Raw genomic sequence first — 144,179 nt, forward strand, 5'->3', positions numbered from 1 at the left:
TTGATAGATCCCTGTGTCGTGTTGCCGCCAGAGTTTAGCTGTCAAAAAATCCGTACTTCAGGTCTATAGAGACAGGGCATTGATAATTATTTAGAGTCTTTCAATCCAACAGTTAATTATTTTTTCAGCCTCCTCAAACCTGCAGTTTGCTTCCTCATAAGAAACAAGGTCCCGGCTCCTTAATTCATGGTCTTAATCATTTGTGAGATGTTGGTATTTCTGTTTGGCCAACATTGATTGAACAGCTCTCGTTGCTCTTTTGAACATTTGCATCTCATCTGTACTGGGTTGATCCCAATTCTATGAAGGAGGGAATTCCAGGATTTTAACACAGCGAGAGCGTGAATGAACGGTGTTATATTTCCAAGTCTGGAGTGTGAGTGGTTTGAAGTGGGAAGTAGAAGATGGCGGTGCTGCCCTTATCTCCCTTCATGAATATGGTCATGGAACGTTCTGGCTGAGGAGCTTTGGTGAATTTCTTGTGGACAGTATGTATTGCTGCGACTGTGAGTTTGTGGGGGAGGGAGTGCTCTGCTTTCTCCTTGAGAGTGTCCAATGCCTTGACAGTCTTTGGAGTTTCACATATACAGGCAGGTGGAGAGATTTATTTTGCATTCCTAATTTTTTGCCTTGCAGAAGATAGCGCGGCCTGAATGGTGCAAAACATTGCGTCATCATCAGTGAACATTCCCACATTTGACCTGATAATTGCTCCAGTTTGGGTAAAACCACTTGATTAGTTTAAACCAGAAAAACTTTATCCTGTGCACTGTTCTGTGAAACTTTAATAGGCCAAGAACTATTTAAAGTAAAAAGGAACAACTGTATTTATTTGAGTATAACAGAGGATAATTAACCAACAAGTATTTACAACTCCTTCCTCCAACTTATCTTTTACTTTCCCTTTTATAATGTTAGTCCAATAAACCCCCCAAGTACGATTTACCAAAGAAAAATCACAATTCAAAACCAGGCAGCTGTCGAATCTTGCCTTTGCACCTTCCTCTGTAGATTTCCTTCTTGGAAAGTTCCATTTCACAGGTCATTGATAAATAATGGTACCTTTAAGACAGCTGTGTTTCAGGCAGTCTGTACGTCCTGGTGGCTTGGCAGTTCTCCCTCAATTGTTCAATTTTTCCCGGACGTGGACTCCAAAGCATCGGATGGTTTCATTGGGTGTTCAATATTGTCAGTATACTAAATTCAGACTTGATTGGAGGTGGGTATTTTGGGGTATCATTCAAACTGATGGTCCGAATTCGAAGTTGCTGTTTGTCTCACACCAACTCAGCCAGTGCTAGCTGCTGGACCAAAATGCTACATTGTAAATGCCCCAGTACTCTGTGTGTCTGCTTCGTCCTTCACTCTCTTAAAGGCACAGTACACCTTCATAGCACAATGGAGGGAAGGCCATTGGTGAAGCAGCTGACGATGAGTGGCCCAAGGACACTAACCCGAGGAACTCCTGCAGAGATGTCCTGAACCTCAGATGACTGCCGTTCAACAAACACGGTCATCTCCCGATGTCCCAGATGTGACTCCAACTAGAGGACAGTCTGCGCCCTGCTACACATTCATTGCAACTTTTGTGGAGTTTTTTGATGTCACTTTTGCTCGGATACAACCTGGATGCGAAGGGCTATCTCTCTCACGTCACCTCCCATTCGGCATAAGACTACCTGTTTGAAGTCACAGCTTACTCCCCATAATTCTTAGATCCTCTGCGGCTCAACCTTGTTGTCCAAGGCAGCCAGGTGTCAGGCAAATGTTGAGGGAATTTTATTCACCGAATTTCGACTCTCTATTTTGCTCGGGAGGACAATTATTTTTAATCCCTGTGCACTTTCTTGGGTTTGTTCCGAAACTGGTTATTCCATGCGATTATTTGGAGCCCGAGCAGTTGTTGAAGTTCTGCAGTTTATAAGATTCCAGTCTTTTGTCCTAATTCGCTATTTTAACCATGATGAATAGATCCCCCCCATTTTGGTTCATGTCCGAAAGGAATTGCTGCACTATGCTCAACTGGAACATGCATCATTTCATTATATGTCACAGACATTCACACACAGTACTTAAGCGATTAGTTACAGAAAAATAATCAGGAAATGATACACAAAAGTAATAACCATTTACAAAGTAATATACATGCTCTAAATTTAAACAGTGTAATAATCGTGTCAAGAAGGGCATTAAACTATTCCAAGGGATTTTCAACCACGCGATTATGGAGCACGCCCTTGAATTGTTCACTTGAATCTAGGACAATCTGACAGAATTTGGGAACAAAAAGAGGTGTTTTCCAGTTGCAGAACAGTCCATTATCTGTAGAGTTGATGTACAAAAAAATATCTGTCTACCTTTCTCAAGAGGATTACAGTCAGTCCAGTTTTCCATTTCTGTTCGATATTTTAAGGTGGAAGGAATGAAGGCGAGGATTGTGCACAGCACTTTGTGGATTATAATTGGTGCATGTTCAGAGCGTTACTGTCAAAGTCCGGGTTTATCTTTGTGCCTTGGAATGGATAGGAGACAATTGAGAGGAAGCAATTCCCTTGTGATATTAACACGAAACTATTAATCCAGAAACTGGGTTTATCTTTTGTGTTTAACCGAGATTCAAACCAGGTCACGTGGCCGACTTCCAATTCAAGATTTTCATGGGAACCAATGACACCATTGCCAATATCCTGCACATACTGATGAGATCCTGGGATCTCATGCAGACGTGACTCACATTTTTGTAAAACGCTGAGTGGTACAAAGGTGGTGCTGGATAACACACAGCAGGTCGGGTAGCATCTGAGTAAGCAGGAGAGTTGATATTTCTGACATAACCATTCATTGATACATTCCATAACAACTTCCACTCCCCAAACTTTGGTCACCATTTCCATGTTGACCTATATATCCCAGAGTCCTCCAACACATTTGCAGACCCTTCATTCTAAATCGTTAATGGTAGTTAATCGTTAATGGTAGTGACGAGGTGGACAAGCAGAAGGCTGGAAGTAAACAGCAAACCAGGCAGAACCAGGAGGAGAATAAGTCAATGGCTCGAGTGTAACCCTGCTTCACGAACTCCAGCAACTGCACTCGTTTTGTCTGGAGCCAACTTCCAGGTGACGAGGCTGAAATAGTTTGAGAGACTGCATTGCCTTGACTGGGTGTGTTCGTTTGGCGGACTGTGTAGTTTCATTGGAATATTCCTAAGAGTGGCTCAAATGTTTCAGGGCAATCATTTCTTCGGCAGTTTGATGAATTTTGGAGACTTTTCTTTGTTTAGGGATTTGTATTTGATTCAGAGAATGCAATGCTTTCTGGATTTGACTGTTTTTTTTAATATTCTTTTTCGCAATTTTGTTCCTGAAAATGAAACGGATGATCACAGATGAAAAGGCAACCAGTCCAGAACAGCAGTAAATGTATACTACCATATGCAGAATTCAGGTTGAGAGCAGATTTTAACGTTTCACGAAGTTTAATTTGGAAGTTATTGATGGATATTTGTGGGCGGCACGGTGGCACAGTGGTTAGCACTACTGCCTCACAGCGTCAGAGACCCGGGTTCAATTCCCACCTCAGGCGACTCTCTGTGTGGAGTTTGCACGTTCTCCCCGTGTCTGCGTGGGTTTCCTCCCACAGTCCAAAGATGTGCAGGTCAGGTGAATTGGCCATGCTAAATTGCCCGTAGTGTTAGGAAAGGGGTAGATGTAGATGTAGGGGTATGGGTGGGTTACGCTTCGGCGGGGCGGTGTGGACTTGTTAGGCCGAAGGGCCTGTTTCCACACTGCACCCCAAGATCCCTCTGTTCCTCCACACTGCCAAAAATCCTATCCTTAATCCTGTACTCAGCTTTCAAATTCGACCTTCCAAAATGCATCACCTCGCATTTATCCGGGTTGAACTCCATCTGCTACCTCTCAGCCCATCTCTGCATCCTGTCAATGTCCCGCTGCAGCCTACAGCAGCCCTCTATACTGTCAATGACACCTCCAACCTTTGTGTCATCTGCAAACTTGCTGACCCATCCTTCAATCCCTTCATCCAAGTCATTAATAAAAATTACAAACAGTAGAGGCCCAAGGACAGAGCCCTCTGGAACACCACTCACCACCGACTTCCAGGCAGAATGTTTTCCTTCTACTACCACTCGCTGTCTTCTGTTGGCCAGCCAATTCTGTATCCAGACAGCTATGTTCCCCTGAATCCCATTCCTCCTGACCTCCTGAATGAGCCTACCATGGGGAACCTTATCAAATGCCTTGCTGAAGTCCATATACACCACATCCACGGCTCGACCCTCATCAACTTTTCTAGTCACATCCTCAAAGAACTCGATAAGGTGTGTGAGGCATGACCTGCCCCTCCCAAAGCCGTGTTGACTGCATTTAATCAAGCCACGCTCTTCCAGACGGTCATAAATCCTATGAATTCTTTTGCTACAAATCCTGTGCTGTATGATCCTCTTCCAAAGCTACCAGATCAACGAGAAACAGTCCAATAAATGCATCGCTCATGCAGTGCTGACCATTCCTCAGCTCTGGAGTCTCAGTAGATTGCAAAACTCCAGCCAAGTCGTTCAATTGGAAATTCAAGTATAATCAAATTTTGTCCCCCTCATTAAAATCGTTCACATCCCGATACAGTTGGAAGCTTTCGTAACTTCGAATTAGTATTTAAGAAAGTATTAATCATGGTTGGGGGTATGTCGTGAACTTGATGAGATTTTCACTGACCTGGTCACATATTGTTTCAGCTCTTGCATTCCAAATCGAAACCTGGCTGAATGTTTATTTTGCTTTATCATAGCACTGTTTTCATTTCCATATTCCCATTCTGTCCAATGTGCATTTAAATTGAGATAATATCACATTTTGTCCCATTATATTCTGTGTTCCAAATTTCTATCCTGCAAATCAAACCTGCCCATATATCTTCTCAGGCTATTACTGTCCCTTATTCTGAAGCTAATCTCAGTTACCATCCTTCACTATGGAGGACTGTTCTGAGACTAAAAATCAAACTAATGAGATGCTTCTTTGTTTCGGGTATGTAAATTCTTCCAATGCAAACTCAGGAACGTACATTAATGTAAATCTTTGGCGTTTATAAATAGCATAAATAACCATTTTCATTGTATGTGTAACACAGCGGGTAGTGCTGAATGTGCCATTCGTAATATCAAGAGATTCTGCCTGAGTGAAGGTGAATGAGGTGAACATATAACCCGCTGTATCTCAACAGCAGCATCACCTTTGGAGACTCTGGTAAGCAGCCCAGTGTGAACTAATAATCGAAGGAAGCCCATCAATGACTGACTTGGTGATTATTCTACCGATGCAATGCTCCTCTCATGGACATATTGTTTCTAATGTTGACAGCGTTTCAAAACATCAGGCCTGGAAGTGGAGCTGAAGAAGAGAATTCCTGTCCCAGGAATGCATAGGATTTAATGGTTGGGTGTTTGGGGATTGTTCATGTGGAAAAATAATTGTTGGGCTCAAAGGTTTACCCGTGGGAAATGGCATTTGTAATTAATGCAGAGTGTTTGGTTTGGGTCTCTGACAAGGAAAGAGCCGGATATGACTCGATCTGTTTCACAGTGAACGAGAAACATAGACGTCAAGTCAATTGAGTTGTCATTGACAGAAAGAGTTGAATTGCCCTCTGCCTCTCAACGCACCATTTGAAGTTGGGAGGTCGATGTCAATCTTGTGGGGACGGAAAGAGAGAAATTGGTTGGTCCCATGCTGCATTTTGTGGCCACAGTGATGACGGATTGTAAAGATCATGCTGGCACTTTAGGTTGGAGTGAGTGAGTGAGTGAGGGAAATCTCAGTCTGTGTCTGTGGAGAGGAAGTCTGTATGGGGAAAGAATGGCCTATTATTTGTGCTGTACAAACTCTAGAACAATAAGTAGCATGTGTTACTTTAAATACCAAATGAAATGTTGGGTGTTTGTGACAATAGAAAGGCAACGATCATCAATAACCTCAATCTATAAATCATTTCGAGAAAAGAAACCAGATCCTTTTCAGAAACCTATGTTTTAAAGTCCTGAGATTTTTCTCAGACTCGTTTGTCCAACAAACCTGACATTTTTGTTCTTTGATTCATTTTTTATTGCTTTCTGGAGCTACTGAGTAATGCATTATTCTTCATTGGAGGAGTTGACTGGAATGTAGACACAGAGAAGGTGATAGACGTTGAAAAAAGAATAGCAAATATTTCATAACGATGTCTGATTTAATCCTGCACAGTTATAACACAACCAAAAACACAGTATTCTCAACACTCGACCCAATTTCCAGCACTGGGCCTATAGACTTGAAGATTGCAATACTTGAAATGCCCAGGCAATTGAAGTGTTTTAAACGTTTGTCTTGATTCCCAACACAAGCTTTTTTTGAATGGTCGCAGTGCAGGAGAGAGATAACGTTCCCACTATGAAACGTGCAAGTACATTCCATTTTCTGGGAAGGTTTCTGAGTGCAAGGATGTAAGTAAATCTGTCAGTTGTGTTACCAGTGAGTGAGAGAGACAGAGCATTACCAGTGTAAGATGAAATCCTCTTTAATCAAGTGCCCTCTCTGCGCATTACATTTCACTTGTATTTCCGCGAAAATTTGTTTTCTCGAAACTAAATTCTGTTATTCACTTTCTCCAATATTGTGCATGAGGACGGTTCTCTGTTGCTGTTTCTCAGTTTCCTATGAAGTCATTTTCATAACATTCAAAATTTATGAGACTTTTAAAAATCACTATGGTCGGAAATGAAAACTCGCCAATGACTGTCATTTGAGACCATATGGGGGTTGCCAACACTGGTATAACCTGGCCAAAAAGATCAACTCCATTTTAAAGAATACATAAAATGAAAAGTTACAAAGCGAGATTGAGTTTTAAATAAAGTGAATGACAGACCTGTGCCAAACAGGTCTCCTTTTCCCAAATGATAAACTTTGGACTGACAAAGGTCTGAAACAGGCTACTTTTTTTATTATTCTGGAAGCTAAATCTGTTGGAATCAGTGGAGGCAGGTCAAAGTGAGGGAGGCTCCTATCTGACAAATTACAGTCATTTACAGAGTGACAACAGCAGTGAGGAAGGTGATTCCACCCTGCATATTCATGATGATTATCAAAAGGTGCAACTCGCCTAATTCACCAAATTGTCCTCGTTTCACTGTCGTTTCTGTTGAACTTCAGGTGAAAATGTACCTACGTGCACAGTGTTAATTGTTTCAATGGAAACACTTTCTGACTGTCCTCTCAGGAAAGCATCGAGATGATTCTGAACTGGTCTGCAGATTTTCCTCTGAACGCTGCTCACCACACTGATAAACGTACTAAATTCTTCAGTCTTTATAAATGTTCTATCAAAAGATTTAGGACACTCAGCCCATCATTCCTGATCAGAACTTCAGTGAGATGATCATAGAAACCAAGATTGAAAGCTTCCCTCATTCACTTATGTTTATGCTGAAGCTGGCTCCCTTCTGTCACATTGAATATCCTGGTCAATGTCCTGAGCACACTCTGCAGGACAGTTATATCCCTCCTGTAATATAGGCTTTCCAGAACAGCACATGGTAGCCTGGGTGTGGCACAAAATATGCAACAGAAGGGAGAATTATTCATAAATCACCCATAGTTTGATTAACAGGTTTTGCATGACCAACAGAATTTAATGTTTCACAAACCATTAATGCTCATCTGTGAAGAAAGTCCTAAATGTCAGAAACACATTGTGACCTTTTCACTCCAATGAAATCGGTACCAGTCATGTTTCTGATTTCACTGTTATTCACACTCTGTCTGCGAGAGTGGTTACCGTAGTGTGGCAGCCCGAATGTGTTCAGAGGAAGAGAAGATACTACAACAAGGTAGAGAAGGACATGGGCGGGACATGTGGGATTAAGAAATCACTGACTTGTGTGTGATACAGTAACTGAGTGGAAGGGGCTCTATTGACTGAGTGGAATGTGAAGTAGTGACTGAGGTGAATGGGATAGTCTGACTTTAGGGAATCGGATGCAGTTACTGAGCTGAATGGGTTGAACTGAATGAGGATACTGGGGTGCACTGACTGAATGGAGTGGCATGTGGTGACTGAGGCAAATAAGTCACGGTGATTGAAAGTGAGGGAATTACTGAGATGGGGTTGGATTTATGAGTGAGGGGAATGGAACATAGTGAGTGGGATGCAGTCACTGAGGGCAATACTGATCATTGACTGAGGGGATGGAATTTAGCTTCTGATGGGAATTAGATATTGTGACTGACGGGAGTGGGATGGAGTGATTGATGGAAATCGAAATTATAGACTGAGGGCAGAAGGGTTACAAGACTGATGGTAGTGGGATGTGGTGGCTGGCAGGTGGAGGATGCAGTGACTGAGGAAGGGTTGAATATTGGAGCAACATTCGTAAAACTAATAGGGACCACAAATTAATACAGGCAGAGTCATACAGCATTTGATGTTAACAACATAGAAAATTAAAATCCTTTGGCTTACTGCACCATGCCATGCAACGTACTATTCGAACCGATTTCGACGTCTTGTGTGCCCTGTAGTCTGAAGTCGACACCTGACTCTTTCTTCAAGGTTATGAGGATTTCTGCTTCTCCCAGCCTTTGATACAGTGAGTTCCAGGTTCCCATCACCCTCTCGATGAAAAAAGATCCCAACAGTACAGTCAGCATAGCCGAATACAGGCCCTGAGATTGAGAGATAACCTGCCAGCAATGCAGGTACTGAAATTAATGAAGAGACTGAAAGTAGGAAAATCTCTGGCTCCAAGACAGACCCTGAAGACAGTACAATTCTCCAAGTTAAACAGCTGTTGTCATATTGTTTGTGCTGCACCCAGACAGTTGCATGTAGTTAAGGAAGCCGCACATTCTAGGATGGACATAAGTGCCCAGCAGTGGGTGCAGAGGAGATTGACCAGGATATTATTTGACTGCAAATTTTCAGTGATGAAGAAAGCTTGAACAGACAAAGTAGGCAGCAAAGAACGTTTCCAGATTTAAGTTTGTTCGCTGAACTGGAAGATTCATTTTCAGATGTTTCGTCACCATACCAGGTAACGTTGCCAACGACACATCTGGATAGCAGTAACAGGATAGGTCAGAGTCAGCAATGGATTTATGAAGGGGAACTCATGTTTGACTAATCTTCTGGAATTTTTTGAGGATGTCACTCTGAAGGTGGACAAGGGATAGCGTAATGGCTGAACATCAGAAGGAAATTCCTATGAATGCATCCAGGGAAATTATTTTGTTGGTATTGCGAAATAGAACAAGGATTAACACCTGACTGAGATAGATCCCACCTTATAGTCAACGTGAAATTGCGATGCAAATTTGGAAGGAGATCTCAGTTATCTGTGAGACTAATTGGATGGCATTGGTAGAGGCCTTTAATTTGACTGGGAATGCCATAGTGTTAGAGTTTTAGATGGAGTCGAAGAGTGTGGCGCTGGAAAAACACAGCCAGTAAGGCAGCATTGGAGGAGCAGGAGAATCGACGTTTCAGGCATATACTGGATTAGTGGTGCTGGAAGAGCACAGCAGTTCAGGCAGCATCCAACGAGCAGCGAAATCAACGTTTCGGGCAAAAGCTCTTCATCAGGAATATGTCCCTCATCAGGGCTTATGCCGGAAATGTCGATTCTCCTGCTCTTCAGTTGCTGCCTGACTGGCTGTGCTTTTCTAGCACCACATTTTCGACTCTAATCGCCAACATCTGCGGTCCTCAATTTCTCTAGAGGTTATATGGAGATGAATTTGTTAAGTGTGAATAAGAACATTTTCTGATTCAGTATGTCCATGTACCCATTAGATAAGCAGCAAAACGTGACCTACTCTTGGGAAATAAGGCAGGGCAGGTGATTGAGATGTCATTGGGGCAGCACTTTGGGGCCAGTGACGATAATTGTTTTAGTTTTGAAATAGTGGTGGAAATTGATAGACCAGATCTAAAAGCTGGAGGTCTAAAATGGAGGAAGGCCATTTTTGACGCTATCGGCAAGAGCTTCCAAAATTTGATTGGACCAGATGTTCGCAGGTAAAGGGACAGCTGGAAAATGGCAAGCCTTCAGAGATGAGGGAACGACAGAACAGAGATAGTATATTACACTTAGAGTGAAAAGCCGGTAGCTGTAGGGAATGCTGGGTGACCAGAGAGATTAAGGTTTTGGATATGAAAAGGAAGAAAGGAAATGTAAGGTAGAGACAGCAGAGATCGAGTGAATCCTTCGGGTATAAAGGCAGGAGGAGTATACTTAAGATGGAAATCAAGATGATAAGAAGGAGACATTGGATAGCTTTGGAAAACGGCGTGAATGAGAATGCAAAGGGGTTTTATAACGATACTGAGGACAAACAATGTAGGGGAAAGTGAGGACTGCAGCTGCTGGAGTACCAGAGTTGAAAAATGTGGTGCTGGAAAAACACAGCAGGCCAGGCAGCATCCCAGGAGCAGGAGAATCGACGTTCCGGGCATAAGCCCCTTCTTCAGGAATGAGGCTGGTGTGCCAAGCGGGCTGAGATAACAGGTAGGGGGGAGGGAATTTGGGGGAGGGGCGCTGGGAATACGATAGGTGGAAGGAGGTGAGGGTGAGGGTGTTAGGCCGGAGAGGGGGTGGGGGCAGAGAGGTCGGGAAGAAGATTGCAGGTCAAGAGGGCGGTGCTGAATCCGGGGGTTGGGACTGAGATAAGGTGGGGAGAGGGGAAATGAGGAAGCTGGAGAAATCTACATTCATACCGTGTGGTTGGAGGGTTCCTAGGCGGAGGATGAGGCGCTCTTCCTCCAGGCATCATGTGGCCAGAGTCTGGCGATGGAGGAGGCCAAGGACCTTCATGTCATTGGCGGAGTGGGAGGCGGAGTTAAACCACGGGGCGGTTGGGTTGGTTGGTGCGGGTGTCCCAGAGGTGTTCCCTGAAACATTCCACAAATAGGCAGCATGTCTCACCAATGTTTGTGTTTGTGGCAGTCCTTGCATGGAATTTTGTAGATGACGTTGATTTCGTCCACGTGTTGTACTGGGTCTTTTAAGTTTGTTAGTTTTTGTTTGAGAGTGTTGGTGGGTTTGTGTGCTACTAGGATTCCGAGGGGTCTTAGTAGTCTGGCTGTCATTTCCGAAACTTCTGTGATGTATGGTAAGGTGGTTAGGGTTTCTGGCTGTGTTTGGTCTGCTTGTCGTGGTTTGTTCTTGAGGAAGCTGCGCCCTGTGTGTTTTGAGTACCTATTCTTCATGAATATGTTGTATTGGTGGTTCTCCTCTGTTTTCTGAAGTTCGTCTGTGCTGCAGTGTGTGGTGGCTCGTTGGAATAGTGTTCTGATACAGCTTCGTTTGTGTGTGTATTGGGATGGTTGCTGGTGTAGTTAAGTATTTGGTCAGTGTTTGTCTGTTTTCTGTAGACGCAGGTTTGTAATTCTTCGTTGTCCTTTCTTTCGACTGTGACGTCCAGGAATGCGAGTTTGTTGTCGGTTTCTTCCCCCTTGGTGAACTTTATGCCTGTGAGGGTGTTGTTGAGGATGTTAAATGTCTCTTCTATCTTGTTTCGTTTTGTGATGACAAAGGTGTCATCTACGTAGCGGACCCAGATTTTTGGTTTGATGGTTGGTAGGGCTGTTTGTTCTAGTCTTTACATTACCGCTTCTGCTATGAATCCTGATAGCAGAGATCCCATGGGTGTGCCGTTGGTTTGTTTGTAGATTATGTTGTTGAAGGTGAAGTGGGTGGTGAGGCACAGGTCCACTAGCTTCATGATGTTCTCGTTGGGAATGTGATCGATGGTGGTTGGGGTGTGTGTGATGGTCTCTTCTAAAAGTGTGGTAAGTGTTTCCTTTCCCAGGTCGATGTTGATGGGGGTGAACAGTGCTCTTACGTCGAATAAGATCATTGCTTCATCTTCCTCTATGTTGGTGTTTTTGATGATTTTTAGGAATCCCTGGGTGGATTGGATGGAGTGCTGTGACTCTTCTACTCGGTATTTCAGTCTTACGTGTAGTTCTTTGGCCAGTCTGTAAGTTGGTGTCCCGGGTAGTCAGACTATGGGTCTGAGGGGGGGGGCTCCTGGTTTATGGATTTTTGGTAGTCCGTAGCATGGGTGGCACAGTGGTTAGCACTGCTGCCTCACAGCACCAGAGACCCGGGTTCAATTCCTGCCTCAGGCGACTGACTGTGAGGAGTTTGCACGTTCTCCCCGTGTCTGCGTGGGTTTCCTCCCACAGGCCAAAGATGTGCAGGTAAGGTGAATTGGCCATGCTAAATTGCCTGTAATGTTAGGTAAGGGGTAAATGTATGGGTGGGTTGCGGGTCAGTGTGGACTTGTTGGGCCGAAGGGCCTGTTTCCACACTGTGATCTTATAAATAAATCGTGGGTTCTTGGTCCCGTCTGGTTCCATTCTTTTGGATTTGAGCTAGATTTGTTTGCATTCCCTTTTTTCTCTGAAAATCAATAATGGTCATCCTTGGGCTCGAAGTTTCAAATATTCCATTGCATTCAAATTCCTCAATCTGTGGTATTCGAAGCCAGCTGCGCAGAGTGTTAATTTGCTCTTGGATTAATAGTCTAGCGTTAACATGATCAGTTAATCGGATCCACAAACATATCTCCTCTGCTGAAAACACACACACAAAAAAAGAAAATGACGTCTGTTTTGGGCAAAGAGACAGAGCCAACGTAACAGTTCGCCTTTCTTCAAAATTAGAAACTTGTGCCTTTAGTCTGTTGTAAATTATATTGCGTGTTTTGGTGTTCATGCCGCTTTCCAAAACAAGCACAAAATTGCAGTTGATGCCTAATTCTGGTGGTTTCTCGGACGTTGGGGTAAAGATTACCATGAGTAGTGTTGACAAACACAACTATGGCTTTTTTTTAAAATAATCGAACAACACTGCCAGCTTAATGTTCCAGGATACAAATGTTACAGGAAGGATAGAAAGGGAAGCAAGAGAGGAGGTGAAGTGGCACTTTTGATAAGGGATTGCATTATAGCTGTGCTGAGGGAGGATATTCCCGGAATTACATGCAGGGAAGTTATTTGGATGGAACTGAGAAATAAGAAAGGGATGATCACCTTATTGGGATTGTATTATAAACCCCCGCCCCCCCCCCCCCACCCCCAAATAGTCAGAGGGAAATTGAGAAGCAAACTTGTAAGGAGATCTCAGCTATCTGTAAGAATAATACTTTCCAAACATCGACTGGGACTGCCACAGTGCTACAGGTTTAGATGGAGAGGAATTTCTTGAGTGTGTACAAGACAGTTTTCTGATTCAGTATGTGATTACCCACTAGAGAAGGTGCAAAACTTGACCTACTCTTGGGAAATAAGGCAGGGCAGGTGACTGAGGTGTCAGTGGGGGAGCACTTTGGGGCCAGCGAACATAATTCTATTCGTTTTGAAATAGTGATGGAAAAGGATAGACCAGATCGAAAAGTTCAAATTCTAAATTGGAGAAAGGTCAATTTTGACGGCATTAGGCAAGAACTTTCGAAGCTGATTGGAGGCAGATATTCGCAGGTAAAGGGACGTCTAGAAAATGGGAAGCCTTCAGAAATGAGATAACAAGAGTCCAGAGACAGTATATTCCTGTCAAGGTGAAAGGGAAGGCTGGTAGGTATAGGGAAGACTGGATGACTAAAGAAATTGAGGGTTTGGTGAAGAAAAAGAAGGAAGCATATGTCAGGTATAGACAGGATAGATCGTGTGAATCCTTAGAAGAGTATAAAGGAAGTCAGAGTATACTTAAGAGGGAAATCGGGAGGGCAAAAAGGGGACATGAGATAGCTTTGTCAAATAGAATTTAAGAGAATCGAAGGGGTTTTTACAAATACATTAAGAACAAAAGGGTAACTAGGGAGAGAACAGGTCCCCTCAAAGATCAGTAAGGCGGCCTTTGTGTGGAGCCACCGAAAATGGGGGAGATACTAAATGAGTATTTTGCATCAGTATTTACTGTGGAAAAGGATATGGAAGATATAGACTGTAGGGAAATAGATGCTGACATCTTGAAAAATGCCCAGATTACAGAGGAGGAAGTGCTGAAACGGGTAAAGGTGGATAAATCCCCAGGACCTGATCAGGTGTACCCGAGAACTCTGTTGGAAGCTGGGGAAGTGATTGCTGGGCCTCTTGTTGAGATATTTATATCATCGATAGTCACTGGTGAGGTGTCGGAAGACTGGAGGTTAGCAAACGTGGTGCCACTGTTTAAGAAGGGTGGTAAAGACAAGCCAGGGAACTGTAGACTGGTGAGCCTGACCTCTGTGGTGGGCAAGTTGTTGGAGGGAATCCTGAGGAATAGGATGTACATGTATTTGGAAAGGCTAGGACTGATTAGGGATAGTGAACATGGCTTTGTGTGTGGGAAATCATGTCTCACAAACTTGATTCAGTTTATAGAAGAAAGCAACAAAGAAAATTGTTGAGAGCAGAGCAGTAGATATGATCCATGTCGACTTCAGCAAGGTGTTCAACAAGGTTCCCCATGGGAGACTGATTAGCAAGGTTAGATCTCACGGAATACAGGGAGAACTAGCCATTTGGATACAGAACTAGCTCAAAGGTAGAAGACAGAGGGTGGTGGTGGAGGGTTGTTTTTCAGACTGGAGGCCTGTGACCAGTGGAGTGCCACAAGGATCGATGCTGGGCCCTCTACATTTTGTCATTTACATAAATGATTTGGATGTAAGCATAAGAGGTACAGTTAGTAAGTTTGCAGAAGACACCAAAATTGGAGGTGTAGTGGACAACAAAGAGGGTTACCTCAGATTACAACAGGATCTGGGCCAGATGGGCTGAGAAGTGGCAGATGGAGTTTAATTCAGGTAAATGCGAGGTGCTACATTTTGGGAAAGCAAATCTTAGCAGGGCTTATACACTTAATGGTAAAGTCCTAGGGAGTGTTGCTGAACAAAGAGACCTTGGAGTGCAGGTTCATACCTCCTTGAAAGTGGAGTCGCAGGTAGACAGGATAGGGAAGAAGGCGTTTGGTATGCTTTCCTTCATGATTAGATAAGATTGATTACAGTGTGGAAATAGGCCCTTCAGCCCAACAAGCCCACACCGACCCGCCAAAGCGCAATCCACCCAGACCCATTCCCCTACATTTACCCCTTCATCTAACACTACGGGCAGTTTAGCATGGCCAATTCACCTAAACTGCACAATTTTGGACTGTGAGAGGAAACCAGAGCAAACCCACGCTGACACGGGGAGAATGTGCAAACTCCACACAGTCAGTTGCCTGAGGCGGGAATTGAACCCAGGTCTCTGGCGCTGTGAGGCAGCAGTGCTAACCACTGTGCCACCGTGGTCAGAGTATTGAGTACAGGGAGTTGGGAGGTCATGTTGCAGCTGTACAGGACATTGGTTAGGCCTCTGTTGGAATATTGTGTGCAATTCTGGTCTCCTTCCTATTGGAAAGATGTTGTGAAACCTGAAAGGGTTCAGAAAAGATGTTGCCAGGGTTGGAGGATTTGAGCTACAGGGAGAGGCTGAACAGGCTGGGGCTGTTTTCCCTGGAGCGTCGGAGGGTGAGGGGTGACCTTATAGAGGTTTACCAAATTATGAGGGACATGGATAGGATAAATACTTAAATTCTTTTCCCTGGGGTCGGGGAGTCCAGAACTAGAGGGCAGAGGTTTAGGGTGAGAGGAGAAAGATATAAAAGAGACCTAAGGGGCAACGTTTCCACGCAGAGGGTGGTACGTGTATGGAATGAGCTGCCAGAGGATGTGGTGGAGGCTGGTACAATGACAACATTTAAGAGACATTTGGATGGGTATATGAATAAGAAGGGTTTGGAGGGATATGGGCCGGGTGCTGGCAGGTGGGACTAGATTGGGGTTGGGATATCTGGGTCAGCATGGACGGGTTGGACCGAAGGGTCTGTTTCCGTGCTGTACGTTTCTATGACTCTATGACTCTAATATTGCTGAAAGAGTGTGAAGGGTCCATTTTTATATGGGCATCCAGACTTTGGTCTTCACTCAACCAACTTAATGGTGGAATGAGGAGAAATTTCTTCTCTCATAGTTCCTGTCTATTTGGAGCTCCTTACTGTGACAACGCATTGTCCAGAAGGTTAATTTGTATATCTCTAGCTGAGATTGATAGATTCGTAACCAGGAGGGGAATAAACACTGTTGAGAAAGTGACTGTAACGTGGACATGAGGATTGTCTGACCAGTGATGACCTTCATGATTGACAGTGTAAGCTGATGGAATCAAATAGCGCACTACTCTTCATCATCCAAACCGTTTTAACTGAAGTTTAATTATTCAACTTTGATTTGAAAACATGACACTATACTCGAAACTTAACAGCGGTTTTGTCCTCAACAGATACTGCTCGGACCTGCTGAGTTTCTCCAGCCACTTCTGGTTGTCTTTCACACTTCCACAATCAGCAGGTCTGTCTTAGTTCTGCTCCTTATTGTGAGTTGTCCAACTGAATTAATGTCATTTTCTGAGTCGTGTTCTACAGTGATATCTTAAAAGTGTTTTGTTTTCTGATCCATTAAAACGATTTTAATCTCAGGTTATTCCACTTGAAAAACATTTGCAATTTCTAATATGTATTCCTGAGTTTACATTGCATGACCCAAAAAAAAAACAATCGATCAGTACCTTACTGTAATAAAATATTAATAAATGTTTCAAGTCTCACAAGTACTCAAGAATTTTGATATTGTTAGTAAAGAGCTGTGAGTGTTGATAATCGGAATTAAACATAAATTCCACAATCATTCATACATAACTTTTCTCTTTGTTTTACTTGCTCAAAGTTAAGTGTTGATGATTTTGATTCTGGGGGTAGTTACTGTTCTGAGTCTTTTGAAGAATAATTTCTGGTATTTCTTGTAACCAGATGTATATTATTCGACGAACAACCCATGGTTTTATAAAATGTAATTACTTATTTAGGTATCTCTGATCTGAAGAACAATTGAATTCATACATCATATTCTAACACAGTGTGCTCCACTTATCCTGATTCTGTTGGAAAATGTCTTCACTGTCAGACACATCTTGGTGACCAGTAGATCCTGCAAGAAATTACAGTGGGGAGAATAAAAATGACTCAGAAATCAAGAACCTAAGGAAATGATCATTTTGCTATTTGTTATTAGTGAAATTTCATTCTGTTATGGTCAGAGATTTTATTTTATAATATCAGGAAATGAAAGCAATATTCTTCGTTAAAGTTGCCTTCCTTTGTGTTAGAAATGGGCTTGATGTTACCAATCATGGGTTGCTGAACAAAAATAGCTCGTTAAGCTGTAACACAGTCAACATTCAGAGAATAATTGAAAAACGCCCTGAAATATCCTTTTGCAGCACTTGGAAGACATTTCAAAATCGAAAAATAAAATCCAAAATGACAAGACTTGGACCAGCCTCCAAATTGATCACAGCAAGCACGATTGAACATTATTGTCGGAAGTTTGCATTTCAGTGGCTTACAATTCTCATTTGGACTGGTATGAACATTGTGCATAATTCCACATGTTCATGTTGCTTTGCGAGAAGTCACTTCTGCTCGTGGTTTTACTTTAACTTCACCGCTCCCATCAGAAATCTATGGCCTCTCTTTGTACATGAAGTACTATCATCTCTACGCATACCTTGTTCATCCAGAGAGTAGATGGCTAAACTGTCAAATCTCTCTTCATAAGACAAACCCACACATCTCTGGAACCAATTTCTGGAACATTCCCTGATTTGCCTCCAATAAACCTGCACAACTCCTCAGTTCCCACGACTGCACTTAATACTTCAGATGGAGCCGCACTAAAGCATTATCCAAGTTAAGTAACTTAGCATCAAATGCCAGAATTATATTTAGCTTACATATGTACTGCTGTACATGCATACATACGCACGAGGATACACAGATCGGCGCCGGATTCTCAAAGGCTTTCCTGAATCCACAAGTCCCATGTCAGAAAGGGTTGGCACTCCTCTCATTTGTCTGCATGAAAGGAATCTTAAATTTGTTTCTTTCCAGATTTAAATAGTACGTTACCTTCTTAAAGACATAACTTCACATTTATGGGTGGGATAATCCATCAGCCAGTTTTTAGGCCAATCACTACAGCAATCCAAACTCATCTATAAATGTCTTGTTTATTTATTGCGGCTCAATTCCCCACTGTTTTTGCGTCATTGGCATGTTTCTTTTTCTCTCTGTTTTTTTTTTCTATCACCTCATCCAATATTGATTGCGAATAGTTGGCCCCTGAGACCTGAACCTGTGGTACGCCAATATCTGCATCTTGCCAACGAGGAACAGTGAATGATTTATCGTGATTTTCTATTTTCTGTTTTTAAATGGTGAATCAATCCTCTACCCAAGCTTATAAATTAGTCAAAACCCCAAGTAACTTGACATCGCATGTTATCATTTTTTGCAGCACTTCTTCAACAGCCTTTTGGAAGACCAGACGTTTTACGACCAAGGGTTACCCATGAACTACGTTCCTTGCATGTCGCCCAAGATGGTTTGTGAGGCTAGGGATATTATATTGATTAACTGACCTCCTGATTCCCAAACATCGCCATCATCGACAAGGCACAAATCAGCAGGGTGATGACATAATCTTCATTTGTCTAAACGGATGAAACTTCAGCAATGATCGGAAAACTCGAAGACAATTCAAGGCAAAGCATCTTGCCCGAATGGCACTGTATCTATTATCAGACACTTGGTCCACCACTAAACATCAGTTGCAGCAATGCACAACCTGCAGCAGGGGCAATGAAGAAAATCTCAGCTCCATCCAAAGCCAGTACCACCATTATCTGCAAGGACAGAGCATTAGATATGGAGGAACATAGTCCCCTGTAATTTCATCTCAAACTGATGAGGTTTGGCAGAAAATGGAAAAGATGAATTTCATGATGAGATTCCTATAAAGGGAAAGGTTAACTCGTGAGAGGTTTAATTTTAAAAAGAAAGCTAGCAGCTTCAGAGAAGATTTTGACATGAGGTCCTGAGCGTCTAACTTGCCCTGCCTGAGAGAGATGTTGAGACCAGCACCCTCACTAGCCTTACAAATGTGCATTTGCATTTTCGGAACATTCAAATCTGAGGCCCATTTCTGGAAAGTGGGTCATGTTTACATTTTTTGTGTCTTTGCCAGTTCAGGCATTCTGGGGCAACGGTCCTCCTCTGTATTGCATAAATGTATGGTTGGCTCTGCCTTAGTTGTGGAATGGAGTGTCATCGAAAGATAACTTCCATTTCCATGTCCCATCCCTTGACAGCCACTGTTGTCCTCATGCACACGGTTGTAACATCCATGTTAACTGCTGTGTCTGTTTGACACATGGGTGTCATTGAACTTGTAAACTACACGATTGGAAAAAGCAAGACTCTCAGTGTGGGATGCGTCTCTTGGATAGAGAAGAAGGAGAGGATTTTTGATCCAGCAGCAAAATACATCAGCTGGTGTCTTTCTAATGCAGGTTTGCCCATGTGTAGCCCAACACCAAACAGTGAGGGGTTGGAGTCACGAGTCATAAAATATTTCAGGAGAATGAAAGTCTTTATTTATACAAGCATAGACCAGAGAACACAGAAGAGTATAGCACTGTACAGGTCCATCAGCCCTTGATGTTGTGCGACATTTTATCGTCTTCTATGATCAGGCTAACCTACATACCTTCATTGTATTAACTTCCATGGGTCTATCCATGAGTCACTTAAATCTCCCTTATGTATCTGGCCGTACTACAACTGCTGGGTGTGCATCCCACACACCCACCACTCTTCGAGTCAAGAACCTACCTCTGACATCTCCATAAACCTCCTCCCAATAACCCTGAAATTATGCCCTGTCATGATGGAATCTTCTGGCCTTGGAAGAACTCTCTGTCCATCCACTGTATCCAAGCCTCTCCGACATCTTGTCCAACTCGATCAAGTCACCTCTCATCCGTCTTCACTCCAGTGAGAAAAGCCATCCACCTTCCTCCATAAGACATGCGCTCCAGGCAGGCAGCATCTTGGTCAATCTCCCCAGGACCATCACGAAAACTTCCACATCGTTCCTATAATGAGGCGACCAGAACTGAACGCAACATTACAAATGCAGTCTAACCAGAAATCTTTCGAGTTGCAGCATAGCTTCGCAGCTCTTAAAGACAATCTCCCTGCGAACGAAAGCCAGCACACCATATGCCTTCTTACGAACTCTATCATCTTGGGTGGCAACTTTGAGGACCTATGCACATGGATCCCCAGATCCCTCTGTTCCTCCACACTGCAATGCATCCTGCCTTTGATCCTGCATTCTGCATTCGCATTCAACCTTCCAAAGTGAAGGACTTCGCACTTTTCTAGTTCAAACTCCATCTGCCACTTATCAGCCCATTTCTGCCTCATGTCAATGTCCCGTTGCAACCTACAACAAGACCCTCCCCACTGGTCACAGATTCACCAACATTCGTGTCATGGACAAACTTACTCACCCACCCTTCCACTTCCTCGTCCAAGTTATTTCTAAAACATCATCAAAGGCAGAGGTCCCAGAACCGATCCCTGTGTAACACTACCGATTACTGAGTTCCAGCCTGAATATTATCTATCTACCACCACCATTTGTGTTCTGTGGGGCAGTGAATTCACCATCCACACGGACAGGCTTCCTTGCATTCCTTCTTCTTACTTCCTGAATGAGCCTGCCATGGGAAAACTTATGAAATGCATTAGCAAAATCAATTTACACGAGATCCAAATAATGCAGTTCCAAATCACAGTGAGTTGCTGAAGTGAAGTTGAGACTTCACTCATTTATTAAAGCAAACTTAACGAAATACACAAACAAACCAAAATTCTTAAAACTGTGAAATTTGAATTGATACTTCAATATGGCTTGATGAATGTTCATTTAATTTGCAGAGTAATGTGACCGATATTTAGCTAATTTATCAAATCCGGGTGACATCTTCAAACGTACAGCAGGAAGTTGTCAAGTTGATGAACAGTTTTGGTAAGGATAATGCCGAGGAAAGAATTTTAAAAATCGATACAATATCTGATTAATTATGCTTGCTCCTCTGAATGACTTGTCAGACTTTTTTTGTCGTGTATTGTCTCAGCAACTTTTAACACAATAGGTTTTTTTTGATAAGGTTACTTGCATTTCCAGAGACCAGCTTTTAACAAATGAAACATTGAACTGAATGGAAGAGAAATTCGCAAGTGACTGTTGTGTGCAACATTTTTGTGATAATATTTTAATGTCTATGAGCCCAAGCGTTGATGTTCGTTCCTCTGTTACAAACATATTGTTTTTTTTTTAATTCACTCTCAAATCTGTTTTATTTTCCATTCAAATATCATTTACGTTACGGCTGCGACCAGACACTCTTCAAATAAGTTGCAATCTCTGGTGATCTTGTATGAGTCCTTACTCGTGCAAAGTCGCATGTCTCCCAACCTCTTTCATAGAATCTTAGAATAACACAATGCAGAAGAGGCACTTTGATCCATCGAATCTCTGCTAACTTAGCTATACCATATCAAGAGGAGTCCCACTTGCGCACTCGGCCAATAACTTTGAAAATTATGTCACTAGTGTTCATGCAAGTGTGGACTAAAAGTCGACTACTCTCCAAGGCAAAGCGTTTCAGAATGCCACCACTTCCGGGTTTTCATTTTTGTCAGGAATTCCCCTGTGACTGTCCTGTCTTTCACTGTAAAACAATGTGCCCATTTTTTTGGTATCCCTTAGTCGAAGGGAGACACCTGTTTCCTCATCACCCCAACGACCATGCCTCTCTCAATCCTATATATTGCTTGACCTGGTTGCTCACAGTAAGCAACTCGGGCTTATGCAGCCTCCATTCAGAGTTATTCCTTCTAAGTGTGTACTGCCATCCTGCATTCTTCATGAGGCAAGCCCTAGTCCCGACTGAACCTCCTCCAATACACTGGCAATGTGCAAATGCAGACATGTCAATTTTGCTCCTTTGCAGTCTCCCATACTAATAGTCTCAGTGAGCCCCTACAGAACAAAAACTCTCGGAATGCTTGCATTAAATTCACGCCTTCAAACCTGTTAATAGAATAAAGTTTCTTCCTGTTTGAGTTGGAAGAAGGGACAAGAAAATCTTTCTCTGGAGAACGGCATTAAGTGCAATCACAACTGTTTCTTTTTTAAAATAATCTACCATTAACCCCACTTTTCAATCTGTTTCTACAGTCCTTTGACTGGAATGACATCTATCTATTCCTGTGTATTATCCAAAGGCAGCATGAATTAAGAAGGGGAGCCCCTTGTGATTGCCCTGTTGCCTTTAAAGTAAAAGAGAAGAATCGAGATTGACTTTGTTTTTCCCTGCAGGTCCCGAGTTTTCACATTGTTCACATCTTCCTTCTCCCCCTGGAAAAGTCTAATATACGAAATACTCCAACGAACACGACAGATGCACACCCAACACCGTATCACATATCCCTTCACCAATACAATAAGCGATACCTCACACAATATTAAAAGCCCGTTTACAAACACAATAATCCACCCTCCACGGTATATGAAAATTATCTTGACGGACATAATACATAAAAAAAACCCTCACCAACACAATCACACACACACCACACAGTATCACGAACACCTTCACCAAAAAATTTTCCATCCACCAATGCCCTACCCCGACAACATCCTATTCATTGATCCAGTTCTCAGTTACTAGGCAACCACTGAATATTCTCCATTTTAGTGGTCACTGGGGCTCTTTCACTTTAGTTTTTCGAGTTTTGGCAGCAGATTCTTGCATGGGAGATGATCTTTCAGCATCATCTGTACCTGGGGAGAGATGCAATTTTTCGGTGAGGAGTCGGGTATGAAAAAGAGGGATTGCAGTTATACTGCAACTGACAGAATGAACTCAGGAGATATCACCAAACCCCTTTCACAATTGATATCGATTTTGTCTAAAAGAAGGAGAACTCCTGTCCCATCAATGACTGAGGAATCCCTTCATATAGATGTTACGGTATGAGGAACTGTCTCCCAATCCATCAATGACAGTTCCATCACTGAATCAGAAAGTGAAGGCTCATTAGTGCCATGTTACCAAAACCATCACGGGATATGTTGACGATGCAGCTCAGGATGCGCTAAAATTTGCAACTGCGGATGATCAGTTAATGCTGACGATGATAATTTAATCAGGGGTTGAAGTAACTGGGTATAACAGCAGAACAAACCCCTTACCTTTTCAAGATAGTCGGTTTGCTTCTCAGGAGTGTCCAGCTTGTTCCTGCCAACGTACATCACTTGAACATGGGCATTGATATGTTCGCATTCTTCCTCTGACAAATCCAGCATTACTAAAATGTTGAGAGGATATGGACTCAGCTTCAACACGTCAAAGCCCCGAATATGATTGATAGCTAAGAAATATTCTGAACGTAAGGCTCCACAAACATTTTTACAAGTATCAGAATTACAGAGAATGATGTGTGCAAGCTCACAAATATAAAGTATGCGAGGAGCGATTCGCATACTTTGGTTGGCATAGGTGCTTGGTTGCATGGCACAATGGTTCAGTGGTTAGCACTACTACTGTATAACGCCAGAGTGCCAGGTTCAATTCCAGCTTCTAGACGACGGTCTGTCTGCGATTTGCATCATCACCCCCTGTCTGTGTGGGTTTCCTCTGTACATGTCACTTTTCCTCCCACAGTCCAAAGATGTGCCGGTTTAAGTGAACTGGCCTTGGTAATTACCCACTTTGTTCAAGAATGTGTAGGTTAGGTGCATTATTCAGTGGAAATGTGAATAATAGATTATGGGTGTGATACTCGGCAGAGGGTTGGTGTGGAATGGTTGTGCCAACTGGCCTGTTTCTGCACTGTAGGGGGCCTATGATTCTATCTTGACTTGGTTTATGGTTGCATAGAGCAGAAGGTCAAAGAAGTTGTTATGAAACCGTGTAAGGCATCTTTCAGTGGATGATTGCATCCGATTGTGGGCGACGGACATCCAGAGTGAGACCGTGACATTAGATAGGAACAGGGAAAGATTCGCAAGAATGGATCTGCTGCAATTGGACTTCAATAACATAGAAAACTTTGTTAATTTAGGACTGTTCTTTTTGGAGAGGTGAAGATCAAGACACTTTCAAATTCATTATGGATGTCGACAGTATTGATCCGGGGGAAGTGGACTGGAGCACTTTTCCATCTCACGCAGCAACAGTCTCAAACTGAAAACGTGGAATTACTGGAAAAGAACGAGAAGCAAATCAAGAGGGTAGGTTGGGGAACGATGGCTTTGGAAAGTAAAGCGATTCAAGAGCAACTTTCCTGCACTGCTGGGGAACTGTTAGGGATCCATTTAAAAAAATTCAGCGTGGCAGGTAGAACACTTACGAGGAATCTTGATTGATTTGTTTTTTTTTCTCAAAGAAATTGTGCAGACAATACAGGACGAAAGGCTGTGCTGCAGTAATTCTTCAACTATGTGTTATATTGGGAGACTTAAGTGCACCTCGTTGGAGTGGGCATGTGTACAGCAGGCTCATGGAGACTTTCAATTACAAAGCACCAATGATTATGGGAGAGATGGAGTATTTCTGAAGTTAATGCCTGTTACAATTAAATTGAATTTCTCCTCTCAGAAGCTTTTGGATACCTGGTGTGTCTGCTTGCTTGCACTCAGTAGTTGGTTCTGTTGCAGGGCTTGTTGATTCTGGAAGGAAAGACAAACACATGAGATGTGGATTGAGGAAATAACTAATGGAAGGAGAGCTGTTGAGATTATGATGTGTGTAAAAGATTTGAAAATGGACAGAGAATAGAAATACTGACAGAGTAGGGAAATGACATGTTGGAACAGGGTGTTGGAGAATTAGATGTGATGGATCAGAGGGTTCGAGCTTTGCACAGGGCAATGTAAAGTTATGTTTATCATGTTTCCTAAATGCATACAGGAACGAGATCTACACCATACAAAACGAGATGGTTATGACACGAGACAACAAGATCAAATGATCCGAGTAAATCACTTCTGGATGTGACTTCGAATCCAACACCTGGCAACCACTGTCAAACTGGAGCCTTCCATATACTTCATTGAACAGGACAAGCTGCAAAAGAGGATGAGTAAAGATTTTTACAACCACAAAGGGTTTGGTTGAAGTAGATGGAGTGTATCTCTTACTCCTGTTAACTGGCTGTAAAACTAGTGGACACTGTTTTAAACATGGTTCCAAAAGTTCAAAGAAAGGACAAAAGGAGGAGTTAGGACTTGGGATGAACCGTCGAGAAGAGTGAAGACTTTCAACTCAGTTGAAGCATTCAACAGGTCGTTAGACAATCATGTAATCAGGAACAAGTGTCAGTGTAATGGAGAAAAGGTAGGACATTAACAGTATGGAGTGGGTGAAGAAGAGGCGAGAGAGAGGAGAGAACGTAGATTGACGTTATCAATATCATTTTGACAACAAATATAAAATAAAAACATTAAAGCTATGAATTATCTGAAATAATTAGTACAATGCATAATCTGGTTCAGGACCTGAGTGAGAAAGAACAGAAGATCAGGGCTAGAAGAAGGAGAATAACAGGAAGCCCATGCAGGTTTTAAATTTCAACTGACTGGTCTGTTCCTATGATATACGAATCACAAAACCAGGTCAAATCAATGTTGTCAGCGTCTAACCCTCTTTGAACTCTTAGTGAAATCTGCACTGAGTCTCAATCACACAAGTTTTTGAGGATTTATCGCGACACTTCTCATCTCTTAATCACATGAAAACTTAAATCAGAGGAAACGTTCAAATGGAATTCTGGTGATTATCCGAGATAGACTGCTATACAGTACTAAGAACAGGTAATTTCGATTCAAAGAGTATTTACTAGTCAGGGTTTTTTTCCCCCCCCCCACTTTGAAGGGCTCCAGATTTGTTGGACATTGGGAACGGTTCTGGGGAAGGTGGGACTATTATAAAATGGGCGGACATCTGAACCAGGCCGGAACCAATGTCTTGGGGGAGTTTTTGCTCCTGCTGCTGGGGAGGTTATAAACAAATGTGGCAGGGGCCTGGGAACCAGAAGAGAAAACAAGTTAGGCAGCGAGGTGGAAACTCGAGACTGTAAGAATCATGGAGACAGCATTCATAAAGGGAAGAGTAGCCAGGGAATGTATAAGCTCAAAAGAACTGGTGGCCTGAAATGCATCTACTTCCATGCAAGGAGTATAGTGTATAAGGCAGATGAACTTAGGGCTTGGATTGAGGCCTGGGAGTATGACGTTATTGCAATCACAGAGACTTGGTTGAACGAAGGGCATGATGATTGGCAACTCAATGTTCCAGGTTATAGACGCTTCATACAGGACAGGGAGGGAAGTAAAAGGAGGCACGGTGGAGTTGCATTGATGGTCAGGGGGTGATATCACGGCTGTGCTAAAGGAGGACACTGTGGAGATAGTGGGCAGCGAGGCATTATGTGTGGAACTGAGAAATAAGAAGGGTGCAATTACATTGTTGGGCCTGTATTACAGCCCTCCCAACAGTGAGCGTGAGATAGAAGAACAAATAGTAAACAGATTGTGGAAAGATGTAGAGACATTAATTTAGTGGTGATGGGAGATTTTAATTTTCTGAACATTGACTGGGATACACTTAGCGTCAGAGGTCTGGGTGGGATAGAATTTGGAAGAAGGGTGTAGGAGAGTTTTCTAGAGTAGTCCGACAAGGGAAGGGGCCATATTGGACCTGGTACTGGGGAAGGAGCCAGGACAGATGGTAGAAGTTTCAGTGGGGGATTACTTTGGGAACAGTGGCCACAATTCTGTAAGTTTTAGAATACTCGTAGATAAAAATGAGAGTGGTCATAAGGGAAGAATACTAAACTGGGCCAAGACCAGTTATATCAAAATTAGGCCGGAGCTCTGAAACGTGGTTTGAACACAGCTATTTGCAGGGAAGTGGGAGGCTTTCAAAGATAGGTTAAAGATCGTGTCAGATGGGCATATCCCGTTGAAGGATCGGAAGGGCAAGATTCATGAACCATAGATGACAGGAAAAATTGTATGACTAGCCAAACGGAAAAGGGAAGCGTCCATAAGATCGGGGCAGCTAAGACCAGAACAGGCGCTGGAGGAATATAGAAAGAGTAAGACTGGTCTTAAACGATGAATCAAGCGCTCTAAAAACGGGCATGAAATACAAATTTAAGGCGAATCCCAAGCATTTTATTCTTATATCAGAAGCAAGTGGGTAACTAGAGAAAGGATTGGTTCACTAAAGAATAACGAAGGAAGGTGGTGTGTCGAACCTGAGAGAATGGGTGAGATTCTTGAATGATTACTTTGCATCAGTATTAACTGAGGAGAGGAACATGAATCTTGAGATTAGAGATAGAAGTTTGATTAGTCTGGATCACGTTGACATGAGTAGGAAAGAGATGTTGGGTAGGCTAGAGGTTATTAATGTTGACAAATCTGCAGGACCAGATGGGCTCTTTCCCAGGTTGTGGGAAAGTTGCTGGAGAGGGTACTGAGGGATTGGATCTGTTTATATTTACAAAAGAACGGGCTTATCAGTGATAGGCAACATGGTTTTGTGTGGGGGAGGTCGTGCCTTACCAACGTATTAGAGTTCTTTGAGAAAGTGACCAAATTGATAAATGAAGGAAGGGCTGTTGATGTCATATACATGGATTTTAATATGGCGTTTGATACGGTTCCCCATGGTAGACTAATTGAGAAAGTTAAGTCACGTGGTGTGCAGGGTTTTCCAGCTAGGAGGATAAAGAACTGGTTGAGCAACAGGGCATAGAGTGTCGTAGCTAGAGGGAGTTTCTCGAAATGGAGGAAGATGACCAGTGGTGTTCTGCAGGGTCAGTGTTGGAGCCACTGTTTTTTGTAATATTCATAGGTGATCCAGAAAAGGGCACTGTTGGTATTATCGGCAAGTTTGCAGATGACACGAAGATTGGTGGAGTAGCAGGAAGCATAAGGGACTGGGAAACAATACAGGAGGATATAGATAGACTGGAGAGTTGGGCCGAAAAATGGCAGATGAATTTCAATCCAGACAAATGTGAGGTGATGCATTTAGGCAAGACTAATTCCAGAGCGAATAATATGATGAATGGAAGAGCCTCAGGAAAAGTTGATGGGCAGAGAGATCTGGGGGTGCAGATCCATTGTACCCTGAAGGTTGCTGCACAGGTGGATAGAGTGGTCAAGAAGGTATATAGTATTCTTTCCTTCATTGGTCAGGGTATTGAGGATAAGAGCTGGGAAGTCATGTTATAATTGTACAGGACGTTAGTTCAGCTGCATTTGGAATACTGAGTACCGTTCTGGTCGCCACAGTACCAAAAGGACTTGGACGCTTTGGAGAGGGTGCAGAGAAGGTTTACGAGGATGTTGCCTGGTATGGAAGGTGCGAGCTATGAAGAGAGGTTGAGTAGGTTAGGTTTATTTTCATGAGAAAAAAGGAGATTGAGTGGGGACCTGATTGAGGTTTGCAAAATCATGAACGGTATCGACAAGGTTGATAGAGACAAGCTGTTTCCCAGGGTGAACGAGAGGTCACGCTTTCAAAGTGAGAGGTGGAACGTTTAAGGGGGATACACGCAGTAAGTACTTCACACAGAGGGTGGTGGGCAGTTGGAACGCGTTGCCAGCAGAGGTGGTAGAGGCAGGCACGGTAGATTCATTCAAGATGTGTCTGGACAGATGCATGAGAAGGTGGGGAGTAGAGGGATACAGATGCTTTGGAATTGACCGACAGGTTTAGACAGTACATTCGGATTAGCTCAGGCTTGGAGGGCCGAAGGGCCTGTTCCTGGGTTGTAAATTTTCTTTGTTCTTTGTTTCAATTACAAGGCCGGGGGGGGGGGGCACAGGCTCAATGTGAGATGGTGAGATGTACGAAGGAGTTTTCGATGCAGAGAGGAGGAGGAGATGGGCCAGAAAAGGTTATGGAAGCAGTCACATTGGCGACATTTCAGAGGCATTTGGACGGTTATAAGGACTGGAGGGAAATAGAGAAATACGGACCAAATAAGGGATGACGGTTTGTTTTTTATTTAATTCAGAGAGGGATTGATAATTGGCAAAGGATTGGAAGGCTGAAGGGCCTGTTCCTGTGCTGTACCTCTCTTTCCTTCCTTAAGGATCAATGTTGGGGAACAATCTGAGAGACAACAATGGAGTCGTAATGTCTGTTGTAGAAGGAGATTTGAAAGAAAATTTCTGAGTGGTCTTTGGAATTTTTAGACCTTTAGATCCCCGAGTTGTTGGAACATTTGAAAGTACAATGAAAGAATGAAAACACATGGCTAGAAGCAATACCAAGGAGTGTGGGAAATCACGAAGGCCGTTCTCAACATGAACAATTAGTGAATAATCAGCCTGATCGCAGTCACTGAGTCACAGACAAGATTGATAAAGTGAAAAATTCACACTGCCTCAGTTTAAAATATGGCCTTCCGAAAGAACAGGATCACAGTTTCCCAAGAAACTACAAGGCTCACCATAGCCATCACCTTCACCCAGTTAAGACATAGTGGGGATCTCATTTAATACGTTCCCACTGTCTGCAGCCACTACATGCTTCAGTCACAATGTCCCAATTCACACTGAGTCACTCCGATCCACTGTACCTCATCCCTACATTTTACACATCTCAGCCTCTACATCCATATCACCTCAGTCACGAAATCACATTGTCCCCAGCTGCCAAATCCCATTCACGTCTGTCACTACATCCAACTTTGCTCAGTCACTCTATTACACATCTCAGTCAAAATGTCCCCACACATCTCAGACACTGTAGCGCAGTCTGCACAGTTAGTACATCCCACTGCCATAACTCACGAGTTGTATTCCCCTCAGTACCTATCGATTCGGCACAGTCATTTAATCAATTTGCTTGACACATCTTCCGGTCATCTCAGTTATTCAATCGCACTACCATCATTCATGGACAATCAATTCCCTCTGTCACTGCTTCCTTCATCCCTCAGCCACTGCAATCACTTCCTTCAATTTCTAAATGGCACTATCCTCAATCACGCCACAAAACTAATTTCAGACATGTCATCTTACACACAGGAGCCACTAATTCTAAACACCTCAGTCATTACATCCCAATCTCCACCTCAAATAACATGACAGCTTCCTCTGTCACAATATTCCAGTGCTCTCAGTCACTACATTTCACCACCATCAGTTAATCCTTCTCTCTCTCTCTCCTCAGTCATTCAATCACCCTCTCTTCATTCATTGTTTCCAACTACGCTCATTCACACTACTGAACATCACTCCCTTAGTCACTGCATACCTCTCTTCTTAATTAATACATCACTCTCCCCTCAGAACAATACATTTCATTTCCATCACAGAAGTCACATGTTTGCCGTTCGTGAACTCTCAGTCAGACCTGTTCTACTGAGTGATATGTGCCGTGGTTTACAATTCAGAGCTCTTGTTCTAATAAATTGTATCAGAGTACATCACACCTTTTCCACACTGCATACCAACATACTGAAGGACAGACAAGGTCCTTGGTACAACATTACAGCCAACTGTCAGACCTATTGGTGATATTGCTTTCAATGTCTCAAAAATACCCAATGGAAAACATCCAGTCCGACTAAGAGAGGATTTAAAAATCAAATGTGGGGTATAATCCGAATATGAGTACTCCCTGGTGCAGAAGATCCAACGGTTTGGATGACGATTATTCAGAGGACGATGGAATTATTTGACCTGCAGTTCCATAACTTGTTGGAAATTTGGAACTACAATAAAAGAATGCAAGAATCTCTGGGAGTTACAGAAAAGAGGAGCACCACATAATGGCAGGCATGATATAATATCTACCATAGAGTCATAGAGATGTACAACATGGAAACAGACCCTTTGGTCCAACCCGTCCATGCTGACCCAGATATCCCAACCCAATCTAGTCCCACCTGCCAGCACCCGGCCCATAACCCTCCAAACCCTTCCTATTCATATACCCAATCAAATGCCTCTTAAATGTTACAATTGTACCAGTCTCCACCACTTCCTCTGGTAGCTCATTCCATACACACACCACCCTCTGCAAGAAAAAGTTGCCCCTTCTATCTTTTCCCCTTTCACCCTAAACCTATGCCCCTCCAGTTCTGGACTCCCTGACCCTCAGGGAAAAGACTTTGTCTATTTATCCTATCCATGTCCCTCATAATTTTGTAAACCTCTATAAGGTCACCCCTCAGCCTCCGACGCTCCAGGGAAAACAGCCCCAGCCTGTTCAGCCTCTCCCTGTAGCTCAGACCCTCCAACCCCTGGTAACATCAGTCTGAATACAGAGAAGTGTCCTGGATACCTGGCCTAATTCCAGGCACTTCATCAAAATTAGAACAACAAAATGCAAGCATCACCCAGTCCTATCTGCATGATGACAATATCCAAATGATACGTTCAAATTCCAAGGCTCATAACGTTAGACATGTGCCATTAACTTCTATTTCAAACAATCAACGCGGACAAGTCACAGTAATCAACATGCAATATTCATAGTCGATGATTCCAGTGAATCCTTTCATTCTGTTCCCTGTGAAGCCTGAATTAATAATCTCCCAGAAACCTCAATCCACAGAAATCATTGAAAAAAGTCACAATACCCTGCACTTACTCTGTACTGAAATGATCGTGAGGAAAAGAGACAGTGTTTGACGTAATGTTACAGATATTTGTGGGATGTATCTGAAGTAATGTTTGCATTTTTAACATCATGAAAGTATCAAGCGGAGATAGAAAGTGTAATTCTGACTAAGAGGCAATTTAGCAATTAATTTGGAAGTGTAATCGGAGAGATGTGATCAGAGTGGTGGATTATGTGTTACAAAAGATGGAATGAATTTGCAAGACGATTTCTCTGTGAACTTTGGGGATGTTATACCTTCAGGTCCCAGAGTTGTTAGAAGTCTCCTCACTGCAAGAAAGAAATGCAAATATATCTAGGAGTCACATGAAAAAGAGCATAATAATTTAGTGCTCAAGACGTTACAGCTGTCCATCTCAATCCTGAAAAGATGGTCTTTTCCCTGTCAATATATCACAGATAGGCTAACATCACCCAGCATCACCCAGTCCCTGCTGCATAATAAGAACATCAAAAGGAATAGGATTGTGTTTTAAGGCACTCTAATTCACGACATCTGCAATTGCACCCCACTGCAAAGAATCAAAGTTCACAAGTCACACCAAAATGAAATCCTTCTCGCAATAGTCATTGGATCATACTTCTGGCAGTTAGGCAACATATTCATTTCGGTGACTTCATTGCACCCTTCCTAGTAACTTTACCTCACACATTCATTCAAAAAACAAAATCACGCTCCCTTTCGGGCGTGCATCCTCCAGTCAGTGCCCTGAATTCAATCCTGCAGCTCTTTGTGGATCGAACTGAAAGTGAGATTGCTTTTAACTTCATGAGAGTGTGAGTTGGAGAGTTAATGTGCACTTTCCACTGAGAGGGAACATATCAGGGAGATTTGAGGCGTTATCAGAAAGATATAAATCATACAGTTTCTCCACCTGATGCAGCACTGAACATATTCCGCCTCCTCTAAGCACTAATCGCTATGACAGTCCCAGTCTATGTCGTAAGACTTAAAATCTCCTACTATAACAATCCAATTGCTCCTGCAAGTCTCCCCAGTGTCCATGCATACTTGTTCCTCTATGGCCCGTTGGCTATTCGGGGACCCACATTTCAACTCCAGTAATGTCACCATCCCCTTCTTACTTCTTAGCTTCACCCACAAAACCTCACTGGGTGATCCCTCAGTTATTTCATCTCTGATTACTGCTGTGATACTTGACTTCACAAAAATGCAAATCCCACTCCATTTTATCCACCTTTTCTGTCCCGCCTGAACCACCTGTACCCTGTCACCATACGCTGCTTGTATGAATTGCTATTGCATCAAGAATACATTTCAGCGATTCAGCTCTGGCTGGTACCTGTTCCTGCCGTCACTGCTCTGTTTGATGAGGAACTTTCCGTCTGTTTCTGAGTTGAATAAGTCGTGTCGTCCCCATGTTCAGTGGTGTTTGGATCTGAATCAATGGAGATACAAGTATAAGAATGATTCAAAGATGGAACTCTTTAATTCAGACATTTTCACACTGTAAGTAATCTAATCTAATTTTGCAATGATTCCCAGCGTGCCATGTATTTCATTGAGGCAAGAATGCAATAGTATATTCACCGAGTTATTAATCCAGAGAATCGGCGAATGCTTTAGAGATCTGTTTTCAATCTTCACACTGCAGATGGTAGAATTATAAATCGATGAAAAATAATATATCTGTAATGAAGAATCAACTGATGGCCATGAAACCATGTCCCTTTGCTGGAAAAAAGGCTGACACGACTGGCTAATTAATCACTTCCTGGGAAGGAACCCTCATCTGCTCTCTCCCACAAGTGAGATCAGACCTACAGGAACATTACTGACATCCCACTACGCTCAGTCACTCTATCACACTCACCTCAATCACAGCGTCCCACAGGTGACAGTCACTGAATCGCTGTCTCCTTAGTCATTACATCCCACTGCATTAGCTCACGAAATTCGATTCCCCCGCTGAACCGACAGATTCGCTGTGATCATTTGATCCATTCAATTGACACGCCACCTTCCCCTCGCCTCAGTTATTCAATCACACTACCATTACTCACAAACACCCAATTCCCTCAGTCACAGCATTTTGCATCCCTCAGTCACTGCATAACGCTTCCCGCAATGTCTGAGTGGCACTACCCTCAGTCACATCGTAAAACTGATTTCAGACATGACATGCCGGACACAGGAACAACTAATCTAATTTACCTGAGTCACGGCTCCCACTCTCCTTCTCAAAGGACATGACAACTTCCACTGTCACAATATTCCACTGCTCTCCGTCACTATATTTCAACAGCATCAGTTAATCCAACTCTCTCTCCTCAGTCACTCAATCACCCTCCCTGCTTTCATTGTTTCCGACTACTGAACACCACGAACTGGGTCACTGCATGCTGTGTAATTGGAGACATGTGATCAGAATGGTGGACTATATGTTGCAAACATGGAATGGATAAGGAAGACGATTTCTCAGTGGACTTTGGAGTTTTTAATACCTACAGGTTCCAGAGCAGATGAAAGTCTTGTCAATGCAAGAAAGAAATGCGATTACATCTAGGAGTCACATGAGCGAGGAACACAACAAATTAGCGGTCAAGACATCACAGCTGTCTGACCCAACGTAAAGACCAATCCTGAACAATTGCTCTTTTCCCTGTCAATATATCATAGACTAACAAAATGCAAGCATCACCTATTCATATTGTATGATAACAACATCAAAGGGATAGGATTCTGTTCAAGTCACTAATATTAGCGACATCTGCAATTGCATTCCACTTCAAACAGTCAAACTGCACAGTTCAAACCAAAAAGAAATTCTATTCCCAGTAATCATTAGAACATATTCTCAGCAGTTGGTGCAATATATTCATTTCAGTGACTTCATTGTACCTTTCAAAGTAACTTTGCCTCAAACTTTCGTTCAAAGAAATCGCACTCCCTTTCGGGCGTGCATCGTACACTCAGTGCCCTGAATTCAATCCTGCAGCTACTTGTGGATCTAACTGAAAGTGTGATTGCTTTGACCTTCATGACCGTGTCACTCGGAGAATTAACGTGTACTTCGACTGAGAGGGAATATTTCAAGGAAATTTGAGGCATTATCAGAGAGATATAAATCATAGAGATGCCCCAACCTGGCGCATAAGATGCAGCAGATTTGGAATAGAATCTCACAGTGGACTTTGGCTCAATACTGAACACAATCCCAAAGGTGCAGCCTCAAAAACGTCCCGTGCAACTGCAACATAGCGTCCAATGTCTATACTCAATACCCTGACTGATGAACACCAATGTGTCCAAAACATGGCTCAACGCCCTGTCTACCTGTGACTACACTTTCAGAGAATCGTGCACTTGAACCCCAAGGTTTCTCTGTTTCACTGCACTCCTCACCATTCACCACGAACATCCAACATTGATTTGATTTTCCAAAATGCAACACCACACACTTCTCTATATTTAACTCCATTTTCCATTTCTGAGCCCACTTCTGCAGATGTTTAAGGTTCTGCTGCCAAACATCCTCACTGACTCTTTTAGTGTCATCTGGAAACTTACTAATCATGATTTGTACATTCTCATCCAAATCATGAATATAGATAACAGTCAGGAATGGGCCCAGCACCAACCCTTGAGGCCTTCCGCGATTCACAAGCCTCCAGTCGGAAGAGCATCCTTCCACTATTACAGTCTGCTTCCTATCATCAAGACAATTGTGCATCAAATTGCCATCTTCCTCTGGATTCCATGCAATCTAACTTCCCAGAGCAGTCTACCACGTGGGACATTATGAAAGACCTGAATGAAAGTAATATAGACAAGGTTATATGCCTTGTCATTGTCAACCTTCCTGGTTAATTTATCAAAGAACTCTAACAAATTTGTGAGGCATGATCTCCCACACACAAAACAATAATGACTACTCCTAATCAAACCCTGCCTTTCCAAATTCACGTATACATTACCTCCCAGAATTTTCTGAAGGAACTTATCGACTCCAGATGTTAGCATTGTTGGTCTATAGTTCCCAGATTTGTCTTTGCCGTCCTTATGTGAACAGAGTACGACATTCTTTACCTTCGAGTCTTCCGGGACCTCACCTTCCGGGCTAATGATGATGCAAAAGGTATCAGCTGGGTTCTTAGCAATTTCTTCTCAGCTCTCTTGAAGTCTTCTTGCATATATTTTGTCAGGACCAGAAGACTTATCCACCTTCACACATTATAGTGCATACAATATCACCGCTACGCTGAGAAGGAATGTCCCCAAGATATGACTACAAATTTCGCCCAGTTCCAAACTCTTTCTCCACAGTAAAAATAGAGAAGTATTCACTGAGGACCTTGCCTGTCTCTGGCATTTCCAAACATACATGTCCACGCCTTGAGGAGTCATATTCTGTCTCTAGTTATTCTTAATCCTTTAATATACCTAAGGAGCCTCTTTGGATTCTCCATAATCCTCACGGCTATTTCGTGCCCACTTTCGCCCTCATGATTGCCTCCCTCAGTAAACTCCTGTTTTCCCTATACCCTTCTAGGAATTCCCTTGATTCCAGCTGCCTGCAACTGAGCCATGTCTCCTTTTTATCTGGTCAAAGCCCCAATATCTCTCGGAGTCCAGGGTTGCCTAGTCCTGCCAATCTTGCCCTTCACCTTCAAAGAAACATATAGACTCTAACTAGCTCGATTTTAAAGGACTTCCACTTGCCTTTCCCTGCAAATAAACTCCTGAAAATCCTGTGTAATTCCATCAAAATTCGCCTTGCCCCAATTTCGAACTTGATTCTGGGGGCCAGTTTCGTCCTTCTTAATCAATATGTTTTAAGGTCAATAGAACGATGGTCACTGATCCCAAAGGGTTCCACCTCTATCACTTTAGTTACGCCGTCCTGCCTTATTTCCCAAGAGTCGGTCAAGATTTGTCCCTTCCCGAGTCGGAACTCTATATCCAGATTTTGAAATAGTTTTTCTGAACGCACTGAACAAATTCCACCCCATCTAACACTAAACACTATGGGAGTCCCAGTCTGTGTCAGAAAAATCAAAATCTCCTTCTCCAACACTCCAAATGCTCCTGCAAGTCTCTCCAATATCCCGGCATATTTGTTCCTCTAATTCCCATTGACTATTTGGGGGACTAAAATACAACCCAGTAATGTCACTATCCCCTTCTTATTTCTCTATTCCACCCCCAAAGCCTCACTGTGTGATCCCTCAGTTATTACATCTCAGATTACTGCTATGTTACTCGCCTTGTACAAAAATACAAATCCCACTCCATTTTATCCACCGCTTCTGTCCCGGCTCAAACACCTGCTCTCTGGTACATTACGCTGCTTTTATTCATTCCGATTGTGTAAAGAATACTTTTCAGCGATTCAGCTCTGGCTGGTACCTGTTTCTGCCGTCACTGCTTTGTTTGATGATGAACTTCCCGTCGGCTTCTGAGTTGAATATGTCACGTTGTTCTCATGTTCAGTGGTGTTGGGATCTGAAGGAAGGGAGATACAGTATAAGAATGAATCAAAGATGGAACTCTTTAATTCAGATATTTCTCAACAATTCCCAGCGTGCCATGTATTTCATGGAGGCAAGAGCCCAGTAGCATTTTCACTATTATTAATGCAGATCCTCGGGATACCTGGTTTCAAATCTTCAAACTGCAGATGATGAAATTTTAATTTGATGCAAAATAACATATTTGGCATGAAGAATCTATTAATGACCACAAAACCATGTTCACTGGCTGGACCAATGACGCCCCACTGGCTAATTAATCTCTTCCAGGGAAGGAAACCTGATCCGCTCTGAAGTGCAAGTGCGTTCAGATCTATAGCATAGTTCTTGACATCCTACTTCGCTCAGTCACTCTATCGCACTTTTCTCAGTCACAAGGTCCACACGTCTCAGTCACTGTATCTCAGTCTGCTTAGTCATTACAATCCACTGCATTAATTCACGAAATTTCATTCCTCTCGGTACCAACGGATTCACTTCACTTATTCAATCACATTACTGTCACTCAGAAACACGCAATTCATTCAGTCACTGCATTGTCGTTTCCATCAATCTCTAAATGGCACTATGCTCAATAACATCGTAAAACCCATTTCTGATATGATATTCTACACAGATGAGCCACTAATCCGATTTACCTCAGTCACTGCATCCCACTCTCCCCCTCAAATGACATGACATCTTCCTCTGTCACAATGTTCCACTGCTCTCAGTCACTACATCTCACCGCCAGAGTTTATTCAAGTTCACGGTCCTCAGTCACTTCATCTCACTCCCCTCATTCATTGATTCCAATTACAGTCAGTCACGGCATCACACTGCTGAACACCACTAACCTGGTCTTATCTTAGCCCATACGTCACTCTCCCCTCAATCAATGCATCACTCTCTCCGCAGTTAATACATTTCACTTCGCTCAGTGCATACATCGCACTTCCCTCAGTCACTCTGTCACACCCGTCACACGATTGCAGTCCCCGAACTCTACGTTTGGCCTGTTGTTCAGAGTGGTATGTGCTGCGCTTCACAATTCAGAGCTAGTATATCACGCCTTTTGCACAGTGTCCACATCTTACTGAAGGACATAGTCCTTGGCTAAATCTTATAAGCAACAGACAAACCTTTCAGAAGGTGTTATTGTTTTCAATGTCACGAAAATATCTATCAGAAAACATCCAGCCTGACTAAGAGAGGATTTAAAAATCAAAATTGAGGCATCACCTGAATATGAGTGCTCCCTGGTGCAGAAGATGAAGCGGGTTTGGAAGACGATATTTCAGAGGACTTTGGAGTTGTTTTACTGACAGTTCCATGACTTGTTACAAGTTTTGGAACTGCAATAAAATAATGCAAGTATGTCTCGGCCATACAGAACAGAGGAGAACCACTCAACTGAGGACATGACATCTACCAGTCTCAATATAGAGAAGAATCCTGAATACCTGGCCTCATCCCAGTCACTACCTCAAAATTGGAATGACAAAATGTAAGCATCACCCAGTCCTTTCTGCAGGATCAAATTCCAAGGGCCGTAAAGTTAGACGTGTGCCATCAACTTATATTTGAAACAATCTACACGTACAAGTCACAGCAATCAATATGCAAACCCCTCCGCCCAATAGTCATTGCCGATAATACAACTGAATCCTTGCATTCCGTTCCCTGTGGTGCCCTTAATTACGAATCTCCCAGAAACCATTCCACAGAATTATTTGAAAAAAGTCACATTGCCCCGCACTTACTCGGTACTGAAACCTTACTGAAGTACAGAGACAGTCCTAGATGTAATGTTACCGATATTTGTGGAATGTATCTGAAGTAGTGGTTGCATTTTTAACGTCATGAAAGAATCAATCAGAGATGGAAAGTGTAATTCCGACTAAGAGGAAATTTAACAATTAAGTTTGAAGTATAACGGGAGAGATGTGATCAGAATGTTGGACTCTGGGTCATAAATATGGAATGGATTTGGAAGACGATTTCTCAGTGGATTTTGGAGTTTTTATACCTACAGGTCCCAGAGCAGCTGAAAGTCTTCTCACTGCAAGAAAGAAATGCGATTACATCTAGGAGTCACATGAGAGAGGAACACAACAAATTAGCGGTCAAGACATCACAGCTGTCTGTCTCAATATACAGACCAATTCTGAACAATTGGTCTTTTCCCTGTCAATATATCACAGTTAGGCCAACAAAATACAAGCATCACCCAGTCCTGCTTCAGGATCAGAACATCAAAGGAATAGGATTCTGTTTCAAGGCACTCTAATTAGTGACAGCTCCAATTGCATTTCACTTCAGTCACACCAAATAAAAAATTCTATTCACTGTAAACATTAGAACATGTTCTCGGCAGTTGGTGCAATATATTCATTTCAGTGACTTCATTGTACCTTTCCAAGTAACTTTACCTCAAACCTTCATTTTTTTAAAAAATCGCACTCCCTTTCGGGCGTGCATCGTACACTCAGTGCCCTGAATTCAATCCTGCAGCTACTTGTGGATCTAACTGAAAGTGTGATTGCTTTGACCTTCATGACCGTGTCAGTCGGAGAATTAACGTGCACTTTTGACTGACAGGGAATATTTCAAGGAAATTTGAGGCATTATCAGAGAGATATAAATCATAGAGATGCCCCAACCTGGCGCATAAGATGCAGCAGATTTGGAATAGAATCTCACAGTGGACTTTGGCTCAATACTGAACACAATCCCAAAAGTGCAGCCTCAAAAACGTCCCGTGCAACTGCAACATAGCTTCCAATGTCTATACTCAATACCCTGACTGATGAACACCAATGTGTCCAAAACATGGCTCAACGCCCTGTCTACCTGTGACTCCACTTTCAGAGAATCGTGCACTTGAACCCCAAGGTTTCTCTGTTTCACTGCACTCCTTCAGGCCCTACCATTCACCACGAAAATCCAACATTGATTTGATTTTCCAAAATGCAACACCACACACTTCTCTATACTTAACTCCACTTTCCATTTCTGAGCCCACTTCTGCAGATGTTTAAGGTTCTGCTGCCAAACATCTTCACTGACTCTTTTAGTGTCATCTGGAAACTTATTAATCATGATTTGTACATTCTCATCCAAATCATGAATATAGATAAAAGTCAGGAATGGGCCCAGCACCAACCCCTGAGGCCTTCCACGATTCACAGGCCTCCAGTCGGAAGAGCATCCTTCCACTATTACAGTCTGCTTCCTATCATCAAGACAATTGTGCATCAAATTACCATCTTCCTCTGGATTCCATGCAATCTAAGTTCCCAGAGCAGTCTACCACGTGGGACATTATGAAAGACCTGAATGAAAGTAATATAGACAAGGTTATATGCCTTGTTATCGTCAACCTTCCTGGTTAATTTATCAAAGAACTCTAACAAATTTGTGAGGCATGATCTCCCACACACAAAACAATGCTGACTACTCCTAATCAAACCCTGCCTTTCCAAATTCATGTATACATTACCTCCCAGAATTTTCTCAAGTAACTTATGTACTCCAGATGTTAGGATTGTTGCTCTATAGTTCCCAGATTTTTATTTGCAGTCCTTGTTGAAACAGAATACAACATTCGTTACCCTCGAGTCATCCCTGACCTCACCCATGACTGACATAGACTGGGACTGCCAGCTGGGTCCCCCGAAATTTCTTCTCTGGTCTCTTGAATTCTTCTTGCATATATTTTGTTGGGACCAGTAGTTTGATCCGAATTCACACATTATCGTGCGTACAATATCACCTCAGTGCTGAGAAAGAATGTCCCCAAGATATGACCGCTAATTCGCTCAGTTCCAAACTCTTTCTCCACCATAAACATAAAGAAGATGTATTCATTGAGGACGTTGTCCATCTCCGACACTCCCAAATATTCATGTCCACTATGCTCCTCGAGGAGTCCTATTATCTATCTAGTTATTCTTGTTCCTTTAATATACTTAAGGAACCTCTTTCGATTCTCCACAACCGACTCACCCACGGCTATTTCGTGCCCACTTTCGCCCTCATGATTGCCTCCCTCAGTAAACTCCTGTTTCTCCCATATCCTTCTAGGAATTCCCTTGATTCCAGCTGCCTGCAACTGAGCCATGTCTCCTTTTTATCTGGTCAAAGGCCCAATATCTCTCGGATTCCAGGTTCCTTATTCCTGCAAATTTGCCCTTCACCTGCAAAGAAACATATAGATCTTGCACTCTAACTATCTCACTTTAAAGGCCTTCCGTTTGCCTTTCCCTACAAACAAACTACTCGAATAAACTCCTGAAAATCCTGTGTAATTCCATCAAAATTCGCCTTGCCCCAATTTAGAACTTGATTCAGGGGAACAGTTTCGTCCTTCTTAATCAACATGTTTAAGGTCAATAGAACGATGGTCACTGATCCCAAAGGGTTCCACCTCTATCACTTTAGCTACGCCGTCCTGCCTTATTTCCCAAGAGTCGGTCAAGATTTGTCCCTTCCCGACTCGGAACTCTATATCCAGATTTTGAAATAGTTTTTCTGAACGCACTGAAGAAATTCCACCCCATCTAACACTAAACACTATGGGAGTCCCAGTCTGTGTCAGAAAAATCTAAATCTCCTTCTCCAACACTCCAAATGCTCCTGCAAGTCTCTCCAATATCCCGGCATATTTGTTCCTCTAATTCCCATTGACTATTTGGGGGACTAAAATACAACCCAGTAATGTCACTATCCCCTTCTTATTTCTCTGCTCCACCCCCAAAGCCTCACTGTGTGATCCCTCAGTTATTACATCTCAGATTACTGCTATGTTACTCGCCTTGTACAAAAATACAAATCCCACTCCATTTTATCCACCGCTTCTGTCCCGGCTCAAACACCTGCTCTCTGGTACATTACGCTGCTTTTATTCATTCCGATTGTGTAAAGAATACTTTTCAGCGATTCAGCTCTGGCTGGTACCTGTTTCTGCCGTCACTGCTTTGTTTGATGATGAACTTCCCGTCGGCTTCTGAGTTGAATATGTCACGTTGTTCTCATGTTCAGTGGTGTTGGGATCTGAAGGAAGGGAGATACAGTATAAGAATGAATCAAAGATGGAACTCTTTAATTCAGATATTTCTCAACAATTCCCAGCGTGCCATGTATTTCATGGAGGCAAGAGCCCAGTAGCATTTTCACTATTATTAATGCAGATCCTCGGGATACCTGGTTTCAAATCTTCAAACTGCAGATGATGAAATTTTAATTTGATGCAAAATAACATATTTGGCATGAAGAATCTATTAATGACCACGAAACCATGTTCACTGGCTGGACCAATGACGCCCCACTGGCTAATTAATCTCTTTCAGGGAAGGAAACCTTGTCCGCTCTGAAGTGCAAGTGCGTTCAGATCTATAGCATAGTTCTTGACATCGTACTTCGCTCAGTCACTCTATCGCACTTTTCTCAGTCACAAGGTCCACACGTCTCAGTCACTGTATCTCAGTCTGCTTAGTCATTACAATCCACTGCATTAATTCACGAAATTTCATTCCTCTCGGTACCAACGGATTCACTTCACTTATTCAATCACATTACTGTCACTCAGAAACACGCAATTCATTCAGTCACTGCATTGTCGTTTCCCTCAATCTCTAAACGGCACTATGCTCAATAACATCGTAAAACCCATTTCTGATATGATATTCTACACAGATGAGCCACTAATCCGATTTACCTCAGTCACGACATCCCACTCTCCCCCTCAAATGACATGACATCTTCCTCTGTCACAATGTTCCACTGCTCTCAGTCACTACATCTCACCGCCAGAGTTTATTCAAGTTCACGGTCCTCAGTCACTTCATCTCACTCCCCTCATTCATTGATTCCAATTACAGTCAGTCACGGCATCACACTGCTGAACACCACTAACCTGGTCTTATCTTAGCCCATACGTCACTCTCCCCTCAATCAATGCATCACTCTCTCCGCAGTTAATACATTTCACTTCGCTCAGTGCATACATCGCACTTCCCTCAGTCACTCTGTCACACCCGTCACACGATTGCAGTCCCCGAACTCTACGTTTGGCCTGTTGTTCAGAGTGGTATGTGCTGCGCTTCACAATTCAGAGCTAGACGGTGTCAGAGTATATCACGCCTTTTGCACAGTGTCCACATCTTACTGAAGGACATAGTCCTTGGCTAAATCTTATAAGCAACAGACAAACCTTTCAGAAGGTGTTATTGTTTTCAATGTCACGAAAATATCTATCAGAAAACATCCAGCCTGACTAAGAGAGGATTTAAAAATCAAAATTGAGGCATCACCTGAATATGAGTGCTCCCTGGTGCAGAAGATGAAGCGGGTTTGGAAGACGATATTTCAGAGGACTTTGGAGTTGTTTTACTGACAGTTCCATGACTTGTTACAAGTTTTGGAACTGCAATAAAATAATGCAAGTATGTCTCGGACATACAGAACAGAGGAGAACCACTCAACTGAGGACATGACATCTACCAGTCTCAATATAGAGAAGAATCCTGAATACCTGGCCTCATCCCAGTCACTACCTCAAAATTGGAATGACAAAATGTAAGCATCACCCAGTCCTTTCTGCAGGATCAAATTCCAAGGGCCGTAAAGTTAGACGTGTCCCATCAACTTATATTTGAAACAATCTACACGTACAAGTCACAGCAATCAATATGCAAACCCCTCCGCCCAATAGTCATTGCCGATAATACAACTGAATCCTTGCATTCCGTTCCCTGTGGTGCCCTTAATTACGAATCTCCCAGAAACCATTCCACAGAATTATTTGAAAAAAGTCACATTGCCCCGCACTTACTCGGTACTGAAACCTTACTGAAGTACAGAGACAGTCCTAGATGTAATGTTACCGATATTTGTGGAATGTATCTGAAGTAGTGGTTGCATTTTTAACGTCATGAAAGAATCAATCAGAGATGGAAAGTGTAATTCCGACTAAGAGGAAATTTAACAATTAAGTTTGAAGTATAACGGGAGAGATGTGATCAGAATGTTGGACTCTGGGTCATAAATATGGAATGGATTTGGAAGACGATTTCTCAGTGGATTTTGGAGTTTTTATACCTACAGGTCCCAGAGCAGCTGAAAGTCTTCTCACTGCAAGAAAGAAATGCGATTACATCTAGGAGTCACATGAGAGAGGAACACAACAAATTAGCGGTCAAGACATCACAGCTGTCTGTCTCAATATACAGACCAATTCTGAACAATTGGTCTTTTCCCTGTCAATATATCACAGTTAGGCCAACAAAATACAAGCATCACCCAGTCCTGCTTCAGGATCAGAACATCAAAGGAATAGGATTCTGTTTCAAGGCACTCTAATTAGTGACAGCTCCAATTGCATTTCACTTCAGTCACACCAAATAAAAAATTCTATTCACTGTAAACATTGGAACATATTCTCGGCAGTTGGTGCAATATATTCATTTCAGTGACTTCATTGTACCTTTCCAAGTAACTTTACCTCAAACCTTCATTTTTTTAAAAAAATCGCACTCCCTTTCGGGCGTGCATCGTACACTCAGTGCCCTGAATTCAATCCTGCAGCTACTTGTGGATCTAACTGAAAGTGTGATTGCTTTGACCTTCATGACCGTGTCAGTCGGAGAATTAACGTGCACTTTTGACTGACAGGGAATATTTCAAGGAAATTTGAGGCATTATCAGAGAGATATAAATCATAGAGATGCCCCAACCTGGCGCATAAGATGCAGCAGATTTGGAATAGAATCTCACAGTGGACTTTGGCTCAATACTGAACACAATCCCAAAGGTGCAGCCTCAAAAACGTCCCGTGCAACTGCAACATAGCTTCCAATGTCTATACTCAATACCCTGACTGATGAACACCAATGTGTCCAAAACATGGCTCAACGCCCTGTCTACCTGTGACTACACTTTCAGAGAATCGTGCACTTGAACCCCAAGGTTTCTCTGTTTCACTGCACTCCTTCAGGCCCTACCATTCACCACGAAAATCCAACATTGATTTGACTTTCCAAAATGCAACACCACACACTTCTCTATACTTAACTCCACTTTCCATTTCTGAGCCCACTTCTGCAGATGTTTAAGGTTCTGCTGCCAAACATCTTCACTGACTCTTTTAGTGTCATCTGGAAACTTACTAATCATGATTTGTACATTCTCATCCAAATCATGAATATAGATAACAGTCAGGAATGGGCCCAGCACCAACCCCTGAGGCCTTCCGCGATTCACAAGCCTCCAGTCGGAAGAGCATCCTTCCACTATTACAGTCTGCTTCCTATCATCAAGACAATTGTGCATCAAATTACCATCTTCCTCTGGATTCCATGCAATCTAAGTTCCCAGAGCAGTCTACCACGTGGGACATTATGAAAGACCTGAATGAAAGTAATATAGACAAGGTTATATGCCTTGTTATCGTCAACCTTCCTGGTTAATTTATCAAAGAACTCTAACAAATTTGTGAGGCATGATCTCCCACACACAAAACAATGCTGACTACTCCTAATCAAACCCTGCCTTTCCAAATTCATGTATACATTACCTCCCAGAATTTTCTCAAGTAACTTATGTACTCCAGATGTTAGGATTGTTGCTCTATAGTTCCCAGATTTTTATTTGCAGTCCTTGTTGAAACAGAATACAACATTCGTTACCCTCGAGTCATCCCTGACCTCACCCATGACTGACATAGACTGGGACTGCCAGCTGGGTCCCCCGAAATTTCTTCTCTGGTCTCTTGAATTCTTCTTGCATATATTTTGTTGGGACCAGTAGTTTGATCCGAATTCACACATTATCGTGCGTACAATATCACCTCAGTGCTGAGAAAGAATGTCCCCAAGATATGACCGCTAATTCGCTCAGTTCCAAACTCTTTCTCCACCATAAACATAAAGAAGATGTATTCATTGAGGACGTTGTCCATCTCCGACACTCCCAAATATTCATGTCCACTATGCTCCTCGAGGAGTCCTATTATCTATCTAGTTATTCTTGTTCCTTTAATATACTTAAGGAACCTCTTTCGATTCTCCACAACCGACTCACCCACGGCTATTTCGTGCCCACTTTCGCCCTCATGATTGCCTCCCTCAGTAAACTCCTGTTTCTCCCATATCCTTCTAGGAATTCCCTTGATTCCAGCTGCCTGCAACTGAGCCATGTCTCCTTTTTATCTGGTCAAAGCCCCAATATCTCTCGGATTCCAGGTTCCTTATTCCTGCAAATTTGCCCTTCACCTGCAAAGAAACATATAGATCTTGCACTCTAACTATCTCACTTTAAAGGCCTTCCGCTTGCCTTTCCCTACAAACAAACTACTCGAATAAACTCCTGAAAATCCTGTGTAATTCCATCAAAATTCGCCTTGCCCCAATTTAGAACTTGTTTCAGGGGAACAGTTTCGTCCTTCTTAATCAACATGTTTAAGGTCAATAGAACGATGGTCACTGATCCCAAAGGGTTCCACCTCTATCACTTTAGTTACGCCGTCCTGCCTTATTTCCCAAGAGTCGGTCAAGATTTGTCCCTTCCCGACTCGGAACTCTATATCCAGATTTTGAAATAGTTTTTCTGAACGCACTGAAGAAATTCCACCCCATCTAACACTAAACACTATGGGAGTCCCAGTCTGTGTCAGAAAAATCTAAATCTCCTTCTCCAACAATCCAAATGCTCCTGCAAGTCTCTCCAATATCCCGGCATATTTGTTCCTCTAATTCCCATTGACTATTTGGGGGACTAAAATACAACCCAGTAATGTCACTATCCCCTTCTTATTTCTCTGCTCCACCCCCAAAGCCTCACTGTGTGATCCCTCAGTTATTACATCTCAGATTACTGCTATGTTACTCGCCTTGTACAAAAATACAAATCCCACTCCATTTTATCCACCGCTTCTGTCCCGGCTCAAACACCTGCTCTCTGGTACATTACGCTGCTTTTATTCATTCCGATTGTGTAAAGAATACTTTTCAGCGATTCAGCTCTGGCTGGTACCTGTTTCTGCCGTCACTGCTTTGTTTGATGATGAACTTCCCGTCGGCTTCTGAGTTGAATATATCACGTTGTTCTCGTGTTCAGTGGTGTTGGGATCTGAATCAATGGAGATACAGTGTAAGAATGAATCAAAGATGGAACTCTTTAATTCAGATATTTCTCAACAATTCCCAGCGTGCCATGTATTTCATGGAGGCAAGAGCCCAGTCGTACTTTCACTATTATTAATGCAGATACTCGGGATACCTGGTTTCAAATCTTCAAACTGCAGATGATGCAATTTTAAGTCGATGCCAAGTAACATATCTGACCTGAAAAATCTACTGATGGCAATGAATCCACGTGCTTTTGCTGGCTAATTAATTTCTTTCAGGGGAGGAATCCTCATCTCCTCTGAACTGCAAGTGAGTACAGATCTACAGCAACTTTACTTGCATACCCTCTGAAAGGGCCGAGCAAACTACCCTTCGACCACCAATCAACCACCAATCGCTTCGACATTTCAACGAAGAAACAAATCCAGATGAATCACCTGGCATCGCACGAAGCACTGGGAAAGATGATGGTCCAATAAGCCCTGTCACCCTCCAAAGTCCTCCTTACTAACATCTGACAATAGTGATAACTTCGCCAAAGTTATTTCACAGATTAGTCCGTCATTAGCCTAATTTTGCTTCCATCGTAAACCGTGGAGACAGTTCACCAGATGTTACCATGGCCATTATAGATAGGTCCTGTCCCACTTACAGGACAGTCCTGGCAGAGGTGGGGGCACAGTGACCTACAATCAGAATGAAGTTCATCCCAAAGTCTTCCGCATGGAAGCTAGACCTTAACCTTCTTGTGGCGTCAGATTAAACATGGTTAAGAAAGATTATGCTGATTACCACATCTGAGGAATCAGTACTGCTACATACTGCACAATGTACGAGATAAGCATAGAGTCTGGCAAGTACATAAGATGTACAATGAATGCGTGGGGAATTGCAATATTCAACACCGATAGTGTATTAGCATAACAGTGTTGATCGACCTGTTCGGGTCCTAAAGATAAAGCTGCTACAATGGGGCCATGACAGGTGGTCAGGGGGTAAAATGCACTTGCTTTCATCCTTATCACTCTGCCGACTGCAGATGCATCTGAGCTGAAAAGGTGTTGCTGGAAAAACGCAGCAGGTCAGGCAGCATCCAAGGAGTAGGAGAATCGACGTTTCGGGCATCCGCCCTTCTTCAGGAATCGGGAAGAGATTCCTGAAGAAGGGCTGATGCCCGAAATGTTGATTCTCCTGCTCCTTGGATGCTGCCTGATCTGCTGCCCTTTTCCAGCAACACATCTTTCAGCTCAGATCTCCAGCATCTGCAGCCCTCACTTTCTCCTTGCCGATGCATCTGCACAAGAAAATACTGTCAAAAGTGACTACAGCATAGGTCTTGTCGAGACGAACTTGAAAACCATCCAAATTGTTCTGTGGCACTCTCACCAAGCGAAATGGGACAGACTTCAAGCAGATCTAGCAATTTCAGGTTCGGTAAAGCCCAGCTGGGCATCAACAGCGACAAAACAGTCTTCCATCCAAATCGGCAACATGTTGTTGAGCGTACTCCCCACTCAAACCTTAAAATAAAATGATGGAATCGAACTTGCTCAGTGGAATGTGCAGGAGGGTACAGCAGGAGGAGCACCGAGCATGCACAAAAATGCCACATCAACAAAATGAAGCTACAAAACACGGCTACTTCGAGGGAGGGATGAGTGAGGTAGAATTGTCTGGGAGATAAGCCTCGCAAGAAAGGTAGTGAAACAGCAATGGCGGGAGCTTCTGGGAGTAATTCAGGAGACACACCAGTGATTCAAACTGAGGAAAACAAACAATGTTATAGGTAGGTTCAGGCAACCACAGATAAGTCAGGGATAGCGTCAGAGCAAAACAGAGAACGTATAATATGTGGCACATGGCCGTGGGATACCGAAAGACTGGGAAGCTCACAAAGATGAACTGAGGGCAACAGAAAAGAAAGAAGGAATGCAAAGCTTAAATATGAAGTTCAGCTATCCGGTAATATAAAGGGAGACTGCAAGAGTTTCTTTAGATAAATCAAGGGGCAAAAGAGAGGGCAACGTGGACGCTGGGCGGCTGGGGGACTGGCGCTGGAGAGATAGCATTGGAGAACGAGGAAACGGATGAGAATGGAAATACTTATTTCACGTCATGCTTCACAGTGGAAGACAGGCAAATATCCCAAAATTTCAAGAGAGTGAGGGAGCAGAGCTTCGTGTGGTGACCACCACCAACAAGAAGGTGAGAGAAAAACAGAGTGTCCTGAAGGTGAAAAAAAAACACCTGAACCAGATGTATTACACCCAATAGTTCGAAGGGAGATATCTGTAGAGATGGTGGGGGTGTCAGTCGTGACAATTCAGGAATCGCGATAAACAGGAATGTTCCTAGAAGACTGGAAAATCACTAACGTGACATCCCTGTTTAAAAAGGGAGTAACTCAAAGGAGGAACACTTGCTGATCAATTAGCCCATCGTTGGGCCTGAATAAGCTACTGGAATCCATTGTGAAGGATGAGATTTCTGAGTATTTGGAAGCACATGGGTAAATAACAGAAAGACAACATGGTTTCATCGAGGGGAAGTCATGATCAGGTTAGACCGAGGAGAGTCTGTTATCTAACTGGAGTTCAAGAAAGTGTTTGACAAAATGCCTCACAGGAGATTACTAACTAAGATAAGGGCCCATGGTATCAGAGGTAAGGTGCCAGTATAGATAGCAGCTTAGATGTGTTATGAAGTTGAAGGTGTGTACGTTACCTCTCAGAGAGAGTAAATGCTGTCTTGCACTGAGAGCTGACAAGCATCTGTCGTATAACGAACTAGCTGAGTGGAGTGGAACACTGAAAATATGTTACATTTGGCTGTGAAATAGATACCTGAGTTCATTGCTGTTTTGACAACAATCTGAATGTAACCAATCAGCTTAAATTATGCACCAGGATGCTAAAAACAATCGTGTTTGAATTTATTGCTTTGTTAACCTCGAACCAATGAGACTATCTGATGTTTGGATATTAAAAAGAAGGCAGTACAAACATTAGGCAGAGTATTGACATGGCAACTGCCATTTAAACAAGTCTCTGTGAAAGGTACCTCCTCGCCTGAAACATATTCGCAATAAAAGAAGGAAGACGACTCAGGGAGAACGTTAATGTAATTTTAATTAGTGTTTTATTGGAACAGTATATTGTTGCAGAGTTGTACGCTGATAATAAGCAGTTAAGAGATGCGGGGGTATTAGAGGCGTGGTTAGCTGTTCTTCAATGTGCACTCATAGAGTTAAAAGATAACTAGATGCCATTTTTAAAAGATTGGATTTAGGAGGTCTGTTTTACTTATATATTAATAGATTATGGGTGATGGTGAGTTTTATTTTTGGGTGTTTGGTTTAATTAACTGAGGGGTTCACCACAATGTCGTTACAGCTATCCGGCAGAAATCTGAGAGTGGAGATTAACAGATACTTCTCAGGATGGCAGCAGGTGACAAGTGGTGTTCTGCAAAGCTCAGTTTTGGTGCTACAACTTTTCATTTCATACATTAATGATCTAGATGAAGGAACTGAGGGGATTCTGGCTAAGGTTACAGTGGAAACAAAGATAGGTAGATGCACAGCTCGCATTGTAGGGGAGGCTGCAGAAGGATTTGGACAGCTTAGGAGAGTGGGCAAAGAAGTAACATATAGAGTAAAACGTGGAAAACTGTGAGATCATGCACTTTGGTCGGAAGAGTAGAGGCATGGAGTACTTCCTAAATGGGGAAAGAAAAGTAGAATTCTGAAGTGCAAAGGGACTTCTAGCTCATGAGTCCATCAAGGTAAACTTGCAGGTTGAGTCATTAGTTAGGCAGGCAAACATAACGAAGACAATTGTTTTGAATGGACCGGAATATTAAAGCAGGGATTTACTTCTGAGGCTCTATAAAACTCTAGTCAGGCCACATTTGTATTGTGCACAGTTTTGAGCCCCCGTATCTCAGAAAGGATATATTGGCCCTGGATAATGCACAGAAAAAACTCATGGGAATGATCCCAGAAATGAAAAACTTTTGCGGACTCTGGGTTCATACTCGATGGAGTTTAGAAGGAGGAGGGACATATTTGAAACATACAGAGATTAGCCAGCGTAGATATTGGAAAGATGTTTCCATGGGCAGGAGAGACTAGGACACGACACCACAGCCTTATAGTAAAGGGACACCTTTTAGAACAGAGATGAACGAGAATGTGCTGAGTCTTTGGAATTGACTGACACAGAAAGTTGTGGAGGCGAGAACATTGAGCGTATTTCGGACTGAGATAGGTGGGTTCTTCAGTTGGGTCAAGGTTTACAGCTTGAGAAAATTATCAGGCATGATTGAATGGTAGAGCAGACTCGATGGGCTGAATGGCCTAATTTCTGCTCGTATGTCATTTGGTTTTATGGTCTTATGGCAAACAACATAATCTGCAAATGATAGACCGATATAATCGATCCCATAAACAATGGGTCAGAAGTGCCACAAGCAGTTAATGGTGTTTTTACATAACAACTCATTGCAGGAGGAGCCACAAATACCCCCATCCTCAATGATGGCAAAGCACAACACAGTTGAAAACGCTAGTCTGAAACGTTTGAGGCGCGGTGGCTCTGTCGTTAGCACTGCTGCTTCTACAGCGTCAGCGAACCTGGGTTCAATCCCTGCCTCAGGCAACTGTCTGTGTTGAGTTTGCACATTCTCTCAGGAAACTGTGTGAGTTGCCTCCCACAATCCAAACATGAACAGGTCAGGTGAGTTGGCCATGTTGGACTGTCCGTAGTGTAAGGTGTATTAATCAGGGGTAAATGTAGGGTTGTGGTGGGATTTACTCTTCGGAGAGTTGGTGTGGATTTGTTGGGCAGAAGGGCCTGTTTCCATACTGTAGTGAATCTCATATCAGCATTCCCAAGTGAATCAGCCATTTTAGCCTCCTCCAATTATTCCCAGCATCACAGGCAGAAGTTTTCAGCCTTCGCATTTACTCAGCGCAGTGAAAAGATACTGTTGAAGACATTGGATATTGCAAAGCTACAGAGCTCTGAGACTATTCCGGCAATAGTACAGAAGAAGTATACTGCAAAACTCGCAGTGCTCTAGCCATGCTCTTCCAAAACAATTCCAAACCTGGCATGAACACTGCAGTGTACAAAATTTCCTAGTTATGTCTCATCCACTATATGCAGGACAAATCCAAAATATTTATTTTCTATTGCACCAGTCAACACCTGATCATCAGGGAAGTGATAGAAGGTGTCATCAACAAGTGAGATAAAGCAGCATCTGCTCAGCAATAACCCACTCAGAGATGCCCAGTTAAGTTCCACCACAAAGACTCAGCTCCTGGACTCATTACAGCCTCGGTTCAAGAACGGACAAGAGGAAAATTCCAGGGATGAGGCGCCAGTGTCAAACCCTGACACTGAAGCTGCATTCGAATGAGTGAGGCATCAAAAGCATGAGCAAAAATGGGATTAATGGGTATCAAGGTCAAATATTCTACTGCTTCCAATCAAACCTGTCATGTCGAATTTGATTCTGTGGTTTGGGGTCAAACACCTTAGCTTCTTGGCGTCACTTCAGGTCTTCCTGGCGTTGGAATCTTCGGTCAAACCATCCTCAACGTGTTCATAAATTACGTTCCCACCGTTTTAAGGTCAGAAACTGGGATGTTCACAGATGGTTGCAGAATGGCTAGCTGTGTTTGCGACCCCCTCAGACATTGAAACAGTCCATGTTCAAATGCAAGAAGATCTAAGTAATATCCCTGTTTTGACTGACATGTGGGAAGTAACACCCACACAAATGACAAGAGATGACCAAGGAATCAGGATGAAATGGTGGTTCAGTGTTTCACACTACTGCCTCAAAGTGCCTGGGACTTGGATTCAATTCCAGCCTCATGAAATTGTTCACGTGGTGATTGTGCATCGTCCCGTGCCCACGTGGTTTCCTTCCACAGTCCAAACATGTGAAGGTTGGATAGAGTAGCCATGAGAAATTTAGGATTAGAGGCGTTGGGTTGTGGGTTGTGTGGGATACCTTCCGAGAGGCGGTGTGGATTCAATCTTCAAAAAGTAACACCGTAATCATTTTCCTTGTGATTCAATTCCATTACCATGGCTGAATATACCATTACTAGCATCCTTGGGGTGACTCAAATAGATTTGTCACTAAAAGATGGCAACAATAAATCCAGCCTAGGAATTCTGCGGCAGGAGCTCACGTTCTGACTCCCAGAAGACTGCTTAACACCTCCAAGGCAGGAGTCAGGATGCAAGCAGCACCAACAACACTCAAGTATTCCTCTTGATTTGCATTACATCCACAAACATCTGTCTCTCCACCACCAACATTCAGGAGCACGGTTTGTACTACTTACAAAATGCACTGCAGAATTCACGAAAGATCTTCAGACAGCACCGTTCAAACCCACGGCTGCTTCCATTCTACACGACCGTGGGAAGCAAACACATGGGGGGACAAGACAACTTGCAAGAACATGCCCCAGGCAATCGCCATCGTCACTTGGAAATGCATCGCTGTGCCTTTCCTGTCAAAATGCTGGTGCCCCCCATCGCTATGGACACGGTGGGTCATCCACCAACACACACACTGGAACTAATCAAGAAGCTATTGCATCCCCACTTTCTCAAGGGCAATTAAGCACGGCCAGTAAATGCTGGCTCAGTCAGCCACCCAGTTTCCCACGAATGTCTGATACAAATATAATGCCGAGGCACAGTGCCTTCCCCAGAATTAATACCAGATACGAATCTATGCCCTTTGTGGTTTTCCTGAAGAAACATTTACAGCAGTGATTGCTGCTGCTCCCGATAACTGAAAGATTTTTTGCCTCTGCATTAATTGTACTGAACGAGTGGGGACAACTTCATTTAAATCCCTGCTGGCGAAGGGTTCATTTTATTTTCAGATCCTACATTCTCTGTCGCATTTGTGAAATGTTCTCAAATGAATGTGGGAATGAGACTAGGTTTCGATGTGTCCTTTTACTAGATGGCAGTACTGTGTTAAGACCAAGAAATGAGAGACTGAAACTTTGACAGTGGACGGTCACTGGGAAAGTGAATTTTACAACGCGTAAGCAAACAGCTCAGCCCAACAGGTCCAACTTGCATTTCTGAAGTGGATGCAGTGAGGATGGGAGTAGAACATGGTGACTCAAGTGAGTTCAATGCCGTGACAGTGAAAAATGTCACACAATATCTTGGGACAGTGGGACGCAGTGATTGAGGGACTGGGATGTGTTTTCTGACATGAGAGGGACATCAGAACAGATTGCAGAGTGATGTAGTTAGTGTAGTGAGCGTGATGCTGTTGTTGAGGGAAGTTAGAAATGTTCACCGGGGGGGGGGAGTGATTAAGATGTGGTAGAATGTAGGAACTAAAGCAAATTGAATTTCATGGCTTAAGGGAGAAGAGTGCTTCGACTGAAAGAAGTTGGATGTTCTGCCTTGGAAATCAACATCCTGTTTCTTTGGATTGTTTCCTTGCATAATTAAGACAGGGAGGAACTTTCACGTTGCCAATCATTCTGTGCTGCAGTGACTGATTGTTACATTTTATTTACGTCCTGTCTGAGAGCAGTGACTTCCCAACTACATTATGTTCTCGTCCTCTTTTCAGTTAACTCGGATCGCTTTCGTATATTGTGTTTCGAAAGTTTTCAACCACTCAGTGATTGAAAGTTCAAATTATTTTCCAAAGTCATTGGAATGATATTTTCTTGGTGGAGTGAGACAAGCCCAAAGTTGCCCTTGTGGATAATGTAAAAAGAGAACAATACCTGTGCAGTAGGCAGCGCACTGATGCAACGCCTTCAGTTCATAAACAAAGAAACTGCTGCAGTTTTTGATCTTTATCTCATGGATCCAGTAACATTGATTTCTTTCCCAGTTTATACAAACTCTCCTGGTCACTTCCCCATCGGCCATGGTGGGATGAGAACCTGCAATAAGGTTTATCAGGATTGAAGAATGTAATCAATGTGAACAGTGCTGGACAGTGAACATCTGTCTAATAAATTATGGAATTACCCTGTAACCACGCTGTCCCACGTGTCGAGCAGCGATTTGGTGGGACAACCACCTCTGCCATCTTCCATCCACCGGAGCTGAAACAGCAATCACAGAGAAAGCTAATGAATGGCGATCTTCCATCACAGCATACCCAATTAAAGTTCCTCGATGTCACCATACTTCCCAACCCAAAGAGGTTCATCATAGTCATGGACCCATAGAGGTTGAGAGCATATGTGAAAAAAAAAGGTCCTTTATCACATTGTGTTGCAACAGTCGAAAGCAGATTGGAAACCAAATTTTCAACGGCTTGTCCACCAACCTTCTTTGCTTTAGCATTGTAAGTACCCATCTAAATATCTTTTTTTATAATGTGAGAGGTTTTCAATTAGTCTTCCTCATGAACAGTAAGCCTCAGATTACCATTACCTCTGGGCAAAATCATTTATCCTCATATGCTGTCTAAACCCATTACCCTAATTTTATGCCTCCTGGCCATTCATGTCTCCATCAAGGGGGAAGAAGAAAGGATATTCTTTTTGAACCTATCTCTGAAAATCATAACTTCTTTATGCATTTTAATCATGTTGCCTTCCAATCACCTCTGCTACAAGGAAAACAGAAACAGTTGTTAACTTCAGTTTTCCGAAATTAAAATCTATAGCCCTGTCAACGGCACTTTAGATCGTTCCTACTCAAGCTGCATTTCTTGGACATTTCTTCCAAACCACCTCCCGTACTATCACAATCTTTCGATTCTGCATATTCCAGAATTCCGCACAATACTCGGGGTGAGGGGTGTAAAAAGTGTCGCCCGACTATTGCCCCGCCTGTATTAGCCTTTGAAATGTCCATTCCAGGATGGAGTGGTGAAAAACATTTTGGATTTATTTAAGTTTGCACTTAATATACTCGTGACTGACAACAGGTTCAAAAGATGCAGAGCCTGGATGGGAAAGACGACAATCAGACAGAGAGTTGGAGTGACATAGAGATGGACAAGACAGAAACAGATACTTTGCTACAACTCACCCATGCTGACCACATATACTAAACTAATCTAATCCCATTTGCCAACATTTGGCCCATATTCCAACAAACCCTTTCCATTTGTATAACCGTCCTGATAGTTTTGAAATGTTGTAATTGTACCAGAATCGATTACTTCCTCTGGCAGTTCATTCCAAACACATACCGCCCTCTGTGTGAAGAAGTTGTCCATTGGGTCAGTTTTAAATCTCTTCACTCTTCACCTTGAAGCTATGCCGTCTAGGTTTGGTCTCATCGCCCCAGAAATAAAAAAACAAGACCTTGACAATTGAAGCTCTGCATGCCCCTCGTGACGTTATAAATTCTATCAGTTTACCCCTCAGCCACTGATGCTTATGGCAACCAACATCGGGAGGAGCATCGAGACCTCAGTCGATCAATCTCTCCTTCAAATTTCATCTGTCTGCTAATCTGCCATGTTTCCAAATTCGAGTGTAAGTCTGAATTTTTGTACGCTGCATGTCTTTTGACACGGATGCGATTAGATGTCCTCGTTCCTCTAACATTCCTGTAAACAATTTCTGAACTGCAGTTTCTCGCTGATCAATGGAAAGTCTGGGAAAAAAAACGTCATGCCGGAACTAAGGCATGTGACCATACGGGATGATAAGGTGTAATCATTCCCAAGGACTGCTCCTCGTCATTCAATATGATCATGATTTGTTTGACATTCATTGTGTCCACTTTTCCTGCCTTTGCTTGAAACGCAAGATTCTCATACTCATTAAAAATCTATCCATCTCAACGTTAAAAAGATCCAGGACTCTTCCCCCAAAGATCCCTTTAACAATCTATTCAACACATCTGAGAAATAATTCTGTCCTGTTTTAAGTCTCAAATGGATGCCCCTTTAATCTTTTTGTATTTGTTGTGATATTAGATTCGCCCACGATGGGTAATATCCTCAAAGTATTTACCCTGTCAAGCTGAATCAGAACTACATGGATTTCAATGAGATTACCTCTCAATCTTCGAAACTATGGCGAGTCCTGTCTCAATTCGTTGAACATTTGCTCTTTAGAAAATCCCTCCTCATCTTGGATAATCTTGTTAAACGACTCTACACTGCCTCGAATGAAAGGCTACAGCTCCAGAAAAAATGAAATCAAAACTGATCACAGTGCTACTAATGTTCTCTGACCAGCAGCTTGGACAATTGCAGTAAGTCTTTCCTTCATTTATACTGTAAACCCTTGAGATAATGACAGACTTTCTGATGACCTGCTGTCTCTGTTTGTTTGCTTTCTTTGTCTCGTTCATAAGAAAACACAAGGCCGTTTGTGTTGTGGCTTACTGCATCTATCCCTCCCCCATTTAGATGGTCTAACGTCCAAAGTGCTCAACTTCACATTACACCCAATTTATGCATTATTGCTCACTTCTTTAACCTGAAGAAAGGGATTAGGAGAGCTAAGAGAGGGCATGAAAAATCCCTGGCGGATAGGATCAAGGATAACCCCAAGGCATTCTATGCATATGTGAGAAACCTGAGAATGACGAGAACGAGGGTAGGTCCGATCAAGGACAGTGGTGGGAGACTGTGTATTGAGTCGGAAGAGATAGGAGAGGTCTTGAACAAGTACTTCTCTTCAGTATTTACGAACGAGAGGGACCGTATTGTTGAAGAGGAGAGTGTGAAACGGACTGATAAGCTAGAAGAGATACCTGTTAGGAAGGAAGATGTGTTGGACATTTTGAACAACTTGAGGATAGACAAGTCCCCCGGGCCTGACGGGATATATCCTAGGATTATGTGGGAAGCAAGAGAGGAAATTGCAGTACCGTTGGCAATGATCTTCTCGTCTTCACTGGCAACTGGGGTGGTACCAGGGGACTGGAGAGTAGCGAATGTTGTGCCCCTGTTCAAAAAAGGGAATAGGGATAACCCCGGGAATTACAGGCCAGTTAGTCTTACTTCTGTGGCAGGCAAAGTAATGGAAAGGGTACTGAGGGATAGGATTTACGAGTATCTGGAAAGACACTGCTTGATTAGGGACAGCCAGCACGGATTTGTGAAGGGTAGGTCTTGCCTTACAAGTCTTATTGAATTCTTCGAGGAGGTGACCAAGCATGTGGATGAGGGTAGAGCAGTGGATGTAGTGTACATGGATTTTAGTAAGGCATTTGATAAGGTTCCCCATGGTAGGGTTATGCGGAAAGTCAGGAGGCATGGGATAGAGGGAAATTTGGCCAATTGGATAGAAAACTGGCTAACCGGTAGAAGTCAGAGAGTGGTGGTAGATGGTAAATATTCAGCATGGAGTCTAGTTACAAGTGGAGTTCCGCAGGGATCAGTTCTGGGTCCTCTGCTGTTTGTAATTTTTATTAATGACTTAGAGGAGGGAGTCGAAGGGTGGGTCAGTAAATTTGCAGATGATACAAAGATAGGTGGAGTTGTGGACAGTGAGGAGGGCTGTTGTCGGCTGCAGAGGGACTTAGATAGGATGCAGAGCTGGGCTGAGGAGTGGCAGATAGAGTTCAACCCTGCCAAGTGTGAGGTTGTCCATTTTGGAAGAACAAATAAGAATGCGGAATACAGGGTTAATGGTAGGGTTCTTGGTCAGGTGGAGGAACAGAGGGATCTTGGGGTCTATGTACATAGATCTTTGAAGGTTGCCACTCAGGTGGATAGAGTTTGTAAGAAGGCCTATGGAGTATTATTGTTCATTAGCAGAGGGATTGAATTCAAGAGTCGTGAGGTGATGTTGCAGCTGTACAGGACTTTGGTTAGGCCACATTTGGAGTACTGTGTGCAGTTCTGGTCGCCTCACTTTAGGAAAGATGTGGAAGCTTTGGAGAGGGTGCAGAGAAGATTTACCAGGATGTTGCCTGGAATGGAGAGTAGGTCGTACGAGGATAGGTTGAGAGTTCTCGGCCTTTTCTCGTTGGAACGGCGAAGGATGAGGGGTGACTTGATCGAGGTTTATAAGATGATCAGAGGAATAGATAGAGTAGACAGTCAGAAACTTTTTCCCCGGGTACAACAGAGTGTTACAAGGGGACATAAATTTAAGGTGAAGGGTGGAAGGTATAGGGGAGATGTCAGGGGTGGGTTCTTTACCCAGAGAGTGGTGGGGGCATGGAATGCGCTGCCCGAGGGAGTGGTAGAGTCAGATTCATTGGCGACCTTTAAGCGGCATTTGGATAGGTACATGGATGGGTGCTTAATCTAGGATAGAAGTTCGGCACAACATCGTGGGCCGAAGGGCCTGTTCTGTGCTGTATTGTTCTATGTTCTATGAGATAGATTACTTGCAGTGTGGAAACAGGCCCTTCGGCCCAACAAGTCCACACAACCCTCCGAAGAGCAACCCACCCATACCCATTTACCCTTGTACCTAACACTATGGGCAATTTAACATGGCCAATCCACCTGACCTGCACATATTTTGGACTGTGGGAGGAAACCGGAGCACCCGGAGGAAACCCACGCAGACACGGGGAGAATGTGCAAACTCCACACAGTCAGTCGCCGGAAGGCGGGAATTGAACCCGGGTCTCTGGCGCTGTGAGGCAGCAGTGCTAACCACTGTGCCACCCATTAACCTACCAATATTATTCTGTAAACTTGTTGCATCCCCTTCACAACCTGTGAGGCTCAATCTGTTATTCCCCTCCTGTTTAAAATGCCTCCGTCTCGCTAGATTTGTCTCCCTTGGCCTTACTATGGCGCTATTTTGTTCGTCATCCAGAAACAGCTATCGTTTCTCCTGTGTCTCTCTGAACCCTCTTCATCGGTGCCTATTTACATTATTACACATCCGACCAAATCCATCAAGACCTGACATGAGATAGTCTTGACATATCCTTTATCTTATTCAATGGTAAGTGTAAAGTGTGGCATTCCAGATGTGATTATGTTGGTCAAACTGTGATGGTTTGAGCAAAATACATTGTTTCCCCACACCAGCGTTAAAATACAAAAAGAAAATTGGCATGACTTTAATTCTATCTAAATACTTGAGAAAATAGTTATATATTAACGATGACTCATCAACTGTTCCAACGTAGTACCATTTCAGAAACACATCCTTGACAAAAAAAGCAAAGTCAGGAAGCGGACTTCCCATGTTTGTGATTTTCTCCAGTGCAGGACAAAGCACAAATATAGCAGCAGATTGAGACCTCATTCTTTTTTTCTTCTGCAGCAGAGAGAGGGTTGTGTCTTCAGTTCCAATTCCGAAAGGCCCAACTCCAACAACTGACAGCAAAAACTAAAACACTATGACTGTGTGAGCCAGACTCCCACGCTCATGCTTCATTTGGCCACTTTTATGGAAGAATCAAAACTATGGAGTCATCTTTACATGGAGTAGATTATCGTGGTAACATTAACAACACTTGTTTCCTCCAGAAACAAGATGGAACAAATCCTTCTTCGAGGCCATCCTGTCACAATGTTTAATCAGTTATTTTTCCACCTGATGGTTCCGACTTCACCCAGTTCCCATCCATGCAGTCAAATTAAGGTAGTCTCATGATGAAAAGAACACACAGCGCCTGAGACCCGGGTTCAATTCCCGCCTCAGGCGACTGACTGTGTGGAGTTTGCACGTTCTCCCCGTGTCTGCGTGGGTTTCCTCCGGGTGCTCCGGTTTCCTCCCACAGTCCAAAGATGTGCAGGTCAGGTGAATTGGCCATGCTAAATTGTCCGTAGTGTTAGGTAAGGGGTAGATGTAGATGTAGGGGTAGGGGTATGGGTGGGTTACGCTTCGGCGGGGCGGTGTGGACTTGTTGGGCCGAAGGGCCTGTTTCCACACTGTAAGTAATCTAATCTAATCTAAAAAAAAACATTATCCATCGTTAATGGATTATTGCCAGGTAGAAATCTGTATTACCTTTTGAATCGATACCATCCGTGTTTAAGGTGCACATCACATTCTGCTTTACCAGTACATTCAGTCTCACTGCAATTCAAACTTCTCCAGGGCTGTACTAACACGTTGTGAAACACACACGGGTCAGTGTCTCCAGATTCTGCAACTGGGTGACAAAAAAAATGTTCAATAGTGACATCCAGCGCTGTTACAAAACAAGAGAGACGTATTATTCTCTGAATCACCGAATCATAAAATAGTTCAGCATCAAAGAGGCCCCTCAGTCTGTGAAATTGATTGGCAAAGAAAAAAAACACTGATCCCATTTCCCATGAATCGGCCAACGCATTGAGTTTAATGACACCACAAATGCTTATCGAAGGAACTTATAAAGGCGTGAGTTTCCCCATTTGGCAATACTTTCCCAGACAGTCCATTTCAGACACCAGCGACCACGAGACGATGGGTGAAGTCCCCTTGAATACTGCCTGCACTTCAACATTAAAAAGTGTGCCCCTTTGCTTTTGAGCCATCAAACCAAGAGTACAGCTGATTGACATCCCACACTGGAATTGCCCCTCATAATTGGGCACAGTTGCATCAGATGATGTGAAGGTCCCGCTGTAGGACAGGGGTGGACAAAGTTAAAAATCACACACTACCAGAATCATGTTCCAAAAGGTTTACTTCAAAGCACCAGCTCTCAAAGCGCTGCTTCTTTGTCAGGAATCTACTGGGGCAGGATCATAAGACACAGACTTTACAGCAAAAGGTCGCAGTGTCATGCAACTAAAACGATATATTGAGCCAACCGAGATTGCTGTTAATATTTTCATCTTTGATATGCTCGGTTCGTTAATAGGTAAGACCCAGAACTTCTATTAAGTCATGTTCTCGAGACAATCTAATGTTACATCGAAAGAAAATGTGACATCTCAGCTCAGAGAACATATTAAAGGTCTGAGGTTGGAGTATGTCTCTGTCACCATCTTGAGTCAGACGTTCTATTTTCAAAGTAGGAATTTCTAAACTGTCACATGGATTGACTGGCTGCAAGTTGGGAGTGTGGTGCTGGAAAAGTACAGCAAGTCAGGCAGCATCCAAGGAGCAGGAGAATCGTCATTTCCAGCATCAGTCCGTCACCATGAATGAGACTTGTGGGCTGGGAGTGCTAAGAGGTAAATAGCAGGGAGGTGGGGCTGGGTGGAAGGTAGATGAGAAAGGGTCAGGTAGATGAAGCTGTGAGTGAAAGTGATAGTGGGAGAGGAGGGTAGAGCACACAGGTGGGAAGGAAGATGGACAGGTCAAGGTGGCGGTGCTGTGTTGGAAGCTTGGGACTGGGATAAGGTGGGGGAGGGGAAACAAAGAAGCTGATGATATCCACATTGATCCAGGGCGGTCGCTGTGTCTCAAGGTGGAAGACGGGACTTGGAGTGGTGAGAGTTTGGTGATGGAGGAGGCCCAGCACTGACGGGTCTGTGGTGGAGTGGGAGGGGGGAGTTAAAGTGTTCACCGACGGGTTGGTGAGGTTGGTTGGTGCGGGGGACCTAGAGATGTTCCCTGAAATGATCCACAAATTAGCCTCCTGCGTCCTCAGTGGAAAGTCAACAACATTGTCTGTAACGGATACAGGAGATGACGTGTGTGGAAGTACACCTAAATGTCTGACAGATGTGTAAGGATCCCTTAAGGCTTTGGATGGAAGTGCCGGGGGCGGATGGGGGGCGGTGGTGGGGTGACCTTGCCAAGTGCAAACCCTGCACCCACTTGCGGAACGTTTCAGAGAACATCTCTGTGACACCCACACTCAGCAACCCCACTGGCCCCGTGGCCGAATACTTTAACTTCCCCTCCCTCTCCGCCAAGGACTGCAGCTCCTCGGACTTCTCCATCACCAAACCCCAATCTCCCGATACCTGAAAGAAGAACGTCTCTTCTTCCACTTTGCGACACTGCAGCTGCACGGGATCAATGTGGATTTCACCATTTTCCTCATTTCCCCTCTCCTCACCTTCATCAAGTCCCAAACCTCCAACCCAGCACCGCCCTCTTGATCTGTCCATCTTCCTTCCTACCTATCTGCCCCCCCGCTCCCTCCCCGACCTCTCACTCACACTCCCTCGTTCACCCACCTGTCACAATCCCAGCTTCCTCTCCCCAGGCCGACCCTCTTCCCCCCTGTTTATCTCTCAGACTCCCACCCCGAACTACATTCCTGGTGAAGCCTGATGCCCGAAACATCGATTCACCTGCTCCTCAGATGCTGCCTGACCTGCTGTGCTTTTCCAGCGCCACACTCTCGACTCTGATCTTGAGCATCTGCAGTGCCCAGTTTCTCTTGCCTGCAGGCCGTGTGATTTTTCAGCAAAAATGCAATGTGTCTGCAAATACATTGTGTTTTTTTTGCTCAAAAAGCACACGACCAGTAGGCAGTCAATGCAGACAGTCAATCCGTATAACATTTCATCAATCCTACTTTCAGGAGTTAACTACAGGAGAACTGTGCCTGCTAACAGGTAGTCAAGGCCAAATGTAACAAGAAACAGCGAAAATACTTTTTTATACGAAGGCACTTTGCAGATTTGCAGTAATTTCGACGAAAGGACTTTAAAATAAAAAGTCAGCAGTTTGTCACTTCTGAGACCAAAGTATGAAAATCTGAAAAAGATCAAACAACAGGACAGCTCCGAAGAAGCAGCGATTCCTGGAAATGTCAGCTAGTTGAGGTCCTGTCCTAACATTAATCAGTTAATAGCCAAGTTGGGTCACAGTCTTGTGCTCACTTACTTGAAAGGTCTAATATTTGGTACAACGTGGAATAAATTCTGAACTGTTGTTTCAGTATTTGATTCCCTGCTGGATTTCGGAATAAGTCGCCGAATTCAAGATGTTTTCTTGTGAATTGCCCCCAATAAACTCATGGCTGATCTGAGGAATAAATCCATCGACCAGTCATTTACTCAAATTCCTTCATCCTTTACATCATTCAGACACGGAAGAAAAGCTGTCTCTGATTTTTTAAAAAAAACATTGATCCAGCATATACTGCTGTTTATGGAAAAGGTTTCAAAACATCTACCAGCCCTTCTGCCTGGAAGTGGTTCCTAACGTTTTGCCAGAACTGTTTAGTCCCAATTCTGAGACTATGCTCCCTATTTCTCGAATCTCCAGTGGAAATAAATGATATTTCTTTATTTTCTTTCTTCTGTTCATATTGGAAGACTCTGATCAGAGAAACAGGCCTAATTTGTCCATTCACTCCCGAAGTCTACGTGTCATTCCTATAACCTATAACCTACATCATTATCCCTCCAAGGACAGTATACCTTTACAAAGACATGAATCCCAGATCTACTCACATTACTGTCAGTGTGTGATTCTTTACTCACAAAGTAGTTGGAGCGTGGACCGCACTGCCTTCAAAAGTAGCAGATTCGCCAACTTTAAGGGAACTTAAATGATTGTTGGATAGGCATGCGCAAGAGATAACCTAGTGTAGATTATATGAGCTTCAGACTGGTTTCACATGTGGTTTCACATGTGGTCGCGCCACATCAAGGACTGAAGGGCCTGTAGTGCACTGTAATCTTCTATGGTCTAAGTTCTATATTCTATCTCCCCGAACTGTCCACACCACCTCTTTATTTCTGCTACATGCTTAAATCCAGCTTCCCTCCTTTTTTTGGAATGAGTTTTTTTTCTCTCCTGACCCGTATCTTATTTTAGTGAGATATTAAAATGTCAGGGCCACAAAAAAATGAAGAACAGCAATCAGCCATTTGGACCCCTTTGCTATCTCTGCCACTCACTACAACCTTGGCTGGTCAGATATTTCCACTGACTTGCCTTTTCCCATGATCCTTGTATTCTCTCATGATTAGGAACCTGCCATCTCAGCTTTGAGTAAACACAAGCACCCTATCATTCTTTGGGCAAACATTTTCCAAGTTGGACAAGATTCCCGTACTCTGTCCTGTTGACCTTCCTTCTAAAATGAGCAACTTCACATTTTCGCACCTTCGGATCCATTTGCAAACAGTGCTCCCACTGTCAGAGCCAAGATCTTTCTGCTAAATTCCAGGCTGGATTTGTTCTTGCTAATCTTATGATTATAACATCGAACCATATAATTAGGGAATAAAGCAGCCCATAAGAGTCCTTCGGGCCATTGAGTCTGTCTTGCCAACAATACACCAATGAGTACACTCGTCCTACCCCACACTCGACTCATACCCGTGAATGTTATGACATTTTAAGTGTTCATGCAATCACCACCACCCACCATCTTGGTGAAATGGTTCTTCCTCGAATCCAATCAAAGCCACTTTAAAACTATGACATCTCATTATTATTTCGACTGGTGGAGACGGAGGTAGGAGGGGGAAGGTTTCCCATGTATCTCAGCGCAACTACTTACTCGAAACTCTTGACAATTTTCCTCATAATCTTTTGGACCTCTATCAGGTCTTTTTTTTTCCCAAATTTCTCTGCTTCAAAGAAATAGCCAAACACATGCACGTTTTATTCATTGCTGAGATGCTGCACCATAGGCAACAGGCAGGTGAATCTCCTTTGCACCCTATCCAACACAATCACAGCGCATTTTAAGTGTGGTAATCAGAACATCATGCAATATTCCTGCTGTGACTGACCAAAGTCCTGCACTTCTCCAATGTGCAACCCTTGCTCTTATAATCTACGCCAGGGTTTAAAAAGGCAAGAATTGTGCATACCTCCTCAACTATCCCAATGCGTTCTCTTTCCACTTTTAGCGACCTGCTTAGGAGCACCACAAGTCCCTTTATTTATCCGAGTTATCTCTTTTCTTGGCATTGAGTATTCGTTTGACATTGTCCTTTTTTTTCCCAATTCGAATGTCCTTGCGCTTCTCAGAGTTATCTCCAATAGGCCACTGACGTGTTTACGTGACCAAATCCAACCATTACCCCCCCCCCCCCCAACTACCACAACAACATCAGTGGCACGGTAGCTCAGTGGCTAGCACTGCTGCCTCAAAGCACCAGGGACTCGTGTTCAATTTCAGCCTCGGAGACCTGTCTGGTGAAGTCTGCTCATTCTTCCCACAACTGCGTGGGTTTCCTCTGGGTGCTCTGGTTTACTCCCACGGTCTAATGGTGTGCCTGTTAGGTGGATTGGCCTTGTTAAATTGCTCCAGAGTGTTCAGGAGTGTTGGGTTAGCAATGGGAAATGCCAGTTTACAGGGATAGGGTCTGGGTGTGGTACTCTTTGGAGTGTCAGTGTGGACTGGAATGGCATGATTCAAACTGAAGGGATTCGATTATTTTTTTTAAAAAAAACATCATAGACAACCAAGGAGTCAATACTGATCCATGCCGTATGTCATCGCACAACAGGATCCTGTCAAGTGACAGCTTTCAATAACTACACTTCAATGTTGAGCATCCTGCATTGAAATAAATGCAGGTTAATTTATCAGAGGGAACAAAGAGATTGATGAAGGCAGAGTGGTCCATGTGAACTATATGGTCTGCATTAAAGCGTGTGAGAATTATCCTCATCATCAACAGGTTAGCGAGGTTAGATCTCATGGAATGCAGGGAGAACTGGCCATTTGGATATGCAATTGGCTTGAAGGTGTTGGTGGAGGGTTGCTTTTCAAACTGGAGGCCTGTGACCAGTGGTATGCTACAAGAGGGGGGGGGGGGGTGATGGGTCCATTGCTTTTGGTAACTTGTATAAATGATTCCGATGTGAACGTAGGAGGTATAGTTACTCAGTTTGCAGATGCCACCCAAATTGGAGCTGGTGTGCACAGTGAAGATGGCTACCTTTGAGTACAAACGAGGAGTGGCAGATGGAGTTTAATTTCGATAAATGTGAGGTGCTGCATTTCAGAAAGGCAAATCAGAGCAGGATGTATTCATCTATTGGGAAGGTCCTGGAGCGTGTTGGTGAACAATGAGACGTGGGAGTGCAGATTCATAGTTCTTTGAAAGTGGAGTTTAAGGGAGACAGAAGGCATTTGTTATGCTGTCCTTTTCTTGGACAGAGCACTGCGTACAGGAGTGGGGAGGTCATGATGCAGCTGCACAGGACATTAGTCTGGGCACTTTTGGAATATTTTATGCAACTCTGATCTACCTCCTAGCGGAAGGATATTGGGAAACTTTAAAGGATTCAGACAAGTTTTGCAAGGATGTTGCCGGGGTTGGAGGATTTGAGCTCCAGTGAAAGGCTGAATAAGCTGAGGTTGTTTTTTCCTGCTGCATCCGACGCTGAGCAGTGACCATGTAGAGGTTTAAAATTGATGAGATGTATGGTTAGAGTAAATAAACAAGATACATTCCCTGGGATGGTGGAGTCTGGAACGAGAGGACATACACTTAGAGTGAGAGGGAAAAACATTTACAAGGGATCTCGAGGATAAGTTTTTCAGGCAGAGGGTAGTGGGTGTATGCAATGAGTTGCCGGGGAAGTGGTGGAGACTGACACAATTACAACTTTTAAAAGATATCTGGATGGAAAAATGAATAGGAAACGTTGAGCCGGAAATGGACCAAGTGCTGGCAAATGAGATTAGATTAGGTGAGCCTATCTGGTCCGCATGGATGAGTTGGACCAAAGAGTCTGTTTCCATGCTGTAGACTTTGTGACTACATTATTTCGGATATGATGTGATAGACATTTGGAAAGGAGACATGCTCAATAAAATATACAGTCGCTGTGAGTCACACCATTCAGTTACTTCATCTCACCTCTGGTGCTAACCTTCTCTCGCTTTACTTTGTTATCGGAAGACATTACCATTAGTCACAATACCTCATGGCAACACACACCACATCACCCTCCCCTCAGTCACTATGTCACACTCACCTGAATCATTATATCTCAAATCCCTCAATCATCGCATCTCACTCACTTCAGTTGATATGTCACACTCACCGAAGTCACTGCATTCTACTCACTCCAGTTACTGCATTAGTGACCGTGTCATCATTCATTGTATTATACACATCTTAATAGCTACGTACCCCTCTCTTCAGTGACAGAATCGCAGTCACCTCTGTCACTACACCTAAATGTCAGGGCACTCTTGTCAGTCAGTGTATCCGTAATCCACTCTGACACCGTACCCACTCGTCTCAGTCACAGCATCTCCCTCTCCTTATTCAATGAAGACGGCATACCTCAGGTATGTCATTCCACTCCCCTCAGTCACTGCAACCTCACTGCCCTAACTCAGTGCTCTCTACATCCCACAATTTCTGCATCAGCGTGCTGGTCTACTTGTGGTACGTGATAGTCCCTCGGCCTGAAAAGACCTCAGCCTTCCCTGGCCTCGAAGGCAATTCCAGAGCGATCTCCCAGCCTCATGAAACTCATCGACCAGCCATGAGCCCAAATTCCTTCATCCTTTACTTCACGCATGCACGGAAGAAACTTTGTCTCAAATTTAATAAGAAACACTGATCCATCATATACTGCCATCTACGGAAAATATTTCAAAACATCTACCACCTGGTTAGGAACTGGAAGTGCCTCCTAACTTTTCTCCAGAACCGTAAATCCAAATTCTCAGAAGGCTCTCCTTATTTCTAAAATTTCCAATGGGAATAGTTTATATCTTTTTTTCTCCTGTTCATATGTTGAAGACTCCGACCAAAGACGTAGACCTAATTTGTCGATTCCGTCCAGAAATGTAATCACTGAAGTCTATGTGTCATTCCATTAACCCTACATCATTATCCCTCCAAGGATAGTATACCTTTTCAAAGACGTGAATCCCAGATCTATTCACATTACTGTCAGAGTGGTCTAACTAGGGTTTTGTATAGCTGCAAGAATACATTGGCTCACATATACTCCAGTCCTATAGATATAAAGGTGGTATTGCATTCGCTTTCTTAGTTATTTTCTGAACTCATTTGTGATATTTCAAAGGACCAAGTAACTGATCCCTTGTGTCAGTCTGTACATTTATCTTTATATTGGTCAAGAAGTACCCTGATTGATCATTTCCATTCCAAAATAGATAAACACACACTTTCTTGTATTGAAGTCAATCTGCCACAGTTATTCCCATTTATGTAGTCTTTTAAAATCCTTTGTAACTCTATGCAATCTTCCAAACTGTATGTTATTCTGTGTAACGTTACGTGATGAGAAAACTCGGATGCGATCCTGTCGATGCAACATCTAAGTTGTTAAGAAATGATGTGAATAATTCAGACCTATTGCAGGTGTTTGTGGGACACCACTAGTCACATGCTGCCAATCGGAGCACTGTCAATTGTCCCCATATTTTGTCGCTTTGTACTCAAATTTTCCAGCTATGTGAGCAACTTACTCTCAATTCTGTGGGATTATAATTTAGTTAAAAATCTAAAAAATGGGGCTTTATTCAATCTCTTCTGGAAGCACCTATGAGTAACATACATCAACATTCTGCAGCACTATTTTCCACTTGGCTCCAAGCCCCCCCATCCAAATCGGTGCATTCCATTATCCCCCTCCCATCTACCCCTACGGCTGTCCATATGTGTTCAGATTCTTGCAGCATGTTTGAAGTCCAAAACCTTATAGGTTAGGGATGAGCAACATAAGTGCGATCCCTGCTTCAACTGCCGTCGTTCTGTGGTTCATTCCTGCACCAACCTATCAAGCAGCTGGAGATAAGGTGTGCCTTCAGACAGCAAACTGAAGTAGAACTGCAAAAAGAGTGCTTCAGTTTGCTTTGCTGTAACTCTTTGCCTTGTTTATTTACGAAGCAGAATGTGTGTAAATTCTTTGGTGTGACTTTGACGTTAAAGGGACACTTGGTTTTCAATCATTCTATAACATAACAGAATTGTACCTGTGCAGTAAGCGTGTTTTTCCTTTGTTTTCTTCAAAAAATACACAAAGTAACTGGAACAGTTTTGAATCTTTATCCGTTCGGTCCAATGACAGAGGTTGCCATTCCAGTTGAAGCACACAGTGCCATGCGTTTTTCCCTGGGACTCGGTGGGATGGGTTGCTGCAATAACGAGTTCACAATTTGATTATCTTGCTTTTAGGGGCAATGAATGCCAAATGCATGTTCTGTGGGAAGAGTGAACGTACCATTTAACCATCCTGAAGCTTCCGTGGAGCAATGGTGTGCTGGAACAGCAGTCTCTGGCATTTTCCATCCACCGGAACTGAACAAAGGAGAAAGAGCGAACTCCTCACAATTGTTTAATGACTGTCCCATTCGAGAGGAATGCACACACTGTGTTCCAACGGTTTCTCACAATGGCCACCTTCAACTTGCTCTTTTCCCTCAAGAGCTGACACCTTATCTTCTGTCTCCATTCCCTATCACGACATATATTCCTAATGCTCCTAATGTTGCATGATATTCATGCAGCAATAATAAGCTGACAGTCGCATTCTACATAAGCCGCCACATATTGCCATTCATGGCGATGACTAGCCTGAGGGGACATGGTTATACACTCAGGTGTGACAGATGTAGGACAGATGTCAGAGCTAGTTTCTTTACTCAGAGAATAGGCAGAGGTGGAACGCACTGGCTGCAACAGTAAATTGTCTTTAGCTAGGCATACAGACAAGAATGGAATAGTACAGGTTAGATGAGATTCAGATTGGTTTCAAAGGGCGGTGCTACATCGAGGGCCGAAGGGTCTGTGCTGCGCTGTAATGTTCTATGTTCTATATTCTATCTCTCCGATCAGTCCACACCTCCTCTTTGTTTCTACCTCATGCTTAAATCCAACTTTCCTCCTTTATTGGGAAATCAGGTGTGATTTTCCTCGACCCATATTTTATGGAGTGAGTTATTAAAGTGACAGGACCATAAAAAAACATGAAGAACAACAATCAGCCCATTTGGACCCTTTGTGAGCTCGACCACTCACTACAATCCTGGCTAATTGCACTTACTTGCCTACTTCCATAATCTTTGAATTCCGTCATGATTAGAAATCTGTCATCTCAGTTTAAATGAACACCACCACCCTATTATTCTTTGGGCAAACATTTTCCAAAGATTCACAACATTCTCATACTCTGTTCTGACGTCCTTCCTTCTATATTGACCAGCTTTAAACTTTTGCACCTTATTTGCTTCCATTGCCTGAGCTTCTGTTAAATTCCAGACTGGATGTGTTCTTGCCAGCCTTCTGATGATTATCTCTCCAGTTCATAGAACTGTCGGTTTAGGGAATAAAACAGGTCAGAAGAGTCATTGAGTCTTTACTCCCAGAAAACACGAATGACTCGACTCACTCAATCCCACACTCGGCCCATTGCCTTGTATGTTCTGACATTTTAAGTATTGTTGGAAGCACCGCCATTCACCCGTTTGGAGAAATGGTTCGTTCTCGATTTCAATCGAGACCACTTCAAAATTATGCCACCTTGTTCTTATTTCGACTGGTGGGGATGGAGGTTGGAGGGGGAAGGTTTCCCCCGTGATTATCGGTGCAAAAACTTTCTCGAAACTCTTGACAATTTTCCTCATACTATTGTACACTTCCATCAAGTCTTCTTTCAAAGTTCTCTGCTTCAAAGAAATAGCCACACATAATGCAGCTTGTTTTATACATTGTTGAAGTGCTGCATCATCGGCAGCAACCTGGCGAACCTCCTTCGCACCCGATCCAATACCATGCAACCAGAGGATCACACAATACCCACGCTGTGAATAACCAAAGTTCTGCACTCCTCCAACTTGTTCTCCTTGCCCTTATAATTTATGCCTGGACTGAAAAAGGCAAGAATTATGCACTTACTATCCCATTGCACTCTCTCCCCACTTTCAGGTATATGTGCAGGATCATCACAAGTCCCTTTATCTTTCGCCAAGCTGCCTATTTTCTTGGCATTTGACATGTTCCTTTTTCCAGTTTGAATCACCTTGCACTGACTAAAATTGTCTCTCATCTGCCACTGATTTGTCTAAGTGACAAAATCCTCCCCCCCCTCCCCCTCCACCCCAGCACTACCACCATATTCGAATCGACAGCATTAGTGACACGGTAGCTCAGTGGTTGGCACTGCTGCTTCAGATCGCTAGAGTTCCACGTTTAGTCTCAGAGGACCATCTGTATGAAATGTGCTTATACTTCCCGTATTGGCATTGGTTTCCTCTGGCTGCTCTAGTTTACTCTCCCATGTGTTTCCACATCCTTGTCCAAATCTAAAGCACATGATATTATAAATTTTTACTTTGCTGTAACACACTCCTAATCCTGTATTGGTAGATTATGGGACGTAGATTCGGCTTTCCCTGTTACCTGTTAAACCTGTACCATTCATTCTTGAGTTCATTATCGCTCTTCGTCCCATTGGAATATTGAGTATGAGTGCAGTCAATGCTCCTCCAAGCATCATTTAGGACTTTGTGATTTACACACGGGTCAGTCTCTGCTGTCGAGGGGCCTATATGATAGAAAGATGTTTTAACACGATTGTGCAAATTATCACCAATATCACAAAGCGAGCTGCACATACATTCACACAGCCACAACTGCAATCTCAAGTTACCATAGCGACCTGGAAAGAAGAAACATCACTGTGTCCTCTGGAAAACCAGTTCCCGAGTAAAGGAACAAAATTAAGGTACGGAGATTTGATCAAAGAAAGCGATATTCCAATGCATCTGGAAAGTATCGGACTGAATGAACTGTTCTCAGAGAAGAGAGAACAAAGAACGAGAGGTCAAGGTAGAAAGATGGATGGTGAAAGAAAACATTAAGAAACAAGAACAAATTTAATTGGACGCAATAGTTGTTTGAATTCAAAACAGCATTGCCAGAAAGTACTGAAACAGATTCATCCACGTTTAAGAGATCCAACATCTCCTCTTCTGTAATATGGATATTTTTCCAAATATCATCATGTTTTCGACGCATTCTGTATCTTACACGCCCTTCTCCACATAAACCACTGATGCAAAACACTCGTTTCTTATATCCCCGTCTCATGTGGCCCCACACATAGGTTGCCTTGCTGATCTTTGAAGGGCCTATTGTCTCCCAGGTTACCTTTTTGTCCTCTGCTTTTATCGCCTTCTTCACTTACAAATTTGAGGGTTACGTCTCACAATCGCAAATCTGTTCAGAATGTATGATGCAGAGAGTCACACTGTATGTGATTAGTAAACAGCTCTGTGCCTCCATAATAAACAATGCTGTGGGGACAGCCAGCCTTGCCTTATGTGGAAATGAAACAAATAATTAAATGGAAAGAAATCTTGATTTCTATGATCACAGATCAGCCACGATCTCATTGAATGCTCAAACGGGCTTGAGGGCCTGAATGTTGCAATGAAAGACTGGAGAGGTCTGGTTCATTTCTCCCCCATGCTATAGGCAGGGTTAAGAGCAGATTTCACAGACGAATTAAGGATCATATAAATGCTGCATCGTGTGTACACTAGAGCAACATGAATCCGACTCGGTACAGTATCAATTAAAATAGGGATGAAAAGGTTCCAAACTGAATTTGGTGACTTGCTCCATTCACTAGTCAGCAGATGGCTTTAGTGGCATATTCTAACTGTTGTTACCACTCTCATTTGGTATGAACTGTGGGGAGAAAATCAGTCACTTCAGCTTCTACTGATTCCCGATATTCCCCATTTGAAAAAAAAAGTCTGGTTAATCAGTCCAATATATGTAAATGATATAGAAGATGGTATCAGCAATAACATTAGCAAATTTGCTGATGACACAAAGCTAGGTGGTAGGGTGAAATGTGATGAGGATGTTAGGGGATTACAGGGTGACCTGGACAAGTTAGGTGAGTGGGCAGATGCATGGCAGATGCAGTTTAATGTGGATAAATGTCTGGTTATCCACTTTGGTGGCAAGAACAGGAAGGCAGATTACTACCTCAATGGTATCAAATTAGGTAAAGGGGCTGTTCAGAGAGATCTGGGTGTTCTTGTCCACCAGTCAATGAAGGCAAGCATGCAGGTACAGCAGGTAGTGAAGAAGGCTAATAGCATGCTGGCCTTCATAACAAGAGGGATTGAGTATAGAAGCAAAGAGGTGCTTCTGCAGCTGTACAGGGCCCTGGTGAGACCACACCTGGAGTACTGTGTACAGTTCTGGTCTCCAAATTTGAGGAAAGACATTCTGGCTATTGAGGGAGTGCAGCGTAGGTTCACGAGGTCAATTCCTGGAATGGCAGGATTGCCTTACACGGAAAGACTGAAGCGACTGGGCTTGTATACCCTTGAGTTTAGAAGACTGAGAGGGGATCTGATTGAAGCGTATAGGCTTATGAAAGGACTGGACACTCTGGCAGGAGGGAACATATTTCCGTTGATGGGGGAGTGCCGAACCAGAGGACACAACTTAAAAATACGGGGTAGACCATTTAGGACAGAGATGAGGAGAAACTACTTCACCCAGAGAGTGGTGGCTGTGTGGAATGCTCTGCCCCAGAGGGCAGTGGAGGCCCAGTCTCTGGATTCTTTTAAGAAAGAATTGGATAGAGCTCTTAAAGATAGTGGAGTCAAGGGGTATGGAGATAAGGCTGGAACAGGATACTGATTAGGAATGATCAGCCATGATCATATTGAATGGCGGTGCAGGCTCGAAGGGCAGAATGGCCTACTCCTGCATCTATTGTCTATTGTCTATTGTCTATTGTCTATTGAATGATCTCACCATTGGGAACAAGGAAGTCGATTTAACAAAGACCTACCATTCAACTTAGTTTTAAAATTTCCCTTTATGTTCTGTAGTTCCTGCAGAAATGGCATTATTCTTTTCAACACGCAAATCGCAGGAATATCCATGAGGTCACGGATGAATGTTACCAGGTGAGCTGTTGCTCCCATTTAATTTAAATTTAAATAAACCACATTGAAGTTTGACTATTATGCAAATGACTTACTCAGCAAACCGAGGATCAGCAGCAGTGTCCTCATCTCAATATGTGATATTCTAGAAAGTGAAACAGAAAATTTATGTTAGAGAAAGGGAGTTCAAGCAAAAATAGGAGGAAATGTATCTTGGTGGGGGTAGCGGGGTGGGGGGGGATGGGGGGGAATTAAACTGCAGAGAATTTACTTTGACAGCTGTTGACGTCTGTCAGTGTGACACAGAGACACAATAGTTAGCACTGCTGCCTCACAGTGCTCGGGTCAATTCTACTGTTGGACAAATTCCTGTGTGGAGTTTGTACATTTTCCCCTTGTCTGCGAGGTTTACTCTGGATCCTCTGGTTTTCTCCTACAGTTCAAAGATGTGCAAAGTAGGGGAATTACTTATGCGAAATTGCACATACTATATAGGGATATGCAGGTTAGGTGGGTTAGTTATGGGTAACGCGGGCTCAGAGGAATATGGTCGGGGTGAGGGTGTGGGTGAGATGCTCTTTGGACAGTCTCTATGGACTCAATGGGCCGAATGGACTTCTTTTACACTGTTAGGGTTCTCTATTTCTATGATCTCGCCCCAACACTTGGACCCTTACAGACAAATTTAACTTTGCCCCTTTCATTCAAGAATTCACCCATCTACACAATGTAATCTACACAATGTCCTCACTGGGAACCCAGCGGACGGAGGGTTATCTGTCTCCTGCACTGCAATATTTGTCACTGTTGACGCTGGAAACACTGAAAAGTGTTTGGATCGCCTTTCATAACACTGAAGGCGATGAGCATCAATTGAGAAACTGGGCTGAGTGTAGCCATTAGCTTCTTTTTTTTCTGTTCTGTAGGATTGCTTCTGTTCAGGAGTCAATCAAAACGATGACAGACATTTGTTCATCTTTTTTCATCACTCATGACCTCCACTGCTCTGGAGACAACGACATTTTCCTTGGTGGTTCCATCAGGCAAAAAGGAATTGATACAATGAAGATGTCGTGTTTTCATAACAGATTGGTCTAAGAAAATATCGCAAGATTTTCCCATGAACTCTTCATGCTGGATATTAAAACCATTCTCTATTTTTTTTTGTTTTCGAAATCATGTGTAGATTAAAGATCTCCATGACCACTCCTTTTGTATTATCCCAAGCATCCACAAATTTGCTTCGTATGTCACCAGCCACAATGAGCTTATTGATCAAGAAGCTGCCAGCCGCAGCTAAATACTCCATTACTTTGCCTACTATTTTACCTCTTCAGAGGGACAGATCAAAATCTCCCTTGCTCACTCACTCACCCAGACCCGAAGCAATCTCTCTCCATTATTGGATCCCACTATCTCTCGTTTGACTTGAAATTTAGAATCCACTTTCAATAAGACATCGAAAGACAGAAGGAGCTACGTCTGTTTTTCTCACTGAGAACCCAATGGATATTTAACATTCATGTTCATCCCTCAATTTGGGATCCAGACGGATTAACATCAACTCTGTGTTTCATTCTTCAAATGGGCCCAAGTGAATGGACTACAATTGAATTGTTTACACTGGTTTTAAACTTGAAATGTCTACAGTGACCTATGTAGGACTGCCTACGAAATGACACATGGAATAATTCTGGTAAACTGTGCCATTTTAATTGAATAATCCACAGAACCAAATTAAGAAATATTTACTTCTGCATTTTTTCATGTTTTTTTATTGCAAACGGCATTGTTTTGATGGCATTGTTTAACATATCCTAGAATGATTAGTCTGTCATGAAGGGTGCTGTGTAATTAACCTTGGCCGATATACTGACCATTCACCCATGCCCCTGTAAACATCTGGGATAACATGAAGTTGACCATAGATCTTGGCAGGTTTTATGTGAATGCTATAAGGTTAAAGATGCGGTATAGTGAGGCAATATGAGACATTATCGACTTTTGGAGGGGAAGTGGAAGAAAATACTTGATGAAGTGAACTGTGATGACAGTTTAAACCAAAATCAGAGATTGCTGTTGCTCTAAAGGTCATGTAAGCATCTGTGGAGGAATAATCAGTTTCTGTTTGAGCTCTCGAAACCCTTCATCATGAAACCAGAAATGTTCAATCTGTTTCTCTCTCCTCAGATCACGCCAGACCTGCTGAGTTCGTAACAGCGTTTTGTTTCTTTTTCAGATTGCCAACATTGGAAGTTGGGCAGGTCTCACTTTCCAGAAAGGAAGCATCTGTTCGTTTTCGCTCATCAGGTGGAATAACAAGATGACAGCATTTTACGATGAGAGGCAGACATTTATGGGCATTTGGGGGGTGGGGAGGTTGGGGGGTTGGCGAAGTCAAAAGAAAATCCATGCAAATTGTAGTGGTGGTCGGGATTGCTTTGTCAACAAGAAAGTTGGAGGGAGCGAACGTCGAATCGTTGACAGAATACTTGGATGTACAGTTGTGCCTTACTGTTCAAGGTTATGGGCCGAGGACGTGAATTTGACATGACCAGAGCATTTTAATGGTTCAGAGTCAATAGGTTGAAAGTGTCTCTTATATATGAGAGGATTCTGTGAAGTAGACAATTGGTGGATTACCCTGAGAGTCAACAAACCACGGGTGGATTGAAGGATTGAAAAGAAGAGTCCTTCTTGGCGAGGCCAGCCGTTGTGGGAAAGGAAGCTCCTCTGCTTGGATCAGTCTGCATCACAAATCAGCCGATCCACCAGTTGAGCTACAAAAGGCCATTTGGTTTGAATATCACATGGAAGTCAATGGTACACCACAGACATTGAGAGGTAATATCAACATCACAAAGCCCTCCGCCACACAGAATCCAACACGAACAATTCCAATACTTCCACAGAATGTGACACGTGTACTGACATCACTTGGCATCGCTAAGGTGCATCTAAATACTTCTTCGCAATATGTTTCCAAAGTCATGAGAGTTTTGGCTTCCCACTGCAAATTCTGTGGGAAGCTCTCTCCTCACACATTCTTGAGATCTCCTGCCCCGATCTTACATCTATGTTCTAGCCATTTCAGCGACCCCCTCCATCAAGCTGAAAGGTTCTTTGGCGAGTTTTGAGAAGATTTTTAGCTCAGGTTTAGGTTCTGGATATAGGTTTGCTCGCTGAGCTGGAACATTCATTTTCAGACGTTTCATCGCTGTACGAGGTAACACCTTTAGTGAAGCCCAGAATGAAGCACTGGTTGTGTAGCCTTCTATTTATATGTTTGAGTTTCCTCGGGTCGGTGATGTCTTTTCCTGTGGTGACATCATTTCCTACAGTGATGTCATATCCTGTTTTCTTTCTCAGGCGAATGTTAGATGGGGTCCAAGTCAATGTGTGTGTTGATAGAGTTCCGGTCGAATGCTTCGAGGTATTCTCGTGCATGTCTCTGTTTGGCTTGTCCTTGGGGGGAATTCATACTGGCATTGACGGGAAAACTACAGAAGAAATCATCCCAACATCCACAAATGAAGCTGCATTAGAACACTCTTTCAATGATCCGTCACACACTGCAGCGCAGAGGATATAGGCAGAATAGAGGAAGATCACTGAAACAGTGCATTTAAAAAGAACAGGTACCCAATGAACACTGTCCGCCCAATTACTGAGCAACAAACCCAAAACAAGCAGACAAAACACTCCAGAAACCCTAGCCACTCTCTCCTACATCAAAGACACCTCAGAAATTACTGACAGACAACTTAAACCTCTTGGCATCATGATAGTCCACAAACCCACCAACACACTAAAACAGTTTCTAGTGAACTTGAAGGACCCTCTCCGAACAATAAGCAAAACTAATGTTATTTACAATATACCTTGCAAGAACGGCAACAAACACTGCATTGGAGAACAGGCAGAACACTAGTCACCTGGATACATGAACATCATCTCGCCACAAAATTAAGTTACCCTCTCACTAGTATCCTTACAGAGGTATGGAATTGAGGGTGATTTAGCAGTTTGGATTAGAAATTAGCTTTCTGAAAGAAGACAGCGAGTGGTGGTTGATGAAAAATATTCAGCCTCGTGTCCAATTATTAGCGGTGTGCCGCAAGGATCTGTTCTCGGACCACTGCTGTTTGTCATTTTTAGAAATGACTTAGACTCAAGCGTAGGTGGATGGATTAGTAAGTTTGCAGACGACACTAAAGTCGGTGGAGTAGTGGACAGTTTTGGAGAATGTTACAGGTTGCAGGGGGACTTTGGATAAACTGCAGCATTGGGCTGAGAGGTGGTAAATGGAGTTCAATGCAGCTAAATGTGAGGTGATGCACTTTGGGAAGAATAACAGGATGGCAGAGTACTGGGTCAATGGAAAGATTCTCGGTAGTGTGGATGCGCAGAGGGATCTTGGAGTCCATCTACATAAATCACTGAAAGTTGCCACCCAGGAGGATAGTGCCATTAAGAATGCATAAGGTGTGTTAGATTTCGGTGGTAGAGGGATTGAGTTCTGGAGCTGCAATATTATGCTGCAACTATACAAAACGCTGGTGTGGACACACTTGGAATATTGTGTACAGGTCTGGTCCCCTGAAAATTTTGGGAAGGACGCGGAAAGAGTGAAATAGGTGCAGAGGAGATTTACCAGGGTGTTGCCTGGTCTGGAGGGAGAGTCCTCTGAGGAACAGCTGAGAGACTTGAGTCTGTTCTCATTGGAAAGAAGAAGGCTAAGAGGGGATTTGATAGAGACATACAAGATGATCAGAGGATTAGATAGGGTAGACAGTGAAAGACTTTCTTCTATGATAATGATGTCAGCTTGTACGAGGTGGCATAACGACAATCTGAGGGGTGATAGATTTAAGACAGATGTCACAGGCAGGTCCTTTACTCAGAGAGTGTGGAAGGGCATGGAATGTCCTACCTGCTAATGCAGTCAACTCAGCCACATTCGGGAGATTTAAACAATCCTTAGATAAGAATATGGATGATTTTGGGAGAGAGTCGGGGAAGGGCTGAGAATAGTTCACAGGTCGGTGCAGCCTCGAGGGCTGAAGGGCCTGTTCTGCGTTGTGTTGTTCTATGTTCTATGTATGGATGAGGAAGGGCACCACTTCGACTGGGGCAACACGTCCAACCTTGGACAAGCCAAACAGAGACATACACGAGCAATCCTACAAGCATGGCATTCCAACCAGAAATCTACTCACAAAAACATTGACTTGGATCCATCTACCGCTCCCTGAGAAAAAGAACAGGAAATGACAGCACCACAGGAAAGGATGACACCACAGGAAATGACATCATCAGCCCTAGGAAACTCACACATATAAATGGAGAGCGGGCTACACACCAGAGCTTCGTTTGGAGGATGAATAGACAATAGACAATAGGTGCAGGAGTAGGCCATTCTGCCCCTCAACCCTGCACCACCATTCAATATGATCATGGCTGATCATCCTTAATCAGTTCCTGTCTTATCTCCATACCCCTTGATTCCGCTATCCTTGCGAGCTCTATCCAAATCATTCTTAAACGAATCCAGATATGGGCCTCCACTGCTTTCTGAGGTAGCGCATTCCACACACCCACCACACTCTGGGTGAAGAAGTTTCTCTTCATCTCTGTCCTAAATGGCCTATCCCGTACGTTTACCTGTGTCCTCTGGTTCGGGACTCAGCCATCAACGGAAACATGTTTCCTGCCTCCAGAGTGTCCAATCCTTTTTTTAATCTTATATGTCTCAATCAGTCTTCTAAACTCAAGGGTATGCAAGCCCAGTCGCTCAATCTTTCAACATAAGATAGTCCCGCCATTCCAGGAATTGACCTCATGAACCTACGCTGCACTCCCTCAATAGCTAGAAAGTCTTTCCTCAAATTTGGAGACCAGAACTGCACACAATATTCCAGGTGTGGTCTCACCAGGGCCCTGTACAGCTGCAGGAGAACCTCTTTGTTTCTATACTCAATCCCTCTTGTTATGAAGGCCAGCATGCTATTAGCCTTCTTCACTACCTGCTGTTCCTGCATGCTTACCTTCATTGACTGGTGTACAAGAACACCCAAATCTCTCTGTACTGTCGCTTTACCTAAATTGATTCCATTGTGGTAGCAATCTGCCTTCCTGTTCTTGCCACCAAAGTCAATAACCACACATTTATCCACATTAAACTGCATCTGCCATGCATCTGCCCACTCAACTAACCTGTCCAGGTCACTGTGTAATCTCCTAACATCCTCCTTGCATTACACCCTGCCACCCAGCTTTGTATCATCATCAAATTTGCTAATGTTACTATTAATAACATCTGCTATCTCATTAATATATATTGTAAAAAGCTGCGGTCCCAGCACTGATCCTTGTGGTACCCCACTGGTCACTGCCTGCCATTCTAAAATGGAGACGTTCATCACTGCTCTTTGTTTCCTGTCAGCCAACCAATTTTCAATCCAAGTTAGTACTTTGCGCGCAATACCATGCGCCCTAATTTTGCTCACTAAACTTCTATGTGGGACGGTATCAAAGGCTTTCTGACAGTCCAGATACACTGCATCCACTGGATCTCCCTCGTCCGTCTTCAGAGTTACATCCTCAAAAAATTCCAGATGATTAGTCAAGCATGATTTCCCCTTCATAAATCCATTGCTGACTCTGACCTATCCTGTTACTGCTATCCAGATGTGTCGCAGGCAACGTTACCTGGTATGGTGACGAAACATCTGAAAATGAACCTTCCAGTTCAGCGAACAAACTTAAATCTGGAAACGTTCTTTGCTGTCTACTTTGTCTGTTCAAGCTTTCTTCATCACTGAAAATTTGCAGTCAAATAATATCCTGGTCAATCTCCTCTGCACCCACTGCTGGGCAATTATGTCCATCCTAGAATGTGCGGCTTCCTTAACTACATGCAACTGTCTGGGTGCAGCACAAACAATGTGACAACAGCTGCTTAACTTGGAGAATTGTCCTGTCTTCAGGGTCTGTCTTGGAGTCAGAGATTTTCCTACTTTCAGTCTCTTCATTAATTTCAGTACCTGCATTGCTTGCAGGTTATCTCTCAATCTTAGGGCCTGTATTCGTCTATGCTGACTGTACTGTTGGGATCGTTTTTCATCGAGAGGGTGGTGGGAACCTGGAACTCACTGTATCAAAGGCTGGGAGAAGCAGAAATCCTCATAACCTTGAAGAAATAGTCAGGTGTCGACTTCAGACTACAGGGCACACAAGACGTCGAAATCGGTTCGAATAGTACGTTGCATGGCATGGTGCAGTAAGCCAAAGGATTTTAATTTTCTCTGTTGTTAACATCAAATGCTGTATGACTCTGCCTGTATTAATTTGTGGTCCCTATTAGTTTTAGGAATGTTGCTCCAATATTCAACCCTTCCTCAGTCACTGCATCCTCCACCTGCCAGCCACCACATCCCACTACCATCAGTCTTGTAACCCTTCTGCCCTCAGTCTATAATTTCGATTTCCATCAATCACTCCATCCCACTCCCGTCAGTCACAATATCTAATTCCCATCAGAAGCTAAATTCCATCCCCTCAGTCAATAATCAGTATTGCCCTCAGTGACTGCATCCCACTCACTATGTTCCATTCCCCTCACTCATAAATCCAACCCCATCTCAGTAATTCCCTCCCACTACTTTCAATCACCGTGACTTATTTGCCTCAGTCACCACATGCCACTCCATTCAGTCAGTGCACCCCAGTATCCTCATTCAGTTCAACCCATTCAGCTCAGTAACTGCATCCGATTCCCTAAAGTCAGACTATCCCATTCCCCTCAGTCACTACTTCACATTCCACTCAGTCAATAGAGCCCCTTCCACTCAGTTACTGTATCACACACAAGTCAGTGATTTCTTAATCCCACATGTCCCGCCCATGTCCTTCTCCACCTTGTTGTAGTATCTACTCTTCCTCGGAACACATTCGGGCTGCCACACTACTGGAACCACTCTCGCAGACAGAGTGTGAATAACAGTGAAAACAGAAACACGACTGGTACCGATTTCATTGGAGTGAAAAGGTCACAATGTGTTTCTGACATTTAGTACCTTCTTCACAGATGAGCATTAACGGTTTGTGAAACATTAAGTTCTGTTGGTCATGCAAAACCTGTTAATCAAACTATGGGTGATTTATGAATAATTCTCCCTTCTGTTGCATCTTTTGTGCCACCCCCAGACTACCATGTGCTGTTCTGGACACCGTATATTACAGGAGGGATATAACTGTCCTGCAGAGTGTGCACAGGACATTGACCAGAATATTCAATGTGACAGAAGGGAGCCAGCTTCAGCATAAACATAAGTGAATGAGGGAAGCTTTCAATCTTGGTTTCTATGATCATCTCACTGAAGTTCTGATCAGGCATGACGGGCTGAGTGTCCTAACTCTTTTGATAGAACATTTATAAAGACTGGAGAATTTAGTACGCTTATCAGTGTGGTAAGCAGCGTTCAGAGGAAAATCTGCAGACCAGTTCAGAATCATCTCGATGCTTTCCTGAGAGGACAGTCAGAAAGTGTTTCCATTGAAACAATTAACACTGTGCACGTAGGTACATTTTCACCTGAAGTTGAACAGAAACGACAGTGAAACGAGGACAATTTGGTGAATTAGGCGAGTTGCACCTTTTGATAATCATCATGAATATGCAGGGTGGAATCACCTTCCTGACTGCTGTTGTCACTCTGTAAATTACTGTAATTTGTCAGATAGGAGCCTCCCTCACTTTGACCTGCCTCCACTGATTCCAACAGTTTTAGCTTCCAGAATTTTAAAAAAGTAGCCTGTTTCAGACCTTTGTCAGTCCAAAGTTTATCATTTGGGAAAAGGAGACCGGTCTGTCACAGGTCTGTCATTCACTTTATTTAAAACTCAATCTCGCTTTGTAACTTTTCATTTTATGTATTCTTTAAAATGGAGTCGATCTTTTTGGCCAGGTTATACCAGTGTTGGCAACCCCCATATGGTCTCAAATGACAGTCACTAGCAAGTTTTCTTTTCCGACCATAGTGATTTTTAAAAGTCTCATAAATTTTGAATGTTATGAAAATGACTTCATAGGAAACGGAGAAACACCAACAGAGAACCATCCTCATGCACAATATTGGAGAAAGTGAAAAACAGAATTTAGTTTTGAGGAAACAAATTTTAGCGGAAATCCAAGTGAAATGTAATGCGCAGAGAGGGCACTTGATTAAAGAGGATTTCATCTTACACTGGGAATGCTCTGTCTCTCTCACTCACTGGAAACACAACCGACAGATTTACTTACATCCTTGCACTCAGAAACCTTCCCAGAAAATGGAATGTACTTGCACGTTCATAGTGGGAACGTTATCTCTCTCCTGCACTGCGACCATTTAAAAAAAGCTTGTGTTGGGAATCAAGACAAATGTTTAAAACACTTCAATTGCGTGGGCATTTCAAGTATTGCAATCTTCAAGTCTATAGGCCCACTGCAGGAAATTGGGTCGAGTGTTGCGATTACTGTGTTTTTGGTTGTGTTATAACTGTGCAGGATTAAATTAGACATCCTTATGAAATATTTGCTATTCTTTTTTCAACGTCTATCACCTTCTCTGTGTCTACATTACAGTCAACTCCTCCAATGAAGAATAATGCATTACTCAGTAGCTCCAGAAAGCAATAAAAAATGAATCAAAAAACAAAAATGTCAGGTTTGCTGGACAAACGAGTCTGAGAAAAATCTCAGAACTTTAAAACATAGGTTTCTGAAAAGGATCAGATTTCTTTTCTCGAAATAATTTGGAGATTCAGGATATTGATGATCGTTGCCTTTGTATTGTCACACACACCCAACATTTCATTTGGTGTTTAAAGTAACACATGCTACTTATTGTTCTAGAGTTTGTACAGCACAAATAATAGGCCATTCTTTCCCCATACAGACTTCCTCTCCACAGACAGAGACTGAGATTTCCCTCACTCACTCACTCACTCCAACCTGAAGTGCCAGCATGATCTTTACAATCCGTCATCACTGTGGCCACAAAATGCAGCATGGGACCAACCAATTTCTCTCTTTCCGTCCCCACAAGATTGACATCGACCTCCCAACTTCAAATGGCGCGTTGAGAGGCAGAGGGCAATTCAACTCTTTCTGTCAATGACAACTCAATTGACTTGACCTCTATGTTTCTCGTTCACTGTGAAACAGATCGAGTCATATCCGGCTCTTTCCTTGTCAGAGACCCAAACCAAACACTCTGCATTAATTATAAACGCCATTTCCCACGGGTAAACCTTTGAGCCCAACAATTATTTTTCCACATGAACAATCCCCAAACACCCAACCATTAAATCCTATGCATTCCTGGGACAGGAATTCTCTTCTTCACCTCCACTTCCAGGCCTGATGTTTTGAAACGCTGTCAACATTAGAAACAAAATGTCCATGAGAGGAGCATTGCATCGGTAGAATAATCACCAAGTCAGTCATTGATGAGCTTCCTTCGATTATTAGTTCACACTGGGCTGCTTACCAGAGTCTCCAAAGGTGATGCTGCTGTTGAGATACAGCGGGTTATATGTTCACCTCATTCACCTTCACTCAGGCAGAATCTCTTGATATTACGAATGGCACATTCAGCACTACCCGCTGTGTTACACATACAATGACAATGGTTATTTATGCTATTTATAAACGCCAAAGATTTACATTAATGTACGTTCCTGAGTTTGCATTGGAAGAATTTACATACCCGAAACAAAGAAGCATCTCATTAGTTTGTTTTTTAGTCTCAGAACAGTCTTCCATAGTGAAGGATGGTAACTGAGATTAGCTTCAGAATAAGGGACAGTAATAGCCTGAGAAGAGATATGGGCGGGTTTGATTTGCAGGATAGAAATTTGGAACACAGAATATAATGGGACAAAATGTGATATTATCTCAATTTAAATGCACATTGGACAGAATGGGAATATGGAAATGAAAACAGTGCTATGATAAAGCAAAATAAACATTCAGCCAGGTTTCGATTTGGAATGCAAGAGCTGAAACAATATGTGACCAGGTCCGTGAAAATCTCATCAAGTTCACGACATACCCCCATCCATGATTAATACTTTCTTAAATACTAATTCGGAGTTACGAAAGCTTCCAACTGTATCGGGATGTGAACGATTTTAATGAGGGGGACAAAATTTGATTTTAGTTGAATTTCCAATTGAACGACTTGGCTGGAGTTTTGCAATCTACTGAGACTCCAGAGCTGAGGAATGGTCAGCACTGCATGAGCGATGCATTTATTGGACTGTTTCTCGTTTATCTGGTAGCTTTGGAAGAGGATCATACAGCACAGGATTTGTAGCAAAAGAATTCATAGGATTTATGACCGTCTGGAAGAGCGTGGCTTGATTAAATGCAGTCAACATGGCTTTGGGAGGGGCAGGTCATGCCTCACACACCTTATTGAGTTCTTTGAGGATGTGACTAGAAAAGTTGATGAGGGTCGAGCTGTGGATGTGGTGTATATGGACTTCAGCAAGGCATTTGATAAGGTTCCCCATGGTAGGCTCTTTCAGAAGGTCAGGAGGAATGGGATATGGGGGAACGTAGCTGTCTGGATACGGAATTGGCTGGCCAACAGAAGACAGCGAGTGGTAGTAGAAGGAAAATATTCTGCCTGGAAGTCGGTGGTGAGTGGTGTTCCAGAGGGCTCTGTCCTTGGGCCTCTACTGTTTGTAATTTTTATTAATGACTTGAATGAGGGGATTGAAGGATGGGTCAGCAAGCTTGCAGATGACACAAAGGTTGGAGGTGTCGTTGACAGTATAGAGGGCTGTTGTAGGCTGCAGCGGGACATTGACAGGATGCAGAGATGGGCTGAGGGTTGGCAGATGGAGTTCAACCTGGATAAATGCGAGGTGATGCATTTTGGAAGGTCGAATTAGAAAGCTGAGTACAGGATTAAGGATAGGATTCTTGGTAGTGTGGAGGAACAGAGGGATCTTGGGGTGCAGGTACATAGATCGCTTAAAATGGCCACCCAAGTGGACAGGGTTGTTAAGAAAGCATATGGAGTTTTGGCTTTCATTAACAGGGGGATTGTGTTTCAGAGTCGTGAGATCTTCTTGCAGCTCTATAAAACCTTGGTTAGACCGCACTTGGAATACTGCGTCCAGTTCTGGTCGCCCTATTATAGGAAAGATGTGGATGCTTTGGAGAGGGTTCAGAGGAGGTTTACCAGGATGCTGCCTGGACTGGAGGGCTTATCTTATAAGGAGAGATTGACTGAGCTCGGACTTTTTTCATTGGAGCAAAGGGGGAGAAGAGGGGACCTAATTGCGGTATACAAGATAATGAGAGGCATAGATAGAGTCGATAGCCAGAGACTATTTCCCAGGGCAGAAATGACTAACACGGGGGGTCATAGTTTTAAGCTGGTTGGAGGAAGGTATAGAGGGGATGTCAGAGGCGGGTTCTTTACACAGAGAGTTGTGAGAGCATGGAATGCGTTGCCAGCAGCAGTTGTGGAGGCTGGGTCATTGGGGACATTTAAGAGACTCCTCGACATACATATGGTCACTGAAATTTGAGGGTGCATACATGAGGATCAGTGGTCAGCACAACATCGTGGGCTGAAGGGCCTGTTCTGTGCTGTACTGTTCTGTGTTCTATCTTCTATGTCCTAATACAGTGTTATGTAACTGAAATGATACATTGAACAAAGATAGGTTGCTGCACAGTCATTCATCTTTTATTTGTTTTTGCAGCCTGGAACACATTATCGACGAGGATCAGCACCTCACCAAGACCGTCCCTGTGCCTCCACTTCTCGACTTTTAGCACCTGCTGCACCAAAACCATTGTTTACAGCCAACCGACCAGCCTTCAAGACAGAATCGACCACAACACCGTCCCAACCCTGTCATGGCAAGCACTGCAAGATGTGTCAGAAGGTCACATCTGAATACCAGCATCACATGTGAGGAAACCGCACCCCCTCCCACCCCATGTACGAGGTATGCACTCACCGGACTCGGCCAACATTGCTTATTTCGTACGCTACTAGCATGGATGGCCCAAAGCATGGTACATTGGCGAGACCAAACAGACGTGTGACAACTGCTGAAGAGATACTGCACAACAACCGCCATACAGGGGTGTTCCCTCCCAGTCAGGGAATGCTTCAGCAGACAGGGACATTCCGTTTCGGATATTCGGGTGACCATCTTCCAAGGTGGACTTTGGGATATGTACCAACGCAGGGTGGCCGAGCAGAGGCTGACAGCAAAGTTTGATACCGATGAAGGCAGCCTCAACGTGGACCTTGGGTTCATGTCACACTACACCCTGCACTCTCTCTCACACACACACAAACAAGCACACATACACACAAACCCCTACATACACACACAATCACGCAGACGAGCTGTCAGACATATGCTCTCTCTCATAAACACAAACACATACACGTCTCACACTTAACCCCACGTGCACACCCTCTCATAGGCTGTACTCCATCACACACTCACACACGCACACAATCACACACGCACACACTCACACACACACGCACACTCACACACACGCACACTCACACACACGCACTTTACCCGCACGCAAACACAAACTCTCTCAAGTCACTCACACACCTACACACCAACATGCACACACTCAGAGTCTCCATCTCTCATGGACAGGGACACACATAAAACGTAGATGAGGTGAATTTGCATTTGCAGAATTATACGCGCAGATATTATTCCATTTTGCTCAAAACGGACACATTCCTGTGGACAGTAAATGCAGGCAGTCAATCCATGAAATATTATCGACAATAGACAATAGATGCAGGAGTAGGCCATTCTGCCCTTCGAGCCAGTACTACCATTCATTATGATCATAGCTGATCATCCTCAATCAGTATCCTGTTCCTGCCTAATCCCCATGACCCTTGGTTTCACTGTCCTTGAGAGCTCCACCCAACTCTTTCTTGAAAGTATCCAGACACTTAGCCTCCACTGCCCTCTGGGGCAGAGCATTCCATACACCCACCACTCTCTGAGTGAAGAAGTTTCTCTCAACTTTGTTCTGTGTCCTCTGGTTTGGGACCCACCCATCAGCGGAAACATGCTTCCTGCCTCCAGAGTGACCAATCCTTTAATAATCTTACATGTCTCAATCAGATCCCCTCTCAGTCCTCTTAAGTCAAGGGTTTCCAAGCCCAGTCACTCCAATCTTTCAGCGTAAGATAGTCCCGCCATTCCAGGAATTGACCTCGTGAACCTACGCTGCACTCCCTCAATAGCCAGAATGTCTTTCCTCAAATTTGGAGACCAGAACTGCACACAATATTCCAGGTGTGGTCTCACCAGGGCCCTGTACAGCTGCAGAAGAACCTCTTTGCTTCTATACTCAATCCCTCTTGTTATGAAGGCCAGCATGCTATTAGCCTTCTTCACTACCTGCTGTACCTGCATGCTTACCTTCATTGACTGATGTACAAAAACACCTAGATCTCGTTGTACAAACTCCGCGTGTGGAAATATAATCAGTCTGACTCAAGTTTGGGAGAAAGACAGATTCTAACCTTACATCTTCAATGCATTGTCTGAGCTGAGATGTCACCTTTTTAAAGTAAAAAATCTTAAGTTAACTCGAGACTGTGACTGACTAGAAGTTCTGGGATTTCCATGTTAATGAACTGACACCTGTAACCCATTCTAAAAGATGGAAAACTGAACAGAAATCAAAGTTTGTTCAGTATATCATTTCAGTTACATGACACTGTAATCTTTTGTTGTAAATTCAGTCTCTTATGATCCTCTCCCAAAGATATCTGATGAAGGAACAACTCTCCAAAAGCTATTGCTCTCAGATAAACCTGTCCGACTATAATCTGGTGCTGTGTGATTTTTAACCTCGTCCACCATAATCCAAATCTGGCACCTTCACATCATCTTCACCTGAGGGCGCGTAGGCCAGTCAGAGAAAGAGTATTTCAATAGACCCAATCCTGAAAACTGTCAGAGACCTGAGGTAATGCTTCAAAATCCAGCTCAGGCGACTTGGGGCACAATTTTCTGAATAGGAAGATCCTGCCACCAGAAATGTTCAACTTGATTGGCTAAATCTGGTAAAATGTCCGAACTGGAGTACACAGTTCAATCTGAATATGTTTACCAGCCTCCATGAATTGCATTGCGGTATTAATCTGAAGTCCACCTGTCATTGGGAAGGGGAACATAAAGATAAACTTGGATTTGTTAAAAAAAAAATTGTTCTAAGTATGACTTACACGCATGCAGGAAATGCTCTCCTTATATCCAGGTTTGATTATTGTTCAGAAATTGAAAACTGAAATTACTGTCCACTTCATTGAAAAAGTAAGTTCAGGGTAAAAACAATTATATTGATGCTTCCGCAGGCAGATCTGCACTTGGAATACAAGTCCTGTAACCCCAAATGGTTTCATTACCACAAGTCAGGTCTGCGATATCATACCGCCCACTTCTTTGGATGAGTGAAGCAACAATTAATGTCAGGAAACATTACACACGATAGGATTAGACAGGCCATCAGAGAGACAGGACATCTACCGGGCTATGCATTCTCTCACTCTGCCACTGGTGGAATGACAGCTTGGATTAGCATCAATAGATCGCACAGAAGTAACCACTTATAACTGGATCAGCAAGACTTTTGAACCTGCTTTCTAGAACACCTGGATGAGGAAGGACACCGGAAGCGTGGGAAAACCCACATTCCCCAAAACAAGGCAAAGGCAGTTCCCAATTAAAACATCTTTGACCATTCCTCCACTGTCAAGTGAACAATTTTGGAAACGTCCTTCCGAACAGCACTCTTTCTGTCGGTGAATCAGTCAGGCTCCTTTTGATCAAGAAGGAATCGCTTCTTCATCTATGTCAGCATTGGCTGCCCGTTTCTAACTCAATGTGGCCGTTTCGATGCACTTTCTGGCAACGATATCCGTGGAAAGAGTAACTCATCTCAACCTGAAGTATTTGAACTCTGCGTGAATCTGAAGAGACTGGATGGTCCTAATCTGAATGGAAACCAGAAAATTCCAATAACATCCTATAGGTCATGCAGCAACATCACTAAGGGTGAAGGTTATTTCATTACGATTCACTCATCAGACGTGAATATTGAGGAATGAGCCAACATTAACTTTCAGTCACTGCTTGACCTTCAGAAGGTAATTATTTCAAAATGTCTACATTTCACGTCATTGTTAGGTCTATTAAAAAATTGACTGTCAATAAAATATTTGTAGTCTGGTGTTGATATTAGAACGTTAATATTTTAACAGCGTGATGCCAGAAATTGTAAAACGCGATCAGAATTAAATGTTGACATTCTCAGCTGTTCGTGGTTGTCATTCCAGATGGAAGACACACAAGGAATGTCATGACCAAGACCTTTTTGCAAAAAATCTCCAGCGTGCACTGTTATCAGTGTGGTCACCAACTGCAGAATATTGATTGCATGATGCACAAGAAAAATCATTGTTTCAGGCATCTGCAGAAGAAATGTGCAGTACAAATAAAAATTAAAAGAGAAAATTTTTGCAGGAACTCACTGGTGTAGGAACATTTGTAGAGAGAAAATTACGCTAACGTTTTATGATCAGTCACCGGTATTTTTTGCACGGGAAAACAGCAAACAAGGGAGAGAGATAACTTTCAGGGAATGACGCCCTTGCTCTTTAAAAGGGCACTATCCTTTCAAAGCAGACTGGAGTGCAGAAAGATATACTCCTATTCAGCAATCATAAGGTACAACCGTGAAATGGAGCAGGAGATCACGTGAATAAAGAGGGGAAAGAAATGGCTGACGAATGTGTCTTCACTCTTCCTGTTGTTTGTATTTGGTGGGGATGCTGAAGGATGAGGTATTCAGTGTAATGGTGGTTCAAGTTAAAGCTGCACATAAGAGGACAGCAGTCATTACTCTGCCATTGCTCGGAATAGCAACAAGATATTATGCACACAATACCGAATCAAACCCAGAAAGAATATCACAGATTTAAAAAAGTTAAGCTTACTGTCATAGAATCCCCAGAACCCCCATTGCAGCAAGCACAGTGTCATATCCTTTCATCACCATGTCAAATAGACAATAGACAATAGGTGCAGGAGTAGGCCATTCTGCCCCTCGAGCCTGCACCACCATTCAATATGATCATGGCTGATCATCCTTAATCAGTATCCTGTTCCTGCCTTATCTCCATAACCCTTGATTCCACTAACTTTGAGAGCTCTATCCAATTCTTTCTTAAAAGAATCCAGAGACTGGGCCTCCACTGCCCTCTGGGGCAGAGCATTCCACACACCCACCACTCTCTGGGTGAAGACGTTTCTCCTCATCTCTGTCCTAAAAGGTCTACCCCGTATTTTTAAGCTGTGTCCTCTGGTTTGGCACTCACCCATCATCGGAAACATGTTTCCTGCCTCCAGAGTGTCCAATCCTTTAATTATGTCATATGTCTCAATCAGATCCCCTCTCAGTCTTCTAAACTCAAGGGTATACAAGCCCAGTCGCTTCAGTCTTTCAGTGTAAGGTAATCCCGCCATTCCAGGAATTGACCTCGTGAACCTACGCTGTACTCCCTCAATAGCCAGAATGTCTTTCCTCAAATTTGGAGACCAGAACTGCACACAGTACTCCAGGTGTGGTCTCACCAGGGCCCTGTACAGCTGCAGAAGCACCTCTTTGCTTCTACACTCGATCCCTCTTGTTATGAACGCCAGCATGCTATTAGCCTTCTTCACTACCTGCTGTACCTGCATGCTTGCCTTCATTGACTGGTGTACAAGAACACCCAGATCTCTCTGTACTGCCCCTTTACCTAAATTGATTCCATTTAGGTAATAATCTGCGTTCGTGTTCTTGCCACCAAAGTGGATAACCACACATTTATCCACATTAAACTGCATCTGCCACGCATCTGCCCACTCACCTAACCTGTCCAGGTCACCCTGCAATCTCCTAACATCCTCCTCACATTGCACCCTGCCACCCAGCTTAGTATGATTGAGGCGTGCTGAGAATTAAATAATTGCCACATTTATGCTCCAGAGTGTCCCTCCTTATTGAACTACGAGGCAGAGCATCCTCAGAAAACTTTATTCAGAAAGGAGGAATTCTACTGAGACTTTGATGCAAAAGCTTTCCTTTCAATGTTGAACAAAGACGATACGTCATCTGACTTAGTTCCCTTCAAAATCCTCTGTTGTAATACTGAAGACACAGGGTTGATGTTCACAGCGAATGTGGAACATGGCCACATCAAATTCTCATTGGCTGTTGGAAAGAATCATTTGATCCAGTTATAATAACCTCTGATCCTACAAGAAAATATCCCTCAAGTGCTCATCCATAGATTCCAGCTCAACTGTGCTCATTGACAGTGAGTTGACTATTGTTTCAGTCATATTTCCATAAAGGACATCTATCACAACCAATGCAGATCTTTGTCTGAGAAATTTGTAATGGGAAAAATCCATCAATAACTTCCAAATTAAACTCCGTGAAACTTTAAAATCTGCTCTCAACCTGAATTCTGCATTTGACAGCATACATTTACTGCTGTTCTGGTTGCCTTTTCATCTTTGATCATTCGTTTCATTTTCAGGAACCAAATTGCGAAAAAGAATATTTTTAAAAAGTCAAATCCTGAAAGCATTGCATTCCCTGAATCAAATACAAATCCCTAAACAAGGAGAAGTCTACAAAATTCATCCAACTGCCCAAAAGAATGATTGCCCTGAAACATTTGAGCCACTCTGAAGAATATTCCAGTGAAACTACACAGTCCGCCAAAGGAACACACCCAATCAAGGCAATGCAGTCTCTCAAACTATTTCAGCCTCGTCACCTGGAAATTGGCTCCAGACAAAACGAGTGCAGTTGCTGGAGTTCGTGAAGCAGGGTTACACTCAAGCCATTGACTTATTCTCCTCCTGGTTCTGCCTGGTTTGCTGTTTACTTCCGGCCTTCTGCTTGTCCACCTCGTCACCTGAAACTGCCATGAACGATTTAGAATGAAGGGGTCTGCAAATGTGTTGGAGGACTCTGGGATATATAGGTCAACATGGAAATGGTGACCAAAGTTTGGGGGGTGGAAGTTGTTATGCAATGTATCAATGAATGGTTATGTCAGAAATATCAACTCTCCTGCTTACTCAGATGCTACCCGACCTGCTGTGTGTTATCCAGCACCACCTTTGTACCACTCAGCGTTTTACAAAAATATGTGAGTCACGTCTGCATGAGATCCCAGGATCTCATCAGTATGTGCAGGATATTGGCAATGGTGTCATTGGTTCCCATGATAATCTTGAATTGGAAGTCGGCCACGTGACCTGGTTTGAATCTCGGTTCAACACAGTAGATAAGCCCAGCTTCTGGATTAATAGTTTCGTGTTAATATCACAAGGGAATTGCTTCCCCTCAATTGTCTCCTATCCATTCCAAGGCTCAAAGAGAAACCCGGACTTTGACAGTAACGCTCTGAACATGCACCAGTTATAATCCACAAAGTGCTGTGCACAATCCTCGCCTTCATTCCTTCCACGTTAAAATATCGAACAGAAATGGAAAACTGGACTGACTGTAAACCTCTTGAGAAAGGTCGACAGATATTTCTTTAAACATCAACTCTGCAGATAATGGACTGTTCTGCAACTGGAAAACACCTCCAATGTTCCCAAATTCTGTCAGATTGTCCTCGACTCAAGTGAATAATTCAATGGCGTGTTCCATAATCGCCTGGTTGAAAATCCCTTGGAATAGTTTAATGCCCTTCTTGACACGATTATTACACTGTTTAAATTTAGAGCATGTATATTACTTTGTAAATGGTTATTACTTTTGTGTATCGTTTCCTGATTATTTTTCTGTAACTAATCGCTTAAGTACTGTGTGTGAATGTCTGTGACATATAATGAAATGATCCATGTTCCAGTTGAGCATAGTGCAGCAATTCCTTTCGGATATGAACCAAAATGGGGGGTATCTCTTCATCATGGTTAAAATAGCGAATTAGGACAAAAGACTGGAATCTTATAAACTGCAGAACTTCAACAACTGCTCGGGCTCCAAATAATCGCATGGAATAACCAGTTTCGGAACAAACCCAAGAAAGTGCACAGGGATTAAAAATAATTGTCCTCCCGAGCAAAATAGAGAGTCGAAATTCGGTGAATAAAATTCCCTCAACATTTGCCTGACACCTGGCTGCCTTGGACAACAAGGTTGAGCCGCAGAGGATCTAAGAATTATGGGGAGTAAGCTGTGACTTCAAACAGGTAGTCTTATGCCGAATGGGAGGTGACGTGAGAGAGATAGCCCTTCGCATCCAGGCTGTATCCGAGCAAAAGTGACATCAAAAAACTCCACAAAAGTTGCAATGAATGTGTAGCAGGGCGCAGACTGTCCTCTCGTTGGAGTCACATCTGGGACATCGGGAGATGAGCGTGTTTGTTGAAAGGCAGTCATCTGAGGTTCAGGACATCTCTGCAGGAGTTCCTCGGGTTAGTGTCCTTGGGCCACTCATCGTCAGCTGCTTCACCAATGGCCTTCCCTCCATTGTGCTATGAAGGTGTACTGTGCCTTTAAGAGAGTGAAGGACGAAGCAGACACACAGAGTACTGGGGCATTTACAATGTAGCATTTTGGTCCAGCAGCTAGCACTGGCTGAGTTGGTGTGAGACAAACAGCAACTTCGAATTCGGACCATCAGTTTGAATGATACCCCAAAAATACCAACCTCCAATCAAGTCTGAACTTAGTATACTGACAATATTGAACGCCCAATGAAACCTTCCGATGCTTTGGAGTCCACGTCCGGGAAAAATTGAACAATTGAGGGAGAACTGCCAAGCCACCAGGACGTACAGACTGCCTGAAACACAGCTGTCTTAAAGGTACCATTATTTATCAATGACCTGTGAAATGGAACTTTCCAAGAAGGAAATCTACAGAGGAAGGTGCAAAGGCAAGATTCGACAGCTGCCTGGATTTGAATTGTGAGTTTTCTTTGGTAAATCGTACTTGGGGGGTTTATTGGACTAACATTATAAAAGGGAAAGTAAAAGATAAGTTGGAGGAAGGAGTTGTAAATACTTGTTGGTTAATTATCCTCTGTTATACTCAAATAAATACAGTTGTTCCTTTTTACTTTAAATAGTTCCTGGCCTATTAAAGTTTCACAGAACAGTGCACAGGATAAAGCTTTTCTGGTTTAAACTAATCAAGTGGTTTTACCCAAACTGGAGCAATTATCAGGTCAAATGTGGGAATGTTCACTGATGATGACGCAATGTTTAGCACCATTCAGGCCGCTCTATCTTCTGCAAGGCAAAAAATTAGGAATCCAAAATAAATCTCTCCACCTGCCTGTATATGTGAAACTCCAAAGACTGTCAAGGCATTGGACACTCTCAAGGAGAAAGCAGCGCACTCCCTCCCCCACAGTCGCAGCAATACATACTGTCCACAAGAAATTCACCAAAGCTCCTCAGCCAGAACGTTCCATGACCATATTCATGAAGGGAGATAAGGGCAGCACCGCCATCTTCTACTTCCCACTTCAAACCACTCACACTCCAGACTTGGAAATATAACACCGTTCATTCACGCTCTCGCTGTGTTAAAATCCTGGAATTCCCTCCTTCATAGAATTGGGATCAACCCAGTACAGATGAGATGCAAATGTTCAAAAGAGCAACGAGAGCTGTTCAATCAATGTTGGCCAAACAGAAATACCAACATCTCACAAATGATTAAGACCATGAATTAAGGAGCCTGGACCTTGTTTATTTTGAGGAAGCAAACTGTAGGTTTGAGGATGCTGAAAAAATAATTCACTATTGGAATGAAAGACTCTAAATAATTATCAATGCCCTGTCTCTGTAGACCTGAAGTACGGATTTTTTGACAGCTAAACTCTGGCGGCAACACGACACAGGGATCTATCAATGGACACCAAATGACAGTGTTGGTTAGAACCGTCGCTTTAATCCAGTATAAATCGGGAAATAGATAAGGTCGGTTCTGAGGCTTAACGTGCTCAATTCAGGATTCTTAGCTCAGTTTAAATAGTTGAAGTAATTGTCTCCGCATTTGATTGACTGTGAGGCTTCTTAATAAGGAGCCAAATTACGTGTATTTATATTTTTAAAAACTTCAGTATTTTGCAATCACTAGGATACCAAGGAAGGACATTTTGTTAGTTTTCCTTCAGCCATATATAACGTTTCAATGAGTTATTTTGTCAGATAGTCTGGTGTATTTCCTGCAGTATTGACATAAAATATGCCGATCACGGGTTTGCAGCAGCAATATGATTGAGCATTTTTGTTCCAGACATAACCGGGATTTTAAACTGGAGCATTGGATCTGGGAATCCGCAATGGATATATTTATTTAAACGTCACATGTCACCTCTAATGCTATTTAGTATAATAAACATGGACCTTTGAAAATACGGATAGTATATCTATACAATGCAAAACGTTCATCCAAAAATAATATTAAAAATATGCAAAATCGAGATCAAATGTCCAAGCAAACATCGCAGGAATATCTGCTGAAAACATGTTTTTGCACAGACCGAGGGAACAAAATAATTCTCTGTTGGTAACATTGTGAAATTCCGGGTCAGCTACAAACAGAGTCGGCTAAAATACATTTGTCTTGTCCACTGTTCTCTATTCTTCAAATAATGTGATTTCTTTTCTTCCATAGAGATTTCCCCACGTTCTTTAACTCTTCTCTGAATTTGTTCTGGGTTGCTGCATAAATACATGGGTTCAGGAAACAACTCAACAACTTCAACATACCTCCTGTTTCAGACGCGATGTATTCAGGGTTGCTAAAGTCACCGCGATAGTAATTACCGTGTGTCAGTCTGGTCATGACCAAACTCACTGAATACGTCAACCAAAGCAACACGAAACTACCTGATACCGAGAATAATAAAATTATGGTATTCCTCCGTTTGTCCATTCTTGAATTGCTTTGCCTCTCAGATCTGTGACCTTGGAGTCCAATGCGAGTTCTATTTGCCACGACAACACGGTGGATGGTTAAAGAATTAAACAAGAAAATGAGGAGAAATGGAAGCCAAGCAACCCAGGCGCTGTGGAACCAGACAAAAGTTATCCCAGGAGATGAAGCAAAGAAAGTTACACTTGCCCGGCAGCCCCATTCAATTTGATTAATGATTTGCTCTGGTTCATCGGCAAACAAAACCGGGATGTTCTTTAACAAGATCAGAACTGAGATGATTATTAATATTGTGATTGCAGTTTTTTCAGTGCAATGTTTTGTTTTAAACTTCTGACAGCAGATCACCACAAATCTATCAAATGTGAAGGAAACTGTGAACCAAACAGTCAGATCAAGACCAATGACAGTAAAGTATGCAATGAGCTTGCACACAGATGTGTGGGACAAGAAGGAAAATGGAAAGTGATAACTCAGAATACGATACACTATAATACTATTGACAATAACTATTAGATACGACGTTGCCATGGCCACCAAGTAAGCCGAGATGCATTTGGACAGACCACAGTTTCCTCGTAAGAGAATTAAAATAGTCATCACGTTCGCTCCCAGAGAAACAGAAATGATCGTTTATATTGCAATACATGATTGAAACAGAGGTGAAGGTACTTACTAAAAGGATTTGAACACATTCTGATTGATTTACAATCTACGAAATTTACCCAAACATTTAATATGCTGTTCAAGTCAACATTCTATGTGGTATTGTTGGACTGTCTGAAGATCAACAAATATATTTTCAGAGGACACTTACGCTGAATTATTATTGTTAAACTACTAATGCTTCCAGAAAAAAAGCTACAGGAAAAATTGTCCTGACACGAATTTTATATTGTTCTTGTAACACTGAGATAAAGCACATGTGGCATTAACAATGAAAAATTTAAAATCAATTAAACACAAACTGTTTGAATGCTTTACCTGGAAGACTAACAACTGCGAGAAGCGGATAGTAAATCTCTTTCAAGAGCATGATCGGTGGTTTTGCCATTTCTGAGAATGAATTACCTCAGCAGAGGCTGAAGATCTGTGACTGGTGTGTGGCCAAGGGATGGAAAGGTAATGTGCCTTTATACATGCATCAGACCTCTAGAGATGCAATTACCTCAAATCATCACTGATTCTACTCACAATCACCTGTGAAACTAAAACAAACTTTACTTTTACATAATATCCGAAATAGAATTTGATCTGCACCTGGTATTGTTGACTTCACTTCCATTACCTTCTCTGTTCATTGGATTCTAATGTCATGTACTTTCCCTCATTCCTGAATTTAGACCGTTTTCCTTTGAGTGAAATGATCTTGCCCCATGAATTGGTGTCTCAGTCCTTTCATCGTTAATCCCGTTATTGACTGAGCTCATCTCTGACCAATTGCTAATTATTACATCAGTGATGCACACGATAGCTCATCACAGTCTAAACGTTGTCCAGTTTCTGAAACTGAATCCTCAGTCGTGATTCATGGGCAAGGGAATTCTAATCAATTGATTGCTCTCTTGGAGATTCGCTGTTTTCCACATCCCATTCAATGAATCCGGTCATCTTTCTCTTGCCTTTAAGAATGTCATCCTCCCAGGCAGTAGCATACTCTATTCCAGCTGGAAATCCACTGCATTTCATGTGATAGCCTTGGGATGAATATGAACACTGAGCGCTGAATGAATCTCAGCGTTTCTTTCAGCTGGTACCATTTTTCCAGGAAGCTCCTCCTGTTTCAGAAGATAGAGGAGGAATTAAGTATGAACGCATCGCGAGAGAAGTGGTGTCAGAGAAATTAATTCGGCCATAGAATCTCCTGGCCCTGATAAATTGCACCCTGGAATCCGAAAAGATGTCACTCGGGTTGTAGTAGATACATTGGTTGCAATTTTCTCCAAAAGAAACTGAATTTGGAAAGAGTGCTACAAACGACACGACCAGCTATCCTTAGTAGCCACACACGCAGACGACAAGCAACATGAATTTGACTGGGACAACACGACCATTATAGGGCAAGCCAAACAGAGAACAGCCAGGGAATTCCTAGAGGCATGGCACTCATCCACAGACTCTATCAACAAACACATCGACCTGGACCCAATATACCGGCCACTACAGCGGACAGCTGGAACTGACAACCGGAAGCGGCAGAGACAGGCCACTATAAATGCCGGAGGAAACAGCACAGAAGGTGCTTCACAGGAGGCTCCCGAGCACTGAGGATGTCACCTCGACAGGGGGCGAAACATCTGCAACACAAATCCCCAGCACGGCGAACACAACCGCAACAACGAGCACCCGAGCTACAAATCTTCTCCCAAAACTTATGTTCCCTAAAGCGCCCCGTCCAGCACCAACTGTCTTTGAGATGAATATGGTGAGCCATGAAAAGGGAAGAAGTGAGCAGATACACTGGGACGGAGAGAGAGAGAGAGAGATGTGTGTGACGATATGTGGCTGTCGGTTTTACCAGGATACTGCCTGGACTGGAAGGCTTCTCTTACGAAGACAGGGTTGACTCAGCCCGGACTTTTCTCTCTGGAGAGGAGGAGGAGCAGAGGTGACCCGATTGAGGTGCACAAGACGATGAGAGGCATGGAGAGAGTCAATAGCCAGAGACTTTTCCCCAGGGCAGGACTGACTGGTACGAGGGGGGGTCAGAGTTTGAAGATATTAGGAGGAAGGTATAGAGGAGACGTTAGAGGTAGGTTCTTTACGCAGAGAGTTGTGAATGCTTGCTGGTGGTGGAACCAAGAGTCATTAGGGACTGCTGGACAAGCACATGGATAACAGTGAGTTGAGGGGTGCGTAGGTTGGGTTATATTATTTTACATTCGGATTAATCCTAGACATATCATGGGCCGAAGGGCCTGTGCGGAACTTTTCTACGTTCGATGCTCTGTTTCTCTTTAAGCGGGGTTGTGCTGAGGTGTCTGCTCCATGGAAAGCAGAGTGAGGAGCTCTCGCTTCAAGGAAAGAAACGTCGAGTGGGTGGAGTTAGTCTCACACACAGAGCCGGTTTTGCTGCCAACTTATGGAAGTTGGGGCTTCGGCGTTGAAGTTGCTAGACGCAGGTCTCTGTGCTTCTGCAGGAAAAGCTCGAGGTCTCTCACTCTGCTGCTGGATTTCTACCGACTGTGTTTCTTCTTCTGGACTGGGGGGGGTGGGGGAGATAGTGTGTGAGTGAGATCTTCTGAATTGGTGAATTTGACTCTGCGAGTGGTATGGTTGTGGGATGCTGCTGTAGCAGAATAGTTGAATATGTGATCATCAAAGGTAAGGATAGGACAGGATGGGCAATGGGAGAAAGGGTGATCTTCCCATCAGCCCCCCCCCGTGTTCCACCATCCGTCATGACCCCCCTGGTTATGAGTCATAGAATGGTCCCTTTCCCATATCCACTGACACTTTGAACTTCTGTCAAATGGGGCAGGCGAAACGCTATCATTGCGTCCTGAACCCTGGCAGAATCCGAGACGCGTCCCACGCGGGAAACGCAGGCCCGCTGAACCCCAACCCTCTTCGGAGGGTGGACGTGGCCCGGCAGGAGTTATTCTGGTGAAACCATCGCCCCTACAAGTAGGTATCAATTTACACAGGTCCCTGGATCAAGGGTGCCACAGAATGCTCCAGGGTCATACCAACCATTACACAAGTTTGCCCTGAAATCCTCAGCCGGTGAGGGCCGATGTGCCATTTTCCCTGTAACCCTGCGAACACCTTCATCTACGCTTGGAAAAGGGCAGCAGGTCAGGCAGCATCCTGCTGCGCTTTTCCAGCAACGCCTTTTCAGCTCCTGATCTCCAGCATCTGCTAGCCCTCACTTTCTCCTCCTGCACCTTCATCCGGACAAGGACATCCATCGAGTCGTGGAATCTCACACCGCATGGAAACAGACCTGTCCAGCGCGAGCAAGTTCCCCAAACGAAACCATTGCTAGTCGCCGACTGGTAGCGTCCAACTCTCTCATATCCTTGCACCTGTCCAAACCTCTCTTCGATGTTGTAACTGCACCAACATCTACTCCCTCCTCGAGCTTGTCAATCTGCATCCCACAGCTACCGCTGTGTGGAAAAGTTGCCCCCAGGTCCCCTTCAGGTCTCTCTCTCTCTCCTGTCCCCAAAGCACTCAGCCCCCTGGTTTTGACCTCCCCTACCCCTTTGCCATTCACCCCATCTATGGTCCTCCTGATGTAAGGTCACCCCTCAACCTCCAAAAAGAAGTCCTGACCTCTCTGCCCCCTCCTTATGCCCCATCCTTCCAACATTCAAATAATACTGCGTGGTTCTGCTTCGATTTTCCGACTGGATTGGACAATTTGCACCTGCCATGTTGACCAACTCGCTGACCTCCCGAAGCGTCGGTCACAACGGGCGTGCAGTTTTAAAACCGTCGTCAAACCTGGATGCCTTTCACTCGATCCACTCATCCAACTTGCTGAGGTGTGTTGTGAACAAGTGGACCCAAGCCAGGGGGTCGGTCTGTGATCAGTTGACGATGCTGGGCACCCACGAAACACCCCATGGGACGGACGGTTCCCGGAAAAGTGCTATTAAGTGCAAGTTCTTGTGGACACGGTGGGAGCGAGTTGGGAGTTTTGTGTAACTGGCGAAGGGCCACCCCCTGAGAAAAGAGAGAACGTCTCTGTTCCTCTACCTGTTCACACCACTATCTCGCCAGTAACGTTACAGATTGAGCACCTTAATCAGCTTTCCTGTTGCGTCTGTGCTCTCCCTAAAGTACGACCAAAGGGTGCTGGTAAATCTCAGAGTGAAGACACCCTGTCTGTTCCTGTTGCTCCTGCTCACGATCCCCATGTCAGATGAGACTGAAGTCGATACCAATGCCTTGGCTCGCATTGTCCCTCGGTAAGTGGAACCGAAACAGATCTGACCCGTCCAGCTCGGTCAACTGGTGGCCGCGCTCAATCTCAGCCCCGACCTGAGACTCCCTTGCCCAGTGCAGAACTGGTTCCAAATGGGATGAGGAGGGAGGGATGGAGATGGAAGATTGCTCCTGATTCACCAGCACTCTGTCGCTTTTGGGGAAATAAGTCCCAGAACCCAGGGTTTTTATTCCCACCTGGGGAAGGGACTTGCAGTGAAACCGTTGCCAGGTTTCCCGATATCACAGCAGTCAGCGAACTGACCCCAAAATAAAGGAGAGAGTGAACCACGTGAGATTGGGGTTTGAAGGAAATCCCACACACAGGCAACATTTTCCTGTTCCTTGTAATATCCTCCGTTGGCCTCTGGGTCTCTCCACCTCCTTCCTTATCATTCATGTTTCCTCTCTGTCTGCAAACGACTTGGTCTCTTATTTTGGTTCTTCTGCTTTTCTGGTTGCCCGACACCTTGTCTTTCCAGTCCACAACTGCAGAGTCAGAGCGTCGGACAGCACAGAATCAGACCACTCGACCAACATCCCAAACTAAACTCGACCCGCACCTGGCTCATACCCCTCCAGACCTTTCCCATTCACGTACCTAGGGTCCTTGAGCGACAGGCTCTTTGGCCCAAACTGGTCCATGCTGACCAAAATGTCCCTCCACGCTAACCCCATCTCCCTCCACCTGGTCCAGATCTTTCACATCCTTTCCTATCTCTCTGCCTTCATACCGAACCATTGGAATTTCTCTGCGGTGGTTCGTTTCACTTATGACCACACGTCCCTTTCGGATTAAACCTCTCACTCCCAACTGTGGTCCTGAAATGTTTCCGAACACTGGGAAGAAAATAAATCAGCATTCAGCTTCCCATGCGAGGATGTTAAATGTTGAATTGTACAGTTTCACGTTGAATCGAAACTTCGGAGTAACTCATCTCAAACTGGGCCCACTGACACTGCAAAGGGAGGTTCCTCTCACATTACTGGGGGGCAGACTGACTGTGAGACTGCAATGTTACTGGGAGCTGGGTCGATCACAGGAAAGAGGGAGCAGCTGGCTTAATGCCAGGAGCCTTCCCCCTTTTGCAGTCTCCGGATCTCATACCTCAACTTTACCTCTTTCACTTTCCATAGTGCCCCAGGGATGTCTGGGTTAGGGTGGGTTGGCCGTGGGGACAGTGTCCAATAGTGCCCCAGGGATGTGTAGGTTAGGGTGGGTTGGCCGTGGGGACAGTGTCCCACAGTGCCCCAGGGATGTGTAGGTTAGGGTGGGTTGGCTGTGGGGACAGTGTCCCATAGTGCCCCAGGGATGTCTGGGTTAGGGTGGGTTGGCCGTGGGGACAGTGTCCCATAGTGCCCCAGGGATGTCTGGGTTAGGGTGGGTTGGCCGTGGGGACAGTGTCCCATAGTGCCCCAGGGATGTCTGGGTTAGGGTGGGTTGGCCGTGGGGACAGTGTCCCATAGTGCCCCAGGGATGTGGAGGTGAGGGTGGGTTGGCCGTGGGGACAGTGTCCCATAGTGCCCCAGGGATGTCTGGGTTAGGGTGGGTTGGCCGTGGGGACAGTGTCCCATAGTGCCCCAGGGATGTGTAGGTTAGGGTGGGTTGGCCGTGGGGACAGTGTCCCATAGTGCCCCAGGGATGTGTCGGTTAGGGTGGGTTGGCCGTGGGGACAGTGTCCCATAGTGCCCCAGGGATGTGTAGGTTAGGGTGGGTTGGCCGTGGGGACAGTGTCCCATTTTGCCACAGGGATGCGTAGGTTAGGGTGGGTTGGCCGTGGGGACATTGTTCCATAGTGCCCCAGGGATGTGTAGGTTAGGATGGGTTGGCCGTGGGGACAGTGTCCCATAGTGCCCCAGGGATGTGTAGGTTAGGGTGGGTTGGCCATGGGGACAGTGTCGCATAGTGCCCCAGGGATGTGTAGGTTAGGGTGGGTTGGCCGTGGGGACAGTGTCCCATAGTGCCCCAAGGATGTGTAGGTTAGGGTGGGTTGGCCGGGGGGACAGTGTCCCATAGCGCCCAAGGAATGTGTAGGTTAGGGTGGGTTGGCCGTGGGTACAGTGTCCCATTTTGCCCCAGGGATGTGTAGGATAGGGTGGGTTGGCCGTGGGGACAGTGTCCCATAGTGCCCAGGGATGTGTAGGTTAGGGTGGGATGGCCGTGGGGACAGTGTCCCATAGTGCCCCAGGGATGTGTAGGTTAGGGTGGGTTGGCCGTGGGGACATTGTTCCATAGTGCCCCAGGGATGTGTAGGTTAGGGTGGGTTGGCCGTGGGGACAGTGTCCCATTGTGCCCAGGGATGTGTAGGTTAGGGTGGGTTGGCCGTGGGGACAGTGTCCCATAGTGCCCCAGGGATGTATAGGTTAGGGTGGGTTGGCCGTGGGGACAGTGTCCCATAGTGCCCAGTGATGTGTAGGTTAGGGTGGGTTGGCCGTGGGGACAGTGTCCCATAGTGCCCCAGGGATGTGTAGGTTAGGGTGGGTTGGCCGTGGGGACAGTGTCCCATAGTGCCCCAGGGATGTGTAGGTTAGGGTGGGTTGGCCGTGGGGACAGTGTCCCATAGTGCCCAGGGATGTGTAGGTTAGGGTGGGTTGGCCGTGGGGACAGTGTCCCATCGTGCCCCAGGGATGTGTAGGTTAGGGTGGGTTGGCCGTGGGGAAATTGTCCCATAGTGCCCCAGGGATGTGTAGGTGAGGGAGGGTTGGCCGTGGGGACAGAGTCCCATTTTGCCCCAGGGATGTGTAGGTTAGGGTGGGTTGGCCATGGGGACAGTGTCCCATCGTGCCCCAGGGATGTGTAGGTTAGGATGGGTTGGCCGTGGGGACAGTGTCCCATAGTGCCCCAGGAAGGTGTAGGTTAGCGTGCGTTGGCCGTGGGGACAGTGTCCCATAGTGCCCAGGGATGTGTAGGTTAGGGTGGGTTGGCCTTGGGGACAGTGTTCCATAGTGCCCAGGGATGTGTAGTTTAGGGTGGGTTGGCCGTGGGGACAGTGCACCATAGTGCCCAGGGATGTGTAGGTTAGGGTGGGTTGGCCGTGAGGCAATTGTCCCATAGTGCCCATAGACGTGTAGGTTAGGGTGGGTTGGCCATGGGAAATTGTCCCATAGTGCCCCAGGGATGTGTAGGTTAGGGTGGGTTGGCCATGGGGACAGTGTCCCATAGTGCCCCAGGAAGGTGTAGGTTAGCGTGCGCTGGCCGTGGGGACAGTGTCCCATAGTGCCCAGGGATGTGTAGGTTAGGGTGGGTTGGCCGTGGGGACAGTGTTCCATAGTGCCCAGGGATGTGTAGTTTAGGGTGGGTTGGCCGTGGGGACAGTGCACCATAGTGCCCAGGGATGTGTAGGTTAGGGTGGGTTGGCCGTGAGGAAATTGTCCCATAGTGCCCCAGGGATGTGTAGGTTAGGGTGGGTTGGCCATGGGAAATTGTCCCATAGTGCCCAGGGATGTGTAGGTTAGGGTGGGTTGGCCGTGGGGACAGTGTCCCATAGTGCCCCAGGGATGTGTAGGTTAGGGTGGTTTGACCGTGTGGACAGTGTCCCATAGTGCCCAGGGATGTGTAGTTTAGGATGGCTTGAACATGGGGACAGTGTCCCACAGTGCCCAGGGATGTGGAGGTTAGCTTGGGTTGGCCGTGGGGACAGTGTCCCATAGTGCCCCAGGGATGTGTAGGTTAGGGTGGGTTGGTCATGGGGACAGTGTCCCATAGTGCCCCAGGGATGTGTAGGTTAGGGTGGGTTGGCCGTGGGGACAGTGTCCCATAGTGCCCCAGGGATGTGTAGGTTAGGGTGAGTTGGCCGTGGGGACAGTGTCCCATAGTGCCCCAGGGATGTGTAGGTTAGGGTGGGTTGGCCGTGGGGACAGTGTCCCATAGTGCCCCAGGGATGTGTAGGTTAGGGTGGGTTGACCGTGGGGACAGTGTCCCATAGTGCCCCAGGGATGTGTAGGTTAGCTTGGGTTGGCCATGGGGACAGTGTCCCATAGTGCCCCAGGGATGTGTAGGTTAGGGTGGGTTGGCCGTGGGGACAGTGTCCCATAGTGCCCCAGGGATGTGTAGGTTAGGGTGGTTTGACCGTGTGGACAGTGTCCCATAGTGCCCAGGGATGTGTAGTTTAGGGTGGGTTGAACATGGGGACAGTGTCCCACAGTGCCCAGGGATGTGGAGGTTAGGGTGGGTTGGCCGTGGTGACAGTGTCCCATAGTGCCCCAGGGATGTGTAGGTTAGGGTGGGTTGGCCGTGGGGACAGTGTCCCATAGTGCCCCAGGGATGTGTAGGTTAGGGTGGGTCGGCCGTGGGGACAGTGTCCCATAGTGCCCAGGGATGTGTAGGTTAGGGTGGGTTGCCCGTGGGGACAGTGTCCCATAGTGCCCCAGGGATGTGTAGGTGAGGGTGGGTTGGCCGTGGGGACAGTGTCCCATAGTGCCCAGGGATGTGTAGGTTAGGGTGGGTTGGCCGTGGGGACAGTGTCCCATCGTGCCCAGCGATGAGCAGGTGAGGTGCATTAGTCAATGTAAACATAGGCCGATCGGGGAGGGATATGGCTCTGGGTGACTTACTCTTCAGAGGGTCAGTGTGGACCTGTTGGGCCGAAGGGCCTGTTTCCCTACTTTGGGGATTCTATGATGAAAGGTAAAGTTACAGCGATTCGTGGGGGGGGGGGGGATTTCAATGTGCAGGTGGACTGGGGAAAATCAGGTCGGCAGGGAATTGTGGAATGTTTCCGAAATGGCGTTTTTGGGTGTCGCCTGTGATGGAACCCACTCGGGAACAGGCACTACAGGATTCAGCGTTATGCAATGAGGCAGACTCGAGTGTCATCCAAGAGAGTTTACTCTGCAATTTAGAGAGGGAGAAGGGAGAGTCAGATCGAATGGTAATAAAGCCGAGTGCATGCAAAGGCCGAGGTGTGGGGGAGGGACTGGCGCTCGTGCACTGGGACAGTGTGCCAGGGAGAAAGGTCATGGGACAGCAATGGCAGGAATGTTTCGGCAGGAAGGATGAGACAAACATATCTGAGATATTGCTGGAGAAGCTGGAGTTATCCTGAGATTCCGGGACTTAGATTTAGTTAAAAGAACCGAAACTGGCCCCAACATCCCCTCGTGAAAGATGGAAGACTTGATGTAAAGGCCGTTAATATATCATTACAGCTCCATGACACTGTAACCCCTTTGTTGTACATTCAGTGTCTGAGTCAGAGAGATGGACAGCACGGAAGCAGACCCTTCGGTCCAACCCGTCCATGCTGACCCAGATATCCCAACCCCAATCTAGTCCCACCTGCCAGCCCCCGGCCCATACCCCTCCAAACCCTTCCTCTTCATATACCCATCCAAATGCCTCTTAAATGTTCTAATTGTACCAGCCTCCACCACATCCTCTGGCAGCTCATTCCACACACGTACCACCCTCTGGGTGAAAAGGTTGCCCCTTCGGTCTCTTTTATATCTTTCCCCTCTCACCCTAAACCTATGCCCCTCTAGTTCTGGACTCCCCCACCCTCAGGGAAGAGACTTTGTCTATTTATCCTATCCATGCCCCCCTCGTGATTTTGTAAACCTCTATAAGGTCACCCCTCAGCCTCCGACGCTCCAGGGAAAACAGCCCCAGCCTGTTCAGCCTCTCCCTGTAGCTCAGACCCTCCAACCCCTGGCGACATCCTTGTAAATCTCTTCCGAACCCTTTCGAGTTTCACAACATCTTTCCGATGGGAAGGAGACCAGAATTGCACACGATATTCCAACAGCGGCCTAACCAATGTCCTGTACAGCCGCACCGTGAACAGAATACCACACCCCCCCACCCCCGGGTAAATTGAGAGGTGCCACTGTGTTCGAACCTCGGGCTGTCGGCCGGTTACGATGGACACTAACCGAACAGGTACAGGGATTGAACGCTGTCTGGCCAAATATATACTGACAACACATAAGGCGGGTTCGGAGACTGACCCGAAACGTGGACAAAGCACCGAGCTTACGCAGGAAAGCAAGACGACGAGCGATGGCCTGAACGAGGGGGAGAGAAATTCGGGGACCAGAAGGAATCCAGGCACGCGCTCAGGACTCACAGAGAGCTAAGCGTCCAGGTTTCCTGCAGAGGCCAGAGCGCAACACCGAGGGTAGGGAGGGTCTTGTTGCAAACGCGCAAGGCCTCGCTGAGACCGTACCGGGCACAGCTTTCAGACCGGGAGGTGCAGAAATTAGGCCACTCAGCCCGTCGAGTCTGGCCCGCCACTTGATCCTGGCTGGTCGGTTTCTCAACCCCACCCTACCACTTCCTTCCTGTCACCCTTGAGCCCCGCGACACTCAGGAACTGAATCTGTCTCCGTTCGTAAACATACCCGGTGACCCGGCCTTGAATTCCACAGCGTCACCACTCTCTGGGCCAAGACGTTTCTCTTGATCCCCGTTGCCGCGAGGCTGTCCCCTCTGCTCACCGTCAACCGGAAACACCTTCCCAAAACCCCACTGCGTCCAGACCGTTCGGTATCCTCTGCCTCCCGACGAGAGATCCACCCCTCGTCCACCCATCGAGTACAGGCCCACAGTCCTCGAACGTTCCTCACACATTCGGCTTTTTCGGCCGTGGGACCTGTTCCAGTGACTCTCCTCTGCACCCGCTCCAGCGGTCGGTGTGTGTTCCCCCCCTGAGATACAAGGTGCAAAACCGCGCAGAGTACTCCCAGGCCATAGCAAGGTACGGCACAGGACAGGCCCTTCGGCCCACGATGTTGAGCCGAGGTTTAATCCTAATGTAACTTAATCCTATAGTAACTTAACGGACGTCCCCCACAACTCACGACCCTCCACGTACAGCAGTCGCTTAAGTACCCCCAATGACTTCACTTCCACAACCACGAGCAGCACATTCCATGGATTCACAGTGCTCTGTGTAAAGAACCTACCTCTGACCTCTCCTTTATACCTTCCTCCGAATACCTTCAAACTCTGACCCCTCGTACCAGTCAGTCCTGCCCTGGAGAAATGTCTCTGGGCATTGACCCTACCTATTCCACTCATTATCTTGTATACCTCGATCAGGTCTCCTCTCCTCCTCCTCTCTCCTCCAGAGAGAAAGGTCTGAGCTTAGTCAACCTCTCTTCATAAGGTTAGTCGACCTCACACTCTCCATCCCTCCCGCTCCCTCACTCCCTCTCCCTCCCTCGCCCTCTCCCTCTCTCCTAATTTCTCCCTCCCCGTCCTTCTCCCTCTCCCTCTCTCCCTCCCCCGCTGTTACTAACACTGTCCCTCTCCCTGTCTCTGTCCCTGTATTAATGTTAATGTGAATGTTTAATGTGAATGTCCCTGTATTACTGATCCTGTCCCTTTCCCTGTGTTAATGTTAATGTGAATGTTCAATGTGAATGTTCCTGTATTACTGATCCTGTCCCTGTCCCTGTATTAATGTTAATGTGAATGTTTAATGTGAATGTCCCTGTATTACTGATCCTGTCCCTGCCCCTGTATTAATGTTAATGTGAATGTTTAATGTGAATGTCCCTGTATTACTGATCCTGTCCCTGTCCCTGCATTAATGTTAATGTGAATGTTTAATGTGAATGTTCCTGTATTACTGATCCTGTCCCTGTCCCTGTATTAATGTTAATGTGAATGTTTAATGTGAATGTTCCTGTATTACTGATCCTGTCCCTTTCCCTGTGTTAATGTTAATGTGAATGTTCAATGTGAATGTTCCTGTATTACTGATCCTGTCCCTGTCCCTGTATTAATGTTAAAGGGAATATTTAATGTGAATGATCCTGTATTACTGACCCTGTCCCTGTCCCTGTATTAATGTTAATGTGAATGTTTAATGTGAATGTCCCTGTATTACTGATCCTGTCCTGTATTAATGTTAATGTGAATGTTTAATGTGAATGTTCCTATATTACTGATCCTGTCCCTGTCCCTGTATTAATGTTAAAGTGAATGTTTAATGTGAATGTCCCTGTATTACTGATCCTGTCCCTGTCCCTGAATTAATCTTAAAGTGAATGTTTAATGTGAATGTCCCTGTATTACTGATCCTGTCCCTGTCCCTGTATTAATGTTAATGTGAATGTTTAATGTGAATGTCCCTGAATTACTGATCCTGTCCCTGTATTAATATTAATGTGAATGTTTAACGTGAATGTCCCTGTATTACTGATCCTGACCCTGTCCCTGTATTAATGTTAATGTGAATGTTTAATGTGAATGTCCCTGTATTACTGATCCTGTCCCGGTCCCTGTATTAATGTGAATGTGAATGTTTAATGTGAATGTCCCTGTATTACTGATCCTGTCCCGGTCCCCGTATTAATGTTAATGTGAATGTTTAATGTGAATGTTCCTGTATTACTGATCCTGTCCCTGTCCCTGTATTAATGTTAATGTGAATTTTAATGTGAATGTCCCGGTATTACTGATCCTGTCCCTGTCCCTATATTAATAATAATGTGAATGTTTAATGTGAATGTTCCTGTATTACTGATCCTGTCGCTGTATTAATGTTAATGTGAATATTTAATGTGAATGTCCCTGTATTACTGATCCTGTCCCTGTCCCTGTATTAATGTAAATGTGAATGTTTAATGTGAATGTCCCTGTATTACTGATCCTGTCCCTGTCCCTGTATTCATGTTAATGTGAATGTTTAATGTGAATGTCCCTGTATTACTGCTCCTGTCCCTGTCCCTGTATTAATGTTAATGTGAATGTTTAATGTGAATGTCCCTGTATTACTGATCCTGTCCCTGTCCCTGTATTAATGTTAATGTGAATGTTTAATGTGAATCTCCCCGTATTACTGATCCTGTCCCTGTCCCTGTATTAATGTTAATGTGAATGTTTAATGTGAATGTCCCTGTATTACTGATCCTGTCCCTGTCCCTGTATTAATGTTAATGTGAATGTTTAATGTGAATGTTCCTGTATTACTGATCCTGTCCCTGTCCCTGTATTAATGTTAACGCGAATGTTTAATGTGAAATTCTCTGTATTACTGATCCTGTTGCTGTATTAATGTTAATGTGAATGTTTAATGTGAATGTCCCTGTATTACTGATCCTGTTCCTGTATTAATGTTAATGTGAATGTTCAATGTGAATGTTCCTGTATTACTGATCCTGTCCCTGTCCCCTTATTAATGTTAATGTGAATGTTTAATGTGAATGTCCCTGTATTACTGATCCTGTCCCTGTCCCTGTATTAATGTTAATGTGAATGTTTAATGTGAATGTCCCTGTATTACTGCTCCTGTCCCTGTCCCTGTATTAATGTTAATGTGAATGTTTAATGTGAATGTCCCTGTATTACTGATCATGTCCCTGTCCCTGTATTAATGTTAACGCGAATGTTTAATGTGAATGTTCCTGAATTACTGATCCTGTTCCTGTATTAATTTTAATGTGAGTGTTTAATGTGAATGTCCCTGTATGACTGATCCTGTCCCTGTATTAATGTTAATGTGAATGTTTATAGTGAATGTCCCTGTATTACTGATCCTGTCCGTGTCCCTGTATTAATGTTAATGTGAATGTTTAACGTGAATGTCCCTGTATTACTGATCCTGTCCCTGTCGCTGTATTAATGTTAATGTGAATGTTTAATGTGAATGTCCCTGTATTACTGATCCTGTCCCCGTCCCTGTATTAATGTTAATGTGAATGTTTAATGTGAATGTTCCTGTATTACTGATCCTGTCCCTGTCCCTGTATTAATGTTAATGTGAATGTTTAATGTGAATGTCCCGGTATTACTGATCCTGTCCCTGTCCCTGTATGAATGTTAATGTGAATGTTTAATGTGAATGTTCCTGTATTACTGATCCTGTCCCAGTCCCAGTATTAATGTTAATGTGAATGTTTAATGTGAATGTTCCTTTATTGCTGATCCTGTCCCTGTCCCTGTATTAACGTTAATGTGGATGTTTAATGTGAATGTTCCTGTATTACTGATCCTGTCCCTGTCCCTGTATTAATGTTAATGTGAATGTTTAATGTGAATGTTCCTGTATTACTGATCCTGTCCCTGTCCCTGTATTAATGTTAAAGTGAATGTTGAATGTGAATGTCCCTGTATTACTGATCCTGTCCCTGTCCCTATATTAATAATAATGTGAATGTTTAATGTGAATGTTCCTGTATTACTGATCCTGTCGCTGCATTAATGTTAATGTGAAATTTTAATGTGAATGTCCCTGTATTACTGATCCTGTCCCTGTCCCTATATTAATGTAAATGTGAATGTTTAATGTGAATGTCCCTGTATTACTGATCCTGTCCCTGTCCCTGTATTAATGTTAATGTGAATGTTTAATGTGAATGTTCCTGTATTACTGATCCTGTCCCTGTCCCTGTATTAACGTTAAAGTGAATGTTTAATGTGAATGTCCCTGTATTACTGATCCGTTCCCTGTCCCGGTATTAATGTTAATGTGAATGTTTAATGTGAATGTCCCTGTATTACTGATCCTGTCCCTGTCCCTGTATTAATGTTAATGTGAATGTTTAATGTGAATCTCCCCGTATTACTGATCCTGTTCCTGTATTAATGTTAATGTGCATGTTTAATGTGAATGTTCCTGTATTACTGATACTGTCCCTGTCCCTGTATTAATGTTAACGCGAATGTTTAATGTGAAATTCTCTGTATTACTGATCCTGTTCCTGTATTAATGTTAATGTGAATGTTTAATGTGAATGTCCCTGTATTACTGATCCTGTTCCTGTATTAATGTTAATGTGAAGTTTCAATGTGAATGTTCCTGTATTACTGATCCTGTCCCTGTCCCCTTATTAATGTTAATGTGAATGTTTAATGTGAATGTCCCTGTATTACTGCTCCTGTCCCTGTCCCTGTATTAATGTTAATGTGAATGTTTAATGTGAATGTCCCTGTATTACTGATCCTGTCCCTGTCCCTGTATTAATGTTAACGCGAATGTTTAATGTGAATGTTCCTGTATTACTGATCCTGTTCCTGTATTAATTTTAATGTGAGTGTTTAATGTGAATGTCCCTGTATGACTGATCCTGTCCCTGTCCCTGTATTAATGTTAATGTGAATGTTTATAGTGAATGTCCCTGTATTACTGATCCTGTCCGTGTCCCTGTATTAATGTTAATGTGAATGTTTAACGTGAATGTCCCTGTATTACTGATCCTGTCCCTGTCCCTGTATTAATGTTAATGTGAATGTTTAATGTGAATTTTTCCTATATTACTGATCCTGTCCCTGTCCCTGTATTAATGTTAATGTGAATGTTTAATGTGAATGTTCCTGTATTACTGACCCTGTCCCTGTCCCTGTATTAATGTTAATGTGAATGTTTAATGTGAATGTCCCTGTATTACTGATCCTGTCCCTGTCGCTGTATTAATGTTAACGCGAATGTTTCATGTGAATGTTCCTGTATTACTGATCCTGTCCCTGTCCCTGTATTAATGTTAACGCGAATGTTTAATGTGAATGTTCCTGTATTACTGATCCTGTTCCTGTATTAATGTTAATGTGAATGTTTAGTGTGAATGTCCCTGTATGACTGATCCTGTCCCTGTCCCTGTATTAATGTTAATGTGAATGTTTAAAGTGAATGTCCCTGTATTACTGTTCCTGTCCCTGTCCCTGTATTAATGTTAATGTGAATGTTTAATGTGAATGTCCCTGTATTACTGATCCTGTCCCTGTCCCTGTATTCATGTTAACGCGAATGTTTAATGTGAATGTTCCTGTATTACTGATCCTGTCCCTGTCCCTGTATTAATGTTAACGCGAATGTTTAATGTGAATGTTCCTGTATTACTGATCCTGTTCCTGTATTAATGTTAATGTGAACGTTTAATGTGAATATTTCCTGTATTACTGATCCTGTCCCTGTCCCTGTATTAATGTTAATGTGAATGTTTAATGTGAATGTTCCTGTATTACTGACCCTGTCCCTGTCCCTGTATTAATGTTAATGTGAATGTTTAATGTGAATGTTCCTGTATTACTGACGCTGTCCCTGTCCCTATATTAATGTTAATGTGAATGTTTAATGTGAATGTCCCTGTATTACTATTCCTGTCCCTGTCCCTGTATTAATGTTAAAGTGAATGTTTAATGTGAATGTTCCTGTATGACTGATCCTGACCCTGTCCCTGTATTAATGTTAATGTGAATGTTGAATGTGAATGTCCCTGTATTATTGATCCTGTCCCTGTCCCTGTATTAATGTTAATGTGAATGTTTAATGTGAATGTCCCTGTAATACTGATCCTGTCCCTGTCCCTGTATTAATGTTAATGTGAATGTTTAATGTGAATGCTCCTGTATTACTGATCCTGTCCCTGTCCCTGTATTAAAGTTAATGTGAATGTTCCTGTATTACTGATCCTGTCCCTGTCCCTGTATCTGTATTAATGTTAATGTGAATGTTTAATGTGAATGTCCCTGTATTACTGATCCTGTCCCTGTCCCTGTATTAATGTTAATGTGAATGTTTAATGTGAATGTTCCTGTATTACTGATCCTGTCCCTGTCCCTGTATTAATGTTAATGTGAATGTTTAACGTGAATGTCCCTGTATTACTGATCCTGTCCCTGTCCCTGTATTAATGTTAATGTGAATGTTTAATGTGAATTTTTCCTATATTACTGATCCTGTCCCTGTCCCTGTATTAATGTTAATGTGAATGTTTAATGTGAATGTTCCTGTATTACTGACCCTGTCCCTGTCCCTGTATTAATGTTAATGTGAATGTTTAATGTGAATGTCCCTGTATTACTGATCCTGTCCCTGTCGCTGTATTAATGTTAACGCGAATGTTTCATGTGAATGTTCCTGTATTACTGATCCTGTCCCTGTCCCTGTATTAATGTTAACGCGAATGTTTAATGTGAATGTTCCTGTATTACTGATCCTGTTCTTGTATTAATGTTAATGTGAATGTTTAGTGTGAATGTCCCTGTATGACTGATCCTGTCCCTGTCCCTGTATTAATGTTAATGTGAATGTTTAAAGTGAATGTCCCTGTATTACTGTTCCTGTCCCTGTCCCTGTATTAATGTTAATGTGAATGTTTAATGTGAATGTCCCTGTATTACTGATCCTGTCCCTGTCCCTGTATTCATGTTAACGCGAATGTTTAATGTGAATGTTCCTGTATTACTGATCCTGTCCCTGTCCCTGTATTAATGTTAACGCGAATGTTTAATGTGAATATTCCTGTATTACTGATCCTGTTCCTGTATTAATGTTAATGTGAACGTTTAATGTGAATATTTCCTGTATGACTGATCCTGTCCCTGTCCCTGTATTAATGTTAATGTGAATGTTTAATGTGAATGTTCCTGTATTACTGACCCTGTCCCTGTCCCTGTATTAATGTTAATGTGAATGTTTAATGTGAATGTTCCTGTATTACTGACGCTGTCCCTGTCCCTATATTAATGTTAATGTGAATGTTTAATGTGAATGTCCCTGTATTACTATTCCTGTCCCTGTCCCTGTATTAATGTTAAAGTGAATGTTTAATGTGAATGTTCCTGTATGACTGATCCTGACCCTGTCCCTGTATTAATGTTAATGTGAATGTTGAATGTGAATGTCCCTGTATTATTGATCCTGTCCCTGTCCCTGTATTAATGTTAATGTGAATGTTTAATGTGAATGTCCCTGTAATACTGATCCTGTCCCTGTCCCTGTATTAATGTTAATGTGAATGTTTAATGTGAATGCTCCTGTATTACTGATCCTGTCCCTGTCCCTGTATTAAAGTTAATGTGAATGTTCCTGTATTACTGATCCTGTCCCTGTCCCTGTATCTGTATTAATGTTAATGTGAATGTTTAATGTGAATGTCCCTGTATTACTGATCCTGTCCCTGTCCCTGTATTAATGTTAATGTGAATGTTTAATGTGAATGTTCCTGTATTACTGATCCTGTCCCTGTCCCTGTATTAATGTTAATGTGAATGTTTAATGTGAATGTTCCTGTATTACTGATCCTGTCCCTGTCACTGTATTAATGTTAATGTGAATGTTTAATGTGAATGTCCCTGTATTACTGATCCTCTCCCTGTCCCTGTATTAATGTTAATGTGAATGTTTAATGTGAATGTCCCTGTATTACTGATCCTGACCCTGTCCCGGCATTAATGTTAATGTGAAAGTTTAATGTGAATTTCGCTGTATTACTGATCCTGTCCCTGTCCCTGTATTAATGTTAATGTGAATGTTTAACGTCAATGTTCCTGTATTACTGATCCTGTCCCCGGCCCTGTATTAATGTTATGTGAATGTTTCATGTGAATGTCGCTGTATTACTGATCCTGTCCCTGTCCCTGTATTAATGTTAATGTGAATGTTTAACGTGAATGTTCCTGTATTACTGATCCTGTCCCTGTCCCTGTATTAATGTTAATGTGAATGTTTAATGTGAATGTCCCTGTATTACTGATCCTGTCCCTGTCCCTGTATTAATGTTAATGTGAATGTTTAATGTGAATGTCCCTGTATTACTGATCCTGTCCCGGTCCCTGTATTAATGTTAATGTGAATGTTTAATGTGAATGTTCCTGTATGACTTATCCTGTCCCTGTATTAATGTTAATGTGAATGTTTAATGTGAATGTCCCTGTATTACTGATCCTGTCCCTGTCCCTGTATTCATGTTAATGTGAATGTTTAATGTGAATGTTCCTGTACTACTGATCCTGTCCCTGTCCCTTTATTAATGTTCATGTGAATGTTTAATGTGAATGTCCCTGTATTACTGATCCTGTCCCAGTCCCTGTATTAATGTTTATGTGAATGTTTAATGTGAATGTCCCTGTCTTACTGATCCTGTCCCTGTCCCTGTATTAATGTTAATGTGAATGTTTAATGTGTATGTTCCTGTATTACTGATCCTGACCCTGTCCATGTTTTAATGTTAATGTGAATGTTTAATGTGAATGTTCCTGTATTACTGATCCTGTCCCTGTCCCTGTATTAATGTTAAAGTGAATGTTTAATGTGAATGTTCCTGTATTACTGATCCTGTCCCTGTCCCTTTATTAATGTTAATGTGAATGTTTAATGTGAATGTCCCTGTATTACTGATCCTGTCCCTGTATTAATGTTAATGTGAATGTTTAATGTGAATGTCCCTGTATTACTGATCCTGTCCCTGTCCCTGTATTAATGTTAATGTGAATGTTTAATGTGAATGTCCCTGTATTACTGATCCTGTCCCTGTCCCTATATTAATGTTAATGTGAATGTTTAATGTGAATGTTCCTGTATTACTGATCCTGTCCCTTCCCCTGTATTAATGTTAATGTGAATGCTTCATGGGAATGTTCCTGTATTACTGACCCTGTCCCTGTCTCTGTCTTAATGTGAATGTGAATGTTTAATGTGAATGTTCCTGTATTACTGATCCTGTCCCTGTATTAATGTTAACGTGAATGTTTAATGTGAATGTACCTGTATTACTGATCCTGTCCCTGTAATAATGTGAATGTGAATGTTTAATGTGAATGTCCCTGTATTACTGATCCTGTCCCTGTCCCTGTATTTATGTTAATGTGAATGTTTAATGTGAATGTTCCTGTATTACTGATCCTGTCCCTGTCCCTGTATTAATGTTAATATGAATGTTTAATTTGAATATTCCTGTATTACTGATCCTGTCCCTGTAATAATGTGAATGTGAATGTTTAATGTGAATGTCCCTGTATTACTGATCCTGTCCCTGTCCCTGTATTTATGTTAATGTGAATGTTTAATGTGAATGTTCCTGTATTACTGATCCTGTCCCTGTCCCTGTAGTAATGTTAATGTGAATGTTTAATGTGAATGTTCCTGTATTACTGATCCTGTCCCTGTCCCTGTAGTAATGTTAATGTGAATGTTTAATGTGAATGTTCCTGTATTACTGATCCTGTCCTTGTATAAATGTTAATGTGAATGTTTAATGTGAATGTTCCTGTATTACTGATCCTGTCCCTGTCCCTGTATTAATGTTATGTGAATGTTTATTGTGAATCTCCCTGTATTACTGATCCTGTCCCTGTCCCTGTATTAATGTTAATGTGAATGTTTAATGTGAATGTACCTGTATTGCTGATCCTGTCCCTGTGTCTGTATTAATGTTCATGTGAATGTTTAATGTGAATGTCCCTGTATTACTGATCCTGTCTCTGTCCCTGTATTAATGTTAATGTGAATGTTTAATGTGAATGTACCTGTATTGCTGATCCCGTCCCTGTCCCTGTATTAATGTTAATGTGAATGTTTAATGTGAATGTCCCTGTATTCCTGATCCTGTCCCTGCCCCTGTATTAATGTTACTGTGAATGTTTAATGTGAATGTTCCTGTATTACTGATCCTGTCCCTGTCCCTGCATTAATGTTAATGTGAATGTATAATGTGAACGTTCCTGTATTACTGATCCTGTCCCTGTCCCTTTATTCATGTTAATGTGAATGTTTAATGTGAATGTCCCTGTATTACTGATCCTGTCCCTGTCCCTGTATTAATGTTAATGTGAATGTTTAATGTGAATGTCCCTGTATGACTGTTCCTGTCCCTGCCCCTGTATTAATGTTAATGTGAATGTTTAATGTGAATATTCCTGTATTACTGATCCTGTCCCTGTCCCTGTATTAATGTTAATGTGAATGTTTAATGTGAATGTTCCTGTATTACTGATCCTGTCCCTGTCCCTTTATTAATGTTAATGTGAATGTTTAACGTGAATGTCCCTGTAAGACTGATCCTGTCCCTGTATTAATGTTAATGTGAATGTTTAATGTGAATATCCCTGTATTACTGATCCTGTCCCTGTCCCTGTATTAATGTTAATGTGAATGTTTAATGTGAATGTTCCTGTAATACTGATCCTGTCCCTGTCCCGGTAGTAATGTTAATGTGAATGTTTAATGTGAATGTTCCTGTATTACTGATCCTGTCCCTGTCCCTGTATGAATGTTAATGTGAATGTTTAATGTGAATGTCCCTGTATTACTGATCCTTTCCCTGTCCCTGCATTAATGTTAATGTGAATGTTTAATGTGAATGTTTCTGTATTACTGATCCTGTCCCTTCCCCTGTATTAATGTTAATGTGAATGTTTAATGTGAATGTTCCTGTATTACTGATCCTGTCGCTGTCCCTGTGTTAATGTTAATGTGAATGTTTAATGTGAATGTCCCGGTATAACTGATCCTGTCCCTGTATTAATGTTAATGTGAATGTTTAATGTGAATGTCCCTGTATTACTGATCCTGTCCCTGTATTAATGTTAATGTGAATGTTTAATGTGAATGTTCCTGTATTACTGACCCTGTCCCTGTCTCTGTATTAATGTTAATGAGAATGTTTAATGTGATTCGCCCTGTATTACTGATCCTGTCCCTGCCCCTGTATTAATGTTAATGTGAATGTTTAATGTGCATGTCCCGGTATTACTGATCCTGTCCCAGTCCCTGTATTAATGTTAATGTGAATGTTTAATGTGAATGTCCCTGTATTACTGATCCTGTCCCCGTCCCCGTATTAATGTTAATGTGAATGTTTAATGTGAATGTCCCTGTATTACTGATCCTGTCCCTGTCCCTGTCTAAATGTTAATGTGAATGTTTAATGTGAATGTTCCTGTATTACTGATCCTGACCCTGTCCCTGTATTAATGTTAATGTGAATGTTTAATGTGAATGTTCCTGTATTACTGATCCTGTCCCTGTCCCTGTATTAATGTTAATGTGAATGTTTAATGTGAATGTTCCTGTATTACTGATCCTGACCCTGTCCTTGTATTAATGTTAATGTGAATTTTTAATGTGAATGTTCCTGTATTACTGATCCTGTCCCTGTCCCTGTATTAATGTTAATGTGAATGTTTAATGTGAATGTCCCTGTATTACTGATACTGTCCTCATCCCTGTATTAATGTTAATGTGAATGTTTAATGTGAATGTTCCTGTATTACGGATCCTGTCTCTGTCCCTGTATTAACGTTAATGTGAATGTTTAATGTGAATGTTCCTGTATTACTGATCCTGTCCCTGTCCCTGTATTAATGTTAATGTGAATGTTTAATGTGAATGTCCCTGTATTACTGATCCTGTCCCGGTCCCTGTATTAATGTTCATGTGAATGTTTAATGTGAATGTTCCTGTATTACTTATCCTGTCCCTGTATTAATGTTAATGTGAATGTTTAATGTGAATGTCCCTGTATTACTGATCCTGTCCCTGTATTCATGTTAATGTGAATGTTTAATGTGAATGTCCCTGTATTACTGATCCTGTCCCTGTCCCTGTATTAATGTTAATGTGAATGTTTAATGTGAATGTCCCTGTATTACTGATCCTGTCCCTTCCCCTGTATTAATGTTAATGTGAATGCTTCATGGGAATGTTCCTGTATTACTGACCCTGTCCCTGTCTCTGTATTAATGTGAATGTGAATGTTTAATGTGAATGTTCCTGTATTACTGATCCTGTCCCTGTATTAATGTTAACGTGAATGTTTAATGTGAATGTACCTGTATTACTGATCCTGTCCCTGTAATAATGTGAATGTGAATGTTTAATGTGAATGTCCCTGTATTACTGATCCTGTCCCTGTCCCTGTATTTATGTTAATGTGAATGTTTAATGTGAATGTTCCTGTATTACTGATCCTGTCCCTTTCCCTGTATTAATGTTAATATGAATGTTTAATTTGAATATTCCTGTATTATTGATCCTGTCCCTGTCGCTGTATTAATGTTAATGTGAATGTTTAATGTGAATGTCCCTGTATTACTGACCCTGTCCCTGTCTCTGTATTAATGTGAATGTGAATGTTTAATGTGAATGTTCCTGTATTACTGATCCTGTCCCTGTAATAATGTGAATGTGAATGTTTAATGTGAATGTCCCTGTATTACTGATCCTGTCCCTGTCCCTGTATTTATGTTAATGTGAATGTTTAATGTGAATGTCCCTGTATTACTGATCCTCTCCCTGTCCCTGTATTAATGTTAATGTGAATGTTTAATGTGAATGTTCCTGTATTACTGATCCTGTCCCTTCCCCTGTATTAATGTTAATGTGAATGCTTCATGGGAATGTTCCTGTATTACTGACCCTGTCCCTGTCTCTGTATTAATGTGAATGTGAATGTTTAATGTGAATGTTCCTGTATTACTGATTCTGTCCCTGTATTAATGTTAACGTGAATGTTTAATGTGAATGTACCTGTATTACTGATCCTGTCCCTGTATTAATGTGAATGTGAATGTTTAATGTGAATGTCCCTGTATTACTGATCCTGTCCCTGTCTCTGTATGAGTGTTAATGTGAATGTTTAATGTGAATGTCCCTGTATTACTGATCCTGTCCCTGTCCCTGTATTAATGTCAATGTGAATGTTTAATGTGAATGTCCCTGTATTACTGATCCTGTCCCTGTCCCTGTATTAATGTTAAGGTGAATGTTTAATGTGAATGTCCCTGTATTACTGACCCTGTCCCTGTCCCTGTATTAATGTTAATGTGAATGTTTAATGTGAATGTCGCAGTATTACTGATCCTGTCCCTGAATTAATGTTAATGTGAATGTATAATGTGAATGTCCCTGTATTACTGATCCTGTCCCTGTATTAATGTTAATGTGAATGTTTAATATGAATGTCCCTGTATTACTGATCCTGTCCCTGTGTCTGTATTAATGTTCATGTGAATGTTTAATGTGAATGTCCCTGTATTACTGATCCTGTCTCTGTCCCTGTATTAATGTTAATGTGAATGTTTAATGTGAATGTACCTGTATTGCTGATCCCGTCCCTGTCCCTGTATTAATGTTAATGTGAATGTTTAATGTGAATGTCCCTGTATTCCTGATCCTGTCCCTGCCCCTGTATTAATGTTACTGTGAATGTTTAATGTGAATGTTCCTGTATTACTGATCCTGTCCCTGTCCCTGCATTAATGTTAATGTGAATGTATAATGTGAACGTTCCTGTATTACTGATCCTGTCCCTGTCCCTTTATTAATGTTAATGTGAATGTTTAATGTGAATGTCCCTGTATTACTGATCCTGTCCCTGTCCCTGTATTAATGTTAATGTGAATGTTTAATGTGAATGTCCCTGTATGACTGTTCCTGTCCCTGCCCCTGTATTAATGTTAATGTGAATGTTTAATGTGAATATTCCTGTATTACTGATCCTGTCCCTGTCCCTGTATTAATGTTAATGTGAATGTTTAATGTGAATGTTCCTGTATTACTGATCCTGTCCCTGTCCCTTTATTAATGTTAATGTGAATGTTTAACGTGAATGTCCCTGTAAGACTGATCCTGTCCCTGTATTAATGTTAATGTGAATGTTTAATGTGAATATCCCTGTATTACTGATCCTGTCCCTGTCCCTGTATTAATGTTAATGTGAATGTTTAATGTGAATGTTCCTGTATTACTGATCCTGTCCCTGTCCCTGTATGAATGTTAATGTGAATGTTTAATGTGAATGTCCCTGTATTACTGATCCTGTCCCTGTCCCTGCATTAATGTTAATGTGAATGTTTAATGTGAATGTTTCTGTATTACTGATCCTGTCCCTTCCCCTGTATTAATGTTAATGTGAATGTTTAATGTGAATGTTCCTGTATTACTGATCCTGTCGCTGTCCCTGTGTTAATGTTAATGTGAATGTTTAATGTAAATGTCCCGGTATAACTGATCCTGTCCCTGTATTAATGTTAATGTGAATGTTTAATGTGAATGTCCCTGTATTACTGATCCTGTCCCTGTATTAATGTTAATGTGAATGTTTCATGTGAATGTTCCTGTATTACTGACCCTGTCCCTGTCTCTGTATTAATGTTAATGAGAATGTTTAATGTGATTCGCCCTGTATTACTGATCCTGTCCCTGCCCCTGTATTAATGTTAATGTGAATGTTTAATGTGAATGTCCCGGTATTACTGATCCTGTCCCAGTCCCTGTATTAATGTTAATGTGAATGTTTAATGTGAATGTCCCTGTATTACTGATCCTGTCCCCGTCCCCGTATTAATGTTAATGTGAATGTTTAATGTGAATGTCCCTGTATTACTGATCCTGTCCCTGTCCCTGTCTAAATGTTAATGTGAATGTTTAATGTGAATGTTCCTGTATTACTGATCCTGACCCTGTCCCTGTATTAATGTTAATGTGAATGTTTAATGTGAATGTTCCTGTATTACTGATCCTGTCCCTGTCCCTGTATTAATGTTAATGTGAATGTTTAATGTGAATGTTCCTGTATTACTGATCCTGACCCTGTCCTTGTATTAATGTTAATGTGAATTTTTAATGTGAATGTTCCTGTATTACTGATCCTGTCCCTGTCCCTGTATTAATGTTAATGTGAATGTTTAATGTGAATGTCCCTGTATTACTGATACTGTCCTCATCCCTGTATTAATGTTAATGTGAATGTTTAATGTGAATGTTCCTGTATTACGGATCCTGTCTCTGTCCCTGTATTAACGTTAATGTGAATGTTTAATGTGAATGTTCCTGTATTACTTATCCTGTCCCTGTATTAATGTTAATGTGAATGTTTAATGTGAATGTCCCTGTATTACTGATCCTGTCCCTGTCCCTGTATTAATGTTAATGTGAATGTTTAATGTGAATGTCCCTGTATTACTGATCCTGTCCCGGTCCCTGTATTAATGTTAATGTGAATGTTTAATGTGAATGTTCCTGTATTACTTATCCTGTCCCTGTATTAATGTTAATGTGAATGTTTAATGTGAATGTCCCTGTATTACTGATCCTGTCCCTGTCCCTGTATTCATGTTAATGTGAATGTTTAATGTGAATGTTCCTGTACTACTGATCCTGTCCCTGTCCCTTTATTAATGTTAATGTGAATGTTTAATGTGAATGTCCCTGTCTTACTGATCCTGTCCCTGTCCCTGTATTAATGTTAATGTGAATGTTTAATGTGCATGTTCCTGTATTACTGATCCTGACCCTGTCCATGTATTAATGTTAATGTGAATGTTTAATGTGAATGTTCCTGTATTACTGATCCTGTCCCTGTCCCTGTATTAATGTTAAAGTGAATGTTTAATGTGAATGTTCCTGTATTACTGATCCTGTCCCTGTCCCTTTATTAATGTTAATGTGAATGTTTAATGTGAATGTCCCTGTATTACTGATCCTGTCCCTGTATTAATGTTAATGTGAATGTTTAATGTGAATGTCCCTGTATTACTGATCCTGTCCCTGTCCCTGTATTAATGTTAATGTGAATGTTTAATGTGAATGTCCCTGTATTACTGATCCTGTCCCTTCCCCTGTATTAATGTTAATGTGAATGCTTCATGGGAATGTTCCTGTATTACTGACCCTGTCCCTGTCTCTGTATTAATGTGAATGTGAATGTTTAATGTGAATGTTCCTGTATTACTGATCCTGTCCCTGTATTAATGTTAACGTGAATGTTTAATGTGAATGTACCTGTATTACTGATCCTGTCCCTGTAATAATGTGAATGTGAATGTTTAATGTGAATGTCCCTGTATTACTGATCCTGTCCCTGTCCCTGTATTTATGTTAATGTGAATGTTTAATGTGAATGTTCCTGTATTACTGATCCTGTCCCTGTCCCTGTATTAATGTTAATATGAATGGTTAATTTGAATATTCCTGTTTTATTGATCCTGTCCCTGTCCCTGTATTAATGTTAATGTGAATGTTTAATGTGAATGTCCCTGTATTACTGATCCTCTCCCTGTCCCTGTATTAATGTTAATGTGAATGTTTAATGTGAATGTTCCTGTATTACTGATCCTGTCCCTTCCCCTGTATTAATGTTAATGTGAATGCTTCATGGGAATGTTCCTGTAGTACTGACCCTGTCCCTGTCTCTGTATTAATGTGAATGTGAATGTTTAATGTGAATGTTCCTGTATTACTGATTCTGTCCCTGTATTAATGTTAACGTGAATGTTTAATGTGAATGTACCTGTATTACTGATCCTGTCCCTGTATTAATGTGAATGTGAATGTTTAATGTGAATGTCCCTGTATTACTGATCCTGTCCCTGTCTCTGTATGAGTGTTAATGTGAATGTTTAATGTGAATGTCCCTGTATTACTGATCCTGTCCCTGTCCCTGTATTAATGTCAATGTGAATGTTTAATGTGAATGTCCCTGTATTACTGATCCTGTCCCTGTCCCTGTATTAATGTTAAGGTGAATGTTTAATGTGAATGTCCCTGTATTACTGACCCTGTCCCTGTCCCTGTATTAATGTTAATGTGAATGTTTAATGTGAATGTCGCAGTATTACTGATCCTGTCCCTGAATTAATGTTAATGTGAATGTATAATGTGAATGTCCCTGTATTACTGATCCTGTACCTGTATTAATGTTAATGTGAATGTTTAATATGAATGTCCCTGTATTACTGATCCTGACCCTGTTCCTGTATTAATGTTAATGTGAATGTTTAATGTGAATGTCCATGTATTACTGATCCTGTCCCTGTATTAATGTTAATGTGAATGTTTAATGTGAATGTCCCTGTATTACTGATCCTGTCTCTGTCCCTGTATTAATGTTAATGTGAATGTTTAATGTGAATGTCCCTGTATTACTGATCCGGACCGTGCCCCTGTATTAATGTTAATGTGAATTTTTAATGTGAATGTTCCTGTTTTACAGATCCTGTCCCTGTCCCTGTATTAATGTTAATGTGAATGTTTAATGTGAATGTTCCTGTATTACTGATCCTGTCCCTGTCCCTGTAGTAATGTTAATGTGAATGTTTAATGTGAATGTTCCTGTATTACTGATCCTGTCCTTGTATTAATGTTAATGTGAATGTTTAATGTGAATGTTCCTGTATTACTGATCCTGTCCCTGTCCCTGTATTAATGTTATGTGAATGTTTATTGTGAATCTCCCTGTATTACTGATCCTGTCCCTGTCCCTGTATTAATGTTAATGTGAATGTTTAATGTGAATGTACCTGTATTGCTGATCCTGTCCCTGTGTCTGTATTAATGTTCATGTGAATGTTTAATGTGAATGTCCCTGTATTACTGATCCTGTCTCTGTCCCTGTATTAATGTTAATGTGAATGTTTAATGTGAATGTACCTGTATTGCTGATCCTGTCCCTGTCCCTGTATTAATGTTAATGTGAATGTTTAATGTGAATGTCCCTGTATTCCTGATCCTGTCCCTGCCCCTGTATTAATGTTACTGTGAATGTTTAATGTGAATGTTCCTGTATTACTGATCCTGTCCCTGTCCCTGCATTAATGTTTATGTGAATGTATAATGTGAATTTTCCTGTATTACTGATCCTGTCCCTGTCCCTTTATTAATGTTAATGTGAATGTTTAATGTGAATGTCCCTGTATTACTGATCCTGTCCCTGTATTAATGTAAATGTGAATCTTTAATGTGAATGTCCCTGTATTACTGATCCTGTCCCTGTCCCTGTATTAATGTTAATGTGAATGTTTAATGTGAATCTCCCTGTATTACTGTTCCTGTCCCTGCCCCTGTATTAATGTTAATGTGAATGTTTAATGTGAATATTCCTGTATTACTGATCCTGTCCCTGTCCCTGTATTAATGTTAATGTGAATGTTTAATGTGAATGTTCCTGTATTACTGATCCTGTCCCTGTCCCTTTATTAATGTTAATGTGAATGTTTAACGTGAATGTCCCTGTAAGATTGATCCTGTCCCTGTATTAATGTTAATGTGAATGTTTAATGTGAATATCCCTGTATTACTGATCCTGTCCCTGTCCCTGTCCCTGTATTAATGTTAATGTGAATGTTTAATGTGAATGTTCCTGTATTACTGATCCTGTCCCTGTCCCGGAAGTAATGTTAATGTGAATGTTTAATGTGAATGTTCCTGTATTACTGATCCTGTCCCTGTCCCTGTATTAATGTTAATGTGAATGTTTAATGTGAATGTCCCTGTATTACTGATCCTGTCCCTGTCCCTGCATTAATGTTAATGTGAATGTTTAATGTGAATGTTTCTGTATTCCTGATCCTGTCCCTTCCCCTGTATTAATGTTAATGTGAATGTTTAATGTGAATGTTCCTGTATTACTGATCCTGTCGCTGTCCCTGTGTTAATGTTAATGTGAATGTTTAATGTGAATGTCCCGGTATAACTGATCCTGTCCCTGTATTAATGTTAATGTGAATGTTTAATGTGAATGTCCCTGTATTACTGATCCTGTCCCTGTATTAATGTGAATGTGAATGTTTAATGTGAATGTTCCTGTATTACTGACCCTGTCCCTGTCTCTGTATTAATGTTAATGAGAATGTTTAATGTGATTCGCCCTGTATTACTGATCCTGTCCCTGCCCCTGTATTAATGTTAATGTGAATGTTTAATGTGAGTGTCCCGGTATTACTGATCCTGTCCCAGTCCCTGTATTAATGTTAATTTGAATGTTTAATGTGAATGTCCCTGTATTACTGATCCTGTCCCCGTCCCCGTATTAATGTTAATGTGAATGTTTAATGTGAATGTCCCTGTATTACTGATCCTGTCCCTGTCCCTGTAGTAATGTTAATGTGAATGTTTAATGTGAATGTCCCTGTATTACTGATCCTGTCCCTGTCCCTGTATTAATGTTAATGTGAATGTTTAATGTGAATGTTCCTGTAATACTGATCCTGTCCCTGTCCCTGTATTAATGTTAATGTGAATGTTTAATGTGAATGTTCCTGTATTACTGATCCTGTCCCTGTATTAATGTTAATGTGAATGTTTAATGTGAATGTTCCTGTATTACTGATCCTGTCCCTGTCTAAATGTTAATGTGAATGTTTAATGTGATTGCCCCTGTATTACTGATCCTGACCCTGTCCCTGTATTAATGTTAATGTGAATGTTTAATGTGAATGTTCCTGTATTACTGATCCTGTCCCTGTCCCTGTATTAATGTTAATGTGAATGTTTAATGTGAATGTTCCTGTATTACTGATCCTGACCCTGTCCTTGTATTAATGTTAATGTGAATTTTTAATGTGAATGTTCCTGTTTTACTGATCCTGTCCCTGTCCCTGTATTAATGTTAATGTGAATGTTTAATGTGAATATCCCTGTATTACTGATACTGTCCTCATCCCTGTATTAATGTTAATGTGAATGTTTAATGTGAATGTTCCTGTATTATGGATCCTGTCTCTGTCCCTGTATTAACGTTAATGTGAATGTTTAATGTGAATGTTCCTGTATTACTTATCCTGTCCCTGTATTAATGTTAATGTGAATGTTTAATGTGAATGTCCCTGTATTACTGATCCTGTCCCTGTCCCTGTATTAATGTTAATGTGAATGTTTAATGTGAATGTCCCTGTATTACTGATCCTGTCCCGGTCCCTGTATTAATGTTAATGTGAATGTTTAATGTGAATGTTCCTGTATTACTTATCCTGTCCCTGTATTAATGTTAATGTGAATGTTTAATGTGAATGTTCCTGTATTACTGATCCTGTCCCTGTCCCTTTATTAATGTTAATGTGAATGTTTAACGTGAATGTCCCTGTAAGACTGATCCTGTCCCTGTATTAATGTTAATGTGAATGTTTAATGTGAATATCCCTGTATTACTGATCCTGTCCCTGTCCCTGTATTAATGTTAATGTGAATGTTTAATGTGAATGTTCCTGTATTACTGATCCTGTCCCTGTCCCGGTAGTAATGTTAATGTGAATGTTTAATGTGAATGTTCCTGTATTACTGATCCTGTCCCTGTCCCTGTATTAATGTTAATGTGAATGTTTAATGTGAATGTCCCTGTATTACTGATCCTGTCCCTGTCCCTGCATTAATGTTAATGTGAATGTTTAATGTGAATGTTCCTGTAATACTGAACCTGTCCCTGTCCCTGTATTAATGTTAATGTGAATGTTTAATGTGAATGTTCCTGTAATACTGAACCTGTCCCTGTCCCTGTATTAATGTTAATGTGAATGTTTAATGTGACTGTCCCTGTATTACTGATCCTATCCCTGTATTAATGTTAATGTGAATGTTTAATGTGAATGTTCCTGTATTACTGACCCTGGCCCTATATTAATGTTAATGTGAATGTTTAATGCGAATGTCCCTGTATTACTGATCCTGTCCCTGTCCCTGTATCAATGTTAATGTGAATGTTGAATGTGAATGTTCCTGTATTACTGATCCAGTCCCCGTCCCTGTACTAATGTTAATCTGAATGTTTAATGTGAATGTTCCTGTATTACTGATCCTGTCCCCGGGCCTGTATTAATGTTAATGTGAATGTTTAATGTGAATGTTCCTGTATTACTGATTCCTGTCCCAGTCGCTGTATTAATGTTAATGTGAATGTTTAATGTGAATGTCCCTGTATTACTGATCCTGTCCGTGTCCCTGTATTAATGTGAATGTGAATGTTTAATGTGAATGTTCCTGTATTACTGATTCTGTCCCTGTATTAATGTTAACGTGAATGTTTAATGTGAATGTACCTGTATTACTGATCCTGTCCCTGTATTAATGTGAATGTGAATGTTTAATGTGAATGTCCCTGTATTACTGATCCTGTCACTGTCTCTGTATGAGTGTTAATGTGAATGTTTAATGTGAATGTCCCTGTATTACTGATCCTGTCCCTGTCCCTGTATTAATGTCAATGTGAATGTTTAATGTGAATGTCCCTGTATTACAGATCCTGTCCCTGTCCCTGTATTAATGTTCAGGTGAATGTTTAATGTGAATGTCCCTGTATTACTGACCCTGTCCCTGTCCCTGTCCCTGTATTAATGTTAATGTGAATGTTTAATGTGAATGTCGCAGTATTACTGATCCTGTTCCTGTATTAATGTTAATGTGAATGTTTAATGTGAATGTCCCTGTATTACTGATCCTGTCCCTGTATTAATGTTAATGTGAATGTTTAATGTGAATGTCCCTGTATTACTGATCCTGTCTCTGTCCCTGTATTAATGTTAATGTGAATGTTTAATGTGAATGTCCCTGTATTACTGATCCTGACCGTGCCCCTGTATTAATGTTAATGTGAATTTTTAATGTGAATGTTCCTGTTTTACAGATCCTGTCCCTGTCCCTGTATTAATGTTAATGTGAATGTTTAATGTGAATGTTCCTGTATTACTGATCCCGTCCCTGTCCCTGTAGTAATGTTCATGTGAATGTGTAATGTGAATGTTCCTGTATTACTGATCCTGTCCCTGTCCCTGTAGTAATGTTAATGTGAATGTTTAATGTGAATGTTCCTGTATTACTGATCCTGTCCTTGTATTAATGTTAATGTGAATGTTCCTGTATTACTGATCCTGTCCCTGTCCCTGTATTAATGTTATTGAATGTTTATTGTGAATCTCCCTGTATTACTGATCCTGTCCCTGTCCCTGTATTAATGTTAATGTGAATGTTTAATGTGAATGTACCTGTATTGATGATCCTGTCCCTGTGTCTCTATTAATGTTCATGTGAATGTTTAATGTGAATGTCCCTGTATTACTGATCCTGTCTCTGTCCCTGTATTAATGTTAATGTGAATGTTTAATGTGAATGTACCTGTATTGCTGATCCTGTCCCTGTCCCTGTATTAATGTTAATGTGAATGTTTAATGTGAATGTTCCTGTATTACTGATCCTGTCCCTTCCCCTGTATTAATGTTAATGTGAATGCTTCATGGGAATGTTCCTGTATTACTGACCCTGTCCCTGTCTCTGTCTTAATGTGAATGTGAATGTTTAATGTGAATGTTCCTCTATTACTGATCCTGTCCCTGTATTAATGTTAACGTGAATGTTTAATGTGAATGTACCTGTATTACTGATCCTGTCCCTGTAATAATGTGAATGTGAATGATAAATGTGAATGTCCCTGTATTACTGATCCTGTCCCTGTCCCTGTATTTATGTTAATGTGAATGTTTAATGTGAATGTTCCTGTATTACTGATCCTGTCCCTGTCCGTGTATTAATGTTAATATGAATGTTTAATTTGAATATTCCTGTATTACTGATCCTGTCCCTGTAATAATGTGAATGTGAATGTTTAATGTGAATGTCCCTGTATTACTGATCCTGTCCCTGTCCCTGTATTTATGTTAATGTGAATGTTTAATGTGAATGTTCCTGTATTACTGATCCTGTCCCTGTCCCTGTAGTAATGTTAATGTGAATGTTTAATGTGAATGTTCCTGTATTACTGATCCTGTCCCTGTCCCTGTAGTAATGTTAATGTGAATGTTTAATGTGAATGTTCCTGTATTACTGATCCTGTCCTTGTATAAATGTTAATGTGAATGTTTAATGTGAATGTCCCTGTATTACAGATCCTGTCCCTGTATTAATGTTCATGTGAATGTTTAATGTGAATGTCCCTTTATTACTGATCCTGTCCCTGCCCCTGTATTAATGTTAATGTGAATGTTTAATGTGAATGTTCCTGTATTACTGATCCTGTCCCAGTCCCTTTATTAATGTTAATGTGAATGTTTAATGTGAATGTCCCTGTATTACTGATCCTGTCCCTGTCTCTGTATTAATGTTAATGCGAAAGTTTAATGTGAATGTTCCTGCATTACTGATCCTGTCCCTGTTCCTGTATTAATGTTAATGTGAATGTTTAATGTGAATGTCCCTGTATTACTGATCCTATCCCCGTCACTGTATTCATGTTAATGTGAATGTTTAATGTGAATGTCCCTGTATTACAGATCCTGTCCCTGTATTAATGTTAATGTGAATGTTTAATGTGAATGTCCCTGTATTACTGATCCTGTCCCTGTCCCTGTATTAATGTTAATGTGAATGTTTAATGTGAATGTTCCTGTATGACTGATCCTGTCCCAGTCCCTGTATTAATGTTAATGTGAATGTTTAATGTGAATGTTCCTGTATTACTTATCCTGTCCCTGTATTAATGTTAATGTGAATGTTTAATGTGAATGTCCCTGTATTACTGATCCTGTCCCTGTCCCTGTATTAATGTTAATGTGAATGTTTAATGTGAATGTCCCTGTATTACTGATCCTGTCCCGGTCCCTGTATTAATGTTAATGTGAATGTTTAATGTGAATGTTCCTGTATTACTTATCCTGTCCCTGTATTAATGTTAATGTGAATGTTTAATGTGAATGTTCCTGTATTACTGATCCTGTCCCTGTCCCTTTATTAATGTTAATGTGAATGTTTAACGTGAATGTCCCTGTAAGACTGATCCTGTCCCTGTATTAATGTTAATGTGAATGTTTAATGTGAATATCCCTGTATTACTGATCCTGTCCCTGTCCCTGTATTAATGTTAATGTGAATGTTTAATGTGAATGTTCCTGTATTACTGATCCTGTCCCTGTCCCGGTAGTAATGTTAATGTGAATGTTTAATGTGAATGTTCCTGTATTACTGATCCTGTCCCTGTCCCTGTATTAATGTTAATGTGAATGTTTAATGTGAATGTCCCTGTATTACTGATCCTGTCCCTGTCCCTGCATTAATGTTAATGTGAATGTTTAATGTGAATGTTCCTGTAATACTGAACCTGTCCCTGTCCCTGTATTAATGTTAATGTGAATGTTTAATGTGAATGTTCCTGTAATACTGAACCTGTCCCTGTCCCTGTATTAATGTTAATGTGAATGTTTAATGTGACTGTCCCTGTATTACTGATCCTATCCCTGTATTAATGTTAATGTGAATGTTTAATGTGAATGTTCCTGTATTACTGACCCTGGCCCTATATTAATGTTAATGTGAATGTTTAATGCGAATGTCCCTGTATTACTGATCCTGTCCCTGTCCCTGTATCAATGTTAATGTGAATGTTGAATGTGAATGTTCCTGTATTACTGATCCAGTCCCCGTCCCTGTACTAATGTTAATCTGAATGTTTAATGTGAATGTTCCTGTATTACTGATCCTGTCCCCGGGCCTGTATTAATGTTAATGTGAATGTTTAATGTGAATGTTCCTGTATTACTGATTCCTGTCCCAGTCGCTGTATTAATGTTAATGTGAATGTTTAATGTGAATGTCCCTGTATTACTGATCCTGTCCGTGTCCCTGTATTAATGTGAATGTGAATGTTTAATGTGAATGTTCCTGTATTACTGATTCTGTCCCTGTATTAATGTTAACGTGAATGTTTAATGTGAATGTACCTGTATTACTGATCCTGTCCCTGTATTAATGTGAATGTGAATGTTTAATGTGAATGTCCCTGTATTACTGATCCTGTCACTGTCTCTGTATGAGTGTTAATGTGAATGTTTAATGTGAATGTCCCTGTATTACTGATCCTGTCCCTGTCCCTGTATTAATGTCAATGTGAATGTTTAATGTGAATGTCCCTGTATTACAGATCCTGTCCCTGTCCCTGTATTAATGTTCAGGTGAATGTTTAATGTGAATGTCCCTGTATTACTGACCCTGTCCCTGTCCCTGTATTAATGTTAATGTGAATGTTTAATGTGAATGTCGCAGTATTACTGATCCTGTTCCTGTATTAATGTTAATGTGAATGTTTAATGTGAATGTCCCTGTATTACTGATCCTGTCCCTGTATTAATGTTAATGTGAATGTTTAATGTGAATGTCCCTGTATTACTGATCCTGTCTCTGTCCCTGTATTAATGTTAATGTGAATGTTTAATGTGAATGTCCCTGTATTACTGATCCTGACCGTGCCCCTGTATTAATGTTAATGTGAATTTTTAATGTGAATGTTCCTGTTTTACAGATCCTGTCCCTGTCCCTGTATTAATGTTAATGTGAATGTTTAATGTGAATGTTCCTGTATTACTGATCCCGTCCCTGTCCCTGTAGTAATGTTCATGTGAATGTGTAATGTGAATGTTCCTGTATTACTGATCCTGTCCCTGTCCCTGTAGTAATGTTAATGTGAATGTTTAATGTGAATGTTCCTGTATTACTGATCCTGTCCTTGTATTAATGTTAATGTGAATGTTCCTGTATTACTGATCCTGTCCCTGTCCCTGTATTAATGTTATTGAATGTTTATTGTGAATCTCCCTGTATTACTGATCCTGTCCCTGTCCCTGTATTAATGTTAATGTGAATGTTTAATGTGAATGTACCTGTATTGATGATCCTGTCCCTGTGTCTCTATTAATGTTCATGTGAATGTTTAATGTGAATGTCCCTGTATTACTGATCCTGTCTCTGTCCCTGTATTAATGTTAATGTGAATGTTTAATGTGAATGTACCTGTATTGCTGATCCTGTCCCTGTCCCTGTATTAATGTTAATGTGAATGTTTAATGTGAATGTCCCTGTATTCCTGATCCTGTCCCTGCCCCTGTATTAATGTTAGTGTGAATGTTTAATGTGAATGTTCCTGTATTACTGATCCTGTCCCTGTCCCTGCATTAATGTTAATGTGAATATATAATGTGAATGTTCCTGTATTACTGATCCTGTCCCTGTCCCTTTATTAATGTTAATGTGAATGTTTAATGTGAATGTCCCTGTATTACTGATCCTGTCCCTGTCCCTGTATTAATGTTAATGAGAATGTTTAATGTGAATCGCCCTGAATTACTGTTCCTGTCCCTGCCCCTGTATTAATGTTAATGTGAATGTTTAATGTGAATATTCCTGTATTACTGATCCTGTCCCTGTCCCTGTATTAATGTTAATGTGAATGTTTAACGTGAATGTCCCTGTAAGACTGATCCTGTCCCTGTATTAATGTTAATGTGAATGTTTAATGTGAATATCCCTGTATTACTGATCCTGTCCCTGTCCCTGTATTAATGTTAATGTGAATGTTTAATGTGAATGTTCCTGTATTACTGATCCTGTCCCTGTCCCGGTAGTAATGTTAATGTGAATGTTTAATGTGAATGTTCCTGTATTACTGATCCTGTCCCTGTCCCTGTATTAATGTTAATGTGAATGTTTAATGTGAATGTCCCTGTATTACTGATCCTGTCCCTGTCCCTGCATTAATGTTAATGTGATTGTTTAATGTGAATGTTTCTGTCTTACTGATCCTGTCCCTTCCCCTGTATTAATGTTAATGTGAATGTTTAATGTGAATGTTCCTGTATTACTGATCCTGTCGCTGTCCCTGTGTTAATGTTAATGTGAATGTTTAATGTGAATGTCCCGGTATAACTGATCCTGTCCCTGTATTAATGTTAATGTGAATGTTTAATGTGAATGTCCCTGTATTACTGATCCTGTCCCTGTATTAATGTTAATGTGAATGTTTAATGTGAATGTTCCTGTATTACTGACCCTGTCCCTGTCTCTGTATTAATGTTAATGAGAATGTTTAATGTGATTCGCCCTGTATTACTGATCCTGTCCCTGCCCCTGTATTAATGTTAATGTGAATGTTTAATGTGATTGTCCCTGTATTACTGATCCTGTCCCAGTCCCTGTATTAATGTTAATGTGAATGTTTAATGTGAATGTCCCTGTATTACTGATCCTGTCCCCGTCCCCGTATTAATGTTAATGTGAATGTTTAATGTGAATGTCCCTGTATTACTGATCCTGTCCCTGTCCCTGTAGTAATGTTAATGTGAATGTTTAATGTGAATGTCCCTGTATTACTGATCCTGTCCCTGTCCCTGTATTAATGTTAATGTGAATGTTTAATGTGAATGTTCCTGTATTACTGATCCTGTCCCTGTTCCTGTATTAATGTTAATGTGAATGTTTAATGTGAATGTTCCTGTATTACTGATCCTGTCCCTGTCTAAATGTTAATGTGAATGTTTAATGTGATTGTCCCTGTATTACTGATCCTGACCCTGTCCCTGTATTAATGTTAATGTGAATGTTTAATGTGAATGTTCCTGTATTACTGATCCTGTCCCTGTCCCTGTATTAATGTTAATGTGAATGTTTAATGTGAATGTTCCTGTATTACTGATCCTGACCCTGTCCTTGTATTAATGTTAATGTGAATTTTTAATGTGAATGTTCCTGTATTACTGATACTTTCCTCATCCCTGTATTAATGTTAATGTGAATGTTTAATGTGAATGTTCCTGTATTACGGATCCTGTCTCTGTCCCTGTATTAATGTTAATGTGAATGTTTAATGTGAATGTCCCTGTATTACTGATCCTGTCCCTGTATTAATGTTAATGTGAATGTTTAATGTGAATGTCCCTGTATTACTGATCCTGTCCCTGTCCCTGTATTAATGTTAATGTGAATGTTTAATGTGAATGTCCCTGTATTACTGATCCTGTCCCTGTCCCTATATTAATGTTAATGTGAATGTTTAATGTGAATGTTCCTGTATTACTGATCCTGTCCCTTCCCCTGTATTAATGTTAATGTGAATGCTTCATGGGAATGTTCCTGTATTACTGACCCTGTCCCTGTCTCTGTCTTAATGTGAATGTGAATGTTTAATGTGAATGTTCCTCTATTACTGATCCTGTCCCTGTAATAATGTGAATGTGAATGATAAATGTGAATGTCCCTGTATTACTGATCCTGTCCCTGTCCCTGTATTTATGTTAATATGAATGTTTAATGTGAATGTTCCTGTATTACTGATCCTGTCCCTGTCCGTGTATTAATGTTAATATGAATGTTTAATTTGAATATTCCTGTATTACTGATCCTGTCCCTGTAATAATGTGAATGTGAATGTTTAATGTGAATGTCCCTGTATTACTGATCCTGTCCCTGTCCCTGTATTTATGTTAATGTGAATGTTTAATGTGAATGTTCCTGTATTACTGATCCTGTCCCTGTCCCTGTAGTAATGTTAATGTGAATGTTTAATGTGAATGTTCCTGTATTACTGATCCTGTCCCTGTCCCTGTAGTAATGTTAATGTGAATGTTTAATGTGAATGTTCCTGTATTACTGATCCTGTCCTTGTATAAATGTTAATGTGAATGTTTAATGTGAATGTCCCTGTATTACAGATCCTGTCCCTGTATTAATGTTCATGTGAATGTTTAATGTGAATGTCCCTTTATTACTGATCCTGTCCCTGCCCCTGTATTAATGTTAATGTGAATGTTTAATGTGAATGTTCCTGTATTACTGATCCTGTCCCAGTCCCTTTATTAATGTTAATGTGAATGTTTAATGTGAATGTCCCTGTATTACTGATCCTGTCCCTGTCTCTGTATTAATGTTAATGCGAAAGTTTAATGTGAATGTTCCTGCATTACTGATCCTGTCCCTGTTCCTGTATTAATGTTAATGTGAATGTTTAATGTGAATGTCCCTGTATTACTGATCCTATCCCCGTCACTGTATTCATGTTAATGTGAATGTTTAATGTGAATGTCCCTGTATTACAGATCCTGTCCCTGTATTAATGTTAATGTGAATGTTTAATGTGAATGTCCCTGTATTACTGATCCTGTCCCTGTCCCTGTATTAATGTTAATGTGAATGTTTAATGTGAATGTTCCTGTATGACTGATCCTGTCCCAGTCCCTGTATTAATGTTAATGTGAATGTTTAATGTGAATGTCCCTGTATGACTGATACTGTCCCCATCCCTGTATTAATGTTAATGTGAATGTTTAATGTGAATGTTCCTGTATTACTGATCCTGTCCCTGTATTAATGTTAATGTGAATGTTTAATGTGAATGTCCCTGTATTACTGATACTGTCCCCATCCCGATATTAATGTTAATGTGAATGTTTAATGTGAATGTTCCTGTATTACTGATCCTGTCCCTGTCCCTGTATTAAAGTTAATGTGAATGTTTAATGTGAATGTCCCTGTATTACTGATCCTTTCTCTGTCCCTGTATTAATGTTAATGTGAATGTTTAATGTGATAATCCCTGTATTACTGATCCTGTCCCCATCCCTGTATTAATGTTAATGTGAATGTTTAATGTGAATGTTCCTGTATTACTGATCCTGTCCCTGTCCCTGTATTAATGTTAATGTGAATGTTTAATGTGAATGTCCCTGTATTACTGATCCTGTCCCTGTCCCTGTATTAATGTTAATGTGAATGTTTAATGTGAATGTCCTTGTATTACTGATCCTGTCCCTGTCCCTGTATTAATGTTAAGGTGAATGTTTAATGTGAATGTTCCTGTAATACTGATCCTGTCCCTGTCCCTGTATCAATGTTAATGTGAATGTTTAATGTGAATGTTCCTATATTACTGATCCTGTCCCTGTCCCTGTATTAATGTTAATGTAAATGTTTAATGTGAATGTCCCTGTATTACTGATCCTGTCCCTGTCCCTGTAGTAATGTTAATGTGAATGTTTAATGTGAATGTCCCTGTATTACTGATCCTGTCCCTGTCCCTGTATTAATGTTAATGTGAATGTTTAATGTGAATGTCCCTGTATTACTGATCCTGTCCCTGTCCCTGTATTAATGTTAATGTGAATGTTTAATGTGAATGTTCCTGTATTACTGATCCTGTCTCTGTCCCTGTATTAATGTTACTGTGAATGTTTAATGTGAATGTCCCTGTATTACTGATCCTGTCCCTGTCCCTGTATTAATGTTAATGTGAATGTTTAATGTGAATGTCCCTGTATTACTGATGCTGTCCCCATCCCTGTATTAATGTTAATGTGAATGTTTAATTTGAATGTTCCTGTATTACTGATCCTGTCCCCGTCACTGTATTAATGTTAATGTGAATGTTTAATCTGAATGTTCCTGTATTACTGATCCTGTCCCTGTCCCTGTATTAATGTTAATGTGAATGTTTAATGTGAATGTCCCTGTATTACTGATACTGTCCTCATCCCTGTATTAATGTTAATGTGAATGTTTAATGTGAATGTTCCTGTATTATGGATCCTGTCTCTGTCCCTGTATTAACGTTAATGTGAATGTTTAATGTGAATGTTCCTGTATTACTTATCCTGTCCCTGTATTAATGTTAATGTGAATGTTTAATGTGAATGTCCCTGTATTACTGATCCTGTCCCTGTCCCTGTATTAATGTTAATGTGAATGTTTAATGTGAATGTCCCTGTATTACTGATCCTGTCCCGGTCCCTGTATTAATGTTAATGTGAATGTTTAATGTGAATGTTCCTGTATTACTTATCCTGTCCCTGTATTAATGTTAATGTGAATGTTTAATGTGAATGTTCCTGTATTACTGATCCTGTCCCTGTCCCTTTATTAATGTTAATGTGAATGTTTAACGTGAATGTCCCTGTAAGACTGATCCTGTCCCTGTATTAATGTTAATGTGAATGTTTAATGTGAATATCCCTGTATTACTGATCCTGTCCCTGTCCCTGTATTAATGTTAATGTGAATGTTTAATGTGAATGTTCCTGTAATACTGAACCTGTCCCTGTCCCTGTATTAATGTTAATGTGAATGTTTAATGTGAATGTTCCTGTAATACTGAACCTGTCCCTGTCCCTGTATTAATGTTAATGTGAATGTTTAATGTGACTGTCCCTGTATTACTGATCCTGTCCCTGTATTAATGTTAATGTGAATGTTTAATGTGAATGTTCCTGTATTACTGATCCTGGCCCTGTATTAATGTTAATGTGAATGTTTAATGCGAATGTCCCTGTATTACTGATCCTGTCCCTGTCCCTGTATCAATGTTAATGTGAATGTTGAATGTGAATGTTCCTGTATTACTGATCCAGTCCCCGTCCCTGTACTAATGTTAATCTGAATGTTTAATGTGAATGTTCCTGTATTACTGATCCTGTCCCCGGGCCTGTATTAATGTTAATGTGAATGTTTAATGTGAATGTTCCTGTATTACTGATTCCTGTCCCAGTCGCTGTATTAATGTTAATGTGAATGTTTAATGTGAATGTCCCTGTATTACTGATCCTGTCCGTGTCCCTGTATTAATGTGAATGTGAATGTTTAATGTGAATGTTCCTGTATTACTGATTCTGTCCCTGTATTAATGTTAACGTGAATGTTTAATGTGAATGTACCTGTATTCCTGATCCTGTCCCTGTATTAATGTGAATGTGAATGTTTAATGTGAATGTCCCTGTATTACTGATCCTGTCACTGTCTCTGTATGAGTGTGAATGTGAATGTTTAATGTGAATGTCCCTGTATTACTGATCCTGTCCCTGTCCCTGTATTAATGTCAATGTGAATGTTTAATGTGAATGTCCCTGTATTACAGATCCTGTCCCTGTCCCTGTATTAATGTTCAGGTGAATGTTTAATGTGAATGTCCCTGTATTACTGACCCTGTCCCTGTCCCTGTATTAATGTTAATGTGAATGTTTAATGTGAATGTCGCAGTATTACTGATCCTGTTCCTGTATTAATGTTAATGTGAATGTTTAATGTGAATGTCCCTGTATTACTGATCCTGTCGCTGTATTAATGTTAATGTGAATGTTTAATGTGAATGTCCCTGTATTACTGATCCTGTCTCTGTCCCTGTATTAATGTTAATGTGAATGTTTAATGTGAATGTCCCTGTATTACTGATCCTGACCGTGCCCCTGTATTAATGTTAATGTGAATTTTTAATGTGAATGTTCCTGTTTTACAGATCCTGTCCCTGTCCCTGTATTAATGTTAATGTGAATGTTTAATGTGAATGTTCCTGTATTACTGATCCCGTCCCTGTCCCTGTAGTAATGTTAATGTGAATGTGTAATGTGAATGTTCCTGTATTACTGATCCTGTCCCTGTCCCTGTAGTAATGTTAATGTGAATGTTTAATGTGAATGTTCCTGTATTACTGATCCTGTCCTTGTATTAATGTTAATGTGAATGTTTAATGTGAATGTTCCTGTATTACTGATCCTGTCCCTGTCCCTGTATTAATGTTATTGAATGTTTATTGTGAATCTCCCTGTATTACTGATCCTGTCCCTGTCCCTGTATTAATGTTAATGTGAATGTTTAATGTGAATGTACCTGTATTGCTGATCCTGTCCCTGTGTCTGTATTAATGTTCATGTGAATGTTTAATGTGAATGTCCCTGTATTACTGATCCTGTCTCTGTCCCTGTATTAATGTTAATGTGAATGTTTAATGTGAATGTACCTGTATTGCTGATCCTGTCCCTGTCCCTGTATTAATGTTAATGTGAATGTTTAATGTGAATGTCCCTGTATTCCTGATCCTGTCCCTGCCCCTGTATTAATGTTACTGTGAATGTTTAATGTGAATGTTCCTGTATTACTGATCCTGTCCCTGTCCCTGCATTAATGTTAATGTGAATATATAATGTGAATGTTCCTGTATTACTGATCCTGTCCCTGTCCCTTTATTAATGTTAATGTGAATGTTTAATGTGAATGTCCCTGTATTACTGATCCTGTCCCTGTCCCTGTATTAATGTTCATGAGAATGTTTAATGTGAATCGCCCTGTATTACTGTTCCTGTCCCTGCCCCTGTATTAATGTTAATGTGAATGTTTAATGTGAATATTCCTGTATTACTGATCCTGTCCCTGTCCCTGTATTAATGTTAATGTGAATGTTTAACGTGAATGTCCCTGTAAGACTGATCCTGTCCCTGTATTAATGTTAATGTGAATGTTTAATGTGAATATCCCTGTATTACTGATCCTGTCCCTGTCCCTGTATTAATGTTAATGTGAATGTTTAATGTGAATGTTCCTGTATTACTGATCCTGTCCCTGTCCCGGTAGTAATGTTAATGTGAATGTTTAATGTGAATGTTCCTGTATTACTGATCCTGTCCCTGTCCCTGTATTAATGTTAATGTGAATGTTTAATGTGAATGTCCCTGTATTACTGATCCTGTCCCTGTCCCTGCATTAATGTTAATGTGATTGTTTAATGTGAATGTTTCTGTATTACTGATCCTGTCCCTTCCCCTGTATTAATGTTAATGTGAATGTTTAATGTGAATGTTCCTGTATTACTGATCCTGTCGCTGTCCCTGTGTTAATGTTAATGTGAATGTTTAATGTGAATGTCCCGGTATAACTGATCCTGTCCCTGTATTAATGTTAATGTGAATGTTTAATGTGAATGTCCCTGTATTACTGATCCTGTCCCTGTATTAATGTTAATGTGAATGTTTAATGTGAATGTTCCTGTATTACTGACCCTGTCCCTGTCTCTGTATTAATGTTAATGAGAATGTTTAATGTGATTCGCCCTGTATTACTGATCCTGTCCCTGCCCCTGTATTAATGTTAATGTGAATGTTTAATGTGATTGTCCCTGTATTACTGATCCTGTCCCAGTCCCTGTATTAATGTTAATGTGAATGTTTAATGTGAATGTCCCTGTATTACTGATCCTGTCCCCGTCCCCGTATTAATGTTAATGTGAATGTTTAATGTGAATGTCCCTGTATTACTGATCCTGTCCCTGTCCCTGTAGTAATGTTAATGTGAATGTTTAATGTGAATGTCCCTGTATTACTGATCCTGTCCCTGTCCCTGTATTAATGTTAATGTGAATGTTTAATGTGAATGTTCCTGTATTACTGATCCTGTCCCTGTTCCTGTATTAATGTTAATGTGAATGTTTAATGTGAATGTTCCTGTATTACTGATCCTGTCCCTGTCTAAATGTTAATGTGAATGTTTAATGTGATTGTCCCTGTATTACTGATCCTGATCCTGTCCCTGTATTAATGTTAATGTGAATGTTTAATGTGAATGTTCCTGTATTACTGATCCTGTCCCCGTCCCTGTATGAATGTTAATGTGAATGTTTAATGTGAATGTTCCTGTATTACTGATCCTGACCCTGTCCTTGTATTAATGTTAATGTGAATTTTTAATGTGAATGTTCCTGTATTACTGATACTTTCCTCATCCCTGTATTAATGTTAATGTGAATGTTTAATGTGAATGTTCCTGTATTACGGATCCTGTCTCTGTCCCTGTATTAATGTTAATGTGAATGTTTAATGTGAATGTCCCTGTATTACTGATCCTGTCCCTGTATTAATGTTAATGTGAATGTTTAATGTGAATGTCCCTGTATTACTGATCCTGTCCCTGTCCCTGTATTAATGTTAATGTGAATGTTTAATGTGAATGTCCCTGTATTACTGATCCTGTCCCTGTCCCTATATTAATGTTAATGTGAATGTTTAATGTGAATGTTCCTGTATTACTGATCCTGTCCCTTCCCCTGTATTAATGTTAATGTGAATGCTTCATGGGAATGTTCCTGTATTACTGACCCTGTCCCTGTCTCTGTCTTAATGTGAATGTGAATGTTTAATGTGAATGTTCCTCTATTACTGATCCTGTCCCTGTATTAATGTTAACGTGAATGTTTAATGTGAATGTACCTGTATTACTGATCCTGTCCCTGTAATAATGT

General features: G+C 42.3%; 1 protein-coding gene across 1 annotated transcript; it reads right to left on the bottom strand.

Annotated features, from left to right (window-relative positions):
• Positions 1-20,904: 20,904 nt before the first annotated feature.
• Positions 20,905-85,568, bottom strand: LOC140471388 (pancreatic secretory granule membrane major glycoprotein GP2-like). The gene is made up of 15 exons (XM_072567409.1): positions 85,510-85,568; positions 75,070-75,119; positions 72,459-72,603; positions 70,282-70,358; positions 70,034-70,195; positions 61,219-61,363; positions 55,349-55,425; positions 55,099-55,260; positions 47,215-47,310; positions 42,142-42,237; positions 37,082-37,177; positions 33,015-33,110; positions 24,672-24,728; positions 23,250-23,365; positions 20,905-22,838 (listed from the first exon to the last, which is right to left on the bottom strand). The coding sequence occupies exons 2-15, from the start codon at positions 75,101-75,103 to the stop codon at positions 22,770-22,772; spliced, it is 1,428 nt and encodes a 475-aa protein (XP_072423510.1). The 5' UTR covers positions 75,104-75,119; positions 85,510-85,568; the 3' UTR covers positions 20,905-22,769.
• Between the last annotated feature and the right edge of the window lie 58,611 nt (positions 85,569-144,179).

This window comes from Chiloscyllium punctatum, unplaced genomic scaffold, assembly GCF_047496795.1.
Source record: "Chiloscyllium punctatum isolate Juve2018m unplaced genomic scaffold, sChiPun1.3 scaffold_54, whole genome shotgun sequence".
Taxonomy (NCBI): Eukaryota; Metazoa; Chordata; class Chondrichthyes; order Orectolobiformes; family Hemiscylliidae; genus Chiloscyllium; species Chiloscyllium punctatum.

Coding starts and splice junctions, on each gene's coding strand:
- LOC140471388 (XM_072567409.1), bottom strand. CDS start 75,103: ATGAGGACACTGCTGCTGATCCTCGGTTTGCTGA. Junction 55,426..61,218: donor GGATGGTATCGATTCAAAAG/GTAATACAGATT, acceptor TTGCTGTTTCAG/CTCCGGTGGATGGAAGATGG. Junction 55,261..55,348: donor TGGGACAGCGTGGTTACAGG/GTAATTCCATAA, acceptor ACCTTATTGCAG/GTTCTCATCCCACCATGGCC.